Consider the following 121,896-nt stretch of genomic DNA (forward strand, 5'->3'; position numbering starts at 1 on the left):
GGTCTCTCCGATTGTGCGCAGACACAGGAAGGAACACGGGCCATTGTGGGCCTCCATACAAGTCACAATACACTATCAAATTCAATTCCCATCAAAACGTCAGGCTGCCGGAGAGCCTGCAGCGGCCCCCGAGATTAATGAAGATCTGCATCAAGGCAAAGCTCGAGTCTGAGATTGGAGATGTTTTTTTTTCTCCCCCCCAAATAAAAGACCCCTTCACCAAGAACAAAGGAGGCCCTGAAAAGCGCTGGGATGTTCTGAGAGGGTGAAATACAACAAAACAAAGAGTTTGGCGTGGGGATGGGGGGGGGGGGGGTGGCGTGCTACACTAGAGAGACACTTTCCCCCCCTCCTCTCCAGTCACCCCATGTGCCTGAATCAGTCAATAAGTTGAAATATAAAAAATAAAAATACCAGTATATATTTTAAAAACCTTTTGAGAATTTACAATAGTCTTTAATAAACAATTTAAAATTGTAAATAATATTTCCAATATGAACGATGAAGAATGCAGCTAGCACTAAATTGATTGTAAGTTTTGTCACTATTTGGTCGTATTTAAATTTGTAAGCACTTACTCTAAAGCAATTTATTTCAAAATGCAACACAATATGAGTTGTACCCCGCATTCAACTACTCAAGCAGGAGCAGTGAATAGACTTCATGTTGCGTGTGTGTTTAAATGAGGGGTAAAAGAGCAAAACGTCAGGGTTTACCTTGACGAGTGAAAAGCGTCAAATTAAAACACTCGTCGTGTTCTTTCAAGTCTTTTGCCGTACACAGTGAGAAGGAGAGACGCGCCTCGGCTGCATTCACAATGTGTGAATAGATTTTGTCTGACTGCTACAACTGTGTGAATTTGTTTCCATGAAGGCTGCATGTCGACAGGTGGCCTCTTTCAACTCGACTTAGCGCGCCGGTCCTTATTTTATGCTTTGTTTTGTTTTTTTTGAGAGATGAAAAGTCTCTTAATGTGTGAGGTACTTGATGGCTCCGGTGACTGTACGTAGCAAAGTGAGGAAAATAGTTTGAAAAGTTTTATTGTTCACTAGACACAATTCTGGCTAAGCCTGTAAAAGTGTAGAACAAAAAAGATCAGGTTTGATTGACATTAGGATTCATTTAAAGGTTTATTTCATGTAAAGGTGACAGAGATTTTTTTTTTTTTTTTAATCCTCTTACCAATTGACCTCCCAATATAATGCATTACATCAGTTTTCACACAAAGTTTCAAAATTCATTTTCACCATTTTTCTCCCTTGTTGATGAAATAGATCCATTTCCCGCCAACAAATGCGCTAGCAGTATTTTGGCATTTTAATATCATGCATTAAAGCATTTCTGATTTGGGATGTGATGCTGCTCTCCGCACAACAAAAGCAGAGCCATGAAAAAGAAATGATTCCGTCCGGTGCCACCAAAGCATTGGGCTCGTTCACATTCCGCCCGTGTTGTGTCCCAGCTCGCCGTATTTACTTCATTTCCCGCCATTCATAGATGCTGCTCACCGGACCGGAACATTCCAGCTGCCACCTCAACATCTCATTATTTGGGGGAAATATCAAGCTTGTATCGTCTTGATAAATAATTCGCGCTAGTATAATGTATCGGACTAAAACATATTTTCAGGAGGGCGGTGGGGTTAAGGTGCCAATCTCAGCTCTTTTTATTTATTTAATTTTATTTTATTTCGCCCCCAAGACAGAGATTTCCATATATAGAGTGACCGCGGCTCGTGTCGGGACGCGAGCAATCGGGATGGAGCGCGCGTCGTCCGCCCATATTGCTGTCACAGATTGGAAATGAGGCCTGCTAACCTGTGGGCAGCCTCCCCCCAATCGGCTTTACGCGTTGCCAATGCATTTGCGGCCGCTGCCTCTGAGGGGAGGAATAAAAAAAAAAAGAATGGTGAAGTTTTTATCTGAGCCGCTGACAAACATTACTCTTTAATGCAGTTTTGTAGAAATGCATTCTTATCCCTCTTGGAAGGAATTTATCTACTTGAAAGCTGCAAAATGGTTGCCACAGGGAAGGATTTCTTTTAATGGACTACAATAGGCTCAGTATGGGACGCGTCCCGATTTTTGTGATGGCTCGATAGAAGAGGCCAGACGGATATTCATGGGAAATTGTTTATCTGGAGCCAAAGGCCGCGTGACAATGCCAGTTGAACTTTTGTCGGGAATGATTCTTTTCTCGCTCTTTGAGATTGTCGTGTGCAATTTCAGACAGGTGCTTCAGGAATATCAATCTGCAAATGGAGATGTCACAAAATATGAATGCAAACTTTGTGTGGATATATAAATAAATGTGTTTGGAGAAAAAAAATATAACTGTCCCCCCCCCCCTCCTCCGTGGGAGGTAAACGTCCCACAGAGTTTACTATTCACACGAGGCTACACTGTCATCGTCTCTCAGTCCGCGTTTGTCTTGTGAGGTCCCTTTATTCCCCCCCGCACTTTTCCTCATCTTGTAGCAGGGGCCAGCATCTAGGGACACGGTGTCAGAACCCGAAGATGGGGTTCGGGGTGGTCTGTGCGCTCTTAACGCCACTTTCAGGAAGCGCGGACAATAAATCAATAGACTGTCCTCTCTGGTAGGGGCCAAATGTAAACAAATTGAAAAGGAGCGAGAACAAAACAGATTGGCCACAGAAACAGACAAACTCAGTAGGGGGGGGGTGCAAGAAGACCCCCCTCTCCATCACCAACCCTTTGGGGCACTTCCCTTGCGTAATTGTCATTTGCAGCTTTATACTTCATATTAAGTCTTCCTGTTTTTAAGTTCCTATTCTTTATCCCTATCCAGGGCTCTTTTATATTTAATAGAGAGCTGGGAATTATTTATTTATATTGAATACAGAACAGTGATTGCACTGTCTACAAGTCCCTTCCAACTCGTATTTTCTATTCCATATAGAGGATTTTCTTCTATTTCTTCCAGATATCCTTTTGCTGTCTGACTTTGACTTCCTTGTAACTGTTCTTGTTCCTTTTCCTGCCAGCCCTAAATTTGATACTTAAGCAGACTAGTGGCTGTCAGATGCCAATGCTAATTTTTTTTACATTTATTTTTTTTACCCGTCTATATGATTGAGCTCTATATGCCCACACAAATGTTTGTCGTGAGCAGGAAAAAGAACTGAGGAATGGGAATTAAGACATCAGACCGTTTTTCTGATGTGCAGCTTGTATAGGTGCTTGAAAGCACACACTCCCGCAATAGTTATAAATCCCGTTGAAGGTTTTGACAAGCTTTTATGACCTCCATAACCAGCTTTCAAAGTGAATATCTGCAGGTGTCGTCTGATTCGGCGGCGCGCTTGTTCTCGGCAGCCGTCTCGCAGCGTGCCGCATCGGGCGCTCTAGGCCAAAGAACTTGCTGCGTGCCACAAGTTGAATTAATGAACCCCTTAAAAGGTTTTGCATATTTTTTTTTTTGCTTCTCAAATGAGAAAATCTGTTGTCGGCTTTTTATCAAACCTCTTCATATTTCACTGAGGTGGAATGGCGCGCGCGGCACATTTGCGAGGCAGAACTAATGCTATATAAATCTCAAGTAATGAGCGGGCCCCGGGGACGTCATCTAAATGAAGATTTTACAGCAATTTCAACATGGCTGCGATTTGACTCCTGCCTTTAAGTGCATTTGTTTAACAGGTGCTTGGAGACGGCGGGTTGCAAAGTGTCGCTATGTCTGCTTTATTAATTTCTGGCGTGCTAGTGGGAGGGAGAAAAAAGGGGGAGTTGACAAACACTAATCAAAAGGTTGAGAGTGGGATGATTCCGCCATTGAAGCCGTGTACTCGCGCTTCATTTGCAAACTAATGATTCTGAACCCCCGCAATCTGTTTGAGGTCAGCTCCTGTGTATTTTGGATACGCTTTGGCTATTAGCATCAGTGAAAGCTTCAGATGTGTCAAACCTGCCCCCCCCCTCCAGTGATAGTCACCTACTTTAATTTCCCCGCAGGCCTCCGAGGGGGGGACGAATTCAACTAAAATCACAAGCTGTTTTGTTGGCAATCCTTTGTGGCCTATAATGAATCTAATGAATATAAAGAGAGGCGAGCAGAGGGGGCAATTAGGGGGGGGGACGCTGGGGGTCAACGGGATAGAGGCGAATACATTTCAACCACCGCTGTGTTGCTTTTACTTGACGATTTGTGACCCTCCACAATGGGACAATGGCGAGTGTTTTTGTCCCCTTAATTTGCCTTTGTGTTTCGTCCTCATCTCTTTCAACGCCGAGCGCTCAAAGTCATCAGTCCAAAGGGGGCGAGAGAGAGAAGGGAAAAAAAAACAAAAACGCTGACCGCACGGTCGGCCGGACAAAGGGGAGGTTTTAAGATGAATCCTATCAGCCGGCCAGAGGAGCAAAAAAAAAAGGGACTCAAAGACAACAAGGGTTGGAATGAGCTTCTGAAGCACTTCCTCTTTGGTCTATCGCACCCCAAACAGCACTTCCAGCGTGCTCGCGAGATGTTTGGCAAACGAATTAAAGCGGCTCATCAGATAAGAGCAAAAAGGTCGAGGAAGGTGGCGGCCGCGGCGAGGGAGTCGTGCCAAAGCCCCTGCGTGTCCTCCCCTCAGGTGGCAGGATGGAATTAACGGGACTATTGTTCTCCAATATGACCCACATTGGACTTGATGAATGGCCGCGGCCTCCACTCTAAACTTTTAAGAGCTCTCGGATAGAAAAGTTCTGTCTCACTGGTCCGTGCTGGTACGCTCCCCAGTCGCCGTAATGATTCCCATTCATAAACATGCGCTGCGCTACCCTCCACCTGGCAGCTGCCTCTGTGCGCAGGAGATTACAATTATGAAGCCCTCCAATCCCGAGGATAAACATCTCTCCACTTTTGAAGTTTGCCAGCACGAGGCATATTTTAGTGCCGTGCGACTTAAGCATGGCTCCAAGGTATCACTTGCCACATCTTCTCTCATTTTACATATATTGTTCAACTTTAATGGGGATCTAATTTGTGTTATCAGCTTACAGGGCAGTAAGTAATAATTTGCATGGCTGCCCTAAGCGAATATGCCTCCATAAGCATCCCGTGGTATAGACACAAGAATGGATTAGCCTCCATATTGGCTATGCCCCGGCGGTCAGTGGTTCCGAGAAGCAGAACAGATAGTTTAGTTTGGTGACAATCGCTCTACCTTGAGATGCCGCCTCGGATAAAATGAAAGCTAGATGACATCGACTCGCAGTAACGCTTTAGCCGAGCCAAGAATAGCAAATGCGAGAGCCTTGACAGAGATAATAATAATAATAAGCAGTTTGGATTGATCAGATCTGAGTGGTTCTCATCTAGAATTGTTTTCTATTAAGTCGACCTGTTCAGCCGAGATGGTTTCTGTGAACTCACAACATCTCCAGAGGAGAGGCGCTTGATATGCTTGCGTCAGGCATGTGTGTTCCGCCTGTTAGCTTAGTAGACATTTAATTGCCGTGGTGGGTGGTTGGAGCGCTAGGAGCCTGATCTTAGGAATATGTCATATTTGTTAATCGGACATGCAGATGCAAATCAAGTGTGACAGACTGTGACCATCACCGCGGGAGCATAAATACCGTTAACTTCAGAAATGTTCTTGGCGCCGGAATAACGCCGCATAAAGGCGGCAGCGACAGCCCATCCGTGTATTTATTTTGTTTAGCTATTTCCGTTCATAGGTCCATGCGACAAAAGAGCCGTGATAAAAATAAAAATATAAAAAAATGGAATACTGGGGTGCCAGATTGTGTCTTTTTGTGCACACGGCGGCCCCACGCTAGGTGGGAATTGTCGGTGTGATTGCCTTAACTGCAAAGAATTCCTGTTAAGTGAAATGTTCGCCGCCAGAGAATGGAAGCGGCGGTCGGGCTTGCGCGACCTAATTCATATTCCTGGAAGGCTTTTTAATTTGCAAAACATGCCAGCTATCTGACAGGAGGGCGCAGCCTCTTCAGAAAAAAAAGGAAAAAAAAGAAAGACGACGCCATTCAAAAGTTTGTAAAGCTCGTCCGCAGAGATTGATTAGAGTTGTAAAGATTTTGTCTCAAAAGCCGCGCTGATTACAGCTCGCTCGTTGCTCATTTGCATCTCGTGTACAATCTCTCGCTCTCGTGCTCGTCGCGTTGTTAATGCAGAAATAATATCAATGCAAACTATATTAATAACCGCGCGGCGAGGTGTCACTTAATCAATGAAAACAAATCATACGCCTCGCTGTGATTATCTGGAGGAGGGCGAATATTAATGCGCGAGTGTGAATCAATGTCGGGGAGGTTGAATATCTTGCCTCCTGTTTACTCGAGCTAAGACGATTCTTTCTTTTATACGTCCTCGCCATCCCAGAAATCGATGGCAATGTGACAAACAAGAATAAGTTATTAGAGCAATTCAACAACAACAACAACAACACATCCGATTGTATTATTCTAAAGTCAAACGAGTGGATGCTCAAATTTCAATTAACTAGTTTGTCTGTGTTATTAATTAGGCGGGACGCAAAAAGGCTTATTGTGTGCCATTGTCCTCTCGTAAGCGGCATTAGTATGTAGCACCAGGCGAGCAAATTAACAGGCAAGGGAGGCGAGACACGAGACGGGAAGCCCTTTTCGGATTCGCCAGGTAATAGCGACGGGGCCCGGACGCAGATTCTTTATTTCATTATTTGATAAAGAGGCCTCTAATGAAAATATCAGCCAGCAGCAATACAAGTCAGCGGCGGGTGTGAAAAGAAAAGTAGCTCAGAGGAGGACGGCAGCGGATGGCCAATTACCTCATGACTGCGCTCTATTAAATCAAATGTGAAACACAGCTGGTAGGCTAATGGAGGTCAAATGTAGCAGCGAGCGCTTATGAGCAATGAAAGACACTTTTAACTAAAGAAACACTGTCACATACTTGACGTTGGTCTTTTTTTTTTATGACGACATGAAACTTTAAAAGAAAAAAAGAAAGCAGTTCTGTCTTGACTCAATCGTTGTTGAGGAAATGCACCTTGAGGCTCCACTAGCCTCACCGATGGATCTCTATGTCCCAACGTTCTCCTTGTTGGCCCGCCACTCGGTTTGGCTGAAGGGTGCTGGAGGCCATCCCGCACATACACACGCCAAATCTCACAACAATAACGAGCCAACTATCAGTTACGTCTCGCCTGTAATCAGCCGCCATGCATTAAGAGCATCATTTCCCCCCCCCCCCCCCCCGTCCCACCTCCTTGTGCATTCTTGACTGCTTTTTTGACACAAGCATCATGTCATGTGTGCCGCCTTCAGCTTCTACTTTTTTGTGCGTTCATCTGAGGAGTGAATGGTGTGACCTATCGGTTACTTTCTGGAGGTGACGTGTGGATGGTTTAGAGAACAATGCCGGAAAGGTATGAAAGCTCGAAACGTTTATGTTTATAGAAATTTTACTGCATTGAAGAGTATAACTATACCTGTTGTTCTGCTAATTCTAGCAAATATGGGAAATTATTCTTCATACTTACCACTTACTGTAATAATAATAAATGTAATATGCATGCCAGGCCACTAGTTGGCGATGATAAGCAAAAGCCTCATAATTAATATCTGCCTTCCCAGTGCCAAAAAACAGAAAACTGACGGGACTACTGAGACGTAAACTTTCCATTGGATCATTTTTGACATTATCATCCAGATTAACACGTTTTTATTCTTCGATGGTGATGTGTGTCAGATTATCGAAGCTAGCTGCTGAGCCGCGTTGCCATTTTCACACCGATGGTTTTGAAAATAAAGACACAGCGTTTAAATAAATCGAGCCACGGTGGAGACATTCCGCATCAGATGTGAGGTCGATAGCGTCAGGTTAATCTTGCAGCAGCCGCATCAAACTTAACTGTGGAGTTAGTGCAAGACGCACTGTGGCAGCTCGGGCTTTAATTGGAATTTCTAGGATTATGATGTTTGACAATTACACATTTTTAATTTACGAGTTTCTCCATGGTCTCCTACATGTTTCTCTAGAAGGGGGTAATGGCCACCCAGAAGTGTTTAATACCTCATTTACTTAAGATGTCTTTCTTTATTCAATTTGTATTTGTTAAAATGTGCAAAGCAGGAAAATGTATTTGAGAAACTTGCGCACATGATGTTTAGTGTAGCTCAGAGTTTGTGTTGAGTTTTGTGTTTTCCGGTGCATCGTTCAAACTTTGCTGCCATACTCCACCCACATACTATGATGGAAAATCTTTTGGCTGAATTTGAGCATCTGAGCATTCCTACGCATTCATGATTGAAGTCAGAAAAGTCCTGATTCCTGCATGTCCCTATAACTGTGATTCTTGTAATGTGGTCCGACTGTTGCCGGTGGCACACAGGCTCCATGCTGCCCTTCACAGGTTGTTATTGGTACTATATCAGACATCTCACGGTGACTCGTGGTGGCCGATGAAGACGTGGTTACATGTGTTGTCTTGTTGGTCGCTTTGAGTACACCTCACAGTATAGTACTGGTTTTATCGTGTGGGGTCTCGCGTTTTAAAAATCGATAGTCCGCTTAAGTAGAGCTGCAGTTTTGTTGGATGCACAGCTTAGCATTTAGTTGCAAATAATGAAAAATATTTGCACATATACAGCATGGGTATAGTTTTCCTTAAAATAAAAAGTCCAAGAGGCCAATTTTTTTTAAATCCTCTCCAACCCGATTGGAGTTGTCCAATTTGTAAAGGAACGTGAAAGCTCCTTGTTGTCTTTGCATGTCCCACTTTATCAGGCATCCAGCAGCATTGTCTCATCGGAGTTAACTTTTTAGTCTGTTTACCGGCATGCATGTGAAGCCACATGGGCTAGATCATGTCTCGGGAGGGGGGGGGGGCACAAAAGCAGGCAAATCACTGTGCATTAAGACCAGACGCACAATGGACAACAATGGCTTGCATAAACACTATTTAGAACTATTCACATGGCATTGAAGAGATGGGCGTCGACTGGCCATTGCCGCAAAGCCGGCGCATTGTGGCGAGGTGAAAAGAAGTCTAATGAACAGGAAGCCTTATTTGAGAGAGCTGACAGTAACCGTACAACAGGCGCATTGTGCGCTTGCCACCAAGCCTGTGGCTCTCTACATTAGGAGAAATGATGAGAACGTAACCTGAAAAGACACACTGGGCCCTTGGACCCGCGTAAATGCAAGCGCACAATAATGGAGGCTACGGACGGAGGGATACACACACACACACACACACACACACACACACACACACACACACACACACACACAGTCACCACCTTGACCCAAAGCTGCACGTTTACATGCACACACCATCGACCGCTCTCATGGCCTCCCTTGAGTAAAAAGCCATCATATACACACACACACACACACACATCAAACCCCCTCCAAGCCCGATGGAACTTTGAAGTGCATTCCGGTTAGTTTGCCACCAAGAAGTCTCAATTTAAAATGTCGCAGTTAAAATGTCATACATTTGAAATGATATCAAAGTCTGCAGGGGAGTTAGCAACTTTGGAGCTACTTTGGAACACATACACACATATAGTTGAATCCCCCATCCCCTTCCCAAGCTTCATCAAATTTGAACAAAGGGATGACATCACCAATAAGCAAAAGGCCTTGAAGCAATAAGCCTTATTTACTGATGAGCCGAGCCCCCTTCGGGCCATTGTCCCCACAATTTCCCTCTCAGGCGGGAGAATCAAACGGCACTTTTAGAAGGTGGCGGAGCATGGCTCGGGATTTAAGGCTCATATAAAGTGTTTTTTTTTTTCTTTTACATCTGTTTGGAGGGTTTGGGAGGGCTTCTAAAAAGGGGTTACATGCACTGTGGAGTTTAGTCCAAGGCGGCAGGGACCACTTGGTTTGGTTCTGGTAAAAGCACTGGAGGACATCAACTGGCAAACATCAAAGAGTGATAACGTTCACTATAATAAGCAGAGTATACATATTTTATGTTGGCAAAGTCACGAGACTTCGGCTCAGTGAGTCTAAAGCACTTTTGATGACTGTACAGTCTAGTCAGTCGATTGAAAGTGGCTCTGCATCTTCACCTAGCCTTGCCTAGTAGATCACATCACGGGTGCACAAACTAGTTGTGGGGGTGGGTTTTATGTTAATTAGTCGCATTGTGGCAATACAAGCTGGCAATATTCAGATCAGCTTGCTCATAGACACATTTTTAAAAATAAGTGAAAGAACAAAATGATGTTGATAGTTTAGAGTTAGTCATTTCTATTTCCATGATTTCCAATGGAAAAATCAGGCAAAGTTTTACCATTTATCGATTTGACCAGGGCAGAGGCATCATGGCTGAGGCATGCCAGAGCTTTTATTGCAAATATTGTGCCCACTTGCATTTATACTCACCAAGTTCGAAACTGACAAACTACCATCAACACAAACCTATTTTAAATACTGGCATTTTCTAGTTGTTTGTTTAGCTTTGCCACACACATACGCACGTTCGCACACACGCAGAGTCAAATCAAGCCTTGGGAACTTGTCACATATCCACTTTGTAGTCGCTTTTAGAAAGACACAGTATGGCAAAGTCTCTAGGGGGCGCGACGCTTCCCCGTCTAACAACCCCCCGTGTCACCAACCAGGAACAAAGCCGCCATAGTCGATTCTCCTAATTTCAGCGCAGCCTGTCGAAATCTCGTTCACTCACTCGCTCATTCTCGCTTTCCGTCTCCCCTCGACAAGTTCTCGACGTTCCCTAAAACTTGCCGCCATTCAGACGCTTGTGCAATTTGTTCCCATTTGTCAAACGGAAGAAGAAAAGCTATCACAAAAGAAAGCGCTGGCAAAGCGGAAAGTTAACGCCCGGGACAAACCTTTAAACAATCGGCGAGCGTGTTTGCGTTATCGTCCATTTATCGAGTGTACGTCAGTAAATAGAGTTTAAGTGACAATATTTGTCATTTTTATTCAGGCATTGTGCTGAGTGTATTCATAAAAAGCACGTGTGTTTGCACACCTATTCAGCCTTATAAATGACACCATTATTCCCAGGTATCCTTCCGCTTCATAATACTTATTGTGCAAACTTGTGTGTAGCGGCTATCAGGCGGAGAGCAGAAGGAATAATATGCTGACTGTGATGTAGATAGTGCCATTAGAAGGCCCCCTCCCCTCCCCATTGTGGAACCCCCCCCCACCTCCTTGTCAATGCTGCGTCAGGTGCTCCAGCTGCCACGAGGTCCCCCTGGCCGCCGTCCTGACACGGCGACACAAAGTAATCACCGATCACGCTGTTTAATCACTGAAACAAGCACTACGGACCCCCCCCACCCCCCGCCCCTCTCCACCCTCCCCTTCTGTCAATATCCCACTGTCTCATTATCTGTTTGGATTGCACATCCTCACTGTCAGATAAACAGAGTGGAAAATTAAGATTAAAAATATGGTAATTTCATTTGAGGCAGCAGGCAGCCACTTCTCACTAGCCCATTATGCTATTGATTAACACTCCCCACCCCCCCCCTCCCAGTCCCTCCACCCCAATTCCATTTCTCTTTTTCAATGTAAACTTTAATCTATTTGCAAGGCAACAATTCCAACTCCCGGGGGGCTCTTTGAGAGTAAGTAACCATTTAATATGACGCTGGCTCAACACTGACTGGCTTTAATGAATTGTCTAAATCTCCCTTGTGTGTGTAGGTGTGCGTGCGCGTATGTGTGTGTCTCGTACTTCACCAGCCAAATGCGTGGCTTTTTTTCTAAATGTGGCTCATCCATTCTCAGCTCTTCCTGCCATCCCCAGTTATGTGCAGCTCGCTTGCTAATTGAGCCGCTAATGACAAAATCACATTGTAATCGGGCCGTTGTCATGATTGTGCCACTGACATGTTAGATTAAGCAAAGCGCACTCAAACATTGTTGGAGTCACTCAATGAATGCGAGGCAGGAAAGACCAAAAAAAAAAGTCAAGGAAGGACATTTTTATTGCATGTCCATTATATTTCATGTCAAGCATTTATAAGAATGATAATATTTCATAAATAAATAATACCAAGACAAAAGTTGGATTTTTTTTTTTTAATAATGTGTATGTCTCATTACAACTGGCATAAAGGTAATAGCATTTGAGAAAAGATATTGTACAGATTGTCAGGTAGTGATAATGTGATGGGCTGGGGCTGCTTTGCTAAATCAGGACCTGGACAACATGCTCTGCATGTAGGACAAAATCTCCGCAGAGATGTAAAAAGTGGTTGTACAAACGCTTGATTTGAGTTGTTGCAGCACATTTCAAGCTTCCTGTTGTTTCTTGAGCTGAGGTTGACATACAGTATAGTGGTCATGTTCAAAGTGCAGGAAGATTCCAAATTAAATAAAAGGTGCTCACACAAGAAGTCAAAGGCACAATCATTTGCTAGCTCTTCTTTTCCAAATAATTCCAAGATCACCTGAGTATAGCCCAAACAAGGAGAATAAAAGCTGTCAATGGAATTAATAAATTCAATATGTGCACTCTTTCAATCTCCGGCGCAGGATTGAATTCCCTCCGAGAAGCCCGCCGTGCAACGTAGAGTAACATAGCGAGGTGTTATCGGTAAACAGTCACGCTATCAATAAAGGCACAGACACACACCAAAGTAGACATTCCAGCCAAATAAAAAAAAATAATACTTCCGCTAGGGCTCGGTCGCCGCCGACGGTCAAAGCCGCTCTCCAAAGTGTCAGAGCGACGTCTCAAAGACGACGTCCTGGAGGTGGCGCGCCTCTCGCTTTTTGTTCTCGTACACCTGCAAGAATACGAGGGAAAGCGGCGTCACGGAATACGAACGCGCAATCGCCACGCCGATCTGGCGGCGCCCGTGTTTATGACAGCTGCAGTCGGCACTGGCTTGAAGGGATTTGTCAGCCGCTCAAGCATGCCAGAGTGGCTTATTTAACGGAGTAAACGTCCAATTCCGCTGATAGTATGGACGGATTTATCTAGGAAACCTTGAATTCTTCATATAAACAGTCGGCAGCCGCACAACTGCAATGAAGACGACATTACCTTACCTTGAATATGATTTTATATTTACAGACTGCTGGAAAGTAGAAAAAAATAATAATTGGAACTAATTAATTTACATTACAATGATTTTATATGAGGAAAAACATAAAATATAACTTTGGATGCCTGCCATATTCGTAGAGTAGATTGAACCATGGAGGGGGAAAAAAAAAAGCATCCAGCTCTGAATTTAATCTGACACTTCCATTTTTGTGTGCTTTTCTATTAAATTCTATTGAGAAAAGAATGGCATTCACCGACAGAGGAAAGTTTGACGAAAAAAAAGAAGAAGCTGCAAACAGGAAGTCCGCAACGCGCGATATCCAGAGAGGCAGCGAGAGGGCCTCTTTCAAAGCGCACAAAGCCGAAAGAGCTTGATATCAGATTATTGAACGTGTAGAAACTTGAGTGACAACTATAGAAACTTGTCACACAACATTTCAGTATTTAATGTAAAAGTGGTGCTAGACAGTAATCTGATGAAAGGGGAAGCGCCGCACAATGCGGGAAAGGAAAAGGAAAAGGGCTCGGACAATACGTCGCCGCCGCCGGTGGAGCAGTGTGCAGGCACGCTAACAGCGCAGCAAATAATAGCGCAGTGTGCTGACTCTTTCAAATCACTATTTTACTCATTTCACTCCTCTGGCTGACGAGATGGACGGGAACTGATAAAGTTGTGAGAAAATGAAATGATGCCCACTTTTTCTCATTGCACAAAGGCCCGTTTGAAGTTGCAATGCAATGCTATCTGCCGCCCCAGACAGATGCGCCGAGAATGGCGCCCAACAATGACGAGCCTGCCGCTCTTATCGCCCGTCGCTGTCCGAGGGGGAAATACATCACAAATGAATTTCACAGGGAAAAATATGGACGTTCTCTATGACAGTAATCCCCATAGAAAGTTTATCCCCAATCACCGTGAAGTTGAACTCAATATTTCTTCAGGAATCATCTCTGAAATGATCTCAAAATTATGTGGAGGGGGATTATACGGACACGTTTTGTGATCATATCTGAGGATGATAAATCTACAAAGGGATCGTTTCTCTTGAAATTAATGTTCTGCTGGCTGTAGTACTTTTGCTGAAAAGCATTCTTATATTGTCAGGGCTCATTTTTTGCTTCACTCGATCAATGTCAAAATGGAGTGCCGGGCGAACGCTTCATCATCGTTTCTGATGCAACACTCGCTTCAAAAGTTAGCATTTTGGTGATTCACGTTAGGTTCATCGTGTGGAAAATATTTTGAAAAATGTTCTGTTTATATTCTATCATGATGGTCCGGCTATCATATCAATAAATTAAACTGGTTGACGAAGAAAACAAATCATGGGCAAACAAGGGCATACAAAAACTGAAATATATTCTCACTATTATGGGAAAATATTATGCCAAAGTCTAATTGTAATACAATGGAGGGGCAATATTTTGTTGATATTGTGTGCGATTACCTGTTTGGCCACGTGCAGCAGCAAGGCAGCCTCGGCGTGTCCTGTCTGCTGGACCATTTGATAGAAAAGCCCTCGGTGGTTCTGGAGCAGCACGTAAGGTTCATCATATTCATGAATTTTGCTGGCATCCAGGACCTGCAATCACGCAGGCAACGGTTACTGTTTTGCTCGTGCCAGGCCAGCACCCGCGTTTTACTTTTAATTTCCCAAGCTGTTCAAAATTTGTCCATTTTACGGTGGCCGGACAAGTGTTTGGTCCTGCAGAGCCCTCCGCAGACTCTTGACAAACACGTCCACAAATGGCACTAATTGGCACCTCTGCAGGCAGTTGTAGGAAAAGAGCCAAAGAGAAAGTGGCACGAGAGTCGGCTCAATGAGAGGAAACAACGTGAGGGAGGAAGGCGGCAGTGCTGTGACAAAATGTGGTGATTGAATTCAGTCTCTGCGGAGGTTTGTTGAAAGCCCTTCAAAAATAAAAGGTGCCTTATGACCTGAATGTGTCGTCTTTAAAGGGCGAGTACTTTGTTTTAATTGTATAGTTCTGGTAAAATTCGACTTGTTAGCTTAAAAAAAAAAAACTTTTATGAAAGCCACAGTTCGACCTTGCAGCATATGTGATACAGATGTTGGATTGTGTTGAATTGGATAGATTCCAGTCTAGTATTTGTAAAAATTAAATACGTCTCTTTGTCTATGTGAAGCCCTTTGAGACTGCTTGTGATTTAGGGCTATACAAATAAACTTGACTTGACTTGACTTGACTAATGTCAAAGTGCAGGAAAATATTTTATTCCAAATACAAGCAGAGTTAAATCTGAATGTCTCATGAGAACCTTGAGGACAATGGAAAGTTACCGCCTTGCAACCTACCAGTATTCTGTCACAGTCAATGATGGTGTTAAGCCTGTGAGCGATGGTGAGCACGGTACACTCTTGAAACTTGCCCCGGATCGTCTGCTGGATCAGGCTGTCGGTTCTAAAGTAGCACAGAACACAACACCTGAGAACAAAACACTCTTCCAAAAGCACCCCGGGCGGGGATTTTACGCGGTGCACTACAATGCAGCGAGGTATGCGTGGCAGGAGACGTGACAAAACAAAAAGGTTATCGGAGCTCCCTTTGCAAAGTGTTGTCAGGATGTTTAGTGGGGGGAGGGGGGGGAAATGTAAACACTAAATAACATTAGCATTGTCTGTCTGACATCGGTGTTGATGAGCCTATTTTTGTTTTTGTTTGATTGAACTCTTTTGGAGTGCGACTTCTAAACTCTACGGTGACCTCGGGTCCACATTGGCCGTGGCCTCGTCGATGACAAGGATGCGGTTTTTGCGTAGGATGGCTCTGGCCAAACACAGCAGCTGCCTCTGGCCCATGCTGAAGTTAGAGCCCGACTCAGTCAGCAGCGTCTCCATCTTATTGGGCAGTTCCTCCACCGCCGCCTTCATCTGCACCTGCAGAGAGGCAGAGCACGGCCCCCGGCCCTTCATTACTCCCTTCTAAAGGATTCCCGCTGAGATGCCTTTAAAGAGCCATCCAAACACACCCATTAACCGCCTGGCACAAAGCAAGGCCAGGTCCGCCGATGACCTTGGCCAGTGCTCTCTTGTGGCCAGCCTCGAGCTTTAATCCAGGCCACCAAACCCATTCAGAGGCAGGACCAGGAGCCGAAGCCCTTCGCTGTGGGGGGAGCCTTCATCCTGATTGGCCTGACTGCCCAAACACATCTTTGAATGCTTCCCAGTTACAAGCCGCACATTGAGCGGGGCCCCATGGCCCTAATGGGATTTCCCCCCCATGACTTGTGGCGAGCAGGGAGGCTGAATGGCAGCATTGTACGGGGGGACAGAGGGATCCCCCCCTGGGCCGGCAAGGGGGAATCATTCAGAGACGGGCTGGAGTACCTCTCGGAGTGCATTCCACAGGTCCTCATCTGTGTGCTGGCTCAAAGGGTCCAGATTCTTCCTCATGGTGCCCGTGAAGAGAACCGGGTCCTGTGGATAGACGGATATAGAAAGAGAAGGCCGTGGCCAGTAAAGATAATGACTAGGGCTCGGATGCGTGAAAGGGTTAAGACGGGCCTTTATGGAGCACATCTAGGAAATGTGTGTGTGTGTTTGGAGCAGGGGGGTCACAAAAGGCTCGATACACTCAGTAGTCTCATTCAATGCTTGGGCCGTTTCGCTATGTTGATCTTTTACTTGAAGGAAAAATATGGCAGAGAAATGAATATTATACATTTTGTACAGTTGCCAAATTGGTAAAGATTAGTCAAATAAAAGTCACGTGCGTGTGTGAAATGACTCTTGCAACAGTCCAAGCCACACACACTATATATCTATACGCTTTCTATATATTTCTTGGTGAAAGGTAAGGAAAGACGTAAATCGCATGCTAGGTTTGTTAACTTGACACAGAGTTCTTCCTACTTTGATTGGGAGTCCGCTTACTTCATTTAACTGAAGTGGTTGTCATGTATATTTGTGTGATTTGAAAGGTTTGACTGGATGTGAGTTAAAAGGCGAAACGTCTGTGAATCTGTCAAGCACGGCGATATAGAATCAGGCATCCTAGGTCTGTTTATAACTCCTCTCAACATGTTTATATGTGGGGAGACAAGACCGCACCATCTTCCTACAAAAAAAAACACTTTTAGAAGTTTACCTGTGCTTTAGATGCTCCACTGCTTTATTTCCAGCACTCTTTTTTTTTTTTTTCATCCCCACCCCTGACAGTCAAAATAGAAGCGTGCCATTAAGTCAGCTGAAGTCCCAATTCAAACTAGTTTTGTGACATACTTTAATAGAGGATTTGCCGTTCTGTCGGATAAAAAAAAACGCTTTCAAGCACAACTTTCCATTCTGCGATTATGTGCTTCACTAATTCCTCTGTTTGCTGCACACACACACACACACACACACACACACACACACACACACACACACACACACACACACACACACACACACATATATATATATATATATATATATATATATATATATATATATATATATATATAAAAACAATTTTAAAGTCATTCAATATTATATAATATTCATACAACAGTAATTCAATAGAATGTGCAATGGCTCCTTTTTAATGCCATATGCTAATAGAAGCTTATCCTAATCACATCTGCGGCTGGCAAATAATGAAACTCCTCACCGCAGCATGTATCTCATGCATATCGTACTCGACATTCTAGAAGGGAAAATGAGGAAACCTAAAATTACGTCCCAATCTTTTCCACGCGACAGGTTGACTGCGTATCGTGTCATCTTTGACATATAGCGAGTAAAAGGGTTTTCAGATGAATGTGTGCGGTTTGTAAAACTTAGTGCTCTGCAGAGTGACATCTCATAAAAGCGTGTCGTTACACTTGGGATTTTCCCCGCAGGAGCAAGTCAACACAGTCACATCGCATCTATCTCATTAGTTGGGACCAGGAGGGAAAAGTTTCTCCAAAGTGGCGGCGATGCCAGAAAACGATCAAAACCACATCGATTTGTTAATGAACGTGTTTTGGGCTTTTTGGCTGCGACGGCGAGCTAAGTGACGGCATACAAGGGGGCTCTGACTGTGAGGATGGGGAGACTTGGTCTAAGCAGCTTTCACATGTTTGGGGGGTTGGAGGGCTAATCCCCTGTCAGGGATGCGGAGCTGCTCTCTTCGCGGTGCGGGCCGTGGGAGTCTCCTCCCCTGCCTCCGCTCGGCTGACACTCACCCGCGGGCTGGCATTTTCCTAATGCCGTATCGCTTTCAACAAGCGGAAATAAAGTTAAACTGTCTTAAGGCGTCCGTTTGTCTCACTTGGAGAAATCCTCTGAGTGACGACTCTTACTTGTGTTCGATTTTAGGCAAAGCCGCCAAAAGCATGAGGGTTTATGTAAGCAGTGACACAGAATGGTTGGAAACTAACAAGCTCACAATATGGCTTCATTTCACTCTAAATGTCATTTAAAGCACCGTAAAGAAAAATATGAGAGAAAGTTTAAGGGGATCATGTCATAATATGAGAAGGAGGAAAGTCATTGTTTTCTTTTTGGTGTTGTTCATTTAGAACTAGCATAGAAAAAAAATGGCTTATGCATCAGGATGCATGCAAAAAATGATGAATTGTAAGTCATCCAACTCCGGTACAAGCAGTTGTATCCCGACTTATCTGTTGGTTTATATTTTCTAATGAAAAGTAGTAAGTGGTGATAACAACTGACCTGAGGGATGATGGACATCTTCTGGCGGAGGGTGTGCAGACCGATGTCGGACGTGCGGAAGCCATCGATCGTGATCTTGCCCTCGGGTTCTGCCAGCCGGAACAAGGCCGAGATCAGAGAGCTTTTACCGGCGCCGGTGCGCCCCACAATGCCCACCTATAGAGGACGGATAGAAAACTGACTTTGCACAATCAGAAAAAAATATTTTATAAAGGCCAGAGATACATACTCTTTAAATATCATTACAACGATTGCACAATTTTTCTCTTTTTTTAATGCAAATCTCATCTTTCATTTTTCTGTGTTTACATAAAAACTGCTTATACAGAACAGAATAGTTTCAAAATCCGAAGAATCGTGTTTGACTGGGTTAGACTTTGCGTGTGATTGATGTTTGGTCCGCTCCATGAAAAGTTCTCTTAAGTGAAACGGATCTGCGTGACAAAGAATTTTGCAGACCACTGTATTGTGAAACATGGAGGGTGGGGTTTGCACAGACTTGGAAATCCCCTTGTGTTTTTGTTGCGGTGGAGCAGTGTGTTTTCACACAATTCTCCAGAGGATGCGGGATATCAATGGTGCATGATGGCATTTTTTTTTTTTTTTATCACCTTCCATTGGCGGTGTGGATAGCCACTGACCAAGTAATCCAGCTTGTTGTGAAAATTTGTCATATTTGCGTCAAGGCGACTTGGAAAATCAGCTTATGTACAGTATGTGACCTTGGTGAGGAATGTTGTGGTTCTATGGGTCACATGCAGCAGAGTTGCCCCCCACCACTACCACCACCACTGCCCCCTCCTTCCCTTCCCTCCCTATGTCAGAGCCAGAACCTCCACACTTATCAACCTATTCATTGTGAAATCAGCCGCCCTGCCCAAGCATAGCCATGCAAAAACACACCCCCTTGCATTAAACACAATCCCAATCATCCTCAACCATCTCTCTCCATATGCCTTCCCTCTTCCTCTCTCTCTCATAGCGAATAAACACTTGTCACCGGCAGGTAGCTCAAAATGCAAATGTGGATCCACTCCAACAGTCTTAATTACAAGATATGTATTCCATGAATCACAAATGGTATAGTCCTGGAGAATCAGCAGCACAATATGCTGTCCTTTAATAATTGATTGGGAAAGAATGCCACGTAACAATGAAGCACATCCCACCTTCTACGCCGGCTGCATATCAACCCGCGTCACGGGCCGTGCACACCGCTGAGAAAGATCTCGTCTTTGGAAACAAGAACTATGATTATTTAGAAGGAGCTTAACACAGAAAAGCCATTTATGGCATTTGTGGAGTCGACCATTACGATGCTCACTGATCTGAAGTCTCGTGGAACTTGATGACATCATGCATGTCTATGTGGGCGTGTACCTTTTCTCTGGATTTGAAGACCACAGTCAAGTCCTTGAGGACTAAGGGCTCACTGGCACTGTAGGAGAAGTTGACTGAGTCAAATGTGATGGAGCCTCTCTTGGGCCAATCAGGAGGCGGCTTTGTGTCCGTCTCCCAAGGTGCTTCGCTCTTCAGCTCGGCGTACTCTACCACCCTCTCCACCGATGTCATCTATGAAAACGACTCCATTTAAATGAACTCTTGTCCACACAATCCTGATCTGCCTTTAGACTTTTGTTGACTTGTTTGAAAGTTGCGCTTGAAGTGATATCACACCATATTCTCGATCTCCGCGCTTTGTCTGACGCCCCACTGGAACATGCCAGTCAGTGTCACGGCGTATGATAGAGCCAGACCAACTTTACCCGGGTCCAGGTCTGAAACGAATACACGCGTGGTCAGATGTCGAGAAGCCGTCACATGGCTACGGGAAGTCCATTCAGTACCGTCACTGAAATAAAGGCAGCCGAATGTCGGAATGCTGATGAAAATACAACAAATCCCATCGAGGCGCACGGCAAGCCAGCGAGAGGTAGTCAGGAACAAGAACCAGGCTTCTATTAGCAAACATGGAGATTTTGTTAAAAATCAGTAAACGTTGCTAAGTTGAGCGTTTTGTGACCTGAGTGAAGATCTTGACAGTCATCAAACAGCTCCCGAAACCGCCGCTGAACTTTAAACGCTCGGATGGTGCTCAGACCTTGCAGGGAAGTCGAGAGGTGGGAGAAGACGGGACTCCTTGCTGCGGCAAATCAACATTTAGCATTTTATTGTACACATTTATAAAAATGCTCGTTCTGCACTTTCATGCATAATAATGGACAGTGTTTTAATGGAGCTCAGTCAAGCAAGGACTTTAAATGTTAGCTAGTGATATTCTCGGCGTCTATATGAAAGCGTTTTATGGAAATGTTGCAATTCAGCTATCTTTTGTTTGCATTTGTCAGGCTCACAATGCTGAAATGTTTCCGCTTAAAAGCTTAATTCTTGAAGATGACACAAGCTATTGGAGCAGTGCGTATTCGAGCCTTTTACGCCACGGCATCCGAATAGATGAACTCAAGCCCGGTCATGCCCACTTGGCATTTTCCCCATTGTATGTGATGTCATGAACTCCCGTCTCTTGAGGAAATTGCGTGTGGCCGAGTCAGAGGCCAGTGCCACCTTTAGCCTTTATGCTAATGACCGTGGAGCTCCTCAATAGTCTATTAGCATTCCTGTGGTTCGGCTTTGTCTACCACTGCCAATAGACATGGCGACGCCCCCCCCCCCCCCCCCCCCCAAAAAAGAAAAAATTACTGGTCGCCTCCAAGCGCTTGATCTCCCTGGAGGTCTGAAGGTAGTAGCGTCGCAAACACAAGAAGCCGATGAAGAGAGGAACAAACGGGATGAGTATCCAAGGCATGATGATAGCGGACACTATGACCACACCAAGCACTTGCAGGAACACCTGAGGAGACAAAAAAACAACTTTGACTGTCTGTCTGCACGCCACCGTCGTATAATAAGTAGCAGCAGGTTAGCCGACTCACTGCACGCGTGGAAGGAAAACTACGGCAGTGCTAATTCTCACTTAGAAGCAGGTGAGAATTTAACACTTAGCCGCAGCTCATTTCCGAGCAGCCCCCCTACGGTGAAGCCTTCAACACCTTAAGTGGAGGTGGCAGGCATGAGGCCAGACCACGCTGACTGTCCACTGGCCACCAAGAACCACACTCCGTCCGACCATGACAACACACTGACTCGCCAGCTGTGGCTTTAGATCTGACAACAGTCATTTCACGAAGGGTCAAAAATGTGTGCTCAAGTTAAGTGTGTATAATGTATCCATCCCCATTATCCCCCTGAATTTAGGTCACAGTACATCCCTGCTTTCAGCCATTTTAAAAATCAATCGAAAAAATGATCCTAAATATATACATATATACTATACATATATACCATGATCACATTCAGATATTTTATTGATTTTTTTTACGTGATGAAAAGCTTCTCCGGTTCATTCCGAGATGATATTACCAGTGGAAGCACCGGCATGGTGGAGCCCACACAATCACGCGGGGAGTGGAAACTATGAAGCACATCCGATCCCGAGAATTTCACACTACATAAGTTTCAATCTGAGTCTTGATGGAAGGCCAGCAGACTGCGGCGAGAGATGGCGCACGGGCCATTACTGCGCGCTATCAGGCCTCCTTCCTTGAGGGCAACACACATGAAGTGAACAAATATCTCCCCGTGCTCGTCTTTACATCATGCTAACTGGCTTCGTTCATTTCAATTCTAATTGGGCCCATTTCAGTCGGGCTCGCCAGGGCCCGAGCCGGAGCGCCTTATCTGACGGCAGGGGTCATCAAAGGGGACGCATGAGGAAAAGGAAGCCTTAGATAGCACCCCCCCTCCGGGCCTTTCTGTCGCCATGTCCACCCGTTTGATGTCATCCATTTTGCCCGGTCTGCCGCTTATCGTGTCAGGATCGGGAACACGGCGGCTCCCGCCCACCACTACACACAGATGACTCCGATAAGTCATCCTCACCCTCTCGGCCCACGAGCATATCTCGCCGGCGAAGCCACACAGGAACAGAAAACTCCCAAAGCCACATCCCGTCGCACATAAAAGTGGATGGATGGAAGAAAGGTTTCGTGTACAAATAAAGAATTAGCGTTAATTGCTCTATAGCGAGGAAAAGAAAGCCACCGCACGCATGTGATTGATTCATTCAAGCACAAGCGCTGTGCGCAAAGTCCATTCGGATCCCCGCGGACCCTAATTGCTTTATTTGCTTTGACGATAGCATCTCCTCTTTGATGTCACAATAAATGGGCAAAATTGAAGTTAATCGTCATATTTGTTTGGGCCAGCGATAGCGCGGTGCAAAGTAAACGCTGGGCTTTTAATGAAACATCCCTCCGGATACGAGGAGTCAGCTCGCTCGCCGGCCGCAACCTCCTTCTGGCTCCTTTTTATTTACTGACAGCGCGCCACGCTCGCCACTGGGAAAAAAGTGCAAACAAAACAGGAAATGAGGGGAAAGCACGGCAAAGAAAACTCCTCAAAAGAAGTCCTCTGTCATTGCCGGATTTTTTTTTTTCTTCTCCTCCACACTTTCTGTGACAGGGCGGCACAATAAGCTGCAAGGGTCAGTGGTACTGAAACAAAACAGGGCTGTTCTTCTCGGACTGCGGAACAATGTCGGTGACCCGATCCATTCTGCTGTGTCTTTGGGCTTTATTTTAGCATTAAATGCCCAGATGCGGATGCCTTTCTTTGACTGTGGACACCTCCTTCACATTTGCTCCTTGTGGGCCATATTCACTTCATAAAGCTGCGTTTTGTTGCGTGATGGGTCGAGGCTGACACATACTGCGGTGGTCTCGGTCGCCGTCTACATTGGTGGCTCAAGTAGTCCTCGGATTAGGGCCTTTGTGTGCTATGAAAAGGTAAAAGAAGTCACTTATTTGGGCTCAGTCAAGCTGCTGATTTCCAAGCCCATCGTGGAAATAAGAGAAAGGCTTTGAAATAGGCTCCAACTATAAATCATTTGTGCCCACCATTCAGTCATCCCCGCCTTTTTCTCCTCCTCGGCGACACAAAACACATTTCTAACGAAACGGGAAAGCTGTGATTGGTGAATCGCGGAAAGCGCAGGATTCATCATTCTGACACATGGGGAGGTTTTGGGGGCGAGGCGGAGACAGCGTAAAAGAAAGTTCCCATGCTTGAAGGACCCCTCCCGGACTGGGGTGGTGTGAGTCACGCCAGCTGAGAACCGTAGGACCACAGCATCCTGGATGATGCTCTGCATCATGTGACCTTGTGTCACCGATCATACAGTCACCTTGATTGTTTTTTGCTCCATTTCTTCCATTATTTGGCAGATGTCACTTTGTACTTTCAGTTAGGGCAATTTAGGTGGGACGTTATTTACTACGAACCTACTTTCTTAAATTTTCCAAGTCTTCATCCGTCATTTCCAACATCGCAGCTTTCTCCAACTTACATTTGTTTTTGTTTTTATGATCGTATTGAGATTTATAAGGCGACACGCCGCGGACATCTGCTTTTCTTTCCCGAAGTAACCTTAGCAGCGCCCGAAGCTTTGCCGCGCATTCTTGACTTATTCTGTCACCGGGGCGGTGAAGAACCAGAGAAGACCCGGTGAAATCCCATCCCGCTACACTGACGGTTACGTCAGCACTTCTCATATCCCACAAAGCCGATGAAGAAGCCTGACACACAATGTGCCGCCGTATGGGCGCATACACATGAACAAAAAGAAACAAGATCCACCCGCCAGTGTTTTTTTAAACAATAGCCATCTTCTCTCTGTGTTTTGCGAGTGTCCTCTGTGCTCTGTCGGTGTCTATAGCACGACGAACAAACCCCGGTGATTTTCTCTCTAATGACTACTGCGGGCGTTGCTGTTGTGATGCTTGAATTAGGAGGCAATTTGTATGCTTTTATTTGCCTTCAATGAAAAATTGCAGTCACGGGAGAATGACTTTGCAGGAATGACATTACAAAACTATTCCTTAATTAATTATTCAATGAACAAACAGGTTCAGAAGTCTATATACTTATGTTCATAGTAAGTGTGACGTGGTCAAGAGCTCTCAGAGGAAGTTCTGAACTGACAGGACCCCCCCCCCTTCCCACAACCCCCCTTTTTTGTCCTGCTCTGCCCCCTCTGTGAAAACAAAGCCAACTCAGGATTTAAAGGTCAAGTCCGCACAAAAGCTAATAGTTCACAAAGCCTGAGGTGTTTTTAATTGACATTTCTCTCTTTGTCGCCTGGCTGTGAAGAAGAGAGAGAAGAAGACTCTCCCTTTCAGTATACTAAATTACTGCAAAATAAGACCTGTTTGGAAAAAAAAAAAAAATGGCCGGTAGGGTGTAACCAGGTTTAGGGAATCCCCTTGTTAGGTGGGCATGAGGGTGGTGCTGCTAAAGTGCTTACTTCAGCATAAAAGGGAGGAGGCTCCGGTGCAAATCCCCTCACAGAAAACGGGCTCTCCCTATAGAGGGAGATAAACCAGTTAGGGCTTTGTTTATGAAGTTTCACTTTATTCCTGCCTGACAACCATTTAGACAAAGACTATGGGGGAAATGTTCTCCCAGGAATGAGCAACAATAGTCGGGATCAGCAGCTTTTCTGTGCAGCTAATGCTTTGATTTAAAGAAGGGTGGTGGTGGTGGTGGGGGGGGGGGGGTACCCTTCCTTCCTTCCTAAAAGCATTAATGATCTGTGGAAACACCTGCAAACAAAAACTGAAAGTTACCCAAACAATACAGCTTTGTCCAAAACGGGGAGTCCCGAACTTAAAAGGCTCTCAAGACTCAAATTTTGGTGCCTCCCCTGGACCAAAAAAAAAAAGAAAAACACAGTAGACATTCAAATTCACTTGGGATCTGTTTCTAAAATATGGCACAATTATCATGCAGTAATTTCACACTTTTTTTTTTTTTCAAGACAATTGACAATAACCAGCATAATTGTCCAGTAGGTCAGGTGCAAAACGAACATACGTTTTCACTTGCGGCCTTGTAAACTTTTCATTGCTTTCAGCGTCGCCGGCGGGCTCTTCTCTCAACTTATTATTTTACTTTTGCCATTCTTCACCTTATCAAAATGAAGTGGACAAAAAAAAAAGCTTTTGTGCGTGCCATCTTTTGTGCTTTGAGCATTTTAAGATGGCTTTTGTCTAGCGCTAGATGGGTATCTGCCACAAACATCACTCAGGCATTGTGGAGTGGGGGGGATTTGTTTTCAGCGCGCCTTTGTTCCATTCTTTGGCCCTAACCAAGGAGCCACGCCTGCTCCTCTACCTCCAATTGTGCTGCGAACATTCCCTTCTTTGTGGAGCGAGGCGCATGAGCTGGCGCATCTCCGCGGGCTTTCGTGGGAGATGGTGGGGGTAACTTAACCTGCTCATGCATCGGGGTGGCCCTTGGCTAGCGAGACCTAAGCCAATAAGGACAATTGGAATGGATGAATCATTTCAAATTGAAAATTGAGTCAAAATAAACAGAGGCGTTCAACATGTCATCTCCAGTGAGCCAAACCACAGTGACATAATTTTTTTTTTTTTTTTTAAATAATTGTGCGAATTTAGCCTCAAGGGTGCCCCTTGCCCTGTGGCCATCTTTGCAGCTCCACCCCTGCAAAAAACGACCTCACTTCCTCTCAACACCTCATCCCCGTCATCCCCTCCCGACTGTTTCGCTCCACATCTGAACCATCTTCCTTTGTCCATTATTTCCTCTGTGCCACCTTTTTCCTCTCCCAATCACTTGCTTAGGCTGCGTGGACATTCTGCGAAAAGGCCGACTGTGTTGTGTCGCACTACGGGAGCCACGCCCCCCCCCCCCCCCCCCTCGCACCCCTAGCCCATGAGGCACTTTTATTAAATCTGCGAAGGCGCTGGGCCGCGCTGGCAGGTAATCCCACAGTAATTGTTTCCAGATTAGGGGACGCGCACCACAAAGCAGGTTTAGCCAGGCATGAAATGGCCTCCCCGCGCTGCAGCAAGCAGACCTGGCGAGGTGAGACTCACCTGGGTGAAGTCCACAAACGTCGACGGCAGCATCGAGTCTAGGAAGCCCATGTCTTTGGAAAACCTGTTGAGGATTCTTCCTGTGGAACCACGCCACACAAAAGAACACATAAAAAGAGATGTTGAACATAATTGGAGGCATTTCTATAATTTGCCTGACAGTAAGTCACCCAAACTAAATAACTTGACCTACCAGCAACTTTATGTACAGCACACTTTAAAAACTATGACGGTATAAACAATATACATTATTCTAGCCGCAGCCATTTTAATTACTGCTGTACAACGTTTTGTTTGTATTGAGCCAACTGAGACGAGTGTATCACATCTGGAAGGAAAAAAAAATAAAAAATCATTTATCGCCTCAAAACAATGACTCATTTGTTTTCCATTTCATGAAGAATCTCTCTGATGAATACGTGCAGGAGGCTTTTGTTTGGCAACAAAAGGTGGCTGGTGGTGAGGGCAACACAAACTGCCTGTCTGCCTTCTTGTTATGACGTTAATTGAGCTGCCTACAATCTGCTCAGGTATTCATTATTTTGAATCTTTTTTTGTTTGTTTCCTTTATATTGCCACAGAGAACATGGTCAGATCCTCCAGTGACTCTCACATACTGTTTACTGCAGGGTCACTGAAAGTGACAATCCCCACGCCACTCTGCTTTAAGACTTTCTTTATCGCACCGTGACTGAGTTTCTGTGACAAAAAAAAGAGAAAAAAAAGCGGCAGTGCCACCTATTCCACCGTCACTCAACAATAAAAGTGGAACAAAATAATATCGCTGTATATCAAATTTTCACTCCCGATTTAATTTACAATACCCAATATCAGATATGAATATTTTTTGCAGGTTAATTCCCCAGAGATGAACCAAGGTTTTTATTTCAATTTTTAGTTTCCATATTCTTTAGTTTCATCGATAATGTATGACGATTGTGGTGCATGAAAAATTCATATCAGGAATTACTCTGCAAATCCCACCCCTGACTAAGCAAGCAAATATATTTTGATGTGACTATATGAATGCAAGCTTTAAGAAGGCGGAGAGAGGGAGGAGGATGCGGGAGCGTGTGGCCCGCCGGTGGAGCCGTGGCACCACTGACCTAAAAGTTGCCTCCCAGTCACTGCTATGGAGGTGGGCCCTGTAATCACCTCTCTCCACGGCTGTAAGCGGCTTACGGCTTTATCCAAAATAGCGCTCCCGCCTAAAAACATGCATGCGGACGGGGCCGGGCTCCCGCATAACAGCCATTGCATAAACCCCGCCAAAGCATTATTCCCCCGCAACGAGCCAGCAATGCTCCAAATCAGCGCTGATTCAAAGTCAAGTGGCGTAAGCATGTTGTACACTCGGAGGCAGACTAATCGTATTCGCGGTGTGAGTGCCCCTTTAGCATACAGACATCCCGAGGGGAGGGTTCAAATAAGCGAGGTAAAGCTTCGCTTAGCTGCTGCTGCTGCTGCTACTATGCTAGCGAGCAATCTTGCCGGAGCCTGGAAAAAAACCGCTTGTCAAAGCGTGTTTGTGCAGGTTCCGATAATATTTTATGTAATGTTACCGTCTAAGCCACAGATGACCCAAATTCTCGCAAGCCTCAAACAAACAATGGCGATGAGAAAGGGATATGTTTCTGCCGGTTACATCATGCGACGCTCCAAGCATCAGACATCAGTCAACTATCAGCTGTTTGACGTGACAAGCGGCTCGGTGAACTGAGAGGGAATGAGCTAGAGATCCGGATGCATTACGCTCGCCGCGTTTACGTGAATGCAAATGCCTGTGAGGTGAGATCAGTGCGGGACAATGGCTTCAATCACTGGGAGCTTGTCAACAATATCAGCTTTTGTGCCAAAATGGCGATCAGTGTTTCAGCGATATGCGCTCGTATCAAACCATTTCTCATGCTTTGAAGACACCGGTGGTGATTTGCGCCACTTTTCTAGGGCTCAGGAAATATCAAGCCCTCCCAGCTTAGGTGGAGATAGCAGGTGAGCGGGCCCCCCCATCACATTTAAAGAAGTGGAACAGTTGGGTCCGGCTCGAGCGAGGCGTGTGGCAAATCGCTGTTCCCTGTAAACATTGCGATAAGGAAGCAACTCCGCGTGTGGGCACCGGCACACTTAGAGAGGTCTTTTCAAACAGGAAAGTGCAATAATGTCATAGAGGGGGGAGTGGGGGGGGGGGGGTTGCCAAGGTTGGAGGTGGCACAGCTCACCTGCACTTTCCATGAAGGGCCCAGGGGGCCTGGGGCAGCCTCCCACCGCCGGCACCTTGCTGCCAATACTAATACATTCTAAATCCATTCTCTTCGCTCTCACCGCCAGGCTTGTGCAATCTCCCTGCCTTCCCTTTCATGCAATTAAATAGTGCAAGTGCCGAGCGAGGGGGAGCTCTATCAGCCACGCTGCACACACACGCGCGCGCCGCTCCATCTCCACATTCAATTTACACACTTCGATATCATCATCCTGCTGTCTGCAATACTTCCCCCACTTTGCATCCTGGACCAGGAATTCAGATATTTTGAGAAAGGAGAAGAAGAAAAAAAAAATAACTGTTTCTCTGTAGACACAATTAGAATCTCACATGGAGGAATTACAGATTCAATGTTCAGCAGGGAGATGGACCACTGTGTTGTTGTGAAAGGCGAGTGTGGGGTGTGTGTGTGTGTGTGTGTGTGTGTGTGTGTGTGTGTGTGTGTGTGTGTGTGTGTGTCTGTGTGTCTGTGTGTCTGTGTGTCTGTGTGTCTGTGTGTCTGTGTGTCTGTGTGTGTGTGTGTGTGTGTTGACTGCAACTCAGCTCCTTAAGTGTGCTGATGAGCCAAGGCTCTGGCCTGCAGTCTCTGAGGGGATTAAGCCACTCAATGACACTAAATTACAGGGATCAACATCAGGCTCAGCACATCCACCACTGTCTGTGCTGCTCCAACTGGATCACCTTTGGATGAATGGTTCTGTTTCAACTATATCTTATGCTGAACTCCAAATATTACGTTTCGATCAATACAAAACTAGCAGCCATTTGCATGAGGTTATGAGTAGATGTTAACGTGAGTTAACTTGGTGAATTACAATTTATCCCGTCGATCAACACTGACATAAATTGGTACTGAATGTCTTGAATTTCTGATACAGAAGACATACAAAGCCTTACCATCGGTTCCGAGTCGGTAGTGCTGTAGTGCATTGTTGCTCGGCACATTCAAACAGTGACAAGTAAGACCTTTGTGCAGTGATGCCTGAAAGGGTAACCTTTACCTCCGAGGCCCACACTCCAATGCTCAGCCTGTGCACAGTGGCGGTATCGCTAACTCGCGTCAACTATTGTCAAATCTCTAACAAGATCTCATACAAAAGCTAGATTGCAAATTTTATCTTTACAAAAAGATAGAGCCCCGTCAAGGTTGAAATGCTAACTAAAGCAATTTGTATTCATTTGTATCTACTGAGGTTAGCATGCTTAGCGGAATAAGGATGATTATCGCGAAAATGCTCTATTATAATCTGCATTTACAGTTAATTTTAAATGTATTTATTTCTTGCTTTTACGGCACATTTACAGTTCATTTTAAATATATTTATTTCTTGCTTTTAAGACCAATGTGCGGCGCTATGACACACCGAGATTCATTGGGTGGAAAAGTTCCATCATGACCCACATGGCAAAAAGAAAATAAATTGTATATGATAAAACGGTTTTGTCGTCAGCGGATTGCTTTCTGATTCGTGTTACGGATGGATAGAACGCTACCATTTCTTTTTGTGGCACTCAAAAAACTATTTCTCTATCTGTATTTCCTTTTTGGATATCCATCAAAACTGGATTGGATGATGCCAGGAAAATATGCTTTAACTCCTTTACTAAAAAAAAAAAAAAAATCTGATGTGTTGCTTTTGTGTACTGACTGAAAGACAGGCATCAAAACAATATCTTCTGCGTTCAAGCTTTAGTCGGATTAAATACCACTCAGAATTATAAACTAAATCTATCAACTAATACCGCTCTGAACTGAGGATTCTTGTTGTGTAGGTGTCATTTTTCTAATTCTATGCTTGCATGAGATTATGCAGGTGTTCCTTAAATATGTCCCGGCTGCGGTTGTAAACTGGCGACGCTACGGCGTCAAAGCATCACGCAGGATTTGAACAAGGTTTAAATTCCATTATGCAGACATATAAATATGACAAATCAATTAATAATGACTATCTTGATCTCTGAAGCATTAGCCTGAAAATCCAGTGCTGCTTTGTTTGCCCTCCTGCAGGCCAAGCTGTAATAATAAACGGACCGGTCACACAATAGTCGCCGATAGCTCCAATCAGATAAGCGTTTGTGCTAAGCCTCTCCAGTGTGCCAATGTAACACACACGATTACATTATTTCAAAGTGTTTGTGAATAGATTAAGTCACACCCAGATAGTCCCGACACGCCGCACGGAAGCAACAGCAAACATATCGGTGACGGATTGGAAGACCAGCAGTGTTTGCTATAGGAACACACACGTCTTTGTAAAAGGCGAGCTTTGACGCTACGCCTGCCTCAAACACCCTTAAATCATATTGAAGCAGTTGACGGTGACTCATTAGAGCCATACGAGCCGCTCTCCTGTTGCACATTCCCACCAGGGCCGATTGGGTTGTAAATGCATTGCCTCTATCAGGAGATTAGACTGAGTAATTGTCTCCTGACAGGTGAACAATGACCAGGAAAAATGATGTCTTCAATTTTTTCCTGCGCACTTAGCCAGCTGACTTCAGTTTAAATGACAGATTGTTAAAAAAAAATAATGAGAAGTTACACAGTGATTGGCAAAAAAAAGATTTGAATTTGTTGTTCGCAGTTGACTTGTGCTTGAAAGTGGAGTCAGGCTTGTTTTTTAAAAGCACCTATTTTTCAATATAAAAAATAGTACAAATAATTTGTGTACATTAAAAAATGTACATATTTTACACAATATCTATGGGTTAAAACATGCAAAAATAGGTACCTTTATTTTTCCTGCTGTCACTGACTACGTATAATTTTTGAATGTGTTTATGAGAAATGTTTCAATGTGTATAAAACATTTTTATATCCATATTTATTCAAATACGCTCAAATCAACTTTGTTCCTATCGCACTTGATTCGGTGTAATTTCAACCTCAAATTGTAATGAAAAAAAAAACATCTTTCAAAATTTTAATTTAAATATTCACTATTTATAATAAAATACTTTTTAATTGTAGTTTAATTAGTTATATTTTTTGGTAAACATATATTTCTTAAAATCAGTTTGTTTGAGCAGAATTTCATCTCAGGTAAAAAGTTAAATTGTACAGCGTAAGCATGTTTTAAAGAAGCAAAGCGCAGTCTGCTCTCTAGTGTTGACTTGTCAGAATAACCTCAGTGCTATTTGAAATAAGTTGATGAACAAAGTCAGCCCCTTACCAATTGGATTGTTTTGGAAAAAATGCACCGGCGTCCGTAGGATGGAACCAAACATGCGGTTGTGAAGGGTCTGGGCCGAGTTCACCAGGACATTGAAGAAGACCAAGTTGCGAACGAAGCCGAACACCACAGCCGCACCTGTTAAACCTTTCGCACCAGAGGAATCAAAAAAAAAAATATCAGAAAACTCTGATGCCGTCTTCATGCTTTTTTTTCTCGAGGACAGACGAGTTTAAAAGGTCTTCTGTATGCGAAACAAATGTCATCCACTTAAGTGCCTCTTTCTTTTTGTCCCCTGTATTTTTGTGAGTTTAAGTACACATTGGGAGGATAAACGTAACCTGAGCGTAGACAACACGTAAGGGGCCGTCATCTCTCAACACAACTGAGGCCCATATAGTCACACTTGGCCTTGAAGGCCTTGGGTTACTGCCAAACAACCGCCAAATCCTTTTTCTGAAAGGATGCTGTATTGTATAGAACAGAGACATGCAGTACTTTTTTTTTTTTTTTTCAAAGGTGAACAATTAGCAAGATTGACCTGCATAAACACTTAGGTAGAGGTCAAGGTCCAGCCGTGCTGGGAGGCTTCCATTGTGGAACTGCGTTACGTTGACGTGCTGCTGCCCGGAGGCCCTGCCGGAGAAAAGAAAAAACAAGGATACGTAAAAGAAAAGAAGCGACACAAACAGGACTTTTATTCACAGTCGCAAAGCAAAAGGTCACCTTCAACAAGCGCCACATCAAGTCATGGTTAACATTTCATCCCTAAGTTTTCACCTCAACACAAAACGACCTTTTTTTTTTTCTGCAAACAATTGTATGATAAAAATCTTACCAATGAGCAAGCCACCAGTCCTGCAGCACAAACGCCACCTTAAAAAATGAATCAAATCTTCATTTTTATGGAAACAGTCAATACACAATTCCATTTGACAAATTATCATGGACTCACGTGTGCGAGAATGTTAAGAAGCAAGAGGAGGATGAGAACCAGGAAGTTTGCGCCTGCTCTAAAATATTTCCCATATATTTGCAGGCCGATTGCTCCCTGCTTGCGCCTTTCCTCCTCCGTGGGCTGCGCTGCCTGCACATACACATACAATCCATCATTGAACAGCACAACGCAAGGGAAAGGTAAGCCTGTACTGCTCTCTAGAGGAAAAATGTAAACACAGCATAGTTGTATGAATACTAGTCAATTAAGAACGATGCATGAATATTCGCGATCCATTTTAGGCACAATGAAGTCAATACATTTATGATTAGAATTGGAATTTTACAAGGGTCAGGTATTAATTAGCAAGGCTGTAAATAGTTGGAATTTTATAAGAGCCAGGTCTTTATATGAATGTCAAAGGGTAATAATTTGTAACAATATATTTTACAATAATCAAATTGTCTTACTAGTGGCATCTTATTAAAAAAAAAACGTCTTTGAACAGTCGATTAAAATAAACGACATCCGTAACCCAGTTGCATCTACCGGCGCGCGTGTCTCGTCCATCAGCGAGTAACAGGAGGCGGACAAGGAGGACATGGAGGACATGGACTTGTCAGAAAGAGTCAAGGTTGTGCCGGGTCTTTCCTCCTGGCTGTCCTCCTCCTTAAGGAGTGAGGTGAAGTCAACTCCAGAGCTTTGCAACTCTCTGTAGCTCCCCTTGGCCACCATTTGACCCTGACGAAATGGAAAACAGCCATGAGACATTTTAGTTCATATATCCATATGAATGATGGTTTGTCGATTGTGCCCTGTGATTGCCTGGCAACTACTTCTGGGTGTGTCCACAATCAGATCACCGTTGACCCTAAGAAGGTCAAGAAAATGAACTCCCTCACCTCCTTCAAGACTACAATTTCATGGGCAACCTTCAGATATTGTAACTGATGAGTGACGAGAACACGTGGCTTGTCCCTGAGGAGTCCACAAATGCACCTGGGGGGGGGGGGGGAAATATCAAAATTGTTCAAGGGAAAACAGTTGAATATGACACAGCGCCGCTGTTTTACTCTTCAAAGATGTGCTTGCCGACTTCAGCGTCCACAGCGCTGAGGGGGTCATCCAGAAGGTAGATGTCTGCATCCCGGTACACTGCTCTGAAAAACACAGTCAGCGGTCAAGTCAAAAGAAAATGCCTTGTATCTTTTGTGCACACCTGGCCAAGCTGACTCTCGCCTTCTGTCCTCCACTCAAGTTGGCTCCTCTGTCTCCGACGGATGCCAAGTCGCCACCAGGCAGCAGCTCCATGTCCTGGGCAGGGTCCAAAAGCAGTCCTTAAAAGAGTCACTCCAAAGTGGACTTACTGTAAGCTGCAAGAACCTTCATGGGGGGGAACCGGAATAATTCTCACTCTCTTAAGGGCGCAGGCTCTCAGGACTCGGTCGTACTTGAAGCGGTTGAGCTCTTTGCCGAAAAGGATGTTGCTTCGAACGGTGCCGGGTAGAATCCAAGGCTGCTGGGAAGTGTAGGTCACGTCTCCTCGGATTTTGACCGCGCCACTTTGCTGACTCATCTCTCCCAGGATGGCGCTGAGGAGAGACGACTGATACAAATTTTCAAATGAGACAGCCCCAAGCCGATTTTACGAGTTCCTCTCGATGGCGACGCTACCTTCCCGGAGCCAACGGGACCGATCACAGCAAGCAGCTGATCGGGTCTTACTGTGAAGGACACATTCTGTAAAGTTGGAGCTTCTTGTATCTGGCAGGAAAACATGTAGTCACTGAAAATATTTCAGGGTTCTTTTGGAAAACCTTATTTATCCTCACCTTGTCCCAATAGCACACCAAATCCTGAATCTTCACCATACAGTCTTTCTTCTCTTCCGCCAGGAGTACCAGATGCTGAGGAGCAACTTCATCCAGGTGGAGAAAATTCTAACAGGTATCATGCAACAGCTTCCTTCAGTCGTGATATATCGGCATTAATGTCTTAATAACACTCACAGGTCAGTCCATTAGGTACGCACATAATTCAAACCAAAAACCTTTGGGATTTAACAGAATCAGTTTTTTTTCTCATCTGCATTCTTACTTGAATTCTTTGAATGCTGATGAGGGCCTCCGAGACCTTCTCGATGGCGAAGGGAAAGAAGAGCGTGATGGTGAGTCTGACGGCGCCGTAGAGGGAAACGGCCATGAAGGCAATGCTTGAAGACAGCCGGTTGCCCGTCAGCACGTAGACGCAAACGGTGAGGAAGATGATGAGCTTGCTGGCCACGAAGAACGACGCCATATTCAAACCACGTAAGTAGCTGCTCTTCATTATTTTGGAGATCTCCATTCTGTGCCATCACAAATTAGTCGTCAGGGGATGCAAGGGGGGGTGTATCGGCCGAACAGAACGAAAGCGAACCTTCGGACTTCATCCACGAGCGCGGCGAAGGCTTCCTCCCACCCGTACATCTTTATCACACGGATGCCGGCGATGACCTCGTTCATGGTGCGTATCCTATCATCAGTTAGGACTGCCGTGTCAGCCCTAAAACCACACACACACACACACTTATGGCAGTAGCGAGACAACAGTTGACTTTATGGTCATTTTGATGAGTTCCAACCTCAGTCTGGAAAACAGTCTTCCAAACATAGCCTGCACTGGTATAAGGACAAAAAAGACGGCCATCCCCGCGAGGCATGATGGACCGATCCAATACATCAATAAGATTATCACCGATACTGCTTCCAGGGGGGCGATCCACAGAAAGTGCAGATAAAGTGTTACCTGGGAGAAAATGACCATCAATTAGAATATACAATACAATATTTCACAACATTACTGGTTACAAAACCTAAAACTTGAATGTTCGTGACATATTTCAGTGACTTATTTTGACGATTAAAGCTTACAGCTGATGGCAGCTCAAAAATCACTACCTCAAGTATATTACCAAAGAGATTACCTCATCAAATTTGTTGACGTCATTGGACAGCAGATTGACAATCTGTCCTGTTGTCGTTTTAGTCAGCGCCATGTTGTTAAGACTGAGAGCCTTTGCAGAAAAAAAAGAAAAAAAAAATTCATAGAGGAACTTAAACGTTACTCAATAACGCCGCCCTTCCGTACCTTACGGTAGATCATGTGACACATGGCCACACGGATTTTCATGCCCGCTCTTTGGACATGGTAGAAATAGAGATGGTGGAGGATAGCCATGGAGACGGTGGACAGGCAGATGCCCGCCGCGTAGCCATAGGCCTTGTGGATGGCAGTTGGGCCCGTGGTATCGGGACTCTCAAAGTACTCGATGAGCTTACCGAGTAACACCGGCTGAATGACTTTAATGACTTCCTAATGGAAAAAAAAAAAGCAGACAAGTTAAACACCCCAAATCTATCCTTGCCTTCTTTGACTTCACCTGTATGACGAGGTACACTCCAAGACGAGCGTTGGATTTCCAGTAACACTTGACGATGACTCTGGTGAGTTCAGGCTGTCGTTGAGCTTTTGTTGCTATCTTAACTTCTTGATCCCAATACCTTTGAAAAGTAGGACATATCAATATTATTACATCAGCGCTGTGTGATTGGTGCTTTAGCTACTTAATCATGTTTCCACTGGTGTGCACATGAGTGAGGGTCCTCAGCTCAAAGAGCTGCTGACAGCACCATGTTGTTCCTTCATCAGAACCCTCTTGACAGCCAAGCCTGTTGACCGGACAGCATGACACTAAATGTCATATGCGACTGTGTGAGCAAAGCAAGACTTGGTCCTGAATTGAGCTCTAATAGTCAAAGCGTCTCTGCAAAACAGACTTGGTTGGTGTCGGAGCTTCGGTAATACTTTCTATATATAGTATATATCACATTTCCTGAAAGGTTGAGGGGAGGCGGCGGAGGAGGGGGGGGTGTTCTGTACTTTATCTGCATTATACATTCTGCACATTTGAGTAGTTTATTTACAGTTGGACTGGGGTATGGTTTTGAATTGTTGAGCTATTATTTAGCTCCAAGCCTCTATTATAAATTAAATGAAAAGATGTGAGGAGGTTATGTTTTTGTTTCTAAATGCAGATCATGAATAGAAATAGGTTGTGAATACACTAGGTATTCTCACCACTGTAACTCTTCCCCAAGTCTGTCTGACGCATCCTCAGGAAGAACTTTGTACATGTCATCTTGTTCTAGCCTCCTCTTGGAGCCAGTCTTGAACAAGGGATTCAACCAACTAGGCAAAACAAACATAGTCAATGCCAAAAAAATCCATAAGCAGCAGTATTAGTAGTATGTGCATGCTTTTTTTTTTCCCCCGGGATTAAATTCGACCAATGTTCATTACAATATCTTAATATCTTTGAATGCAAATTTCAAAATGAAAAGATCCACTTGTCAAAGACCTTGAAGCAAAAAATAAAAATACATATTATAACATGCATATTCGTGCGCTTTTGCGCCCTCGGAGTTTTTATTTATTATTCCACATGCGCTCCCTTTTCAAACCTCAAATTGAAGTTAGTTTTCATCAATTGCATAATATTTTAGCATGACTGACAACACAAGCAATTGTGTCAATGTCCGCTGTCGCTCTTTTCTTACCAGAAGAAAAGCTTGGAGAAAAGATTAGCCTTTGAAAACGGATTATCCTTCACGTCTTGACGCAGAGCTTCCATGTCACTGGGAAAATAACACGGGTACTTTCTCTGCCACCAGAATAGTTTTAAAAAAAAAAAAAGGTTGAGTTTACGTCAACATTGCAATCGGTAACATTGAGGAGAATAAAGGACACTTGTTTCTGGTAGAAACGCCGGCTGACAGTTGCGCGTGTGTGACGTAATCAAGCCCACCGCATGTTGTGGTTGGCCGGCAGAAGTGTCCATCTATCACTTACTACTGTCTCCTAATAATTAAATATATAAAATGAAAAATAAAGAGGATAAATTTGATGTATACAAACAATAGGTTAAGTAGTTTTCTTAATTGGAACGTTATTACTTAAAATGTGTCAAGCAGAACATAAAAGAAACGCGAGATGAAGTTTTGCGCCATCTAGTGGATGGTAATATTTGGTAATATCATCCATCCTTTCCATGGGAGCGCCTTTACAATTTTAGAAGTAGGTTCAGTGGTCAGGTTTGCTTACTTGCATTAGACGGACCATTCCCTAGAGATAAGTTAACATGAGCAAAGAAATAAAACTAGAGTGCGTGATTTATGAAAAAATTCTTGATACTTCAGGTGTTTCGACAAAAGCATGCAACAGCACCCGAAGATGGAAATCATGAGTCATCCTCTTTCCCTGAAATAAATGACAAACTATCGTGGACTTTGCTTCCACCGAAACGTAACTTTTGCCATTTCCTGTGTTAATAGGATGCATGGTATTCCTTGTAGACCGAAAGAGGGGCACACAAAGGAGGTGCTTTGGTATTGTCAAAAACTAACTAACCAACTCCTGCCTCAGACTCTGATTACTGTTTGACTTTGAGGCATTTGTGTTCATCCTTGACCATGACTGATGTCCTGTAAATCATCTCAGTGAAAACACATGTCCAAAGTGTAATTTACCTGTCCGGGGCAATTGCGTGTATTTCTTCCTTCATTTGTAAAAGCCAGCAAATGTCCGGCTTGCAGATCCTGGCTTTCGTCAGCGGCCTCAGTGGACTTGGGGCCACCATTGGCGCCACGGTGTCCAATGAATGGAAGGTCACCAGCCGGGCGTCCTCGGTCATCACGGCCACATGGGTGCTGCAAGGCCTGTGGAACAACTGCGCCGGGAATGCTCTCGGAGCTCTCCATTGTAGGCCGCACCATACCATCTTGAACCTGGACGGTGAGTGCCTCCCTCATTCTACTGCTGCTTTCAGGCTCTTTGTACAATAATTGAGGTTCTCGATGCACTCATTTCATGGTGGAACATCAGTTTTGTAGTGCATGTAATGCAACTGCATGAAATGTCCCGGGTGTTCGACGGCCACTAGCATCCACTCCGCTGTCACAAAATTTGCTACACTATCCGAGACATTTTGGAGCTTACATGAGAGAAATGATGAAGTTCTACAACACTGCAAACTGCAACCACAATGATAAACATTAAATAGCTCTCAATCAATACTGATCTTTGAAAAGTCCAAATATATAATACTTGTTTATTTATAAAACGATATGTAAGTGCCCTTCGCTATACGTATACCATTCATACTATTTACCACTGTCAATTCCAAGCCAATATTTAAATACAATTATTTTACGCTGCCTGTTTTTTTCCTTTTACTTGTATTTTTCCCATATATTATTATTTAGTTACTGTTACTGTGTACTTTTTCTCTTCTTTTGTCTTTTCTGGATTTAGATTAGTCTCAATCCCACTCAACATATTGCTGATGATTATTTTTCAACCTGTGGTTTACAGAAATCTGAAATTATAGTGAGAAAATACCAACTGAATTTATTATAATTTTGTCCAGTAATGGGAAGAAGTCATTATTTATTTTTAGGACTATTTTTGAAACATAATGGTGTGCTACGCAGTGGATAAACTGTAGATAAATTCATAACACAATTAAAATGTATGTAAAATGTGTTCAAAAATATTATTTTTGCATCATTTTGTACCAGAGCTGAGTGAGATCTCATCAGAATACATTTCGTTCACTAAAATTCAACTGTGATTTTTATCACTCCGATCTTTAGTTGAATGGATGATGATGATGATGATGATGATGATGATGATGATGATGATGATGATGATGATGATGATGATGATGATGATTCTACCTACCCGCTATTGAATGTAAATCTTTATTTGCACAAAAGCTCGTTAAGTGTGAGAGGACATGCTGTCAATGAATTATTGGAGCACTGTTGTGAGAACAGTTGTGTATTTAAACATCAGCAACAGGAAGCTGGTGACACATTCATGCATCCTTGCACCATATGTTTGGGTTTGAGCTTGACAATTCCAGTCCAAATTTTACTGTATAATATACAACGGAAAATATTCAAGTTTTATTATCAACTCTAAAGAAATAATCATATAAGAGGAGCTAGGTGATTAGCATGTTACAAATCTTTATTAAAGCTTGACTACTTTGGCCGTAACGGCTTTAAAAATGATGTAAACAGTCTAATTTGCTGCAGAATATTCTCAGTGGTTACTTATTAGTGAGTCTGAACATCCAAAGCCTCTTCTTTTAATCTTAAACTACATCGTCCATATGCGTGAAACGTTGGCAAGGGCTCGGAGGACCACATGACAAAGCCTCATGTTGAAGTTCAGGTCCAAATTCCCTGTGGTAGAATAGAAAAGTCTATGACATATTAACCAACTTAGCGTTGCACATCCTGGCAACGTTTGCAAGCGCCTGGGAACCATTAATCAATCGTCGGCGCAATCGACGGAGTCGGCGTAGAATCATTCGGAGCAGCATGTATCAGGAGATTCTGGCCTTTGCGCTGGCCACCTCGGGATGGGTCCTCGTGTCATCCACCCTGCCGACAGACTACTGGAAGGTGTCCTCGCTGGACGGGACGGTCATCACCACGGCAACCTACTGGGCCAACCTGTGGAAGACGTGCGTCACCGATTCCACCGGGGTGTCCAACTGCAAAGATTTTCCCTCCATGCTGGCGCTGGATGGTCAGGCACGCTTTTGACCTCTCGGAGTTTTGCGTTTTCTTACTTCCCAATTTCCTCACTTTGAAAACCGAGAACAGAAGATCCAGATTTCCATCAGCGATCGACACCATTTACTGTAAAATGTATCAATGTTTAGCCCCAGTTGACTGATCCTTTGAGCCTATCAAGGAAATTGAGACGGGGCCTGAGGCGCTTTCGACCACGGCTGACTAGTTCCGAGCTAATATTTGCCTCCGAATCAAATCTTGTGACTAATTCCGCTGCATTCTTAATGTGCGTATTTGTCAAAAGGTCGGAAAGTTGTCGATGTGTGGCTGATTGTTTGGGTTTGCGCAGGCTACATCCAAGCCTGCAGAGGGCTGATGATTGCAGCGGTGTGTCTGGGCTTTTTTGGTACTGTCTTTGCCCTGGTGGGAATGAAGTGTACCAAAATTGGAGGAAGTGACAAGAGCAAATCGAGGATCGCCTGCTTCGCCGGTGTCAGCTTTATCCTCAGCGGTAAGGCTCCCCTCGTAACAGTAAGAGGCCATTTTGAAACATGCAAGCCATTTTTATTTATTTTGTTAAAAGTGCTATGTAAATCCAATGCATTATATTATTATTATTATTATAATATATTTTTGTTTTATTTTGTATTATTTATTTTACATATAGATGTGCATCTCTGAGTTTATAACTTTTTATTATAACCTAAACCAAAAATAACATCCTCAATTCCACTTGGGGGGGGGCACATTCGCTGTAACACCAAATTCAACATTTTTTGTGTTTACCCAAAAAAAAATTTCTTCATTAATTTATTTGATAACAAAAGAATTTATGTTTCTTTCTGTAAAAAAATAAAAAAGTGGGAAATGAAATTGTGATTCTGCAGAGTTTGACTTCATTTTTCTTCTCAGGTCTGTGCTCACTCTCAGGTTGTTCCCTCTATGCGCATCGCATAACATCAGAATTTTTCAACCCATTATATGTTGCCCAAAAGTAAGGAATATTTTTTTATAGTGTTGAAATAATTTCGAACGGGTCACCTGCATTAAAAACTACTCTCTAATCCATTTTAGGTATGAACTGGGAGCAGCACTCTTCATTGGCTGGGCAGGTTCTGTCCTCTGTATTCTTGGCGGATGTGTGCTCTGCTTCTCGGTGGCAGACTGTAAGAAAAGGTCAGTATGTACAAGTTACCCGAGGACATTTTATTAGGTACACCTGCAGAATCGAATACAATGTATAATTTCCTGCACTGAGATGGCTTGTGGATGTTAAATCAGCGTTATGTGTGTTTGTGCACCCGCAGTCAAACAAATTATGTCTACAAAGGCGCTGCCTCACAGTCGCATATTTCCTCCTACCAAAGAGGAAGAGGGCCGTCTGTGAGCCAGAGGCCGCCTCCTGAATACAGCAACTCCTCCAGGGCTCCCAACTTCGATAAGAACGTATACGTGTAAATGATGTGAATATTAAGAGACGCCGCGTGGTGGGTAAGATAGTGTGGAAGAAAAGATAACATTGCACCGGAGGAAAGGTTTTTGTTGAGCACTAGGTGAATTTATTACTACAGTCATAATGATAGGTCATTGCGGTCCAATGAAAAATAGGTGTGTCCAAGTTCTTTGCAGTTTTCAAACACTACAGTAAAAAAATATTTAGTGGGGAAAATACAATAAATCAAGTTTTTTTTCCCATAATTATCCCCAAATGTTACATTTTCCCCCCAAAATACTAAAAAGTGTTTTTTTTTAACAAAAATCTCATACGGATAATTCCAACATTTGTGATTGTTCATTTTACTTTTTTTTTTTTATTAGGTGTTTTTTGTACGTTTTTGTAGGCTGTGCAGCAGAGTTAGCATATGTATATATTTTTTTTTATTTCAAACTGAACAAAATTGACTTTTATCTTGACTCAAACAACAAACTAAATAATTTCTTTTTCTCCAGATTAAAAAAGAAAACATATCTACACCCACAGTGCTTGTATATAGAGTAAAATTAGACACTAAGGCAGCCAAAAAAAACAAATTAAGAACATAAAAACACTGAAACAATGCTGAGTCTTATGCTGAATAAATCAAAATGTGTTGCGCTGATGTCTGTTGCTCTACCAGTCAGAGCCACTAGAGGGCACGTTTACACGACAACTAACATTAGCTATGACCTGATCATATTCAACCAATATTTTGAAGCAAATTTATTCACTCTCTAATTTTAAGGGAAATATAATTTCTATTTATTTTACATTTTGCTTTAAACTTAACATGTGACCATTATTGTTTTGTACTATAGCATTTTGATATAACATAAGCACTTTGTGAATAAATGTTGAAAGTTGAGCGTATTGTGGTGTTGTGCATGTTTTCTTCCTCTCTGTGTAATTCTATCAGCATAGCATGTACATGTAGAAGAGAAACGGCATCATGGCACACTCCGGAATATTTACAGTAAATAGCTTTCCCTCAGGTAAGACGCCCTTATCAACACTGATGACACACCGCACAAACACACGCACAGTATGCTCCCATCTTGCACACACTTCACAAATCAGCAACCCAAAAAAGCTCTTCAACTCATCTGTGTGGACTTTTGAAGATGCGTAAACGTTTGATCCAAGTGTTCGGCTTTCTGATTTCCACGCTGGGTTGGCTCTTTGTGCTGTGTAGCATGGCTATGGACTTCTGGAGGATCAGCCAGATCGGCGGCCAGGGCGGCTCGTTCATCATCAAGGTTGCCTGGTACTGGTCCAACTTATGGAAGGACTGCTTCACCGACTCCACGGCCGTCACCAACTGTAGAGACTTCCCTGTGCTCTGGAGTGTCACGCGTAAGACTGTGCTCATTGGGCCTATTAAGCAAATAAGTTTTCAATTTTTTTTTTTTTTTTTTGGTATCCTTAAGCGTACGTCCAGGGGGTGCGAGGCTTGCTGATGTGCGGCCTGACTTTGGGTTTCTTCGCCGCCATCTTGTGCTTCCTGGGCATGGAGTGCACCTACCTCGGCGGAGACGAGCTGAGCAAGGACAAGATGCTTTTCGCCGGTGCAGTCTTTCACTTTGCGGGTGGTGAGTAAAACAAGCGTGTGTTCCTACCAATGTTGTGCCCACACGTGTTGCTCTGTACGCAGGAGTGTCCGATATTGCGGCCTACTGCTTATATATCAACAGAGTTGCCAGGAACACCTTTGCTGTCAACTTAGCACCTGGACTCTTACGGTACCATTTTATATCACCTGCATAATCTTTTGAAATGTCCAATAAAAAACATGTATGAAATGAATTCATCATTCTTTGAGGTACAGTGGAGAAATCCTCCAAAAATCACCAAATAATTGCTTTCCATTATGTCTCTTTCCCAACTGATAGGTACGACTTAGGCCCGCCCATATTTCTCGGATTGGTCGGAAGTTTTTCCATCCTTTTAGGAGCTCTCTTTTATGCAGCCACTGTGTTAAGAGTACTCCTACCTAAAAGGTAGGCCAAAGTGACTTTTTTCACTTGTTTAAAAAAAAAAAGTCTGTAATCAGAATGATCAAATGCCTTGATGAATGTTTGTTCTCTGTACAGTCAAGTGGTCTATACCTACGGTGGGGGCACATATATGGACCCTCGTACACGAGGAAGAAGCATGTACACCGGCTACTACAGATCCAACAGGCTCTATGGAACTTACTACGGCTCGAGGAGATCCAGCGGCTCCAAAATAGCCAAACTCTCTGCGACAATACCAGAGAGATTTTCTGAAAGGGATGCTTTTGTGTGATGTCTGTAAATGGATTTGTTGCGTATGAATTTTTCAGGACACATGGAAAGACAAGAAGTCATATTATGTGGGGAAAAGTGTTCATGTTGGGAGAAAAAAGATCTATAAAGAGATTATGAAATATATATAGATATATAAAAAGTACATATTATATAAAAATGTCTTGATTGAAGTTCATTGTTGCAATTAAGTTGCTGTTATTTTTATTTTTTATTTTTTTTAGTTATGTTATTATTAATTATTTTATGCTGTTGGTGAAATGATCTAACATTGTAAAAAACAATTATTGTTGTTTGCCCTTCACTGGCCGTACATAAAAGTGATTAAAAAAATTATTACTATTTTTAGTTATTTTTAGTTACGTTAGTCATTATTTTATGCTGTTGGTGAAATGATCTAACATTGTAAAAAAAAAAAAAAAAAAAAATTATTCTTGTTTACCCTTCACTGGCCATACATAAGTGATTAAAAAAAAGAATATTTAAAAATTGTCAACAAACTATGTAATTAAACCGATTGTTTTATCTCAATGATTTTTTTTTTATCAGCTAGTTTTCTGACAGGACCGACGAGAAATAAACACCCCAAGCTGGTAAGCCATGCTGACTTCCTACTAACAACAAACACATCACAGTGACCCTCATTAAACACAGGAGAGGCATGACAAGAGGTTAAGCACACACAAACAGCCTCGACATCATCATCATTACGAGAACGCACTCCTACCAACGAGTTCATTTCAAAGCAAAGATGGGTTACAGGACAGTGGTGATGTACATGGAGATCGGCTGCTTTGTGACGTGCGTTTCAGGATGGATCCTGGTGTGCTCCACCATGCCCACAGAAATTTGGACCTGGTCTGAGGTGGGCAGCATTGTCTTGACCACCTCTAACTACTTCTCCAATTTGTGGAAGGATTGTGTGTCCGATTCCACCGGCGTGTCGGACTGCAAGGGCATCCCGTCCTTGCTTGCGCTCAACTGTAAGTATGTCACACTGGCATTCACAATGCAGTACTCTAGTTCCATAAAACCATGGGGTTAGAGTTAGAGATAGGGTTGAGGTTAGAGCTAGGGTTAGGGCTGGAGTTAGGGTTGTGGCTAGGGTTAGGGTTGGGTTTAGGCCTCGAGGTTAGAGCTGGAGTTAGGGTTAGGGGTAGGGTTGGGGCTAGGGTTGGGGCTAGGGTTGGGGCTAGGGTTGGGGCTAGGGTTGGGGCTAGGGTTGGGGCTAGGGTTGGGGCTAGGGTTACTTGTATGGTGGTGTATGGCTGTAAAACCATATACGTGCCTTCCATCCAGCATGTGTGAGACTTCCATAGTGTAGTGGTTAGTCCTCTGGACTGTCACCTGATTGACTTGAGTTCAAATCCCAGTTGGACCATGATAACTATTTTATCACAGAAAGATTTGCAACACAATTGCTTGTGTGCTACCCCAGGAAACAATACACCTCCTTAAAGCTTAGGCCTGAGGTAGGGTTAGTGTTGGGTTTAGGGTTAACGTTTCTTTTTGCATAGTATATGGCTCCATTAAACCATATACGTACCGTCCATGTGAAATATGTGAGCCTTCTGTAGTGTAGTGGTAAGAAATCTAGACTCTCACCCTAGCGATCCGAGTTCAAGTCTGGAAGCAACCTAAAATATTTTATCATGGAATAACTTGCAACACTGTTACTTATGTGCAGCCCAATAAAACAATAAACCTCCTTAAAGTGTCCGAGTGATGTCACAGATCAAAGAGCCAATCAGAAAGTGGGGGTGAGGGCGGGTGTGGCACTTATCACTTCCCCAATGAAGTGGCCTGTTATTAGGAACACCTAAAAATGGCGGTGTACCTAATAGAGTGTCCGTGTGACGTCACTGATCCAACAGCCAATCAGAAAGTGGGGGTGAGGGCGGGTGTGGCACTTTTCACTTTCACTTCAACTTTTTCCCTAATGAAGTGATTAGGTACACCTGTGTCCGTGTGACGTCACAGATCAACCAGCCAATCAGAAAGTGGGGGGTTGTTCGGGCGTGGCACTTTTCACTTTCATTTAAATTTTGACCATGATTTTTCCCTAATGAAGTGGCCTGTGATTAGGTACACCTGAAAATGGCGGTGTACCTAATAGAGTGTCCGAGTGACGTCACAGATTAACCAGCCAATCAGAAAGTGGGGGGTTGTTTGGGTGTGGCACTTTTCGCTTTCATTTAAATTTTGACCATGATTTTTCCCTAATGAAGTGGCCTGTGATTAGGTACACCTGAAAATGGCGGTGTACCTAATAGAGTGTCCGAGTGACGTCACAGATTAACCAGCCAATCAGAAAGTGGGGGGTTGTTTGGGTGTGGCACTTTTCACTTTCATTTAAATTTTGACCATGATTTTTCCCTAATGAAGTGGCCTGTGATTAGGTACACCTGAAAATGGCGGTGTACCTAATAGAGTGTCCGAGTGACGTCACAGATTAACCAGCCAATCAGAAAGTGGGGGGTTGTTTGGGTGTGGCACTTTTCGCTTTCATTTAAATTTTGACCATGATTTTTCCCTAATGAAGTGGCCTGTGATTAGGTACACCTGAAAATGGCGGTGTACCTAATAGAGTGTCCGAGTGACGTCACAGATTAACCAACCAATCAGAAAGTGGGGGGTTGTTTGGGTGTGGCACTTTTCACTTTCATTTAAATTTTGACCATGATTTTTCCCTAATGAAGTGGCCTGTGATTAGGTACACCTGAAAATGGCGGTGTACCTAATAGAGTGTCCGAGTGACGTCACAGATTAACCAGCCAATCAGAAAGTGGGGGGTTGTTTGGGTGTGGCACTTTTCGCTTTCATTTAAATTTTGACCATGATTTTTCCCTAATGAAGTGGCCTGTGATTAGGTACACCTGAAAATGGCGGTGTACCTAATAGAGTGTCCGAGTGACGTCACAGATTAACCAGCCAATCAGAAAGTGGGGGGTTGTTTGGGTGTGGCACTTTTCACTTTCATTTAAATTTTGACCATGATTTTTCCCTAATGAAGTGGCCTGTGATTAGGTACACCTGAAAATGGCGGTGTACCTAATAGAGTGTCCGAGTGACGTCACAGATTAACCAGCCAATCAGAAAGTGGGGGGTTGTTTGGGTGTGGCACTTTTCGCTTTCATTTAAATTTTGACCATGATTTTTCCCTAATGAAGTGGCCTGTGATTAGGTACACCTGAAAATGGCGGTGTACCTAATAGAGTGTCCGAGTGACGTCACAGATTAACCAGCCAATCAGAAAGTGGGGGGTTGTTTGGGTGTGGCACTTTTCACTTTCATTTAAATTTTGACCATGATTTTTCCCTAATGAAGTGGCCTGTGATTAGGTACACCTGAAAATGGCGGTGTACCTAATAGAGTGTCCGAGTGACGTCACAGATTAACCAGCCAATCAGAAAGTGGGGGGTTGTTTGGGTGTGGCACTTTTCACTTTCATTTAAATTTTGACCATGATTTTTCCCTAATGAAGTGGCCTGTGATTAGGTACACCTGAAAATGGCGGTGTACCTAATAGTGTCCGAGTGACGTCACAGATTAACCAGCCAATCAGAAAGTGGGGGTGAGGGCGGGTGTGGCACTTTTCACTTTCATCCCCAAACCTAACCCCTAACCCTAGCCCCAACCCTAACCCCAGCTCCAACCCTAACCGTAGCCCTAACCCTAGCTGTAATCCTAACCCCATCCCTAACCCCTAAACCTGTGTTGAAAATTTTTCCATGATAAAATATTTTCTCAGGCCTATCGGGATTTGAACTCGAGCCATTGGGGTGAGAGACCAGAGTAGTAACCACTATAATATAGAACCTTCGCTTATGTTACAGGGAAGGTATGTACACTTTATCATTCAACGGACTGACTAAAGATTCAATTCTCTTGAAAGAACTGGAATGCACATCACTACTGGGATTTAAACTATTTTATTATGGAAAGATTTGCAACACATTTGCTCATGTAGTGCCCCATAAAACAATACACCTCCCGAGGGTTAGGGCTACTGCTCTCTGGTGGATATGGTGCAGCACTGCACTTCTCTGCCCCTTTTGTAAAATCACCACTAATTCCATTTGTTTGTTGTGTGGAAACTTCGCAGGGGACATTCACATGTGTCGCGCCCTCATCATCACCGCCATCATCATGGCATTCTTCGGCTCAGTCCTGGTTATGGTGGGAATGAAGTGCACTAAGATCGGCGGCTCCGAGTTAGCCAAGGCGAGAGTGACTTTTGCTGGGGGGATGAATTATCTCTTTGCTGGTAAGACTTAAATAGGGACAGCTAAAATTTAAAGACATGCATGCACAGATTCATGGGAGTTGAGTTTTATATTTATTCACTTTTTGCAGCGAAGTTTTAGTACATGCCCACAAACTCAACCAACAACAACAAAGTTTTACATTTCTTGCATTCTTTGGTTTGTAAATGCCTTTAAATGTTGTCTTGTGTAAGTACATATTGAGGTATCTTGTGAATGAAACAGTAAAACATTTCAATACTTTTATGATACATCTCTGGTATTGATTGGATGTGATTGATTTTGCATTTTGATTGTGCCTAATATTGTGGCTGGTTAATGTATATTTTACGATGTGTTTTTGTTTCAGGATTGTGTTCAATGACTGCTTTCTCCTATTACGGCAATAAAATAAGATCAGAATTCCAAGATGATAATTACAAAGAACAAAAGTAAGGACATTTCTTAGGATTAATATTTGGTTTTGGTTTGTGTATTTATAATGTAAACCGTTTATAAATTATTTTTTTTATCTCATCTTCCATTTAGGTTTGAAATTGGTGTTGGCGTGTTCATCGGCTGGGGTGGCTCAACGTTATTGGTGGTTGGAGGTCTTCTTTACAGTATCTTTGCAGGGAGGGAAGGATGCCAATCAAGGTAGCCAATTAATACTAACTGCACCTTCCTCGTGCTAACACCATTAATAATGCATTCATTTTAATTTCAGTTATGATGCAGACCCCGCCTACCTGTTCCCAGATCCCTACATGGTTCCGCCGACAAAGCAGATGGCTCTCTCAAATGTGAGCGGGAGCAGAAAACCACAGAGTCGTCCTGCTAGTAGTGCTACTAGTAGTAGTGCTACTCGTAGTAGTAGAAGTAGTAGTAGTAACGGCGGCAGCCTTTCTGCAGTGACCAGCAGTACCAGAACAACGGCAACAAATGCATACGTCTGAGTTTATTTTTAAGAGGACAACAATTATTTTCAACCAACTAAACCATCAAATTTGACAGAGGTTGAGTGAAAAGAGGAATGGAATGGTGATATATGAAGTGGATTTATTAAGCAAATGTATTGAAACACTTCTGCAACTCATTTTGCTACAACAGTACCATTTTTTCTGGGGTAAACCATCTGAGCCACTATTCTAAAATTGCCTTAAATGGACATTGGATTTATTTTTGGGACTTTAATATGAAATACAATGCACAGCATGTAAAAGATGTAAATTTTGTGTTTAGTCTCAGAAAAAGGGGCCACCTTGAGGCCCAATTTATTAGAGGGGGGGAAAAACAACATCTTTCATATGCAGAACAAATTGTTTTATAAATATATGTGCACAAATGGGGAAAATGAACGTAAATTGCTTCATAAAACTGGAAGGGTGTATCCGTGCACGCCATTGTGTGATGTGGCTCCACTCAGTTGAAGCTTTTGGGATGGGCGTGGTTTTGTCAACCTGGCAGCCAATCAGCGTGTCCCACGACCGGTCCGCGGAGTTGTGTGTGGCTGCCAGTGAAGGAGACGAGGAAGGAGAGGAGAGCTTCCTTACAGCTCATCGCTTCATAGCTGTCAACTCATGGGACTGGTTGGCACGTTAAACCCTAACACATTTGCAATAACGTCACTTTTAAACAATTGTCATCACACCAGGGACACTGAGAAGCATTCGAGTGGGATTTAACCATGGTTTCCGTGGAGCACGTGGCACACAAGCTACTAACTTATTTGCCATATGTTCTTGTTTTGATTGACATGCGATTCGAAGGTAAGTCGTGCAGTAGTCACCTAGAAATAGTTTGCGTTAGGTTTTACGACAGTAGATGGCTACTTTTTGGTAATTTCATACAACTACGGACGAGTGTTAGCTAAAATGATAACTGCTAACGTAGCCTTATATGTCAATACATTAGCAGGCTAGCTAACAGTTTCCCCACCTATTTTATACATTTGTAGCCTGTTGACACTGTGAAATTCGTACTTAGTTGTGTATTAGGGACCTACACTGCCCATTTTTTTTGTTATGTTTGAAGTGACTTGAAATGTGACGTATCTTAATATTTAATTCACAAATAAACAAGTACAGTCTTACTGAAAAGTAAACTTGTTTTCATAATTTTGTCTATTTAGACCAGGAAGAAAGACATGTAGATTTTTGAGCGACCAATAAATTATTACATTGAAAAAGATCTACCTGATCAAAAATGAAAGTATTGAGTATTCTTTCTACGTGCGATCGAAGTTTGTACCTCGCATGAGTGCACGAACCGATGATACAAAATGTTGCTGTATATTTTTGATCGTTCCTCGGCTCTGATGACTTGCATTGAATTTCAAATGTCATCAGTCAAGTTGGATTAGTGTGCGGGTGTAGCATGTTAACTCTCTCCATAATCTTCATGTTGGGAAAAGTCTGACTAATTATAAAAAAGTGACCTGCCCTGGAGTCTAATAAAGTAAAACACCAAAGAGGATGCACATTTCCTTTTCCTTATAACATTCCAAAACTGTCCATTAACCCCCGATTTGAGCTCACTGTCATTAGCAGATAGGGTCAAACCCTCAACCTTCACTCTCGACAAGTTCGATACTAACATAAAATCCATTTCAATATCCTCTAGAAAAGTGTGACAGGCTTAAAAAAAAAAGCATCTGAGATTTTATATATTTTATATTTTATAAGCCTGCTTATCGGAGAGAAGTCAGTGTCATCGTGTTTAGTAGAAATAAAACAGAAGATTTTATTTTAAGACGTTATATTACCTTCATTTGAGCATCTTCAGTTGTGTATGTTTTGGGGTTGTTTTGTCAGGAGTCAAGTGTGGCAGGGAAGGGAGCGTAGACCATCACATGGAGATGGGCAAGAAACTGCTTGCAGCGGGACAACTTGCCGACGCTCTCTCTCACTTCCATGCCGCCGTGGGTAAGTAGCCTAAAAACATCAATATCGTACATCCCATCTCATTGCCTAAGTATTTCCATGTAATGAAACATTGCTGTCGTCTGATCAGATGGAGATTCCAAAAACTACTTGGCCTATTACAGGAGAGCCACGGTCTATCTGGCCATGGGCAAGTCTAAGTCGGCACTGCCGGATTTGAGCAGAGTCATCGAACTCAAACCTGACTTCACATCTGTGAGTGTTGCACTTCCAAACCATTGTACCTCTAAAAATAACCATACATTGTTTGGCATCTAACAAATTGTTATTCTAACCTTCATCAGGCACGTCTCCAGAGGGGAAACCTTCTTCTGAAGCAAGGCATGCTGGACGAAGCAGAGGATGACTTCCGGAAGGTGGTGAGTGGACATAAATTTGGTTTGACCTGAAGGTGTCAGTGTTGCTCTGCTGCTACATTGCCAGTTGAGGCCAACTGGTGTCACACAGAGCCTTCCAACTATTGTAATTGTATGTACTAGAAACATTTTTGTACATAGAAATACTTCTACATTCTATTTTGAAGATTTTCTACAGCCCAAACTCCTAAATGTGTCAATTGAAACATGTCTGACTGCTGCATGTCGATGCTTCAGTTGAAGGTCCACCCTACTGACAATGAGGCGACCGAGGCCCAGAATCAGCTGATAAAATCCGACGAGATCAAGCGTGTGGTTGCTGAAGCGCGGCACAGCTACAACAGTAAAGATTACGCCGGGGCGGCCGCCCTGTTCGACGCCATCATTGAGGCAAGACGCTTCAACTTGTCCGCCATCCCCATAACTGCTTGCTCACGTTTATCCGCAATTTGAGTCAGCTTACGTCCCGCGTTACAGACTTGTGTCTGGGACGTAACGTCTCGCGAGATGCGCGCCGAGTGCTTCATTCAAATGGGCGAAATGGGGAAGGCCATCAGTGACCTGAAGGTCTCGTCCAAGTTGAGGAATGACAACACGCAAGCCTTCTACCAGCTCAGCACCATCTACTACAACATGGGCGACCATGAGATGTCCCTCAAGTAAGAACACAATAGGAACAATGCAAAGAGATGAAACAAGTTTAGGTATTGCTGGATTACAATTTCTGCACTTTTTCCCCTTTCTCCTCTGGTGTGATGCACAGTGAGGTACGCGAGTGCTTAAAGCTGGACCCCGATCACAAGCAGTGCTTCAGTCACTACAAGCAGGTCAAAAAGCTCAACAAACAAATCCTGTCTGCTGAGGAACTCATCAAAGAGCAGAGGTGTGTGTGTGTGTGTGTGTGTGTGTGTGTGTGTGTGTGTGTGTGTGTGTGTGTGTGTGTGTGTGTGTGTGTGTGTGTGTGTGTGTGTGTGTGTGTGTGTGTGTGTGTGTGTGTGTGTGTGTGTGTGTGTGTGTGTGTGTGTGTGTGTGTGTGTGTGTGTTGGCTCATAAATCATGTGAGAATACATTACATGAGTAATTATGTGTTTACACTGGGCATCACCATTATGATCTACATTAGATTGGACAAGTAGGCCCAAGTGTCCGTCAAAAGCACGGCAGGTTTTTATTGTTTGACATTATGCTTAAACTGTTCTTAAAATAGGGAGATAAGAAACTACCTAAAAAAAAAATGTAATCAAAATATATTACACAAAGGTTCAGTTAAATGGACTGTTACAAACAATATGTGACTATTGTATTCTAAAGTTGAATGTGACTTAACGCATACACAAATGATTTTAAAACGATAAAAAAAAAGCTAGTGTAACATGATTTTGTGCTAACCACTAGAGGGAGCCCACATACTACTGGTGGTTTGAGAAACGCTGCATTACATGGATCTTGAATCATTTTATTTCGTTTTGGGTTTAACTTTCAGGTACGAGGAGGCTGTAAGTAAATTCGAGGCGGTGATGAAGACGGAGCCCAACGTGCCTCGTTTCACAATGCTGGCGAATGAGCGCATCTGCCACGCGTTGACACACGTAAAAAAACAACAATCCTCCCTGCTGCTACTTTAGGTTTATTAGAACTCATGTTAAAAGTAGCGTGTTCACTCTCATAGGGCCAGCAGCAGCCCGACAGAGCCATTAAGGTGTGCGGCCAAATCCTCCAGTCAGACCCGCACAACGTCGACACGCTGAAGAACAGAGCCGAAGCCTACATCCAAAATGAACAGTATGAGGAGGGTAAGCAGTGTCATTTTATATCCTTTCTCATCTTTCTCATCTCTAGGTAGGCTTGGAGCTTTAGGCTTGTTTTTTGTTTATCTAGCCAGTGGCTCTAATAAGTGTCCCTGAAGCATCCCAACATCCAATGAGGGCAGATGGTGAATAATCACCTGACAGCCGCCGTTGTCTTTGGCAAACTATCGGTTTCCGTTTGTCTGAACTTGTCACTCGAATACGATCGTCAGACATTACAACCACGTATTGCAAAAAAAAACACCCAATCGTGTCTGTTTAACGGGGTTTAATAGCAGCATCCCTTCAAGCAGACCTCTTTGAGCGTCTTGTCCAATTCTGTCACTCGGCTCAAATGCACAATGAACACGGCAGGAGCGCTCAGACGTGGTTGCGGTGGCTTTTAGTGTCATGGCCCGAAACCACTGAGTTCACCTTTATTAGCACAAGCAGCCTGGAGCAACTGCAACATGTGCTCAAAGTGAGGGCTGATGCTATCATGAAAACATATTGATAGATTATTGCATGAAAATGTTTTTGACTAAATAGTCTTTTCCTCCTGTGTTCCAGCTATTAGGGATTACCAAAGTGCATCCGAACACAGTGAGAATGACCGTCAGATCCAAGAAGGTCTGGACAAAGCTCAGCGCCTCTTGAAGCAGTCTAAGAAGAGAGACTACTACAAAATCTTGGGAGTCAAGAGGTACAAAGTTGCAAACATTCTTCATAAAATGTCATTGAGGTTGTTATGGTACACACAACAGGACGGCCCAGAAGAAAGAGATTATCAAAGCGTACAGAAAACTGGCACAACAGTGGCACCCGGACAACTTCCAAGATCCAGAAGAAAAGAAAGCGGCCGAAAAGAAGTTCATAGACATTGCTCAGGCCAAGGAGGTCTTAACCGATCCGGGTAAGAACGACAATCAACCAGTACACCCTTTCAGCAAACCGGAAAAAAGTCAGACTTGAAAAAGCCACTGCAGTAATGGCCAACTGTGTTTTTGCTCCACATCCTTCAGAAATGCGAACCAAGTTTGACCACGGCGAAGACCCCATGGACCCCGAGAGTCAGCAGGTTCACCGCGGAGGCCATCAATTCAACAACTTTAACCCGTTCGGATCGGGAAACTTCCATTTCAAATTCAACTTCAACTGAGGGCGCCAGAGCTCAAGATTAAAGTTAGTTCTTTTCCAATTCAAAAGGGAGAATGTGAACTTAATTAAAGCAATTTGTCAACACGTGGACTCCTCCAGTTGCATATGACACGTTGCTATGCAAACAAACAAGAGGTTTTTTTTTTAACCACAGTACTGAGAGTAAGGGGTTCATGTTTTCTATTTGATGAGTATCCATTCAGGAAAATAATTTTGTGCCAGCAAACTGCTATTTTTATATGACTGGAAAGTGTCTTGACCTGTAAATAAAGAGCTTATTTATATAAAGTAAATGCACTTCACTTGTGTTTGATCACACAATTCATACTCATTTTGTTCAAATGACGCAGTTATTTTCACAGACACTTGAATGATGTGAACAGGTGACACGGCAAGGCGAAATGTGGACCACTTGCGGTTTTATTTAAGACTCTTTGGCCAAGCTGAAACACGTCATTCATTCCTGAGAGCATAATACTGAGTAACAAAACCTGAAATAATGGCATTCTGATTTTTTTTTGTTTGTTTGCTTCTTGATCCTGAACTGGTCATACAATTCTACCCTTCAAATGAAATGAATATCAGTATTTGGCAGTTTTGTTTTCTGACGAAATGATTATTTTAGCAAGACGACAATATGTAACAAAGATGCAATGTAATAAGTTAAAAACGTAGACACTGAACATGACAAACCAGTAACTCTGTCAAGTCCTATTATGCGAGCTAGTTTTGCACATACAATTGGCCTGCCTAGATATCAATATCTAGTATATCTTTAAGAGTCTTTATGTGCAGGGGCTGTTGCTAGGCGACTGCAAAGGACTTTTTAGTGTTGAATAGCAAACGGGTAAGTAAGAAAATTCATTCGAAATAAAAAAAAAGAAAATTATATATATATAAAAAAAATTAAGTTTAATTTTGTGATTTTTTTTCCCTTTGGAAAACATCGACTACTTCTCATACTTGTTTTGTTTGTTACATGTTTTGTTTCTCGTAACATGCAGAAAATGTCAATCCAAAAATATGCATTCTCTAACATTACTCATAACTTTCCTTCTTGTAGTGGTTTTCTGTTGACATACTTTGTTAGAACTATGATGGTCAATATACCGGACGGTTTGATTGCGGATGAATGGACAAGCATTTAAAAAAAAAAAAAAGTTTTAATTTTATGATAATTAGACAGGATTTCTGTGCAATGTATTCCAACACAATCCTGATTTCCTACCTTTCCTTCACTCTACTTCATGCTTCCAAGTGTGCCAGTAGCAACGTCTCTCTTGGTTATTTGAAAACGTCAGACGTGGATGGAGCAAATTGACATCGCCAGTGTGGGTGCAATCGTCTCTCTTGATCCGTTTGCTAAAGTTCATCACGCTTGTGGCCTGTCAAGGAAGTTATGAAAAGTAATCATTTTGGGGGAAAAAAAAAAAAAAAGAGGCATGCAATTTTGGGAGGTTAGCGATGATACTTCATAAGAAACAATTATTTTATAACCAGCTTTCAAGTGTTAATGCCGTGCGCACCTTCGTTTTGTTGCTGCGTCCGTTTAGACGTCGTGACATTTTTCCGCTGTTGGATTCTCTTGAGCAGTTGCTTGATTTCATTGTCATAGTCGACCCACTCGGGCACGATTCTCGCCGCTGCCGTCAATTTGGGCTCTTTGGTTTTGGGATTATTGCACTGCGACCCCAAAAATAAAAAAAAAATGGACTCAGCTCAGGACAATTCTCACTCAGTGACTCAAATTTCTCTGTACGGCATTGCACGTTAACAGCCGAATGTCCCTAGTTTGTTTTCCCCCGTCATGGTTGCGGCTCTCACCAGGTCGATGGTCTTGGCTGCCACTTTGGAGGCGTCATTACACCATGTCTCACACCACAGCCACTCCTGAGGGAGAGACTTGATGGCCACCTGATGAATCATGTTGTTGGGAAGGTCCTACAACAATAGCAGCTATGAGCTACACAGTCAGTCAAACAAAATGGAAGAACTAATTCTAGATAATAATACTGAGCCAGAGGTATTCACTTAAAACATTTGATAGTTTTGTTTTTTTTATATATATAAAAGTGATTCATTAAAAACAGCACTGTGCATTGTCTTTACCTGGTCCAAGTTTGACAAACTATTTGGGTCCTGGCTCAGAGCTTGGTACTGTCCTCGTAGTCTGTCGCCAGCCGCAACCTTGCGGAACTTCTTCAAATCGACCACATACAGCGCGCTGCGGAGGAAATATGGCGAGAGAGAGGACACGAGGCAGCTGTGAGAAATCTCAGACTAAAAGCCCCATAAAAAAGCACTTAATAAAAGAAAAAAAATGACTCGGAGGAGTTGATTCATAAAAGAAAAATACAATGGACACGCTCAGCAAGTGGTAGACTCGTTTAGAAATGTGAAGCGACAGTATAGCCTAAATATTAAAATTCGGATCGTTTTAAACATCAATGAATCCGTGATTAATCGATAAACGAGAAACCCCCCAAAACACGTTCCATACCTTTGTGTATAAATTGCACAAAGATAAAAATCTAGTATGATTCAGTGGCTCAAGCTTACCTGATGTGGTACTTCCTGTGTCCCAGATGTGACGCCCAGTAGCCGCTTTTCCAAAATCGATAGCCGTCCATCTCTGTACGGCTGTCACAAAAAGGTGTGTAGCCGTAAGGAGCGCCCTCCAGGTCCAGATCTCGCAACTCCTTTAGATCTGCTCGAACAATCTGCGAAGGGACCCAGACAGGAACTAAAGTGGCGTCCTACCATTGTCACCATCTTTCGATTGTCGCGCTGACTTGATCGGCGTCCACGAAAATGATCTTATCCACAGCCAGGGGGAAGAGGACATCCAGGAAGAGGATCTTATAGCCCCAGATGATGCGTTGCTTCTCGGTCTGCTGGTGGAGCCATCGTGGCCACTTGTACTGAACGAGTTCATACTGGAATCCATAAGACTCTGCCATGTGGGAGATGGTCTCCTAACAAGTCATTGTGACAAAAAACAAATTTGTATCCACCAATCACAACTTGCAAACGTCAGTGTGCAATAAAAACCTGTAGGCAGAAGTGATGTGACGTTATTTGAGAATGCGCGAGTTTGTTTACAGATGAAATAAAAGTACATTTGGAGCCGCCGTGTTGTTTTCCAAGGTCAGAAGACATCAAAGGAATGATGATATCAAAAGGAATCTTCGAGAGGAATGTGTTTTTCAAAGTAGGGTTGAGGCAAAGAAACATCCAGTAGAACTACCAGCGAGACTGTCATCTTCGTGTTTTGACCGAATCAAAAGGTAAAGTTGCACACACCTGACAATTTTTCATCACTATTTTTTTCATCATACTGCGGTGTAGTTTAGCGCACCAAGAAAAGCTAAATGCAGGCCAAAGTGCTACCTTGAATGAAGGGGAGAGATAATTCTTGAGAAACCAGAACTTGACAGGCGTTTTGGTATGGCGGAGGACGGACAGCATCATGATCCTAAAATTGAGACGGAAAGGGAAGGGAGAACTCACAGGATCAAGGATGAAAAGAAGATGATTTTTAGAGCCTGGAGCGTAACCGATGAGAGGCTCTGAGAAATAAGGGGCTCATACCGCAGAAAGCGCTCATACAGATGACCGGAGGCCACTGAAAATATGTTTAGAACATCCTCCTTCTTCTTTTCGCCAGCATCCTTCTTGGGGCTTCCTCCTGCGATGCTGTAGACGAGACAACAAATTGTCTTATTTTCCGCATTGATGGATGTCTTTCATAGAGTGAATCAAAAGTACGCCTGGAAATCGCCGGGCTTTTATGAAGCCGGGGACAACGAAAGAAAAACACTATGTATCGCGGTGTGAGACTGTTTGAAGCCAATCTTAAGGGACACATTGGATTAATAACTCTATTACACAATATCAACAAAACATATTTATAAATGTGGAGTCATTTGAGTGTGATTGGCAATCTTTGTGGATGCAGAGCATTGTTAGGCTAAATGTTGTCAAGATGGAAGAAACAAAAAACAACAAAAAAAAAAGAACACTGGACTATTTTTTTTTAGAAACATAAGTGTCACTGCACTCGCACAAGCTCAAAGCACATGCATTCACAAAACGAAAAAAAAATCCAACGCAAAAATGCTGACATCCTTACTACCTGCATTCCATGACCGTTTGGACCAACGAAGCAAGCACATCATAATTCTGTGTACCGGACCAAATCTAGCAGGCTGGTAAAAAGTATCGATGTTGTAGTATCAGAGCATTTTTACCGACACAAGTACAAACATACAATAACCGCACGCCAAATGAAAAGTGACACTCAATTAACTTTTGAGTGAGAACAGACTTGTCGGCTCAACTTGCTTGGCGTCTTGGACTTAGCTTGACTTTAATGTTATTTAAAACACATGAAACGTCTTGAGAGTAGGAAGTACGCGGAAGGAATATTCTCAAAGCGACCGCAAGGAGTGATTTCGACAATCGAATCTATCCAAACCATCCATCCCAAGCCAGGAGTCCCCCCTATTTGTAACATTCGCTCTCCATCTTGAAAACCTTCCATTCCACTTAACTGTCTCCATCCAGTAACCTCGACTCTGCTTCAATCCGCACAACCGGATAACAGGCAAAAAGTCCTTGGGAGCAGAAATGTTTTCCCACAACGAGGATGTGAGTGTTTTGCAAATAATGCAAAGCGTGTGCTGCTCCAAGAGACTAAATGCTGGGATATTTCAAGTAATGAGGGAATCATTTGCGCAACATTTCCCTGGCATTCCGCATCATAAACCTATCGCAAATGTAATTTAGTTGCTCCACCGAGGCACGCGGTCACATTTAATCAATTGCAGGAGAAAACCCTCGTGCCACATAAAAAAAAAAAAAACTGGCGATTTTAGATATCTCGGAAAACGGGCATGTGATCAAATCAAACTCACGATATTAACTATCAGAAAGCAAAGGTGAACAAAAAAAAAAAAAAAGACATTACATCTTGACACGAGATCAAGATTGCCATTTGTATGCACATCGCCAAGATGCACAGACTTGCCTGTGAGAGACCAACTCCTGTGAGAGTTTCAATCAATAAATGACCTTCCTTCCATCTTCTAGAACAAATCCCCTAAAGTGGACCCAAGATTACAAATGATTCACGGGAGCAAGAAAGTCTAAACTCAAGTGTCTATTATATTTTTTTTACATTCGCTAGGACAAGCAGAATAGAAAATGAATTGATGAATCAATTCAAATTTATGGCCCACCTTGTATGTGAACCTATGATTACAGTTGTATGACCATTACATATGTTCAAATGTGACCTAAAAACGTATAGTTTATTTTTTATTTTACATTCTCGATCACACCTTCCATTAAATAATGAGCTACATGTTTAGATACACAGTGCTCAAAAATGTTAAGTGCATCATAGCCTGAAGGTCCAAAACCAACTTCAAAATAGAATGAAATGGTGTTTCCCAGGCAGCCAACAATTTGCTATGCCATTCACGCGGCGAAGGTCCACACCAAGGCCACAGTACCACTATAACCTGTTCTGCTCAATGTATCCAGCTGGCATCTTAATGAGACAAGCCATCCACCCGAATTAACCTCTTTCTGCCCTTCTACTACGAGACCACCAGGAGGACGCTTAAACTATTTTTTTTTTTTTTTTAATACAGAAACACAGCTTTCACTAAGCCAGACGAGGTGGTCTGGGTGTCATGGTGACCCCGACCTAACATTTGTTCACCTAATGAGATAGAATACACACAAGAAACGGGGTGAGAGAATATTGCACAATCTAATGCAGTGTTACCCCAAAAAAATGATTCTTAGAGGATTTAATTGAACAATATGCTTATTGTTGTCCTTTTAGATCGCAATGGCATACAACTGCACTGCATCATAATTATAAATATACACACACACACACACACACACACACACACACACACACACACACACACACACACACACACACACACACACACACACACACACACACACACACACCGAGAGGAAAATATATGTCTTGACATCAGTAGTTTTGTTGATTGCAATACAAACATCACCTTTGACACGGCTTCACCTCTGCGTTGCAGACAGATCAGCACAGCGGTATGATGCAACAAATAAAAGAAGCACCAAAATAAAAAATAAAAAGAGGAACAAAATGACTGAAGGTGTTAACTGTTGACTGCCTAGCTTGTCAAAAATGTACTCCAGACAATTCTCACAGCAAGCGTTAGGGTAAGCAAACAAGATCACACAATTAGGGAGGGGTTGGGGGAGCACTCACACACACAAAGGCTAGCATACACATACCTACAGAAGCACATGTTTTTTGCAAGACTAGCTCTTACAGCATAATAATGTAGTCTTGAGCCCGGCGATGAATAAGATCTCCTGAAACCATAACGTGGCATTGACAAAGTTGTTCCTGCCAATCAACTAACAAAAAGGAGGGAGGCGCCTTATCTTATGTCAACCTAACATATCACACATGCAAACCTTGCTATGGAGTCCCACAGGCCTTTGCTTTCGCTTGTTTCACTTAGAAGATCCTCATTCATCTTGTCTGCCTTTTTCTGCACCTATGACACAACAGAAAGTTTCCATTAGTTTTGGACCATCATCAACTTGGATCTCTGTTAGATATGCAAACGTTTATTTGTGTGACTGTTAATTCCCACGTCCGCCGTTATCTTACATAACACTATTATACAGCCTTTAAAAGTTGTCCACAGTAAATTATCTTTGCAAGATAAACATTTATGCTACTGTTAATTCCCATGTTCACCATTATCGAATATAAGACTTTTTTACAGCTTACCGTTTACAGTCCTGGCGTTGCTAATTAAAGTTTAACATTTAGTAGTGTTCTGCTTCTGTGCTCTGGATCGTATGTGGGGTATTAAAAGAATTTGTGTTTAGTATACAGTATATCCTGAGTATATTATTGTTATGACCTCCTACATCGGCTGGTTAGTAGGGAGCGCCAAATATCTGAATGGTTTAGAATGACCTGAAATGAATTAATTCACTTGACATGATTCCTATGGGATGGCACTTTTGGAATGAATTGCAAATTATACAACATCACAGAATTGACTGTGTTCAATTTTAGAAGTTCCACTGTATATCATTAACTGTAACTAATAATACAAAACAACAAGAAAAATATAACACACTCACCCTGACTTTAATGATTTTACTGTGGAAACTATTCAGCAAGACAACAACGTCACCGTCATCTCCAGGGGAATCGGTTCCATCGTGCCTATCAAAAAAATACAAATTGTTACTTCCGTAAGAAATGTCATTAAATAGGAAGGTTGGATTGGGGAGGAAACCATTATTTTCAAAGACCCCGACTCAATCTTCTCAATAATGATCGTAATCTGTAATATGCTACGTATAACAGTACAGTAATTCAGCACAATTAATTCAGTTCCAAATCTGAATGCGTTTTATCTTGATTTTATTATTGTGTTTGACGCGACCAACAGTGACACTCGGCAGCCGAGGTGATAGTAGAACCAACTTCATTACCCTCCGTCATTATTAAGGAAACACGTAGCTTGTGTTTTATCCATTACTACTTTCCATCTGCACTGTATAAGACGGCTGATTTAATGGAAACGTCTGTGCAGTATTGATCGGCTAACACTGGCCTTTCACAGCTATTGAGTTGAAGAGTGGCGACGAGCGTATTTTGGCAGGTGCGATCTACTGAGTCTAATGGTGACTTATAGTCTAGGATGTAGAGTAAGACATTGAGAAGCCTAATAGGTTACAAAATAGCCAAAAAATTAAGGTTATCATTATGACAAATGGCTTTGTTTTGGTGAGAACTAATTGCACGCTCCAGTGCCACGGGCAGGAGAACCTATGGCTTTCGGGGTTGTGTAAAAAAAAAAAGGGAGCAGAAATCAATCTGTATGCTTTCTGTGAGAAGTGGAGAGCTGGCCATCTCAATCACGGGTGTCAGGGGCGAGGAGGTGCAGCAGCGGCAGAAAAGGGTGCACGGACACTCGGCTCTGATCAGCCACCAAAGCGGAGCCCAATGCCCGCTAACCACAAGAATAATGACACTGCCAAGGTGAAAAATGACATCACCTTTTTGCTTCACCTGGAGGATTGGGGAATAAATCTTGGCTTGTCCTATATGATTTTCCACAAGACTAGAAACTGGTGCGTGTCCTAAATCTTCCGTGCCAAGGAGGACAGTACCTATGATCCTATAGGGTCATGTAGAAGGGAAGACCCTGTAGACTGTGCACGGATGAGTAGGATTTGGGCCATTATGGCCTTGACAGGAAAGGCTATGCGGTTCTTTGAGAAAGTCTGTCTTTTCAGAGCAAGCTCAACCACTCTTTGCTCTTAGAAATTAGAAGACGCCAGTGCGCTCTTGTCTCGTACGCGTGTCCTTTTACACCTACGCGTTACCGGCTGAAACATTCTGCTGCCTACTACGCACACTGCGGGTTTGGTGGATGGCATGACGGGTGACCAGCTGAACAACCCCCACCCTCCCCTCCTTCCCAATGTCTTTAACAGCAGCGTACGCCTCCTACATACCCCCCCCCCCCTCTGTGTTGCGCACAACTCCCCGCACTCATCAAAACCTGGAGCTCAGATAGTGTCAGCAGCTCTCCACGTTACCATAGCGATAGGCTTTCATAGCTACCAGTATATAGCGGTTAAAAGCAGACCTTAATGCTGAGAGGGGGGGGTTCTGGTGAAGACAGCTAATTAGTCTATTACCTGACCATCTTAAAACAGGTACATGGGTGGAAAAGAGGAGATGGAAAAAAGGATGGAATACACGCTAACATGAAACCCTGTCCAAACTTGAAGCTACGTGGTGGTGAAATCTTACGAAAGAATCTGATAGATGTCCTCCGATCGTCCTTTACGCAGTCTGAGCAGCCAGGCGCCAGGATTGGCTTTCAGTTGGAAATAGCCCTATTGCAAAAATTGCACAAATAGTGAAACATCATGGTAATGCAGCCATGGTAACCGCGTAAATCACTAACCAGGTTAGCCATGACGATGGTGTCATACATGAGAGGGTCTCGACTCGTGCCCAGCGTGAACTGCAGTCCGCGGGGAGGCTGGCCGGTCGACAGGTCGAAACAGTGACCCTCGAGCAAAAGGTGCTCCAGCTCATACTCTGCCGTCACGATCCCGCTCACCTGGATTGATGTCACCGTTTGAATTGTCAGCAAAATAAAAATGATCAACTGAAGGTCAATGAGGGGCAGCGGCATACCTCCTGAAGGTGGATGTTATCCAAGTCATGGGGGCTACGGAGGGCTTGCACCAGCCATCCCTCGGGTGTGATCATATTAAGGGTGAGAAGTGGAGATTCGGGAAGCTCAGTGAAGCGGGCCACCGGACCGGGAGATGCCGAGTCGTTGGCCAAAAAGTTGACATCGGACTCCAATACGTAAGAGTAAAAGCTGAAGACAGACATGAAATGTCAGCACAATGCAACAAAGACACAATAATTCTAAAAACACACATAAGGGCTAGTGGACAGAATATCTTGTTACACAATATATGAACAATGTATTCCAGTCCTCAAATAATTTATTTCACTCATGGAAATTTATTAGAAGAGGCTACTTTATTTTATCAGATAAAATCCGGTGCAAGCAGCATATGGCTCATTATTCAAGGTTATTTCAAACATTAATGCAAGTGAAAACAACTGCAAGTTTATGATCACCAGGTGGCTCATGTTGAGTGGAAAAGTGATAGCGGCATTGCCTCGTGCTGTGAATTTCAGTTTGTAGTTTTAAAGTGAACTAAAATGTCAAGTGCGGACATGCTGGAATGATTCTTGAAAAACGATTGGAAATTGTCTGTGACTCACATTCACGGTGTTCAAAAAGTTACAAGACTGTGTCTGTTTGTTGTTGATTTGTCTGGCTTTTTTTTTTTTTTTTTTTTTGGGGGGTAACACGGCAGTACAATTTGCTCCGAGATGCAAGAGCAGGCCCAGAGCAATAAGGCAGCGATATTAAGCAGATTGCATCGGTTTAATCTCGTGGAGTGGAGGAGTGAGGCAGAGATGCTCAGTGAACATTGCGACGACACTCAAACAAGCCTGACGGGAGCACCTAATTACGGCTGGAGCGCCGAGCCTACCTCTTGAGGGGCAACTCGGACAACTTGGCCCGGCAGTTGGTGAACAACCGCATCTTTAAGTTGACCACTTGACTGAGCACCTGCGGAAGGCCACACAGGAAAAGAGACTTTGAAAATTAAGAAGCGGAGGCAGAAACAAACAGGCTTACGTGTGGTGAAGAGCAGGCAGTGGAGGAAAAGGATTATTCAATTCACATCACACAGATGACCTATACATGGGTGATGCCGGTTTGATATCTTCTTTTTCATCTAATACTATTGCTTTAAATGTATTAAATGACATAGTACTCTTAAAAGTCATTGGATTTCACTCGCACACATCATTGCAATTTTACGCAGTTCAGTAGAAATTGTCTCATTAGCAGTTATGAAACTACAAATTCACCCTTTAGGACAATTAAACGCCTTTAACCTTTTCACCCTCAATTAAAAAAAATAATAATATTAGCCTACCGGATGTCTAATTATATCTCAGTTCATACGAGGACAATTAAGAACTCCCTCTCACAAACAAAAGCAGCAACACAAATGAGGTAATGGATGTTTTATTTCACTCCAGCATCGCTTCAAATATCAACTGCCAACCACTCCGACCTTCCAAATTTCTAGTCTGTGGCGCATATTGGACTTTTTTAGTCTGTGGCTATCAATCGATCTGATCTTCCGGTCCCCAAGCCAAACATTTGCAATCAAGCCCTTACAGCTTGAGCTACTGCTGTTGTGAAAATAATAAACAATTGAATAGAAGAAAATAAACAAAACAAAGGGTCGGTGGTTTTTGTGCACGGGGGCTGCCTCTATCACCACCACAAATCAATACAATATGCCGGCATCATGATTTTTCCTGAACACTGCATTGCTAGCCTGAGAGCACACAGCTAACAATGTCCGCTGACCGTAGCGGATTCATTCGCTGCCTGAACAGAGTGAGTCATATTTTCATATTAAGCAGGCCATCTGTGGTGGCGCTCTGCAAAATAAGCCCACTGCTCTATGCCCGACAAACACGTGCAAGCTCGATTTGACTTCATTTGTGGGAAAGTGAAGTTTGGAATACTAAACCCTGACTTTGTCATTTTTTTATCTCGCAGATGAATATATAGTAATATTTGCAAGTTAGTACTTCAAATGGTACAATATACTGGACAGCATTGGCTGTTAAAACATCAAGTGCTAAATCTATCTATCAGCGTTTGTGATGTGTTTTTATGAAATCACAGTAAATCTGTGGTTTATTGCTCCTGAGGAGAAAAAAAAAAACGGGATATACACGGTTTTCATTTGACAGCACCGATAACTTACAATCAGCAGGGGGGACATCTTCTGCGCTGCCCTGGTGAGTGGATCAACGATGGCCACCACATCATAGAACACTTCGTTTTCACGAGGTGAGAGCTGCAACACGCTGAGGGCGGATAGAGCAAGGTTAGCCCCGAAGTCTTGTTCAACTTGGAAATACAGTTGGATGTTGCAATTTGATTTCAATTCCCAAGCACAATTGCCCACCTGTGGCTCTCTTTGAGAAAGTTGACATCCCTTCGGACCTCTCTCTTTGGGGCCGCGGCCAACAACGCGTCAACCTTCATGACCAGGTCGCTGGCACTGAGACAGAAATAAGTTGTAGGTTTTGAAATCATGTTTGGACAATAAACAGCTCCGAGGCATACGGTTTATGGGATTCTCAAGCATCCATCGCAAACAGTCACAGGGCAAATAAAATGGAGGCGAGAGGAGAGGAAAAAATAAATAAAAAATAGTACTGCTTTGGCTTCATCCCCATCAGTTTAACTTGGGCTTTGACTTTCTCGGCAGAGCTGCTCCGTGTAATCTTCTCCAGCAATTGGAAATCCTCTGCAGTGAATTCCTCGTGCTCCTCGAGTGGTCCGAGGATCTGACACAAACCGCAGACGAGAATAATGTCGCAACACAGCGTTGACAAAAGGCATTGTTTCCAACTCTGTCGATTAGTTAGGAACAATACGAGGTGGAAATGGCATAACAACAAAAATCAAGATATGATATAATCTGCCCTCTGCTGGAAGAGCATTTAATTTAAAAAGATGCTTGAGGCTGACATGGACAAGAAAAAAAACATACATTATTTGTTATCGATAAATAAGAATGCTCAAACTCATTAAGTCAAATTGGATCATTTCCTGGCGAACATCTTTCACAACACTCAAATGTGTGGCTGGAAATCACTTGAGTTAGTCTCCAGATTTCAAGCCAACAGAAAACCTGTGAAGGGAGCTGAACCTTCGTGTTTCCAAGCGGGGGCCAAGAAACTTGAAGGATTTAGAGAGTAACGCAAGAAGAGTGAGACAAAATCTCTCCTGAGCTGTGTGTAAACGTGGTGACCAACTCCATAAAACGTCACGTCGCTGTACTTGCCAGCAAGGAATTTACTGCCAAGTACTCAGTTATGTTTTGGTTGATTCAGTAAAATACGCAGCATTTTGTATGTTCCGAGTATGCGTAATGCCCATTTCCACTTCATTTTATGCCGTTTTCATTTTCAAAGATTGTAACCTTTGACTTGATGTTCTTTGGTGAAATGTTTTGACATCTTTCAGCATGATAACCCCACTTGAGAATTGTCACATTGTCATTGCTTTTAATAAATGGAACAAACTTTCCTTTTAGCAATGTGACTCAAATAAATACTCATTTTAAAGAGTTGCTTTTGTGTTTATATGCAGACCACAATCTCGTTCTCATCTATCCGCGCCTCGGAAGGTTGAGTCGAGGACATCTGGACTTGTAATGTATTATTTACTACTTGCCTTGGGGGGGGGGTTTCAATGTAATGTGATTGTAACGCAATGTTTTACCCACTTAAATCACCGTGTTCTGCGTGTTTTCTTCCCGTCCGTTTTAAAACGAGTCTTTCCCCGCAGAATAACGTATGAATGATAATTTGAATTGTGCTTGCCGTCTACTGGCAGGGCTACTCCTTTCAAAAGAGAAAATATATAAATGCAATTTGTGACACTTACTATGAAGGGTTAGCATTGATAAATAAATGAATGAATTATTCCTGGGCGTATATTTAATGTACTCACCCTGCCATTGCTGATGACTGCCCTCTGTCCCGGATTCAGTTTTAGGACATCACGGCAGAAGAGCCGCTGACTGCGGACAAAATCTATTTGTAGTGTGTTGAACTTCTTCTCAAAGGCGTCTGTGTCCATGCCCTAAGAGCAGACAAAAAAAAAAGGTTTGCTTGTATTGAGGTTGTACTGTACAATCCAATAGAGTAGCTCAAGGACTTTTTCCCTATTACAGCATGTCCAAAACAATATCGGAGCAATTTGCAGGGCTGGGGAATGATAAATGAATGACAAGGAGGCCAACATAACATGTTTTTTTTTTTTCTTTTATTATTCACAATAGCCTTGGTGCCTTGCATCGATGTGGCTGTCAGATATTTCAAGCACACCGACCAAGATGTCGGGCTTTGCGTGCATGTGCGCGCGCGTGGAAGTGAGATGAATCAATTTCTAATTAATAAAAAACAACTTTTAATTAAATCTCTGCCATTTTTTGGTGTGTAACAAATTAGGCGTGGGAGTGAAAGGGGTGGTGTGGAGTCAGGTTATTAGTTTCTGCAACGTTCCTCTTCTCAGGAGAACAGGTAAATACCAATAATGTCAGCACAATCCAGTCAGCAAGACTGTCTGGCAGCCAATAATAAACTCGTATCCCCTGACTCCGGGTCTCAACTCACACATCCTCCTATTCCTTACATTGCTATTTCCAGCCCACTCGCACTGCTTAAACACGGCATAATTGAAGGGATGTTTGTTATCGTCAGTCCTGAATGTACAAAGCGCGAGAGGACATTCTCCAGATGGGAGATTCAAAGCCTCCCGTCACATGACAGTCAAAGCCGGCGTATAATGGCGGCGAAAATGCTAGGACCAGACGGCTTGTATCACTGTCCCGTATGACCAGAAAGGGCAATAAAAGCTTAATGAAATAATGCATTCTGCTGCTCATCCATTCCCGGACACGAGGTTATGCGCCACCGTGCGCCGGCCCCCGTGACAGATGGAGTGGAACTGACGGTGAGCGAGCCTCCCACCTCGACGTCCACGGGCTGCCGAGCATCACACGCACTTCGAAACGTATTCTAAGAGCTGATGTTCAGAAGGGGAATGAGAAGATGGGCTCATCAATCACCATTTAAACAGACAGGGCACTTCAATCAAGAAAGTGATGTTGGACAAAATCTCTGCGAGCGGCCGCGTCGGACTTTTATTATCCTCCCTTTTGCTGTTATGCTTGTCGGTTATGCCTAAAATGCGGTCATTTATTTCACTGATACAGTGGCCCCACGCTTAAGTCGTAAATACACACATTTCACTGACGCTGACTGATTGCATGTTTCACCTGCAAAAATATATATATATTTCCTGAGGCGCTTCCCCCTGTGCCAGAGAATTACATATTTGACGAGTAAATCAGTTTGCTTCAGGAACATCTCCAATTTCCTTCCTCATGCAGCAGAATAAACGAAACAAAACAAAAACCCATGAACGTGACGAAAAATGAAACAAATGCTTTCATAAGAGCGTTTGAAAACCTTCTGGACTTTAGATTCAATTTCACGGAAATTGGAATTGAAATCTAATTTTGTGATATGATGGCAATAACGGCAGCATCGATGTGAGGACCCGCAAGAATTTTGCAGGAAATAATACAAAATGTTAAACACTGAAGAATTTTGGCATTGTTGATGTGAAAATCGCAATGATGATCACACAACTGAAATTGAAATTGGTACTACTAGCTAGTATTTATAACTTGTTCGCAACTGTTAATAATAATAAACAGAATCACACAAATGAAGTGCAATGAAGTGAAAATGAGACATGTTCCATTCTATAGAAGTGCGTACTGCCATAATTCAGAGCAGTGATCTGAAAGAAACGCCACTGCAGTCTGTGTTTTGTAAAAGCGAGGAAGAGCAGAGGACGGTGGTGCAATCTGTCACAGTCAAGTGGGACTGTGTGAGGAAAAAGTCACTAGCAGAGAACCTGCCAGTCAAAAATTCCTTCAGCTTGCACAGGGGGAGGGAAAGCTAAGTTGTTGAAAAGTTTGTTAGTACATCAGGTCCATCATTGTCTCTCAACTATGACCTATCTGTCATGAGAAGCAGCTCCTTTGAATAACAGTGACGTCACCTCACTGCCAAAAATGGATACGGTTTCTCAAATAGACCGCAGGTACTTTTTTTTATTGTGTGCCCCTCAGCCTGCTGCTGTAAATACTGTCAAGCTGTTCTAATACCTTAGCTCAAGATGTTTGGTGTTTAATGGAGGATAATGCTTTTGAATGTACTGATCTGAGTAAAAGAGCCAAATTATAAAAATATCACAGTAGAAGCAACACGAGTAACTGATGATAGGCCAAACTGTCAAATCATTCCACATAAAAAAAAAAAATGAATCTATTTGTAGTTTAATTTTTCATTTTTTTTTACTACCTTCATCTATTTGCAGAAAAACGTATTTGCGTAATCTCGCTGTTTTATTAAGGGCTCATTTTGTGAGACGATACCTCCGCTAACCTGAAATTGGTGTCAAGGAAGTATGTTGAAGTGCATCATCTCAACTGCTTGAATGAGCGTCAATCTTTTTGCATGTTTTGCTGTATTCACATTTTTTGCTGCATTTGCAAGATCAATACCACTTGGGCACCCTAAAAAAATAAATAATTAAAATAAAAAAAAAAACACAAATTTACAATTTTCCCTCTCCATTATGTGTCTGTCAGGGTCTTCAAAGGGTGAGTCGTTTTTTATTGAATTCTTATTAAACAGTGATAATCTAATGTTATATAATGCCTAATAATTTGGTCTTAATTCGATTCAATTGATTCATGACAAATATTAGGTTTTACCACCATGAAAGCAGGCCTAGAATTGAAAGAGACACCCCTTAGCAGCTACTTAAAGCTCAATTTTCTATTTTTTCGGTCTGATATAAAATGTTGAAAACGGCTTGCTCTCTTTGATGAGACTTACTCAATAGTTAAAACAAACCGTTTAGGGGCTCTCCTGAAAAGTGATGAATTACAAGGACTCTGCCCGATAGCTGCGAATTATGCAAGATAGTTCAAATGTTTCTTCCTTTACCTGCAGCAGCAAGTCCTTCATCTTGGTCCCCTGCTGGAGTAGTTGGTGACTTTCCTCCCTTGCAAGTTTTTGCACAAACTCAGCTGCAGCTTTATTCTTTTGGGTGAGGAGTGAAGCCCAGATAGCCCGGTACACGGCCGTGTTATCTTCGTTGGGCCTTTCGCCGGGATTATCCATCACCCCCACACGCACTCCGGGGCTGGTTTTCTGTTTGCATGCACGTGCACACACACACACACACGTACACACACATTCAGTAATGCAGTGAAGTAATGCACACATCTATCGCACGTTTTATTTCAAGCACGGGTGGTGTTATTCAGGCAGCACAAAAGAAATAAGTGTTGATTGGTTGAATTCAACGTTTGGTTCCCGACATATCGGAAATGCCTGGTGGCTATTACATATAATTGAACTATAATCACTTATGAGAATATATGACTTGGCTTTTTATTTTTGTACACTCAACACCGCAGCAGCCTCAACGGCTTGATTTAAAGACAAAATTCATCCATCCCCATATGACTTGAATTACTTTGAAGATTATGAATCAATATGTGTGAAGTTACATACGTACCAAATGTTTAAGAGCAGCGTGCAGCAATTTTCTTCCCGAGGGTTTCTGGAAATCTCCGACAATCCACATGGTCACGGCGCTCATGCCGTCCTCATCTGAGACAAACAAAGACAAACATCAACAATGACAACTGTACGAATTTAATCTAATGATAATCGAAAATAGAACAGCTATAGATTGTTTTGATTTGAATTGTAGACTTGCTTGGTATTACATTTGTATTGAATTACTTTTTATGGTGATGTGAGTAACATAAATGTACAAAATAAAAGTATATATAAAATATATAAATATATAATAAACATAAAAGATGTATAAAAAAATAAATGATAAAATATACTGTATGTCGGTAAAACCGCAAATAAAAAGCCTCACCATTGTTAGTCAGGTATTTCATTCTCTTAGCCATCACAGCAGTCTTGTCTCTTGAGTCCAGGAATGAAAACATTGTTGCATCATCCCAGTCACTTACAACTGCGCAACAAAATAAAAAACAATTCCAAAATGATCATAAGAGCATCCAAATTGAACTTTTTTTTTTTTTGTGGCGGTGAGGTCACCTGGAGACGAAGTGAAGTCTAAGTACTTCCGTTCTGTACTTAGAATGAGTGGATTCATTCTGGGTACCACATTGGCTTGCTCCATGAGGTAATCCATCACATCTGCTCCCTCAGTTAAGTGACCCTACAAACAGTAGTTGACTCATTACACCATACTCTGAGCTATTTAACCGCGGCACTGTGATATAGCTCCGATATTAACTTTCCTGATTGTTTTGACAAATCACGGTTTGCTTTATTTTCATTATGCCTGCAATTGAATTCATTTCTTTTTTTTATATATATTTATTGTGAACTGTGAGAAAGCGACTCACAAATGAAGAGTTCCGCCTATTTTTCTACCATGACTATAATAATAGTGTGTCTATGTTGATGAAGATCCTGACATACAGTTCATTTGACACTTGTCAATCTGTTTGCACAGCGCCGTAAGAACAATATTATGTTGTGACACAGCACAATAAAGCTTTGTTACCACAGACATATAAAATACAATTTTTATTTGATTTATTTATTCATAGTCTTGAAGTGTGTTTCAGACATTTATGACTGTAATTAAGCCGTATTATTACTGCCTTAGCATAGGCAAGTGACGCAAATTCAAATTACATCACCGCGGTAGGAACAGATCTCGTAAACCGAAATGCCCTTATAACAGTACATCAGTATTTTTGACTGATTTTTTGCGATTTTATGTGGCCATCCGCTGGGAGGCTGACCGTGCAGTGGAGTCATACCGTGAAAACAGCTTTCTGGAAGACGCTGGTGGAGTCCATTATGTGTTGCAGGATGACGCTCTCCAGTTCATCTGGTTCCATCTCAACGGGGCTCAGGGGGACGCCGTTAAATAACGCCAGCGGAAGGGCACCTAGGCCACTCTTTCTGTAAAAGAGGGTGCCGTCCTGGGGCACATAAAAAACTGATTTTCAATACGTACTTTTCACAACTGATTTCTGACTATAAATGCGAATAAAAAGATGCCATTTATGTTCTTACCTTCCTTCCTTCGTCATACTCCGATTTGGCACCCAGAATCCTTTCAGCGTTGGCTTTAGGGAATTTGCTCTTCAGGAAAGCAGTGATTGTGTCAGCCGTCAATGTGTCCCCGTCCTTGACTCTGTTGTACAACTGCATTGAAGTGACAAGTTGGATGAGATTTAATTGTATACTCACTCCCACCCGCCTCCGTCAACAATTTCCAAGAACTATTTGACAGAGCACTAACACAGGAAATCCCAGTAACCCACAGAGTAAAAAAAAAAAAAAAAGACACGATAACCGGGGCTGCGAGGAAGCAACTGAGCATACGGTGAGTAAAGTACTTAAGTTATTCCAAACTGCAGTGCGAACAACAGAGATTTATATTTGCGATACACTTACCGAGGCCATGGATATGAGGGCCTGGGATAAATCATACTCGTCCGCGATGTAATTCAGGAGTCGGTAAAAGCCAACCCCCGCATCCGAGAAGCCATCAATCTCATCTTGGGCGTTGACAACAAACACATATCCAATTCTGGCCAAAGTGAGCAAAACAAGTATTCAATTTGCAGATGAAATGAGAAGCAGTGCCTTGGTGAGGATTATAAATGCACAAAGTGGAGTATAAAACAGCAGCAGATGCACCGACCTCAGGGGGATCTTGTGTTTGTAGAAGAGCCCGGCAAGTTTCACCAGCTTGACACTTTTCGCCTCAACCGGATCGAGGAACAGAACCTACAAAACGTCCCAAGCGAGGTTAAGAAATGGTGGTGTCAGACTTGATATAAAAATGACAATCAACAAATGCCTCTGAGGATTAAGTAACTAATGTAACATCACCAGGTTGAAGAAATTGCGTCGGATTTGTCGGATGACTCCTGGAAAAGTGGTTCTCAGCAGCTCCTGGAATCCCGCTGGCCAGCTGCTATACATCGGGTCCTTCTCAATGTCGTTCATCCACTGAGAACAGAACATTGAGGGATGAAGTCGGTCTAATGAGAACGGTAACGTCCGGATATGCTTGGCGCATCCTGCAATGAAAGACTTCCGAGATTCTAATTTAAACCGATTTCTTGGCAGATGATTGATTCCCTATTGTTAGCCGCTATGCGGTCCGGGACTTATGAGTCACCGCAACGCACCATTATAGCCGGATGTCTGATATTTAAGGCATAGCTGTCTGCTGCATGGTCCACAGGCAATCTCAGCAGCGTGCCCTGACGCTCTACTTTTACACCCAGGCTGTGAAGACCTTCCAAGACCTTGGCCTCGCCTCTGAGGATCTCCAAAATGCTATCAATGAAAGATGACAAGAGAGGCGTTTTAAATGGCATCAAACTTTGATCATCTGGCAACAGGAACACAGAGGTGGAGGATAAGTCGAGGACTGTTTGGAATCCTACCTGAAAGGGTCATGAACATCCAGATCAATATGCAGACCATTTATGAAAAGCTCGCTGTCTCCTGGGTGAACACCAATAGTCTCACTCAGATGCTAAGAGAAAAAGCACAAAGAGTTTGTTGATATTTAGAATGTTTTTTTTCTTCGTTTTATCTCAGAAAGAAAAGCTACATAAAAGTCTGCACATAAGGACCAAAGTCTGAAGAAAAAATGTTGATGATGTCACAACAGTTATTTCAGATAGAGAAATATCTAACTTGTGAAGCAGTATCAAATCAAAGTCTTTTTTTTTTTGCATTCATGTTTGGACACAGCTTAGGATAGCACACCTTTTGGTTCTCCTCAATTTCTTTTCTCATCTCGTTCTTTACAGCCACTCTTGTCAGTGATCTGTGGGAATAGTAAAGCGGTACAGTAAAGCATACGCTCACCATCAGCCTTTATCACACCCGCGGCCGGCAGTAAAATGACAAGTTTTAATCTCTGAAAAACCTGCACGCCCTCAAGAGGGTAAATCTGTACGCAAATCCCCTGGAAAAAAAAAAATAAACAAGTCTAACTCATCACTTTTGCTGTTTTGTTTTTAACGAGATGAGCAAATACAAGCCGGCATTTTAGCATTTAAATTAGAGGTCACGCTGTACAGCAAACATGTTGAGATAATTGTGGCGGAACCTCCAAAATTGAAAACAATCTTGTCAATCACGTTAGCTCCATACTGTTTTAATTTCCATTTTGTTAAACCAGTAAATTTAAAACTAAAATAAAGTAAAACTACTCACCACCTGACATAGTTGTATGTTAGATTTTAGAATTTTTGGACATGAAAAAGTGTGTTGTGGGGTCCAAAACATAACATATTCAAATATGTTAACTTTTCACACAATGATGTATTTTCTAACCTTGCCTTGCGTGGAAAATTTTGACTGAGGTCTCGCATGACCTTCAAAGCATCAAACTTTGTTGCGGACAGCACGCTGGCAGCCGCTTGGAAGCTGAGATCTACAAGGATCAAGTAAGTTAGACAGCACAAATTTTCAAATAAAAAAAAAAGAGTCAAGTCAAAATGATTATTATGAACAACGTATTCTGGGCCAGTACTATGTTGCTACCTTGCAGCTCCCACACTTTGAGAGGGGCCATGTCGTTGGTACTATCAAGTAGATGTTTGCGAAGTTCACCAAGTTGCTCTTTGAGTTCAGGATAAGATTTCCTAGACAGATTCAAAAGAAACATTACAATAGTGCAATTAGGACAACACTTGAAATGTTATTTGTCTAGCATCCGTGTACCTAATAAAATGGCTCATGTACATATGACAATCCTTACTTTAATGTTCCAAAAACGAATCCTTGGACTTCATCGTTATCATCTTCCTCCTCCTGTATGATTGTCTTTGTGTCTGGGGGGGAAAAAAAAGTGTTGTTCGGGACACAAAAGGTTCAACAACAAAAAAATGTGATCAACTGCATCCCGACCATTGACTTGGGTGTCGTCCACTGCCTTATACTCTGTGCTTTTTATCGCCAACTCCACGCCGTAGCCAGATAAAAGGATCTTCTGTTGCTTTGGAGCCTGTTCAAATGAATATAGAGCAAATAATGATTGCAACAAAAATATAGAATATGGCTATTTCAATTAAAGGTGCTGTGGCTGTCCTGTATGGCAAAAAATCCAGACACTTAAAACACATGCAATTGTGCAATCGGGAACAGGAGGAATGCGTTTGGAAAAAAATGATGCATACGTCTGACTTTCTTGGAAGTGCAACATAGAAAAATTTAACATATATTTGGCGGTTCGTAGGAGACGGCGACAACTCCAAAGTGCAGTGCCAAAGGGCAAACTCTATACTTTGGTGCAGATGAATGATGCTCCTGTCCAATCAAGCGAACCATAACGCTCCACCGATCTGCCTTTCGCAACCCTTTCAAGACCGGCGTTAATAAACGGTTGAGCACACCTGAATGGGCGTGGCCTCTCGGATGCATCCAAAGAAATACTTTGCCGTAATCTAGAAAGCAATTTCAACGCCTTCAGTCCAGGCAGCAGCGCTCAAAAACTATTTTTCCACTCAGAACATGAAGTCTACATACAGGACACAGTTACCTTGACACCCGTGTCAGAGTCACATCCTTGCACCATTAAATGACCCACTGAACACCCCAACCCCTGGCTTTTCTTCAGCAGGGCTGAAAGAAATATTCCTTTTCATATTACTTTCTTTTTCCAAGGGGACGGCACGAGGCCAATACGGGTCAAAACAAATGGCTAAATCAATGGAAACAGCTGAGAATGGGCATGAATGAGTTCACAGTCATGTTAACCTTACTCATAACACAAGGTAAACATGTCGTTTTTCTAAGCCGTTTGCGTCAAAGATTGGTGTGGCGGTCGAGAGAAACGAGGAGCAAGAAGAGGACATGTATTGGCCTCCTTTTTAAATAGACGCCAGACCCCAAATGTGTTAAATGCGTCACTTTAAAAAAAAAAAAAAAGAAAATCAAATAAACAACCACCGGTTAGTAAATGGATTTTAAAAAATAAAGCAAAGAAATTATAACATTAAATTTGAACAAATAAAAACCTCTTCTTTAATAAACAATTTACACTTGGTACTACGGGTAAAACCACAAAAACTTTGTGTTCAAAGATGCAAATAGATCAAATAAAGCCAAATGAAATTGTTTCATTTTAAAATACTACTGGCAAGTTCAATCCTACAGTAAAATAAAAACAAGAAACTCAATCATTTGCTCTTAAACTTAGCCAGACTATATTGACACAAAATGCTAATTAAATTGCTCCACTTTTTTTTTTGCAGCAGCAGCAGCAGCAAGCGACTAATAAGTGAAGAACGCTAATAATCGTATGTACTACTCCATGACCAGGCAACTTACCGCCACAAAATGACGCAGCACATACGTGAGAGCGCCCCCATCAGCCTTCTCTGATAGCACGGTATGAAAGGTGGTGAATTCCTTGGTACCGATCTCAGCGTACAGGATCACGACTGGGACGTCTGTTTTATTAGCCCCGGGATATATGTGATCATTCTTGTACAAATACGGATGGGGCCTGCAAGCGTTTGAAAAAGCACCACAGAAAATTACATTTCATTCTTCCAAGGGCAAACATGAACTCGGAGGGAGTGTCAAAGATTTCCAATATCAAATTAACTTGGGGAAACTTTTCCGCCATGGTCTGCTGTGTAGAGCCGCACGGGGTTGGCGGTGTCACTTGGATTTACCTGCCTGCAGCAGCCTTCAGAAGCTTCTTGATGTTCTTTGTACTGCAGCTATGTTGGCCGTGAATGGAGACAAAAGCTGGACAAGCCTCAGGTGGCGGTTCATCGCTGGCTATCTGTGGAGTACGAGACATGAACATAGAATTGGTACTAACAGTCTCTAGTGTCTTTTTGGATTACTTTTGGACTGTAGTAGATTGCAGTTTGCAGTAGTACATATTCAACAAAATTAGTGGTAGTGGGCTATATTAAAAATAACTTCACGTCGATTAATTGGTTATTAATCCCTTGCATGTGTATACAGCGCATACAAATAGTTTATACTACGGGCAAAATAAATTTGTACAACAAGCATACCTATGTATGAAATGCAGTTATAGACCAGGGGGGTGGGTGTTTTCTTTGTTTTTTTTTACATTTTACATGGTGTGTGAGGCACTGAAAAGCCTGCGGGCATCAAGTAATATTGCAGCATCATTCAAGATAATAATCGCTGAACAGTTCAATTTCAAGGCAAATAATTCACCCAGTGTTTTTTGAGAGTAATGACTTAGTGGTGCCAAAGCAATTGTAAGTAAAGAAGGCAGAAGGCCCAGGTCATGAATTCAAGGCTGCATACAAAAAAAAAGCTCATAAACTGTGAAATGTACCATACCTGTCGTACAAATTGTGTGGATATATTTATCTGTGGCATGAATAATTATGCAATAATTTACGTGGCTCCCACTGTGCAAAGTCATATTACCAGGCTGCCAAAGAGATATCATTAAAATATTTTAGATTTCACGCAATTATAACTTGTGAACATACAGTACCTGCTGGAAGGCGTGAACAGCTGGCAAGTAGAAACGCAGCGAAAGAGCGAATTTCAGCAAGTTCACTTGAAGACCCGTGAGAAACTGGTTGGCTTTTTTAATGATAAGGTTGTAGTATGTGCGGACAGACTCTGGCATGGATGAGAATGTGATAAATTAGAAATGAAATATGATGTAAATGGAGGTCAATGATTCAAACTTGACCGCCTACCTCCTTGCTTGTAAGCGGTGAGCTCTTTCACAGTGCCGACAAATTGCCAGAATTTCTCATTGCCATCCTCTCCAATAAACTCACTGAGAGACGGGAGAAAAAAAAAGATTGAATACATGCAATATCAAATTGTCTTGGAGCAACATATTACAGAGCGAACCTTAGGATGTATATACAGAAAGGTTTCATCAATAAAATACAGCGTAACCTCTGAGGTCAAATGCCTCTGAAGTAAAAGGAATTTCACCATCACTTACTGACAAAAATGTGCCTAGTCTTTTAACCATCATTATATGAGTAAATAAATTGTGGTGGATTTATTCTAGTCGAGTTTTATCACCTTTGGACATTTTTTTCCATTTGCGTACTTAGTTCATAACGTAACATAACAGTAAGCATCATACGAGCTAGTTCCGGTTGATAAGACGCACCTGTAGCTGTCAAACTGCAGCAGGGCTTCTATTTTCTAGGCCTCGACTTAACACCTCTTGATTTTACATAACTAAAGGTCGCATGCATATGGGTCGAAAAAAAGATGTTTACCTTGTCTCCAAAAGGTAAGGAGTCGCGTGCCACTTGGCTTTAAGACTTGCAGTGACACCTTTGGATGCAGATGCCGTGTGTTGCACGATCATGAGTAGCAGCAGGGGTTGCAGGATAATCATCTTCATTGTGTTAACATCAAGTTGCATGAAACTGCATTGAGATCAAGCGGTCCAGTTCTGCACAGTTTCCACGTGTGTCGATCGGTAACGGTTAGTCGGTCTTGTGCCACGTAGTTACTGAAGTGACAGTCTCAACTCAGTTAGATGTCAAACACCTTCAGTCATTTTAGTGAAAGTGCCGAAAGAAATCACATCTACTATCTGAGCGAAACAGCCTAAACAGACTCATAGCACCGAACCAGGCAACTCAAAGTACATTCAAGTTAACAAATTCCAACTTTAACCAACTGTAATGACGAAAATACAAAATAAGCAGTGATTAAAGTTGCCAACTACAAACACATTGTGACAAACTTGGACGTTCTAGCCATCATCCTACTGATCGCTGTCTTTTCGTCCGTCTCCACGTTATTGATCCTGACCGCTACCGTACGGAATAGAATGACTTTCGCTGTCTATTTTTAGGCATCTATTAGCAACCATTGATGTATGCTAGCAACCGGTACAGCTGGCGAGATAGAGTTTGCCGGTTTAGGTCCGTTTAAATTAATTTTAATAAAACGTCATGAAGGATAATATAACCTTATGTGTATTCTTCTTGTGATGTAACTTTCGTATCCAACACGATTATGCCAATAAAGAATAAGATAGGTCTTGTTCTGACCTGTTGGTAGACGGATTCAAACAGGCACAGCAATAGTCAACTACCGGGGTCCTTGGAGTGCAACTCAAACATTTTCCCACCAAACCGCTTATTGGTTAATTCATCCATGTGAGGATTCTTGATGGCTTTTGTGCATGTTTTTACCAAATAAATAGAATTGAGAGAGGTAAATTGTCCTTTAGATACAAAATTGTCTCAATAATAATGAACATAACCCCCAGGCCAAACAGAAAAAGAAAGACAGACAAACACTGAGCCAACAACTTTACTAAGCAATCAAGAAAGTGCTGTTTCTATAAATGCCACTGGCCAAAATCCTCCATAAAACACAAACACACACATATTTAAAGGGAGTTCCCAAAGAGATTGCATTGCATAATCAAATGTCACGCCAACATTTAATCACCAAGCATCTGAAATAAAACCAGTGTCTTGTTGTGGGTCACATCACCAAACACGTTTTGGCAGATAATTTAAGACAGAAGTCCCCCTCATTTTACAGAAAATAAGTACCAGACTCTGCCGCAAATTCCGATGGGAAAAATGAAAAGAGAAAAAGGATCCAGTTCACAAAAAAAGGCTTTAAAAATGAGCAAGAGACTCTAAAATGCACATAAAATTAGTTGGTGCAGGGAATTAAAAATCAAGTTCTGCAGCAGTTTAAATACAAGCAAGTGGGGTGCCCACATCTCAACACGTTGCCACACTCATGTAGTTAAGACAGCTAAAACAAGCCACAATTAGTGTCAATGAAAAATGACCAATTGTTAAGGCAGAATGAATTAGCATAGCTTTTGTACCAGATCTCATTTAATTGTGCAGATGTATAATGACTGCAAGTAATGACGCTTCACATTTCCATCTGAAGGATGGTTAAAGCCTTTGTCATTTTGAAATCTCACAAGTGCTGTGTCGCCAGTAGCCCTGCGGACTCCTACCATTTTCACAATGTAAAGCTGCAGGAATTTAGTGGTAATGCTTACCTGAAATCAGAGACTAGTAAGAACTGTTCAAATACTTTAAAAGTATGGATGGTAATTAAAATTGGTAGCAATATTTCCTAAAAGTGAAAACAATGTCTAATTTCTAATAAAGTGATATGGAGGGCCGTATCTGGCCCCCGGGCCTTAAGTTTGACACCTATACTGTAGATGGTCAGACGGACAGATACATAAATACATGCATGTATACATACATACATATACATATGGCATGGATTGATTAATGGTGTGATTGATTTGGTCAGTTTCTATGACTTATTAGATATCGCATTGAACCTGTTTTCGAACGAGTGTGTGCTTGTATGTGCACGATGTCTCGACGCACCCTGCTAAACGAGATAATGGGACGATGGCAGAGACTTTCAATGCGCGTAAATACGCACACACACACGGGCGCGCACACACAAGCGGGCGATTAGTGGCCTCCCGTGCAGCCAGTCAGAGAGCCTCAGCATCCGGGGGAGGCTGAGGGATGCTGTGGGTGGTTGGTGGAGGGTGGCAGCGGCGGTGGGGTGGGGGGGCGAGGCTACAACAACAGTCCCAGTCTTGCGACATCCCCTCTCTCTCTTGAGAGAGAGAGAGCACACGCGCGTTTCGGACCGGAATCAGCGGGACAAAGCATGGAAAGCATGGCTGTTTAGAACTTTGAACCTACCATGCAGCTTAACTTTGCAACTTGGTGCGCTGTTTTTGAGAGGTGAACGACGTCCGATTGGCAACATGTGGCATCCGAAATATTAGGCGGCTCTCGAGTCCCCCAACTCTTATTCCCCCCCCTCTCAGTGATGGAATGAAGACGAAGCCTATCATGGATGATAAATCCAGCAAGCTCATCCTGGTTCCTATCCTGGCTGTGCTTTTTGTCACGATAGGTTACCAGTACATATGTCCCGCCGGCAGTCATTCGTGTCCGCTGAAAAACGGAGATGCGCCGCGGGGAGTGAGCCTGCTCTCCGCCGGCTATCAGGACGGGGATGATTTCACGGACCAGGACTTGGAGGACGACAGCCCTGCCAAGCTCCCGTCCCAGTTCAACTTCACGCAACGAGACCTGGACCGACGCGTGGAGTTCAACATGAAAGGGGACGACGTCATCGTGTTCCTGCACATCCAGAAGACCGGCGGCACCACGTTCGGCCGGCACCTGGTGAGGAATATCCGCCTGGAGCAGCCGTGCGACTGCAAGGCCGGCCAGAAGAAGTGCACCTGCCACCGGCCGGGCAAGGACGAGTCGTGGCTCTTCTCTCGCTTCTCGACGGGATGGAGCTGCGGGCTGCACGCCGACTGGACCGAGCTGACCAACTGCGTGCCTGTCATTATGGATAAGAAGGAGGTCCAGAGGAATAAAAGGTAAAGCAGAAAAGAACTACACATGCACGCACATTTCCCAAAAACGTCTTCAAGAGCACAGCTCAAAATTAAAAAGAAAAAAAAGAAAAACTGCAAGTGCTTTATAAATTCAAGTATTTACATTATTATCAAGAGTCCTGCATTAAAAATATCATTTAAAACAGATATTCGTTGAAAAATAAATGATCATATATATTGGTCATGTAAATATTTGTTGTTAAGTGATTAAATTCATTGGCGGAAAGTAAGTCATTGGTCATTGACGACATAACTGTCGGTGTGATTGTGAATGAATTATGCAGATAAGCGGTGCATAAATTAGTTGAACAAACAATAACATTTCAAAAATATTTGAACTTTGTCTTCATGAATGATCTGCCCCATCTGCCTCAGCGAACACAAAAGTTTGCCCTTTCCCGATCCAGTAAAAACTTTCACATAAGACACCAATGATCCAATAATTGTAACCACTCACTGTGCAATCAGGGATTTTCTTTTTCTTTTTTTTTTGTTGAGGGGATGGGTTGGGGTGAATACCTGCAACCTGAGAGAAAAAGCAGCCTTTCACACTCAGCTTGCAACCTATAAATAGACGAAAAGGTTCTGGTCCTTGTGTGCTCATCAGTCCCACACAATGAGGCTCTGTCTAGAGCTGTGCCCGCTAATGTTATTCCATTGCTGCTGCAGTCTGGCCCATTAACCAACTGTATACGGGATCCCCTCTCAGTGATGTTATTTGCCAAGATGTGTTTAAGCACCCCCAGTGTTTACTTTAATGGCCAATACATCCCCGCTCTCTGCTTGCACAATTGTTTTGAGAGGCTCTACATCCCCAACAAACACAGACTCACTGAACTATGATACAAAAATATATATATAATAGGTCCCTCTAATGTCTCCTTTAGCCTGGTATGAGGTGGAATGTCTCAATGGGTTTTTTTTTTTTAATAGAATGTGTTTTTCTTCTAAAAATGGGCATGTTAGTTATTTTATTCAGCTCCAGAGTACCAGGAATTCATTAGAGGTAAGTCGTTTGTTTATTTATACTGATACATTTGACAACAATATTTCAAACCATATTTACCTAAAATGATGTGTTCAATATAATCTACTGAATATATGGATATTGAAATTTTATCACGCAATATCAAAAACCGGAAACAGGATTTAATGGGCAGCATGACAACTCCTTGTAAAAATCATCACAGTGTGACACCGCCACGCTTCACCCACATAAGATGGCATGGACCAAAAAAAAAAATTCTCACTGGGGCTCATTTTGGCCTATCCCCAAGTGGAGTTTGTCAAAGTATGAGTCTCAGAATCCCCCTTGAAATGGTTGTTTCAAACCCAAATGGCCCACTTGGTGTTCAATTTCTACCATGGGTCCTTGAGACTATTTTGTTCTTTATGGTACACATGTCCATGCAATTTTGTGTGGATTGTTCAAATTGGTGCTTCAAAACCTCAGAACAGTGAGGCAGACAAGAAACACATACTGCCACAATCAGTTGAAGCGCTTCTGTCAAGATTCATAAAACCAAAAAGTTTGTAACAGTTTTTCTCACAGCAGAACTGCAGTATGCTTTATTCAGTGGATCTGCAAGTCTTTAAAAAGCACTACACATTAGGCTAGTCATAAAACGACGCATTAAAGCTGCATCAGTCCGAGTTATCTCCTCAAAACGTAGCTACATGGGCGCATATCAGATTAGGAGTAGGGTGGGGGTGGGAAAGCACTGCCGGAAATCTTTGCAAGGCAGCGAGAATTTCCCATCTCTTGTTTTGGAAGCTACAATCGCACGCTGATGTATTAAAAAAAAAAAAAAAAAAGGGGAAAGAAAGAAAGAAAGAAAACAGGCGGGCATGATTTATTTCTACTGCGCCAAGTGTGTTTCCTCCACTCAGAAAAGTGCTCAGTGGATGCGACAGCTCTTCATTTCACAGCTGCAGCATCCACTCTGCGCTCACAGTCCTCCCAGCCCCCGTGTACTCAAATCCCACCGCGTCCATTCTGAGGCCATCCTTCCTCCTCTTCCTCATCTGGGACACATTATGAGATGACTAATAGCTTTATGCACATATTACCTTAGTACATCAGCATATTTTGCTGCAAAGCCTTAATTAAAGATTCTTCAATTATAATATTTCTTGCAAGGAGTTTATATTTACTTAACAGCAGAAAGTATGAGGCGGCTAACTGAGGGTCAAGTGTTTGTGTCCGCTTTACAGATGCCACTGGCCTTAAGGTCACAAGTACGATGCTACTAAATTATTTGTTTTTCCAGTTGGGGAAAAGATGGCTTCTATTAGAAGTGTTGTGTTAGATTCCGCAGTATTTATTAGCGCTGACACTTATAGTAAATCAGGGCTGTCACTACAAAAACGTTTCAGACTTGACTATTCTATCGATTAATCTATGATTGGAAAAAAAATGTTTTTATTTAAGTGTATTACAAAGCCATTTGATTTATTCACCGATTATTATTGTTCATTTGATGAGTGTTAAAAAAACAAAACAAATAAGGAAAATCACACGAGGGAGTTTGATGACCTTTTTTTGACATTTTTAAATCTGATTCGGTCATTGTTTTCCAAAAGCAAATGTCTATTTGATTAGACAAAATCAAAATCAGTCTGCTTTCATGAATAACTACAGAAATCAGAGAATAATTACCGTCGGACACACGATTACTCGATTATTTAAAGTTTTCGATTCATTCGATTAGTGGTCGATGACTCAATATTTTTTGTCAGCTCTATAGTAAATACAGTCAAGGCTAAAATTTCCTGTCGTTTTGTTTCACTTCGTAGACACATTTGCAACAACCACGTTTTGATTCTGACCTCTCATATCGACACCTCTGCAGCTAATGCCTCATGAGACGGAAATGAGTCGGAGGTTGAGTGTGGGTGCAAAAAGGCACGTGAAAGTGCCTCCACCTTCACCGCACTGTATTGGCCTTTACTGCCCGGACACGGCCGAGTTGGCCGAGCTGGCGGCCCGGCCCGGGAAAGGTCAGGCGTGACACAAATGATCAGTGTGTATGTCGTGGCTCCTCTTGAGTGGGCTGTCTATCAGCGAGGAATTAGAGCAGTAAGTTTCACTTCAACTTATTGGTTATTGGCCTTAAAAAAAAAAAAAAACAGATGTGAAATGCTCATTAGACACGTTCTTGTTCCTTCTACATAATGAATGCTTAACTCGAGAACAAAGCCACAACCTGAATACAAGACATGACAGCAGTGCAATGTGAATAGTAATGATGTCGTCCGCAGTTTTTGTAATTCCCCACGATATTTTAGTTTCTCCGTGCTGCTCTTTCCACGACTCCTGAAAATATCCATCACTTTAATGTTTACAATGTTACCGCCGAAGTAAAGGAGCGTTATTACTTACATGCCTCGGCAGTGATGCGTCCTAATCTTTTGCTAAATAAAATCTCTCCTAATATTTTATTCATAATAATTGATGCGGAGAGGAGCTCCATTTACTGTGTAGTAGTTTCAACTTACGACTCCGATTGTTAAATCATGCATGTCTGTTCGCCAGAGCTAACCGTGGCGTTCACTGTTGGCCTCCTTCCTCTCATCACGGCGGCAAATAAAGTTAGCATTGTTATTAAATCACTTTTAGTGCATTTCACACAGTTCAAAGTTTTCCGGTTGAACGCAAGCCATCCTGGGACGCAGGAAAAACCTAGTGTATGATTTATTGAAAAAATATTTGCAAAAATGTTTGTATAGCAGCCTGATAAATTATCTGATGAACTAAAAATATAATTTTTAAATGTATTGAAAACAATTCTTTTTCCAGAACTTTTATATTGATGATGTACTTATCCCAATAATGGGATTTTATGTTTATTACGTGTGGATGAACCTTCAAAGATCTTGTCATTCCGGGGACCGGAGATTGCTTTTTTTGTGTGTGTGTGTGTGTGTGTGTGTGTGTGTGTGTGTGTGTGTGTGTGTGTGTGTGTGTGCGTCATTAATTCAACTACTCATTGCTGGCACCTCTGAGCAGTAATCCAGTCTTGTTAATTAAGAAGTGTAAGTCAAGTACTCTTTGACGACACAGAAGTGGCCTCATATTTATTTACTTAAAAAAGGACAATGCACATTAATCAACTTTATACAATGTAAATGCGGCAGAGTTAGCTAAATTAAGCTAACACCCTGCTAATGGCCTGTTAAAGTCCCGCCATTTTTGGTGGTGGTTCTGCCTCATGCAAATGGCTTTTGTTACCATGACAACCTGTTGTGGAGCTCAAGCGTGCAATACAATTACCCTACTTTAACTTTGTGACATTCTAGCTAAATATTTAGTAAAATTCGCAACCCCTGATGTGACTTTTTGGTTAATGATAAGCAACAAATCTAGTGAGTATTTGTGGTGTTATTGGAGAGTCATTGCCACTGCTGACTAATTGAATCTGTTGTGTAACATTGAAGCAGGAAGCACTTAAGTGGTTTAGACGTACCAACATTGCTCTCCCCCCTCCAAAAAAACAAACAATTGAAGCAATTTAAATGAATAAAAAAAACTAAAGAAACAAGTGGGCTATAATCATTTTATTCCTTGGCTACATGCACGAGATCCTCACATTTACTTGATTAAATTACTCCATCATCACTTTGAGTATTCCCATAGCAACCAAAACAAAAAGTGCTCTTTCTTGAAAGAAATGTTGAGTGAGGTTTAACGCAAAGCTGTCCATCAATTTAGCTAAGCGGTGTTTTAAAACCGCCCACTTCAATCATTGTAGTTTTTCAACCTACATTAAAGTAGTTTGTCTGGACGTTTATATTTTCTTTCCTTTCTTTCCACTTGAATTGAAAAGAAAATATAAGTGTCCCAGTTCTTCTGTTTGATACTTGAAGCACCAGGGAGCCCTGTGTGTCATCATTGTGCAATATTGTTCAATCTGATTTTGTGGAATAGTTTTTCTGGTCTGTGGCATCGCAATATTAGCATCACAGGTGTATAGAAGTTGTTCCGCTTGTGCCCCGGTGTCCATTTCCCTCGGGATGTGGTGTGCTTGGCGCTCGGAGTCTTTCTTTAAAAGCCACTCTGTGTAATGAAAGCCGAGCAGCTTGCCAGATCAGGCTTGTAGGTACTGCGAGGCTGCTGTCAAAAATATTTGCTGGTCAGGCAAATATGAATCTCCAGATGTCTGATTCAGCTCTTACGGCGTGATTAAAAGATGGCATTTGGTCGAGTGGCTGGCTCCAGTCACATTTTTCTCTTTCACTTCAGGTTTGTATGCAGTTCCATGTAAATGATTTTTTTTTTTTAATTAAGCATAAAATAATCAAGGATCTTTTTTGTATTCATTCACATGCAAATAATGAGTTGGCTTGAGAAATTCATTTCCATGTCGCTTTCATTTTTGACATTTATCTGGTGGACATTGTGGTATGAATGTGCGGTAAAAGATGTGAAGACGCATCTTTGGGGGCCGAATTAGTTCTGGCAGCACATGTATTTCTTCATGGAGGCCACATACAGTATTCAAAGGCGCCTTGTCGGCCCTTGTTAAACGGGATGAGCAGCTCGTCGGGAGATCCTAATGTCAACATTTAGAACAATAGAGGTCTTTATTTATCCGGCAAAATAGTTGTTCTTTGCTTTTCATCATTTTATTAGGTGTCTAAAGTGTGTGGCAAATCAACACCTGTATTTGTGCTTGATTTTTTTTTTTTTTTTAATATTCAGGACCTAGGCTTTTACTATGGAGAAAGATAGAAGCGATGCCTCCAGCAATTAAAAAAAAAAAACAGGAATACAAGGCCACTTTAGTGCTTTCCATTTGAAAGCGCCTTCTTCCTTCTGATATCACGTCATGAGCCTTCAAATGCATCATCTGAAGGATGCTGTCGCTAAACTGGGACTGCAATTGCTTCAAACAAGGACACTGACGAGGATCCATCAAAAATGGAAGTGAAGGAATTACAATTAGCTTATTCATGCCGACTAGCAGCATCTGGTCCTAGACAAGGACAGGCAAGGAGATAATTGGCTGACACAGGACGGCTAGGGCAAGCCACAAACACCTGCTAAAGGTAATGACAGAGACAGAGTGACAGATGCCGGGGAGAAAAACCCCAAAGGCTTGGCAGAAGGCGAGTGGCCGGGCACAAGAGGGCAAGACTCCAACGACCCAACCCGCTAGTCAAGCACCGCAATGCAGCCGATAGTGTGAAATCCCACGTCACAACTTAACTGCTACTTTACATCTCTCTGTTCTTTGAATTTGTGTTATTTTATCCAGCGTGAACCACAAGCTCCTTCTGATAGCGTCTTTTGATCAGACATCACCCAGAAACGGAGCTAAAAGCAGACCATGCCAAGCCGCTCACATTGATCTGGTTAAATATAGTCATCAGTAGATGGGAATGAGTCAGCTAGTGCAGTGATTCAAACATTCGCTGGTTAATGTCCCCAAGAGTCCTGTTTGGTGGCTGAGTGGTTTAAATGCTCTTATTAACATGGGGGCAATTAACTTTGGCTCTGTTGGCCTCTAATTGGCAAAAGAAGATTCTCGTTCCCTGCCTGAAATAGTCCATAAAAAGCTATCATGCAAAATTAGATTTATAAAGTAAATTCTCCCAATATTGCTGAGGTGGAGTGGCTTCATCAGCAAGTTCATTATTACGACCTCGCTGCCCTGCCCTGATATGTGTGCTCTCCTGTGATGGCCGTTTTTTTTTTATTTAATCACAAAACTCAATCTAAAGGCGAAGTCGACTTTTCGCCATATTCAACAGAGACGACAAAAATGCCAACAGAGCTTGGCGGTAATAGTGATACCTGCGAGGCTTGAAAAAGGCAAGAAGAAGTGACTGTGGATTTGATTTATTGTAACAACCCGAAGAAAGGTCATCTGTCCTTATCTGGGGCGAGCTGGTGACAGAAAAATGCGGAGAGGCGAGCCGGGGCTCACGCCATCCCGCCATTTGGATTCAGCGGTCGACTGAGCAGCAAACTCACTTTAAAGCCCAGCTCGAGTCACCTTCATACGAAGTCTAATCTCCCGTATGGGCTGTGCCGCTACGGTATCTTTTGACAGGATAAAGTCTCTTCATGCTGTAGGCTGTGGCGGCCGGAAATCTCTCGCCTTATGTAAACGCCGTCTGATTGGATGAAGGTCTCTTCAGCATATTGTGCATCAGAGATTCTATGAACTGACCACAGTAGCTTTACCCTTGAATTTCATCCGCTTTTATGGTGCTTTTAATTCATCTGATTGGCCATCCATTTTCTTTAGCACTTGTTCTCATTAGGGTCATGGCTGAGCTGGAGCCCATCCCAGTGGACCTAAGATGGAGACGCACCCACTGGTCCTCAGTCAGTTGCAGAGGATGACCATGATTATTGACTCGTTCAGTTAAAATTGATTTTTAACATCTATAGCCGTCAACGGCAGGGAATGATTTCAAGAATTCTGTTAGTGGTGTTTGGCTAAATTGAATCAAGCATTATTTGTAGACTGGCAATAAGACAGAAGTTTGGAACATTCTTTTTTTTGCATTTGTACTTATTGTGCCAAGTGCATTTTCACTGATCATTTGTTAATTTTCTTCTTGTTAATGAGCTTTTTTTTTTTTTTTTTTTTTTGCTGATGGAAAAACGTGTCATTTCCCACTGGAGAAGTATCATCCATCTCTGTGGATGCCTTTCATTGCATTCGCACTTCAATTGACTAGTGTAAATTGGGTCCCTGGTCACAGTGTGATGAATTAAGTCAGGAAAGAAAACAAAAACGTGTCTCAACAAGAAATGAAATTGATGCGTGCTGATGTGGAACACACAGCGCTTAACTATGTAAGTACGCGCTTCAGGACGATAACTGGGCCAAATTTGAACATTTTCTTGTTAGCAAAGGCTCCATTCTCAGATCCTGAGTGATAGTGTTGAGGAATTTTGACTTTAAGTTTTGCTTGGAACATTTTGCTAGGGATGTCTATTATAAATTATTATTATTTAGGATAATAATAATTATCATTTCATCTTTGTGGTACACACAGAGCCACATTCCGCCATTGTAATGAAAAAAAAAAATGAAACAATAGCCAGAATTAGGACAATCACTGTCAACGTTTGCCAGGAAACAACTGGAAAGAGAATTCTGGCAAAGTGCGTTGGACTCCAAGGAGGGTAACTTTCAATTGGAAAACTTGTCATTTTTACTTTCCATTTGGAATATATCTTTTTGTGTCACCAGTCCTGGAGCTTCTCTGACACACTCGGTAGACGTTGCCATTCAGCGCATCATAAGAGCACCGCCGAGCGTGCCGTGGCTCTCTTCAGGTGCCCGCGAGGTAGAGCTTTAAATCCCACTCACAAATCCAGGGATCAGTCGGGCTCTCATCATGCTCAAATGGATAGTCGCTTTGGCTTCATTCATCACGCCACGAGAGACGCCTCCTCCTCCGATGTTTTCCAGCCGCAACCACCAGCCTGTTTACTCTCTCTCCGGGAGGCTGGTAGGAGGAAATTGTCCTCCCTTTGTAATGTCGGCCATGTCTGTGAATCCTAACAAGTTCCACGAAAAGGAACAATGCAAAAGTTGTTGCTTTCGCACGCCGGCAGCAAATGGCCTTTTCGCTCCTTGCAGGTGTCATCAAGAATGCAGATTGTTAAATATTTCAAGAATGTAGCCATACATATTAACAGCAAGTGACATGAATTAGAATTGATTCACATTATGACGGGCCTATAAAAGGGCAGCGTATAGCAAAAGGTAGTTAGAGTGCTTGCAGAAGGCGATGTGGGGTGCCAACATGACTAATGGGCCTAACCTGGATCTATCGACTCGCACACAAAAATACTGGAGGATTGATTGGGCTGCTTATGCCGCTGCCGCAATCTCACCATCAATGATATGCTTCCTCTTGTGTTTGTCAAGTCGCCGCTGCTCTTTTTTGGAAAAATATAGCTCTTATTATCAATTCTGATCATGTCCGATGCTCACCTTCATATTCAACCTGCTTCATCACCCCTACATTGAGATAACAGATGGTTATTTTCTTTCCCGTTTATTGAACGCGCTTGTTCATATGTGACTCATTGTTTGATGATTTCATGCTGGTTAACCGGGTTAGTTGGGAGTAAGACACAAGGAGACAGTGGAATACCCCAAAAGTAGAACAGTTAGAAATGAAAATTTCTCAAGATTTTCATCTCTGGGAGCAAGTAACGAGTATCATGCATGTGACTAAAGAAGTTACATTTGTATTTATTTGTTATTTCACTACCAAAGACATTAGCAAAGCTAAAGTTAACGAGTAGCACGCAAGTGACTCCAGAGGTTACATTTGTATTTTTTTTATTTCACAATCAAACATGTTAGTGACTTAGAATATTCATGAAGCAACTATAAAACACCCCAGATGCTCCACAAAAACCTGCTTAAGCTCCACCTCACCTGCAAACCTAATGAGAACAAGCGCCACTGTATAGAAAACCGATAAATAGATACTTTAACTCCATAATCGACCTGAGGAAGTCAAATGCCTTATTTAAAAGCAGCCTCGCGGTCATATCCGCTTCCCTCCGATCCTAACGGAGAGCGCTGAACATTGAACATCTGCTCTCACTCATGACCGTGGGGTCCATGCAGATGATTGATTCAGGCGCAGTGAAGAGGCGAAAAGAGGCGAGCCCGGAAGGTGATGATGGTGTTGAGCGGAGATATAGCGCTTGGGGCTATGTCCGTTAATCATACTGTATTACCACACGGTCGGCATTTATCACCAAACACCAAAGGCTCGCGCTCCACGGGGAACACTGGAACCAATCTCACCGCTTACACACAATTCATCCCGGCCTAAAGAAAAAGTAGCATTGTTGGTCACAACCGCATCCATTAATTCTGTGACAAGGGGATGTTGCCAAAAAAGTAAAAGTTAAAGTCAAAGAGCAGAGTGGAGGAAGAGGAGTTTAGAGGCCTGTTCTTACTTTATCCACCAGCGCATCAGCCAACAGCAGGGAGTGCAAACATTTGGAATTAACCCGGAGTTGTCGGAGATGAAGGAGCCCCTCTGGTCAAACAATGTAAACCTCTACGTGCTTGTTTAAGGTACCAAAGAGACGATTGAAAGGATTGTTCACATGACAAAGAGTCAATTGGAGCTTTCCCTTAAAGACAAATGGAGGTTTTGATTTAGTTCTCACTGAAAGCACAGCGATATATGACTTGACTAACCTCAAACGTAACAAAAAATATTCATTTACTTCATCTATTTAGTACTGGAAAATTACACATATAGTAATGTGTAGTTTACCATTAGTTTATTTGCTTGTGTCAAAAGAAATTGAGTGGTGACACCAAAAAACAGTCCAACACTAACATTTACATCTGATGGATTTTTTTTTTTTGCAATATGCTGAAGAAAGAACAACATTCTCTACAATACATTTCAGTAAAATAGTGCTCACAATTCAAATTTCCCAGAATGATGCAATTTTGAATTCTGCAAAAAATTCCAGCAAAAATATTTTTGGGAGGTCATCATACCGTGCTAGTCCAATTTTTGTTCATCTTATGATATACACACAGCAGTTAGTGACAGCAGGTATTCCTTTTTCTTTATTTATTTTCTTTCCAACTTTGGCTGACTGAGCACCAGCATGCCCAACCCTGCAGGTGGGCGAGTGCTGCTTGTGTGCCGGAAATGTGTTGTTAACGTTCACGAGGACTTGAAAAGCATTCTGCCTTGTGATTTTTGCATCAATGGACCAGATGGTTTTGTCTCCTAGTTTGCTTTTGGGACAGATAAATCCACAACGGTTTGATACGAATCCAATTGAACCTCCAAAATCATATACAATCTGTTCTGTGATCTTGGTCGACTTCTGGTTTGTTCGATTGACCGCATTGGGGCGAATTAGATTTTCAATCGTTCCTTTGTATTGTCAAAATTGCTGCCATTGTGAAATCAATACAACCCAGATGAATGTGGATTTTTTCTTTGTCAACGTCAACATGCCATTTTTGTTCTTTTTCCTCACTGAGTTGTTTTGTCATGTCAATATATACATGGATGTGAAATAGCCCAATTTGAATGTGAAAGTGTTAAAACACCTCCGTAGAAACACATGACGTTCATCCTGATTAGTAGCTGCGGGTTTGGCGCTCACGGCAACTCGTACGGTGAGCCTCCATAATGGCTTCCACAGCAGGACAGAGGTTTTAAAAAGCAGTGAAATAATGTTCCTCTGGTACATTTCGGCGAGGAATTACCAAGTACTTGGATGTTTTTTGTCACCGTCACAATCCATCGTTGCTCAGATGGTTGTGTTCGCTGTTCGTTCTTTATTGATGCCATATATTCGCTTAATTGCCATTTGTAATTTCTCTTACGCAAGCTGCAAACTGGCTTTATTGCTACTAGTGTTTTATTATGGTGCCCCTGTAGTTTATTAATTACAATCACTGCATGATGTTTATTCTCCTAATATTTGGCTTCCGGGGCCTCGTGTGATATGATTGCGCATGGAAGTGCAATCAACAACAAGTTCGGCCCGCAGAGAGTCCATGTCGGCCAGACCTTAATGCTGGGACGGAGGGAGAGGGCGGGGCATAGCCCTCGTACAAAAACAGAGTTCTGTTTATCAACAGCTTTGATGAGTGTTTTATCACATTACAAAAACAAATAATACCCAGGCAAGGGGAACAACTTTAGTTTTTTTTTATTTATGTGTGCAATCACAACAATTAACGCATGCTCAAAGTCAAAGCTGTCCAACCAAGATGAAATCCAATCCATTCGGGGACGCTGGTCAGCCAATCAGCATAAACCACAGGAAATAATGAAAATGGAAATAATCCAGTCCAAGGTGAAATTGTCACTGACATCATACACATTTTATTCCCCCCCCCCCAATAAATTAATTCATTAATTTCTTCTCTTTTCATTTTCCAGCAACATGCACAGATTCAGTTTCACGTCGTCATGCTTCTCTGTTTTGGAGGCATATTTTCCGGAATCACATGACTGCTGTGTTCAATTATTCCGATTCCTTGCAGCATAATGAATCGCCCTTCTTCTTGACATGTCAGACCGTCCAGCAATATATATTCATGTCTGCTAGTGGACACGGAGCCACCAGGAGGGTGGTCCTGCCCTGTCACCACCAGCTGCTGATGTGCACTGGAGGGAAGAGAGTGACATTTAATCGGATGAGGTGGGCCGTCCCCGAAAGCTCCGCTCTGTAGAAATATGTGCCACGATGTACTCAACAGTCACAATATTAGGAGAGGTACGCTCAATGCGAATCCAGCATAGGGTTAAAGACATCATCGCTGATGCTTCTATCTCCCCCGACGCAGTCAGGGGAGACAAACAACAAAATCAATACTCCCACTCTCGACAGTTCACGACGAGGGTCTCCCCTGACGCTTCGCCTCGGTCTGTCACAGTCACTCCTTCAAGTGGGAAGTGCTGACAAGGTGGGTGTCGGAGGGGACGATGAGAATCTTGTTCAGCACCATAGACAGCTCCCTACAATTTCTTCGGCTGGATTTGCACTGTGGAGTTCATGCAGAGATTTTTCTTTTTCTTTCATCTTAAGTGACACAGTCGGGATATGCATCATGACATTGCAAAAAGGGAGGAAAAAAACAGAATCTGATGTCTACAGATCAGAATCCCATGTTGAGAAAAAGATTATATTCAACAGATATGCCGTCTTTGAAACAGCAGCATGGACAAGTTCCAAAAATGCTACATTTGTCCTTTAAATATGCAAATAATTCTTTTATGTTGAACATTTGAAGGCCTTTTCTATTGATATCACCCACATGTCAATCGTGATACAATATCAATATAAAATGTAATTTTAATATATAATTTAATATTAACATAATATTTATAATATATATAATATTTAACATTAATATTAAACTATATTAAACCTCGCCTCAAATCCACATTGAAATTATCCTGCGAAATAATCCCAAATCTGATTACACTGTATATATTTTCATGTGTTGTATTGAATAACAGTCACATTTCTTTTCCTGTTACACCCCAAGCTTGATATCATTTCTATGTCACTCGAGATGTAATGTATAAATGGAAATAGACAGTCAAAAAAAATAAATAATCAAATGTATGTATGAAATCAGAATTGGGCATCTAGTGCAAGGTATAAATCCAGCCATAGGGGACAAGACTTGTGTTGTTTGGCTGGCATCTATTTGGTCTTTTATTTGTTCAAATGTTAGATGTAATCCAAACAACAAATGAGTCCTACAAGACTCGATTGAGCTCTTCGGAGTGTGTAAGCAACCGACAAATTATGTGTGAGGCACTTTTAGTACGGCATTAGCATTACACTGATTACTTTGTGAGCTATACTAATATGCACTTGCCTCAAAGATGTATGAGCAGAATTACATGCTTTCCTTGTATAGCTTTTCAAACGACTGCATAAACTAAATGAGCCAGTTTCCCCATTTACATCTACTGTCAGAATTTTTCGACAGTGGAGGCCAGTTATATTTTAGAACACATCTGGTTTCTGTAGCATATTACGGTCGCAGCCGTAGGTGAGTCATTTTAGACTTCACAAAGGGCAAAAAAAGTTTCATTTCAAATGCAATATATGCAGTTATCAAGATTGAACTGTGTGAATTGAAATATATTTACAGCATGCGTCAGTTCTTCAGCCCAGAGTTTGTCGATTTAGGAGAGTAAAAGGAAGCACAACGTGGAGTACTTACAGTTGAATAATTAGAATCTGACAGCTGGAGGGCTGTCCAGGGATTTTCATCCATTTTAAATAAACTTTGCTCTACTAGGAGTTCAGTAGAGTAGCTGCTGCTATAGGCCACATTGTTCATTTTAAATGTCCTGTTTTTCCTGGATTGGAATTGTTTAAAAATAATAATAATCATAATAATTGAAATAATCATTCGACGCAGCCCAAAACGGCACTCTGTTGTAAACTAAAATAAATGAAAGGCAAGGCAATTAGGTGTCAATTATGTGTAAATGAACCATTTTTTGTTTTTGAAGCAGTTTTTCAAAAGGTGGCATTCTCTAGAGTTGTGAACATCATGATGCAAGTCTTTATGCAGTAATTCATCCATCCATTTTCTGTACTGCTGGTGCTCATCGAGGCATAGTGTCTATTATCAGAAGGCCACTATTGGAGGAATTGGGATACATTTCTCAAAGGAATGGTGAGTTTCAGCATGCGTCCACAAGTAATTGTTTGCAAGGAGTGGAGGAAATAGAGTTGCAACTATCCCCTTTCCTTGAGTCCAAATTCTAATACTTTCCCTAAATCCATTCCGTTTCACTGCACTTTGTGAACCCAGCAGTCACAAAGGCCATATGGGCGGGCGGGGAATAAAAGCCCCAATCCTCAAACTCAGCAGCGGTTTTTTTTGCCGCACTTCAGCAATGAAAGCCACAATGAAGCTGCCGGTGCATTGCCACTTACAAAAGCAACATCAAACGATACACATGTGACCGAGGTGTGACATCCATATTTGGGCCATGAAGTCGGTAACGGCACCAGGGGCCGTATGGGGACTAATTGCTTTTGTGTGGGGCGGCACGTGACTCGATCATGCTGCTGATGGGTGTCAAGTTGACCATGACCTTTATGAAATAGCACTGGCGTGACCTAATTACACACATTGTTATGCAAATTAGCGGATGGATGGATGGATGGATGGATGGATGGATGGTTGGATGGATGGATGGATGGATGGATGGATGGATGGATGGATGGATGGATGGATGGATGGATGGATGGATGGATGGATGGATGGATGGATGGATGGATGGATGATTTGTAATGGTAGAGAACACGATGGCTTGGAACAGACCACTCACGACAAACATCTCCTTGTTGACTCCATCCCCTTGCCATCATGACGCAGTTGGTGGGTAGCTCGTCAGGAACACATCAACAGTTGCGTTTATCCATCTGAGCTCGCAGAGTGGGAGGGTCATCGCTGTGCACTGCCAGTGGTAATGAAGCCACAGCTATAAATGGTCTAGTCATTCATGATTAAATGGCGTGTCATGCCTGAAGTAATTGCCTTAATTAGCTATTGAACAGGTTTCAGGGTTAATGGGACAGCAGGTTGGCACTCAACTTGATTTACAGTTGGACGTTAATGATTTTACTCTCATCCTCCCCTCATTCGCCGAGATGATTTGATTAACCGTTGGGAGGAAACAGATCCCCCTGTTTGTTAGTACAAAATCAATTTCACGCATGGCCGAGCTATCTCTGACAGTGTTTTTGTTGAGCAAGCCGGGCCGGGTCCCCAGTCAGCCGAGGCCGTGAGAGCTCAATCTGACGCTCAAAGTGGCGGCTCTTCCTTCCCTTACTCACTAGAGTAGCTCGCCTCCTCTAAGCTCTTTCGTCATGACGGAGCAAACAGTACCATGTTTTTGGTGGAATAAGCCAGTTTGAGTAATTAGGAAGTAGCCACCGTCCAAGGGACATCAGTCTGTTTGGAAAATAGTTTTAGTTGAAAAAAAAAAAAAAGTTTTTAAAAACAATCATAAAATCCATTACATTTGTGGGATAACAATCAAACTAAAACAGTAGCCATTTTCTCTGAACTTTCATTTTACCAATTTAGACAGACTATTTATTTATTTTATTTTTTTGTGGAGGAACGCACCTGCAGTTGTATTTTGGCAATAGTTGAAATATAACACCTTTCTGTTTTCATTTCTCAATTTGCTCCAGGCTCGTTTTGCCGGTAAATACTCTATTTTTTTTCTTTTTTTTTAAACAGCTTTTCACTTCACAAGTAGTGATCACCCACAGCTTTTCGTTTTGGCTCCCTCGTATTGAAAAACAAACACCATCATCCTATCAGTTTTAGTTTGTAATAACGGTTTTTTTATTATTCATTCATTATCTTGTATTGGCTCTCATTAGATTGTATCTAAGGAAGTGTTTGGAAGCGTATGCGTTATCGAAAGGAGAATCTCTGCAAACGAATCAGAAAAAACACCGACCGCTCTGGATATGATCTGCTGGGCTTCTTTATTGTGAGCGCCGATTAGACGATTTGCCTCTTGTCTGTCTGGCTTCCTGCCCTGCTCCATCTGCTCAGTGCAGATTGTTTGGAACACATCAGGGTCAATGACCAAACAACCATATTTGACAAGTGAACACGTTTGAGCTCTGATTACGGTAAAATCATAACACTTTCTTTCATTATAGGAATAATGAAGACTCCTCAATATTGTCAACTTTTATTTGTTATGTTTCAAGAGGGACAATTGTTCATATGATCAGTAGAGATTATTTTTCATTGAAATAGCAAATCCCAAACGGATTACTGGTTTTGGTTCAGTATATGATTTTGGTGATATACTGTACAGCCATCCAGCTGAGTTTGGATGAAAGACAGGATACACTTTGGCTTGGTTGCCAGTCAATGGCAGGACACATTCAGATATTTATTTTTAGAGCGTAGGAGGAAGCCAGACTCTTAAGAAATGACAGAGCTCTTTTTAAAATCACATGCTGCATCGCATTGATTGCTTGTTACAGTGTCGACAAACAATAATGGCATATAAAAAAAAAAAAAATCTATAGAGTTTGTGTAGTAAAATACAGAAAAGATTCTGCCAGGCTGCAAAATAACCTTGCTCAACCCCATCGGGGGCTCTTAAAAGTGCACCGTCGCGCACGGTGAGTGCATAGCTTTACTTGGGCTGAAAGCTGAGTAAATCAAACTTCGACAGGAGGGAAAGTAAACAAGAGGGAAGGAGGAGAAAGATTGTCTCCGTGGAATTCGGAGTCGCTCTTTGTCCTGTGTGCCGAGTCAAAATAATGTCTGCGTGGATGCTGTGGCTGTATTTTGCTGTAGTAAACACAAGGAAGTTGAAAACAGAAGTTGGAGTTGTAAACCAATATTGAACTGTATGGAAACAAATATTGAACCATGTGTGTCATCGCTTCTTTTTCAAGGTTTCGGCTTTGAAGTGTTTTTCGTTCACGTTTTTTGTTTTTTTTTACATGATTCTTTTTATGTCTCAATAGCAAAAATAAGGGCCAGCACAGTGCGTAGTCGTTGGCTCCTCGGCCTCACGGTCGAGAGGTGTCAGCTTCAAATCTTGGATCAGGCCCTGCTGTGTGGACCTTGTTATCCCTGCCCTTGTGAGAGTTATTCCTGCCATTCCTCCATCACTTTCTTGAGCTCTTGTTCTCATTACAGCGATAGGTAAAATGGAGCCAATTCCAGCTGACTTTGGGCAAGAGATGGGATACCCCCTGGAATGGTTGCCAGCCAATCACAGTTCACATTCATGGGACTGTGATACATTTTTCAAAATGTGATCGGGAGGTTTTGTTATGAAGAAAGCGAAGTTGAAACTTCCGAAAAAGCCTACTAGAGCAACCCGAACTCTTGAGGTCATTCATCTCTTTTCTTGATGTTACCAAAACGTGGCATTTGAACAGGGGTGTGTAGACTTTCTATATCCACCGTTAGTCAGTGAAGACTGAAATTATACAAAGGTGTGATTTCATTTTTTTTTTTTTTAACTATATTAACTCTCATTGACTGGCAAACTATCCAGGTTGCACCTTTCTTTTTGCCAAAAGTCAACAAGGATCAAATCCAGCTACCTGACTGTAACAACAACAAGTGAAAATGGCGGGAAAAATCAACAGTAGGTGGTGGTCATCAAAAAGAAGGCATTTCTTGTTTATCGCTCCAACTGTTTACTCTGTGCTCTGGAACTTCAGCGCTCCGTATGAAAAAGGGCTATAAAGTTGAGTGTCGTCTGATGCTTTTTCATCTCGGCTATATAGAGTGCCAGCGTTCCCCGGTGACGACAGCAAGTTCTGCATTAATTATGCCGGGGATGCTGAGACCTCATCATGAGAAGGCAGCAGGCAACAAAGATATTTGCCTGGCAAGTCGCTCGGTCTCCCTTTTTTCCTCGCTTGCCTTCCTTATTGTCTGGTCTGATTTACCGTCGCCTCTCTCTTCTCGGCACTGCAGAGGCCCGCGGCTTTCTGAGGAGGCTTCGTCGCTCAGGTTGTCAATGAGACTTTGCGCCGGCCGGCCAGCTAATGCAGTCAGAGTCGTGTGTGTGTGTTGTCTCTGACGTGACGATAGCGAGGCTGTTCATGGGGAAGCCTCGGAGCGATTGAGGTTGAAGGTTGTGTATTGTGCAGGTAGAGCACGGTACAAACATCGGAGCTTAAATCAAAGCGTCCTTGTTGATTTTATGGTTCTGACATTTTGCCCGTGTTTGTTTTCCCCTGAGCGCCGAATACAAGTCAGAGCGTTAAGTACACCTGCAGATTCAATGGGATCCAATACTCCAATACGATTTTGTTTTTTTGCATTCTTGTGTTTCTGTACGGTAAACACAAAAATGATGTACTCAAATCAGTATGTCAGTTCTGTTGGACTGAAAAGTCCAATATTGTTAATTAAGATACCAGTATATGTCTTTGAATACTCACCGGTACCGATAAGTAAATATATTGTCTTTGCATGTTCTCCTTGGCTCCCCGCCTCTACCGTGACCGTAATGAACCCAAGCACTGTAGAAAATGGATGGATGGCAGTTTCCAAAGTATTTCAATAAGCCATCGACCAAAACCTTTTTTCACCGGGGTCTTCTGCTCGCTGACCTTTGGTGTAATTGTCATAAAACTTTGAACAAACCTGCAGAACAACCTTTTGCGGTCAATCTATACGGGGTTGGCACAGACCCCAAAACCCATCCATCTTATTTTTCTTTCCAGCTTTTCCTCATTAGGACCTCGGGAAACTGAACGTCGCCAACAAAACGGAATTCCGTTGTAAACCGAGGATCCCCTGTGTCCCTATTTTGTAGTTCTTACGATACCCCGAAGATGATAACGGCAAAACTGTCCCCTCTGTCTCGTAAGACAGCAAGACTCCAAGACGATAAATCGTAGATGTTATCGGGTTGAAATCCAGAACTCCACTTTTCTGTTTTTCTGAACTCACTGTTCTTTACTCTCGAGGTGACCAAGAAGCTGAGCAGCTGCGCTCCACTACGATGAACCGATAAACTATAAATGCTGAAGAGCTTTGATGTTAAAGTGGCATATGTACCCTACATTTCCATCTGCTACTACTCTTCTGTCTCTCGTTGGTCCATCTGAGCGGCTGCCAAAATGTCCAAAGCGCAGGAGGAAAGGATGTTAAGATTGTAAGAGTTGTGTGAGAGGGACTGGCATCTCGTAAAACCCCCGACAAGCTCCGCAGCTGCCCGACTCTAATAAGCACTCAAAGGCCCGCCTCATATGAAAATCTATTTGGAGGTGTTATGCTGGTGAGCATCATACTTCACTTTAAAGTACAGTAGATAACTCCAATTTACACGGCAACAAGAATCTAATTTCGTTTTTTTTGGGCAGAGTGATATGATAGATTCAAGCGTATACTGGCTACTGACTAAGCCATCTGGACGAAAGGACATTCTTGTGTCCATCTGTGCTCACTTTAGTGATGGGATGGATGGATGGATGGATGGATGGATGGATGGATGGATGGATGGATGGATGGATGGATGGATGGATGGATGGATGGATGGATGGATGGATGGATGGATGGAATTGCCTGTACTGAAAATAAAGGTCACATATGGTAACGGTTTGACTTTGGGAAGAGTATTTCCAAACCTAATTGATCTCAATGGGAATTTTTAGGCGGATGTTGAAAGTATTCGATAAACAATCTCTAATGTCATCTGCACTTCTCCCAACTGCATCTAAGTGGATAATGTGTCCATATTGATCGAACATTAGAGGTGACGTCTCTGTTTTTTTTTTTTTTCCTTGTAATCTTAGCGTTGCATGATGATATCGATTATAGCGCCGCATGTTATATTCATGAAGCACAAAGTTGATTTTCCCGGGGTATTGATTGTTTTTGCAACTCAATATTGAAACAAACCAATGAGAATTTGTATATCAAAGACACTAAAATCAATTCAATGAATAGATTGAGCTTAAACAGATGTTTAAGAATTGAGGATTTTATTTATTTATTTATTTATTTATTTATTTATTTATTTGTGTATTTATTTATTTATTTATTTATTTATTTAATGTGCTCCACTGCATTCCACAAGAGAATGTTTTTGCCCTGATAACAATAAAGTGCCAATTAGAGCGGTCCCTGCAAGTTCTGGTGAAAGGTCATTTTGACATACTCATATTTCCGGCCATTACCCCTCCTGGGTAAAACATAATGATAGTTTTGGTTCATGACATGATGACATCATGTCAGTCTAATGCCAAACCTGACTTTTTATTTATTGTTTCCTTTTTTTTTTCTGTGAGTTGCATGCACAGAACTGTATAAACTGGACCGCTTCTGTATGCTTTATAAATAATGCATGAAAATTGCAGAGCCTGCTTGATGGATTGCCCAAGTTTGCCTGTGACATTAGCTGATATTAACACATTGTAGATGGTATTTATGTATATATACTCTGTCCTATTGTTATACTTGGAAAGCAGAGTTATGCAACTGTTTTTTTAACCTTTAAAACTGGTTGAAACCTGTCAAATCCTCACGCCGGGTGGGATGAAAAAATGCCTGAGGATTGTTAAATCCCCTAGCACATATGGAAGCGGTGTGAGTCCAGTTTCTGGAATTATCCCGGAGACCGACCGATCTGCTCTAGCCACCTACAGCCCTTAATTGAACCTTTTGTGAACTTTTTCACCACTCGGGGAAATGGCAAGTAGAATGTCAAATTTGAACCCAATGAGGTGATTAAAGTGCTTAGCCATTTTGGATTAGCATAATTGCCCTTTGCTATACGCTTTGACTTCTTATGTGAAATTTGAGAGGGGTTGTTTAATTTGCGATTTAGAGCGATAATAAGCCAAGGTAGCTCTTGGTCCAACTTTAGTCCAGTTTAAAGGATATTTTAGATTTAGTTTGCTTTAACACGTCAGGTTTGGTTCTGTTGTGTTCTGATTTTGTTTTTGTCACATGTGAACACACTCAAGCATGTATCCTGATTGAGATACAAAATATAAAATAGGTCACTTGTTAAATACATCTTTTGGTGCCTATCGGGACATCTCAGCTGATATAAATATAACAAAGTCGACTCAAACTCCAAAACTGTCACCTGTGAGGCATTAAATGAATATATCATGCGAAACCACAATAATCATTCAATAAGTAGAACGTACATTTAAATTTCTGTCAGGCTGCTGATTAGGATGGTATAGCTTTACAGAAACCGGGGCAGTAAAATCATTAGGCCGTAGGCGGTAGAATAATTACATTTTCATCCACTTATTTTAATAAATTTCTTTTTCTTGTGGTTCTTATGAACCATTATTCTTTCAACTCCCTGTAAAAAAAAAAAAGTAATTAATTTGCAAAGATAGCACAGATAGTCCCCAAGCCACTTTTCCGGAGGATGTCAGCTTCATTTAAAAAAAAAAAAAAAAAAGACTTATGAGTGGTGCGGCACGCAAACCTTCCAGAGAAATGCTTAATCATATATTCCCAACCACTGTGCGGCGACACATTAGTATGCTCATTTTGTGTATTTAATTGCTCAGTAAATTTCCATTTGTTTATGACAATAAATAACGTATCATTCAACATAGAGCGGCAGTCCGAACATTTATATGTTCTTATTCTTGGTGGTGAAAAAAAAAAAACAATTAACTTACCGCTATTCATAAAACAGAATATGGAATTTGTGTTCAACTAAACCAGTCCAGATTTCACAGTGTAATTACACTTGTGAGTCAACTGAGACCAGATCCTCATTATTCCAGTTTATATATTTTCTGAGACAATTCAGTACCAGAGATTTTTCTAATGTCAAACATGTGCCTCAATAAAAGTCGGGAAAGGCTGGAATCACAAAGGCACAAGAAACAGAATGTATTTTATTTATTAGGGACACACATCTGAGAAAAGCAAGAAAGTTGACATAATAAAAGAAAGCATGACCATCAATCAATAAGTCAATATAAGAGACAAGTTGTTACATCCTTATCCGAACCTCTTTTAAAGGAATTCGTGCTTGGCCAAACCTTTAGCCCAGCTTTAATAGAAGTGAAGCTGTTTTCTTTTTTAGCATCAGCCGCTTGAACCTTTTGTTGGTGCCGGCACCAGAAGACACCTTTACTGCTCTTCGGGAAACCTGGCGGTCGCTTGGCAACATGGAGCAAGGACACCACCGCAGCGTTGTTGATAGAAACTCGCCTAGACCCAGACACTTGATTTGTTTTCATGTAACCGGATTTTTTTTTTTGCAGAAGTCCTTTCAGTGTGACGCTTTGTATGTTAAGACTGCTTGCTAATGTTTGTGTGACCGATGTGTATATTAGTCAAAACCGCATTTTTCAAATTGTTGAGTTTCATTAAAAGATGGATTACAATTTTAAGAGAAAAAATGCCATTTTGCTGTAGTCACTCATTTGTAAAGTATCATGAGAATATCATAAAGAACTTAGTTTATTTTAGTCGTACAATTTAAAAAGTGAAACTACGACTCACAGAATCAAACATTTACAATGATTGTATCTTGCAGGCTAATACAAATCCAAAATCCATCATCTCAAGAAAAAGGAATATTACACACGTATAAAACAATATTTTTTTTAAACATAGAAATTTGGTCAGACTTTTGGAAAGTATTTTCCTCTTTAATGAACCCGTATAAAACGTCAGACTTTTTAAATTTCATCCAGAATATAACAATAAAAAAAGGTTTTCTACGATTTTCTAATTTATTGAGTGTCGTCTGTACTTTATGACAAAAGTTCCAGTCCAGGTAGAAATAGTTGGATCTGAAAATACCAACTCAACTCAAATCTCTGCTTTGTGATGATCCCGGCCATTAATCTGCCTTTTGTTGCATTGTACTTTTGTGTTGTGTTCACTAAGCTCTGCGGTCAGACCACAATTGCGTATCCAGTCTGTTGTCCTCAGTCGGGGGTTTCACAAACTAGGCTGCCAAAACTGAATCTGAACCTTTTGGGTCAGTCAGTGTTGTTGAATCGGTGATCCCTTTTCGCTACTTTCGTGTCCCAAAGTCCAAGGCCTCCTCGGCACAGAGATGTTCAATACAGCCCCAATCAGCGGTGGTGGGGGTTCATGGCAGAAAGAAATCATCAGCGATGGCCGTTTGATATCGTCTCTGCAGAGCAAAGTCACATAATCCAGTTTGTGTCCAAAAATAAAAAAATAAAAATATGAATTCAACTGCAGCCAAATAATCCCCTGAAATAACAGGCTTAAGCACTAAAACCCTTCTCTAATTTTATCTGGAATCTTCCAAACACTGACACCACAATGACATCAAAGCGGGACAGGAAATGCATGGCCAACAAATAAATAGACGGGCGAGTGGCATTAGGGCTTAATACGCGGCAGAGTGGATGGAGCTTTTGGAAAGCGGAGCTCAGTTTCGGCTTGGAGAGATGCTCGATGAGACGCATCCAGCTCGCTCTGCCAGGGTCGCCAAATTGCACTTTTTTTTTTTTTTTACGCTTTCACTGGATGAAGCCCTTTTTCAGAGTTGAATGGACTTTCTCATCTGTCAAATCCAAAACCAAAAAGTTGAATCCCCCCTCCCCCCCATTTTTTTTTTTTAATTAAACCGATTTTTGTGTGTTTTCTTACTTCTCTGAGCTGCATTGTGTGGGAAGGTTAGACATCTGACATTTTGTTCATTTTTGCTTGGGTAATATTTTTTTCCCCCCTGTCTGGGAGCTTCTTTGTGAGCCTTACCTCTGCAAGGAGATTCCAAATATGAGACATTCCACCATAATGACTTCTCGCACGGCACATCGCCAAGCGTGTTTGATAATAACAAATTATTTCTACTAATAGACCATGTTTCCTAATTATCTTGACTGTTGGAACGCCGACTTAATGAGCACTTCTGACACCATCTTGCGCTGTAATCGTTTCAAAGTGCACTGTTGAAAAAAAGTATTTTTACCCAAGACCGTGTTGACAACTTGGAATGTTGTGTCAGACAGAGCCTCGTGTTCTCCACGCGATAATTAGTGGCTGGCGAGAAGTGTGCGAAACTCAAGGACACAGCACTAACACCTACCAGCTCTCTTCTCCACCTTCACCAAATGCTTCTATTGCTCTGAATATTGCCTTTCTCTGGGTTTTTTTTTCTATCTCTTTGCTTCATCACTTCATATTCATCCCCACAGGCTTTTCAGTACAGAGGAAATGAATGACACACAAACCAGGCGGCGGTTTCATCTTCCACTTGAAGTCACTTTCAGTCAGAGATGACTTTTGAGGATGAAATCCAAAAAGGAAATGTGTTGTGTCTTTGTGTGAAGAACATCCATCACCTGAGGACTCTTCTGAGTTTTATCTCATTGTCTCATCTACAAGACAGCCACAGTGACATACGAGCCATTTCCTCAAGAACCTCTTTCCTGCCGTCCCAGAATGCAGTCCTATGCGTCCTAATTGGCGAAGGAGCCCAGATGCTAAATCGCAAAGTGAAAAGTGAGATTAATGTGGTATTAGGTCAAAGCTATTATGCAGTTTTCATTTATCACCTTAGCTGCAGAAAGGAGGATTCACTTTCAATGGACACCGTTGTTGCTGAGTAGAAACAAGCACGAATGGAGACAATTAAAATTAAATCAAAGTTACTGAAGTGCAAATGGTGGGAAGCATCCGTTAAATTACACTTGTGTTCCAATTAATTAGGATATCATGGACAAGTTCATTTATTTCAGTTCATTACTACCTCCACTTGTAAATTACCCTTTTTTTTGTCTTACATTTCATGCAAAAATTGACACTTCGGAAACAGTTCTACTATTACAAATATTTGAACACAAATGGTGCAGCAATTCATGTAGACGGACAATACTCAGACCATTCGTTCTTTTATCCTATATGTGAAAAACGACAAATATGACTGTAGCTTACAAGGCTGACCCACAAACACAATGAGAACTAGGTGTAAAAAAAAAAAAAGAAACATCGTCTTGTTCCCCAGAGCATAAACATGGACGCATGCAACATTAGGAAATGATCATCTCATGTGTAACCCGAACGCAAATCAATGTTAACGACAACATCGTCACATGACACAAGATCACCCGTAATACTTTTCTTCCACTTGAATTCATCCTGTGCACCGTTCAATGTTGCTGTTTTGGGTTAGCCACAAATCAGATTGGGAAATATTTTTTTATTATCTTTTATCTTTTTAATATGCGCACAATAGAGACTGGGAATTGAAATCAGAACAATTGCTCGTCTATTCAAAGTTTTTTTGAGACAAGCAGTGACTAATTGGGTCACATTATTTATTCAAATGAAGACCACTTTTAGAGGGAATGCGCGAAATGGCTTTTGACAAACAGAGGCTTTGCCTTTTTTTTCTAACCATCCTGGTAAAAGTCAAACTGATTGCACATAACAACAGAAAACGAATGTTTACTCAAAAGCTTGCAAGCGTTCCATGAAATTGCACATTGATGCTTGGAAAGAAAAAAACTGCCATTGTCAACATAAGTGCATTCAATTGTGGGGTGATTGTGCTTTAATCTGAAGTGCTGTGTGTCTCCGCTTTATGACACAGGCTAGAGCTTTTTTGGTTGGCTAGAGCGTGTGGAGAAACACGTTGGCCTTGTTTTCGTGGAAAAGCTAAATTGAAAGGTTATAGCATAATTTAATTGAATGTCTGGAAATCTGTCTACGTAAGAAAACACATAGGCTCTTGAGTTAAGACGGCCGTTGAAAAGAATCTCTCGCTGCTATTTGAAGCCATCCCGACAAGAATTCTTCAGACGATCTACTAAAAGGAATTTAAAAAAATGTAAAACCCAGAAAGAGACGGACGGAACAGTCGGTATTTTAGTTTTTCCTCGAAGACAGACACGTGCTGATCCGCTGCCAGCTTTTTTCAGGAAGTCCGCTACCGTTGTAAATAATTGATCCTCCAATATCCAGGATCCAGATGAGGTGATTAAGCTGCTCCTCTGATGGACAGCTGGAATGTGCTTCAATGTCTCGTGGCCTTGGGTTGCTCCAATCCCACTTTTTTTCCGAGCCTGTCTTTTTCTTCAACCTTTATTTACCTAATTACCGTACGGCAATACGGGTCGAACATATTCATTAAAAACAACAACACTCAATGATTCAAGACGTTAAAAGGCTCCTTCAATTACACTGTGACAATTAGAATTAAAAACAATACAATGTGCAGCTGCTTTCCAATAATGAGTTGTTAGAAAAAGACATTTTATGCTTAACTAACTGCCTAATTTGCAAACATTTTTTTTGCACAAGTCATTTACTCAGTGCTACTGGAGACCTCTTGTTTGTTGATATTCACTTAAGCTATAAAGCATTTTTTTATTTATTTATTCCCTTTAAGGAGTGTTAGTACTATTCCATCAGAGCATTTAAAGAAATGATCATTTTGCAGTATGGTTCCGGCTAAAGCGATGTGCTTCCCGAATGACTAAACATGGCACAAAGTCTGTAATGGGTAGGCGGTTGGATTCCGGGGAAGTTGGTAAGGCAGGCAGTTGGTTATGGAGCTCGACAGCAGGTAGAGAGCGTGAAGGCAGACAGGTTGATTTTGTGTAGGCAGGCTGCAAGTCTTGACAGCTACTTCCATCATTAACTCTCTTGTTGCACCTTTACACAAGTTTAAAAAAATGTGTGTGTATGTGTGTTAGAGTTGCTTTTATATCAAATCTACTTCCTTGATTTTTCATGATTCTTCGTAAGCCTCAACAAATAATCAAATTCAAATCAATGTAGTCGAATGCACTTTTCAAATAAAGGGTCCAATTTCGAGCCTTTCTGTTTGTTTATAGTTTTCAGTCCACTATCTTAATGCTTATGCTCAATAATATATTCTTCATCCTCTGCATAGAACGGTAATATTAGTGCCGCACTGATAAACTGAAAGAGGAGTTGGGACAATGAACAGTTTAGTGTTTTATACTGCCCCCAGGTGGCCATTCAATTGATGCAGTATGACAAACTGTTAAATTCTTTTTAATTGTTTTATGAAGTGCAATATTATGGTGTGATATTTTTTTTCCTCATAAAAAACCCATTTTTGTTATTTTTGGGGGGGGGGATTGATGTCACGGATTGATGGCATAACTATTCATTTCATTGGGAAAGGATGATTTGACATATGAATGTATTATGAGGTTACAAAACAAATTATACTCATATCTCAAGACACGACTACTTCTTGAAACTGATACTTTGTGAAACTGGTCCATGGTACGAAAAAGTCCAAGCATCCACACATCCAATCAAATATCGCTATGCATACATTTATCGTCTAATATTTTTACTCACGTGGCATCGCAATGAGCCTCATTACCCTGACATATAAAAACATATATGTAAATAATGTATAAATATGTAGTCACCCTTTCACACTCGGCATAGATAATTTATAGTATTCAGTGACCTCAACATGCAAGCTGCTAATGGCAGACACCACAAACCGATGCTCTCGTTTTAATATGGGTGACAGTTGTGTGTTTTATTTACTTCAGCAAACAGAATAAAGAGTACAACAGATTCAACCTTTTTCTTGACAGTAATTGTACAGACTTCAAGTAGAAAAACATCCGACATAGTGTCACCAAAGCAGGTTATGTGTGAGGAGCACACAAACCTACGTACCGCTGTTTCTTCAGTCTGTCAAACGAAGACCTCGGTATCTCACGTGCTTTATGGAAAGACTGACACAGTTAATCTCTGCAAAGTTGCTATTGTGCTGTCGAAATTGCAGTCTGGAGCCTTGGGAGTCTTGCGCTGTTATTTGTGACAATTGCTTTGGATTTCTCGTTCCTGCTGAGGAGTAAAGAGCGCTCGTTCTCCAACCGAGAAGCTGCTGTGCACCTAAGTTCACTTCACACCGCATATTACAATCACTACTGTACTTCAAAGGTAGCATCACTTTCATTGGAATAATGGCGTGACTTACAGTTTAAATGAAGTCTATTCTCCCCGCGAGTCGTTGAGATGATTGATGGCAAACGGAATTCCTACGTTCGGCCACATCTTACTTGCAACCTCTGACATTGTGAGAGCGTGCTTGATTCCATGTCTTTGCTCTCCTCTTGGGCTCATAAGCGTGAGTGGCTGTGGGACTCTTGTAATTGGAAGGTAGAGCTTTTGGCCTCCAGCTTCTCTAGAGAATGTGATAAAGTGTCCTTGAGTCGAAACACCGGTCAGCTGCGTTTACCGTCGCGCTGATTTTTTTTCAAATGTATACTTGAGCCGAGATGTAGTATAAAAAATTGAGGGAATTTTAGAAACTATTTTTTTATGATTGTTATTAATATTATCATATTTATATGTGTATTATTTATATAATTTTAGAAACATTGCTAAGTTTATTTTAATGCCTCCTGAATGCTACCAGTCCGGGATGTCTCTTGTCTCTTGTCCAAGTCGGCTATAATGGACTCTAACTCACTCGTGTCCAAAGAAAATGGACAGAATTTAACACCAAGCACAGTCTTTTGCTGAGACCAAACGATTCTCCACAGGCTTTAAATTTGTTTGTCAGATTCATGCATTATTCACTGAGAAACAAAAGAATATTTGCCCAAAATGGCCTCTATAATGTTTAAAAACATATATTTAAAAAGCTATAAAAGTTATAGGCTTATGGTTATTTAATTCTAGTGCCAATTGAAATTATTGTAGTCATTTGTTGTGACTGTTCATAATGCAACTCTGCTGCAGACAAAATCAACCAGTCCAAGAGGGACGGGCCTTGGTATAGCTCCAAATATTGTCAATCAATTCCACATAATCGATATATGATCATCTTGATGCGAAATATTCAACAATAGCAGTATTTTCAGAAACAAGTACCCGGATACTCACCTTCACTTCTACCTCTAGCAACTGTCCCACTCTAATAGAAACGAAATTGAAAGTCATGTAGCACTTCAGTAAAACCAAATTTATTGAACTGTCCCTCCCACTGAGCTATTAAGTTCTCATCGGATTGGGCGCTGTCGAAATGACTGTCCATTCTTTCAGGATAAAATAGCTTAGTTATAAAATCAATACTAGCTCCATTGTTCTTGATTAAACCTATTTGTTATGTTGGGGTCTGGCGGGAAGTAAAAAGCACTCAAGATATTTGGGATTATCTGGTCATGGTTCATCTAAAAATACATCGAGTAGTTCGTAAAGATCCCCGCTGCGATTTTTTGGGGGGTCGACTGCATAATTCTCAGTCGCGTAGCTATTTAATAATCTCGAAACACCGCGTGAGCAATAAAAGTGATTGATGGGGGAAGGTCACAGAGGATGAGAGGCCACTCAGTTAGCCAACTATTTTTTGCTGATAGCATCATGTACCGCGCATGGAATAATCCCTAAGTGGCCGAAAAGTACAAAAGTACACCAACAACAGGTTAATTTTTTTTCCCCCTTCACATTAACTGCCGGTCGCTGTGGAAAATAGATGAATATATCTTTTATCTTGTTGTATTCTATATTTAAACATATTGATGGGTTGGTCAGCATCCTGAACCAGACATGGTACCACTTTATAGAATCAATTATTTGATGTGCTGTGCTCCGAGACGTGCTACATTATTAAAGAAATGCATTTCAGACACTGGGTGGCTTTTATGGACTTTTTGCCAACTCGCTCATTTGGCCCAGCCTGGCCCAAAATGCTTTTAAAAGCGGCTATCGTATTGTGCTATCATAATTCCCCGTTACCGTTTTGCTGGAAGTAGACCATTTTTATTCTCGTTGCCAGATTAATGATGATAATGACCACAGAGCTGGGACAAAAGTTGTCTGTATCCTCTAAGAACTGGGACGTCGTTTTTGGAAAAGGCTGAATGAAAACTGGGAATGTTGTGTGTCTGCGTAGGAGATTGATGGGATGTGAAGGTCCCATGGCAGCATGCAATGCTCTCAGTGTCTTCAGCCTTGTCCTTATATGATTTGATTGTGATGTTGATGCCGTGTGATTTTTTTTTCCACTGCCAGCTTTTGTACTCGCGTGGCTCTTCTGGTCGTATTATTAATTCAGAGATTCGCCTTCCCTCCTCAGACGTCTCTCGAAGAGAAACGCATGCAGTGGTGGGATTACAAAAAGGAGGGTGTAATTAGAAGGGAGGATTTTTACCATGGTGGTAAATGGAGTCTGCGCTGTCATATTACAATTTCTAATTGGTCTCAAATGACAAGAAGAGCAGTTAAAAAAAAAAAAAAAAAACGCAGAGTGACTCGCCCACAAAGCGATTCATTCAAAATACCCTTCCGACCTATTCTCCTCATCCTAACCCAACTTGTCCAATTATTGTGCCGTTTTCTTATGCATGAGCCGTCACTTGCATTGAATTTTTGCCTCATCGAGCCACTTGGGTCTTGATTTGTCGCTTCAAAAGGGACTGCGGTATATAAAACGGTCAGCCATTAGCAATTTGCGCTGGAAGCTATTGTGATTCAAATGAGTTTGAATGAAGAGGAATAGAAAATATCCAATTGAAACATGATCTGCAAGTTAAAGAATACTAATTCATAGATCATCATGTGGATTTGAACTTAGAAAAAGTCGACACACCCCTGTTCAAATGTCTTTTTTGGGGATCAAGATGGATCGTTTCAAAATTGTTCCTGTTAATTTCAGCTATTATTTAAAGAGACTCTTGTTAGCCCCCCCCCAAAAAAAGTTGAGATGTTTTAGTAGTCATTTCCTGACATTTTGTGTTTTGCTTTGTAAAAAAAATCCTGAGCATTTGGTGCTATAGTATTATGACGCAGTGACTTACAGATATTTTTAAGACGCTGCCTGAAAACAATATCCAAAACCCTTCTACTGCTTCTACTAATTCCAGTCAAGTCAAAACCCGCATGCAGTTCCGCCACCCCATGATCAAGTCATTTTGATCAGTGCTGAATGTGAAATCATTATTTTCCCTTTATGTGATTTGACCCTGGGAAACCTTTTTTTGTGAGCAAATCGCATATTTTTGTGAACTCAAGCTCAGAAGAATCGTTTTTTTTTTCTCTTCAGTTTCAGATTATTGGCGTCAACGCATTTGTCTGATGTCCCAGCCGCGCAGTATTTCTTCAGCTGCGTGACATTGTTCGTCTTTCCTTTGTTTCCCCCACAATGAAGGATGAGATGTTTCTCCTTTGAAGGACAATTTCCCCTCCTGTTTGTTATCCGTTCTGGGTACAAGCATGCTCTGTTTGTGCGTCATGCGATGCGCAAGCGACGGCGGCGTCCTGACAACTAAATGAAAGGTCCCATCCTTCTTCAAGTTTGCTCCCGGATGACACTCCTCGCCCCCATTCCGTCACCATTAAAACGCCCCAACACGATGCGAGGAATCTCAAAAACGGTCCATTACGGGCTGCCACGGGGATCGCAGTCACCATTAAGGGATGGTATCGGTTACAAATAATGCATGTCTGCAGTCTTTTTCTTATCTATCTGGGAGGAACGCCACAAAGCGGCCGGCTGTGTGCGGATGCGGAGATGTGCCGCAGATACACAATAACGCCTGCCAAGGACATCTTCTCGCAGGAGAGACGCTAAAGTGAGGATTGGAGCCAGATGACCCTGATGTAAAGCATTTAAACACCCGCGTGAACAACCCACACAAACCTACACGGCCGAGCAAAGCGCACTGCAATCGGTTGCATCCTTTTTTTTGGGTCACCAATTGAAATACAGCGGTGCCCTGAGATTAGTTTTATTCGTTCCTTGGTCGTGCCGGTAATTCAAAACAAGATCGCAAATTATTATAGATCGGAGAATGTCCCGGCGCGAAGACAGCTATGGTTCCATATTTGAAAGGATTTAAAAGAAGTATGGTGACCTGTGATTAGTTTTGACCTGTCCGTCGACAGTATCAAAATGGCCGCCACTTGAGATGGATAGAAACATGTGTTTTTTGCCTGTTTAATTCACAAATCATTCATCAGAACACTGTGTCTCGACTGGTCAGGCTACGTGGAACATATTGCAAAGAAAATTAACTTGCGAGAAAACAAGTATGAATTGTTGCAGAATGTGACATCCATCTAAAAGTCTTGGACACCTTCCTTGTACTAATGGCTGTCAGACAAACGAGTCGCGAACCCTTTCAAGCCTGCGACAATTTCGAAGATGCAATTTTAAAACTCCAAAGGCTTTACGTTTCATTTGGAAATGCCATTAAGTTCACAGGCAGTTATGTCTTTTTAATGAGAGCGCTAAATTGCCGTCATATGAAGCGATTTTTGTGCAAAATGAAAACGGCGCACATCATGAATGTCAAGCAGCGGAGCGACCAAATGGTCCTGGACTCGGAGAGGCACCATTCACGCTCACCGGCACCGCCTGATGAGATAGAGCCACGGGGCTCTCTCTCTCTCTCTCTCTCTCTCTCTCTCTCTCTCTCTCTCTCTCTCTCTCTCTCTCTCTCTCTCTCTCTCTCTCTCTCTCTCTCTCTCTCTCTCTCTCTCTCTCTCTCTTGTCTCCAGTGGAAAATAGTTAAAATGTAATGAAGCCAATTTGCCCGGCGCTTTCTGGGCTTTGACAGTTACATCAGTACTGATGCATGTGTAATGTGATGACAGCCAAGCACATCTGTGACGACTGATTGAACGCTCAGTTGTGGCTGTGGAGAATATCGGATTGTTGTTGAGTTTTTCATGTTTTGTTTTTGCAAAACCGAGAAGAACATTGGGATGTGTGAAATTTGTTGTTTTCACCTATTAATAGGAAGCTTTTGAAAGAAAACATTTTTTGGAGGCAGAACTTCAGTGATTCTGGGTTTTTATAACCGATCATTTGATTTGGTTTATTGACCAGCATGTCTGCCTCACAGTTGTTCACCCGTGGTTGGTTATAAAGCAAAGAACTGAGAGTTTCTGTCACCAAAATGCATGGAAGTATTTTGTAAATGGGGCCATCGTTTATAAACAACAGCCTCTCGAAATATCCACGCTTGCTCCTTTAATCACTCTAGTCTTGTCTTCTTTGTGGCTGTTCTTCCTTGATAATCAGGCCATTTTTTTTGTGGTTCAAAAATTTTAGATATTCACGTTTTCCTTGTCCGTTGAGAATTTGTAGTTAATATGTGGCTTTTTTTAAATAATGCACAAAAACACTTTTAAAGGTCATTCTGATATAAGATGTATTTGTCACCATTGCCTTTACTGAATGTTTTTGAAAGTCAAACAAAACGCCTGATTTGTGGCACTTACCCAAATTATTTTTTTATTTTGTCTGGGTTGGTCTAGTTTAAAAGAAATAATAAATAGCCAACAAGTTTGACATCTTTTGTCCTTGGCGCTGCTTTGGACACAAAGTAACTAATATGCAATAAAGGATTTCATCCGCTGGCAGAACAAAGCAAAAAAAAAAAAAAAAGATTATTTCGTTCTTTCCCAGGGAGCTGTAAATTGAAACTTCCTCTGACTTTGAGAGCAGAGGAAGAAAGCTATGAGCTGATTATTTTCTATGGTCTCACTGGCCTTGCTTGTTTGTATGGAATAAATGTGTCAAATCACATGAAATTGTTATACCCCTTGAAGAACAGACATACGAATGGGTTTAACTGATTGGATCGTTTAAATGAAATTGACTATTATTAGTATGACGGAAGCCTGTGAGGTGGCACAGTCCACTTCCATGCTGGTTAAAATTTCTTCACATACTATACCATAGCTGTTCTTACCTTCCACCTCTTCCAGTTAGCCAGCCTTTGCCGAAAGAAAAATAATGGCAATAGATTACATTGAAATTATATTTCATTATAATTATTAGCAGCTTTCTGGGATATACTTTAAATTCACGTAGAATTGTATACCTCACTTGGTACACTCCGCAGCAAGGCCTGAGTAGCAAAGAAGAAAAGCAAATTGCAAATAGCATGAATAGTGATTGATTGTGCCATTTGGTGCTCCATGTTGAAGTCATGGAGGTGTGAGACTGCACAGTACAAAAGTTGATCGACTGTGTTCTAATGTAGTCAAAGGTTCTTTCCTCCTCCCTTTTTCCTTTTCTTTCCTCTCTCAAAAATATTAGACCAAATTTGTTAGGGGACCCATGATTGTGTTCATTAGAGAATACGAGTATGTCAGCTCTGAGCTGACATGATCTAGAATCAGATGCTCCGATCAGATCTTGTCTCGGGGCATCGGGTGCGTACAACCGGAACGACCCGGTGGTCATGTAGCTGACAAGTACATGTCTTCACGACAATCACGCTCACTAACCCCGGTGTTCCTATAGACTCAAGTTTTTTTTTTCTTCTTCTCGTTTCCTTAGGAGCACCTTGCGGCAGTTAAGTTCCAAGTCTTTTGTGTCATGCTTTTAAAAATAGAACGCTATCTCAACCTGAAATTGTCGGCCAAGATAGAATCAGCCCTACCGCCGCGTCCCCCTTCGCGCTCTCATCAAGCTTCGTAACAGAACAAGCGAAGGAGAGTGATGGCTGTTATTACAGACTTCAGGTGGAGGGCCACCCGGAGAGAGCGAAAGAGACGGCGAGTAGAGATAAACAGCGTCCAAAGAGCAGATTGACAAGCGAATTCAGTGGCGTGATTAATGTGACAACCTTTGAGAAAAGGTTATGGATCCGTTGGGAACACTAATGTGTGCCGGACATGGAGGAGGAAGAGAAGAAGGGCAGGAGTCAAGCGAGGCTGGAGAAAGTCATTTCACTTGTCGGCTTTCGTTTGCCACCCCCAGCGCCGATCCTCAACATTACCATGGAATCATTTTCTGATTATCACTGGATGTCTCCTTTCATTAAATAGATTTCAAAAAGCTGCCCTGCATACATTCTATGTGCATTTTTTTTTTAGATTTAGGAAATATTTTTTTAGATGCTCCACAATTCCAGATTTTAATTCATGCATGTTCATGTGTTAAGCAAGAAAAAACATTTTGTGCAAAAGTATTGGAACTTGCTAAAGTGTTGCCTGTTCGATCGATTGCTTAAACACGATGTCACGCTGTTCTCACTCGTACCGCAAACAATACACAGTCATTCAGTGCCGCTGCTGAGCAAGGACATTCATTCCTCTGTTTATTAAGTTACAGTCGATGTGCCGCCATTCTGATTATGTCGCTGCAATTGCTCGATGAGTGAACTCCTGCTTCTTCGCTTGCTTCGGCGTTCTGTTCTCTTCGGCTGCTTGCAATCAAGCAGAAGCAGGGGGCAGCGCCATTATGGCTAATTATGGGCAAATAATAAGCAGTTGTCTGTTGCCTTGATGCTGACTGGGAATGAAACGTGGCGTCTCTTCCGGATTGTGCGTTTGTGATGCATGAGTCAGTTTCTGGAGCAAGGCTGTGTGTGTGTTTGTGTGTGTGTTGGCCAGTACACTAAATTGATCATGACAGTAAAAGTCCTCACTGCCATTTCATGACATCACCCACAGATTTCCCATAGATTTGAAATCCCTTTGGGATTTTAGATACATGAGACAACAGGTGAAGTGTAATCATTAAAGTAGAAAATCCGATTATTGTGGGCAATTGGTTGCTGATTAATCGTGTCTTGAAGCAATTGAGGCAAAATGGAAAGGAAATCCTGCGTTGTTGGTTAACTTGCGTTTTTAATTAACCAACTCGGCAGAGCAATCGTGACACGCTAGGTCCAACAATGAGCTATCCGTAGCTCCTCCCCAAAACACAAAGATGTTTATTAGCAAAATTCTTGAAGACCCCTAAAATTGTCTCCACAAAAGGGCGCTAAAATAATCATTAGAAACAGAATAGTGATGCGTCCCATCTCATTTAAAAAAAACAAACACTGCTGCCTCTCTTCTTGTTTTCTCGCGAGCTTTCAGATTTTCTAGAAGCTCATGTTCAATGTGCTTTTGTAAGAAAAGAATCACAAATGCAATTGTGTACTCATCTTAATTTAGCTGTTTTAAAGCTGAATATTGTTGTCAGGGTATCTCCTCTTGCTCTTCATTACTGATTTATGATTAACTTCTCAGTCACTCGTCAACACGCTGCCGGGAAATCTTGATTGTAAAGCCCAGTCGTCGTTTTTCCAGCGCACGCTAGAGTGGCTCGAAAGAGGGGACGGAGAAAGTATACCGCGGCGTCACTCGAGACGGAAACGCCTGAGTCTGATGCGTGATGACGCTGATGGGGCACACGGGTGACCTTTGGGCCGCAGAGTGCACTCAGACATCACCCTCTACATGACTTTCAAGTCCCAAACAGACGAGACAACGTCTGGGAAACTTTGACAGCCGGCATCTGTCAACACGCACTCACTCACTTGCTCATCAAATATGGAAAACAAAAAAAAAAAGTGATGTTCAACTGTGGGGGGGGAAAAAAAAGATTCAAAAATCTCACAGCATTTTTTTTTTTTGTCTCTGTTCCAGGAACTTCTACTACATCACCATGCTGCGTGACCCTGTGTCCCGTTACCTGAGCGAGTGGAAGCACGTCCAGCGTGGCGCCACCTGGAAGACGGCCCTGCACATGTGCGACGGGCGTTCGCCCACCCAAGACGAGCTGCCCACCTGCTACAACGGCGAGGACTGGTCGGGCGTCACCCTTTCCGACTTCATGCGCTGCCCCTCCAACCTGGCCAACAACCGGCAAGTGCGCATGTTGTCCGACCTGAGCCTGGTGGGCTGCTACAACTTGTCGTCCATGAACGAGAGCCAACGCGACCACATCCTGCTGAGCAGTGCCATGAGTAACCTGAAGAACATGGCCTTCTACGGCCTGACCGAGTTCCAACGCAAGACGCAGTACCTGTTCGAGCGGACGTTCAGCCTGCGCTTCATCTCGCCCTTCACGCAGATCAACAGCACGCGGGCCGCCAACGTGGACCTGAGCGAGGCCGTGCGACGACGCATCGAGGAGCTCAACTTCCTGGACGTGCAGCTGTACGACTACGCCAAGGATCTGTTCCTTCAGCGTTTCCAGTTCACCCGGCAGAGGGAGCGCCGAGAGGTGCGCTTGAAGAGACGCGAGGAGCGCCGTTGGATACGCCAACGGCAGCAAGTCGGGCCGTGGCCGCCCAAACGCAAAACGCCGAAAAGCCTGGAGAAGGACCACAATGACTTTGCCACCACCACTGAGGACTACACAAGCCAAGTGGCTCGCTGGTGATGCCATTCATTTAAATCACTGTCATTATACACTACTCACAAAAAAAATTGGGATATTTGGCTTTCGGGTGAAATTTTAGGATGAATCCAAAATGCACTTTGAAAGTTCTACGTCGGTCTACGTTCACCTCTAATGGTTTCAGTACATTTTAGGGTTCTTCTAAAATGTCACCCCAAGATCCCAAAGCATCTGTGACTTGTGTATATTGTCATCATATCATCATTAATGCGTCGCTCAGCTTTTCAGTGTGCACTCGTCTTTCTTTCTAACAATGGTTCTCAAACTGGGGTCTGGAGTTAGGGGGGTCCACAAATAACTTGCCCTAAATTATTATAAAAAGTGCATATTTACCATACAATTGAGAACGAACTGATGTGACAGTAAAACAAACGAACATACTTTGAGCCAATGTTGAGCCACTAAATCTCGACATGAATGAAGTCACATTTATTTGAGTAAAAGGAATATTCTGACAGAAATTAAGTCCAATTTTTTATTATTTGATCGCCATTAGGATCACGATGGTGTTCAATTTCCCCCATGTAAGAAGTCTCGAACCAAAATTATTTGAGACCCCCCCATTTACAAATGTGGTCACTGCCTCCAGGTGTCCTTTTTGGTGTCTTAAAACTCTTTAAATGCTGTGTTTTTAATCATGTCATCGCTGCCTTGGTTCTTTTCCAAATGCAGCTCTTGCCAGAAAAAAAAAAAACAATCAGAAGCTGCTTTATTTCCAAATTACATTTAAAAAAAAAAAAAGATGAATGTCATCAAAATTACATACACATTTTTTAAAAAGTAGTCGTAGAAGGTTGCATGCCACATTCACACTTGCACAAGTAGTCTGTAAAGAAGAATGAGCTTTTGTTATTATTATTTGAACTCAATGAAAAGCTTTCCCTTGAGGGCCACTTTTGGTGCATGAGGACTGATTATGTTTTTGAGTTGCAATGTTCTCTCTTACCTTCACAAGGGCAATAGCTTGCTCAACAAAACCCTCAATTATGTTGGCATACAGTGGAACCTTTTAAGTTGAAAACATTCCAATGGCCTTTAAAGTTGCTCTGATTTAAACAAATATATATATTTATATCTGAGTTTACAGTGTTAAAATTGCTGGCGACCCCATTGATCAATAATGATTCCATAAATAATGATGGATTTCGAGTGAAATATAAAGACATTTTACAAAAATTAAGAATTTAAGTTTTTTCACTTTTTTTTTCATTTTATTGTCCATTGTGCTGCTCCCTCGTGGGTGCGCTATAGTTACCCCAATCCAGACGTACAAATAGTCTACACATGGAAACGGTGACTCCTCATTTGCCTAAGTCGCAGCAGTATTAAATGTTCTTTTCATAGGATACTGAATATGCCTTTGAGTATTGATATTATTTGTCTTCATGTGTTGCTCCACCGTTTTGTGTTGAAATTTCCGTTGCTTGAAGACAATGATGCTATTCGTTAGCTCGTCTGTGAGGTTTTGCATGCATTGTGTATTAGCATTAAACTAAACATACATGACTAAGGCAAAGCGATTACTTTTAAATACACAATGTGCAGTTTTTTGTTTTGTTTGACAGTGGGAGTGGCAATAAATAGCTAGAAGACTCTTTTTTTGTTGTTGTTGTTCACCCGCTGCCAAACTGCTGCTAGTTAGAAAGTGAGTTGACGTATTAAGCCATATTCTACAAAATCGCAATAAGCTCCATTGCTTGGTCGTGATTTGTCATCACACTTTTTCATCTTTGCCATCAGTGGTAATCTTTTATATAAACAGGAAAAAAAAAGCCAAAGATTGACAAACCACCTTTACCCAGTTGAGTCTTTAGTTAAGCTAAATTCGTTTCATTTTTGCACTTTTTTGTCTGGAGTCAAATTCCAACGCGTTCCACTTTGGAGGTTCCACTGTATTTAAGATGAGACATGGAATAAAAGTGAATAAATTGTTGCTTAAGAAACATATATGAAATGGTCCTGCATCCTAGGAAGTATACAAATGTCAAGTCTATGTTTTGCCGTTATTGACATAACATGAACACACATGAAGATGAAACGGGAGTTTTTTGTTTCATCTTGTGTGCTTTTATGCTTATCTTGTATCCCCTGAAAGGCCCGCCAACACACACACACACACACACAAATGCTATCACATCCTTATCAGCATAACCACATTGTCTCTTC

The 121,896-nt window shown here is 42.2% G+C and overlaps 7 protein-coding genes across 11 annotated transcripts; 5 read left to right on the forward strand and 2 right to left on the reverse strand.

Annotated features, from left to right (window-relative positions):
- Positions 1–12,659: 12,659 nt before the first annotated feature.
- On the reverse strand, positions 12,660–37,651 carry LOC147050983 (ATP-binding cassette sub-family C member 4-like). Of its 2 annotated transcripts, none has more exons than XM_085919781.1 (31): positions 37,578–37,651; positions 37,099–37,209; positions 36,401–36,521; positions 36,109–36,333; positions 35,945–36,034; positions 35,603–35,766; positions 35,398–35,523; positions 35,077–35,326; positions 34,812–34,919; positions 34,654–34,743; positions 34,394–34,585; positions 34,199–34,293; positions 34,053–34,139; positions 33,882–33,978; positions 33,535–33,720; positions 32,998–33,129; positions 32,881–32,918; positions 32,584–32,678; positions 32,043–32,189; positions 26,610–26,689; positions 21,352–21,502; positions 20,675–20,794; positions 20,499–20,609; positions 20,329–20,429; positions 20,032–20,223; positions 18,652–18,807; positions 16,339–16,428; positions 15,716–15,888; positions 15,307–15,412; positions 14,437–14,571; positions 12,660–12,725 (listed from the first exon to the last, which is right to left on the reverse strand). In XM_085919781.1, the coding sequence occupies exons 1-31, from the start codon at positions 37,649–37,651 to the stop codon at positions 12,660–12,662; spliced, it is 3,909 nt and encodes a 1,302-aa protein (XP_085775907.1). The 2 variants fall into 2 exon arrangements, with proteins under 2 accessions (XP_085775907.1, XP_085775906.1); XM_085919780.1 differs by having other exon boundaries at positions 33,529–33,720.
- Positions 37,652–38,597: 946 nt separating this feature from the next.
- LOC147050984 (claudin-10-like) lies at positions 38,598–42,903 on the forward strand. The gene is made up of 5 exons (XM_085921286.1): positions 38,598–38,811; positions 40,954–41,115; positions 41,517–41,598; positions 41,679–41,780; positions 41,912–42,903. Exons 1-5 carry the CDS (start codon positions 38,598–38,600, stop codon positions 42,060–42,062), a joined length of 711 nt encoding a protein of 236 aa, XP_085777412.1. The 3' UTR covers positions 42,063–42,903.
- A 158-nt stretch (positions 42,904–43,061) lies between these two features.
- On the forward strand, positions 43,062–44,828 carry LOC147050985 (claudin-10-like). Its single transcript, XM_085921285.1, has 5 exons — positions 43,062–43,434; positions 43,509–43,670; positions 43,733–43,820; positions 43,971–44,078; positions 44,172–44,828. The coding sequence occupies exons 1-5, from the start codon at positions 43,203–43,205 to the stop codon at positions 44,365–44,367; spliced, it is 786 nt and encodes a 261-aa protein (XP_085777411.1). The 5' UTR covers positions 43,062–43,202; the 3' UTR covers positions 44,368–44,828.
- A 137-nt stretch (positions 44,829–44,965) lies between these two features.
- LOC147050986 (claudin-10-like) lies at positions 44,966–49,566 on the forward strand. Its single transcript, XM_085921284.1, has 5 exons — positions 44,966–45,349; positions 48,472–48,633; positions 48,981–49,062; positions 49,160–49,267; positions 49,338–49,566. The coding sequence occupies exons 1-5, from the start codon at positions 45,118–45,120 to the stop codon at positions 49,564–49,566; spliced, it is 813 nt and encodes a 270-aa protein (XP_085777410.1). The 5' UTR covers positions 44,966–45,117.
- Positions 49,567–49,591: 25 nt separating this feature from the next.
- On the reverse strand, positions 49,592–80,082 carry uggt2 (UDP-glucose glycoprotein glucosyltransferase 2). 3 transcript variants are annotated; one of them, XR_015067327.1, is made up of 41 exons: positions 79,463–80,081; positions 78,920–79,002; positions 78,709–78,839; positions 77,897–78,009; positions 77,547–77,724; positions 76,125–76,221; positions 75,976–76,048; positions 75,759–75,859; positions 75,549–75,648; positions 74,976–75,036; positions 74,648–74,739; positions 74,387–74,537; positions 74,085–74,204; positions 73,894–73,979; positions 73,644–73,779; positions 73,260–73,391; positions 73,001–73,165; positions 72,264–72,387; positions 72,079–72,177; positions 71,704–71,798; positions 71,127–71,333; positions 68,050–68,181; positions 66,748–66,878; positions 66,494–66,589; positions 66,290–66,392; positions 64,988–65,067; positions 64,107–64,296; positions 63,871–64,029; positions 63,714–63,799; positions 62,027–62,111; positions 61,343–61,425; positions 58,445–58,549; positions 58,244–58,328; positions 57,646–57,828; positions 57,413–57,573; positions 56,963–57,077; positions 56,678–56,794; positions 56,380–56,536; positions 56,082–56,238; positions 51,375–51,543; positions 49,592–50,215 (listed from the first exon to the last, which is right to left on the reverse strand). XR_015067327.1 is itself a non-coding variant. In XM_085921280.1 (40 exons), exons 1-40 carry the CDS (start codon positions 79,609–79,611, stop codon positions 56,216–56,218), a joined length of 4,665 nt encoding a protein of 1,554 aa, XP_085777406.1. In that variant the 5' UTR covers positions 79,612–80,082; the 3' UTR covers positions 55,238–56,215. The 3 variants fall into 3 exon arrangements, 2 of the variants coding, with proteins under 2 accessions (XP_085777406.1, XP_085777405.1); XM_085921280.1 differs by lacking the exons at positions 49,592–50,215; positions 51,375–51,543 and adding an exon at positions 61,157–61,237 and having other exon boundaries at positions 55,238–56,238; positions 79,463–80,082; XM_085921279.1 differs by lacking the exons at positions 49,592–50,215; positions 51,375–51,543 and having other exon boundaries at positions 55,238–56,238.
- dnajc3a (DnaJ (Hsp40) homolog, subfamily C, member 3a) lies at positions 49,631–55,152 on the forward strand. The gene is made up of 12 exons (XM_085921281.1): positions 49,631–50,379; positions 51,424–51,534; positions 51,623–51,747; positions 51,837–51,911; positions 52,146–52,298; positions 52,386–52,567; positions 52,672–52,791; positions 53,392–53,497; positions 53,578–53,701; positions 54,266–54,398; positions 54,460–54,608; positions 54,718–55,152. The coding sequence occupies exons 1-12, from the start codon at positions 50,298–50,300 to the stop codon at positions 54,852–54,854; spliced, it is 1,497 nt and encodes a 498-aa protein (XP_085777407.1). The 5' UTR covers positions 49,631–50,297; the 3' UTR covers positions 54,855–55,152.
- On the forward strand, positions 79,343–121,630 carry hs6st3b (heparan sulfate 6-O-sulfotransferase 3b). 2 transcript variants are annotated; one of them, XM_085921283.1, is made up of 3 exons: positions 79,343–79,476; positions 82,122–82,599; positions 118,974–121,630. In XM_085921283.1, exons 1-3 carry the CDS (start codon positions 79,455–79,457, stop codon positions 119,710–119,712), a joined length of 1,239 nt encoding a protein of 412 aa, XP_085777409.1. In that variant the 5' UTR covers positions 79,343–79,454; the 3' UTR covers positions 119,713–121,630. The 2 variants fall into 2 exon arrangements, with proteins under 2 accessions (XP_085777409.1, XP_085777408.1); XM_085921282.1 differs by lacking the exon at positions 79,343–79,476 and having other exon boundaries at positions 82,040–82,599.
- The last annotated feature ends 266 nt before the right edge of the window (positions 121,631–121,896 follow it).

The sequence above is a fragment of the Syngnathus leptorhynchus genome, chromosome 9 (genome assembly GCF_054491065.1).
Source record: "Syngnathus leptorhynchus isolate UIUO chromosome 9, UIUO_Slep, whole genome shotgun sequence".
In the NCBI taxonomy this organism is placed as follows: domain Eukaryota; kingdom Metazoa; phylum Chordata; class Actinopteri; order Syngnathiformes; family Syngnathidae; genus Syngnathus; species Syngnathus leptorhynchus.

Coding starts and splice junctions, on each gene's coding strand:
- LOC147050983 (XM_085919780.1), bottom strand. CDS start 37,651: ATGGAAGCTCTGCGTCAAGACGTGAAGGATAATCCGTTTTCAAAGGCT. Junction 36,035..36,108: donor GTCACATGATCTACCGTAAG/GTACGGAAGGGC, acceptor TTTTCTGCAAAG/GCTCTCAGTCTTAACAACAT. Junction 21,503..26,609: donor CGTTTGTGGACTTCACCCAG/GTGAGTCTCACC, acceptor TTGTCTCCTCAG/GTGTTCCTGCAAGTGCTTGG.
- LOC147050984 (XM_085921286.1), top strand. CDS start 38,598: ATGTCCGGCTTGCAGATCCTGGCTTTCGTCAGCGGCCTCAGTGGACTT. Junction 38,812..40,953: donor TACCATCTTGAACCTGGACG/GTGAGTGCCTCC, acceptor GGGTTTGCGCAG/GCTACATCCAAGCCTGCAGA. Junction 41,116..41,516: donor TGTCAGCTTTATCCTCAGCG/GTAAGGCTCCCC, acceptor TTTTCTTCTCAG/GTCTGTGCTCACTCTCAGGT.
- LOC147050985 (XM_085921285.1), top strand. CDS start 43,203: ATGCGTAAACGTTTGATCCAAGTGTTCGGCTTTCTGATTTCCACGCTG. Junction 43,671..43,732: donor AGTCTTTCACTTTGCGGGTG/GTGAGTAAAACA, acceptor CTCTGTACGCAG/GAGTGTCCGATATTGCGGCC. Junction 43,821..43,970: donor TTAGCACCTGGACTCTTACG/GTACCATTTTAT, acceptor CCCAACTGATAG/GTACGACTTAGGCCCGCCCA.
- LOC147050986 (XM_085921284.1), top strand. CDS start 45,118: ATGGGTTACAGGACAGTGGTGATGTACATGGAGATCGGCTGCTTTGTG. Junction 48,634..48,980: donor GATGAATTATCTCTTTGCTG/GTAAGACTTAAA, acceptor TTTTTGTTTCAG/GATTGTGTTCAATGACTGCT. Junction 49,268..49,337: donor AGGGAAGGATGCCAATCAAG/GTAGCCAATTAA, acceptor TTTTAATTTCAG/TTATGATGCAGACCCCGCCT.
- dnajc3a (XM_085921281.1), top strand. CDS start 50,298: ATGGTTTCCGTGGAGCACGTGGCACACAAGCTACTAACTTATTTGCCA. Junction 53,498..53,577: donor TCTGCCACGCGTTGACACAC/GTAAAAAAACAA, acceptor TCACTCTCATAG/GGCCAGCAGCAGCCCGACAG. Junction 54,609..54,717: donor GGAGGTCTTAACCGATCCGG/GTAAGAACGACA, acceptor CACATCCTTCAG/AAATGCGAACCAAGTTTGAC.
- uggt2 (XM_085921280.1), bottom strand. CDS start 79,611: ATGCAACTTGATGTTAACACAATGAAGATGATTATCCTGCAACCCCTG. Junction 75,037..75,548: donor AATTTTCCACGCAAGGCAAG/GTTAGAAAATAC, acceptor CTATTCCCACAG/ATCACTGACAAGAGTGGCTG. Junction 57,078..57,412: donor CACAGGAAGTACCACATCAG/GTAAGCTTGAGC, acceptor TTTCCTCCGCAG/CGCGCTGTATGTGGTCGATT.
- hs6st3b (XM_085921282.1), top strand. CDS start 82,040: ATGAAGACGAAGCCTATCATGGATGATAAATCCAGCAAGCTCATCCTG. Junction 82,600..118,973: donor GAGGTCCAGAGGAATAAAAG/GTAAAGCAGAAA, acceptor TCTCTGTTCCAG/GAACTTCTACTACATCACCA.